Source organism: Oncorhynchus keta, chromosome 25 (assembly GCF_023373465.1).
Source record: "Oncorhynchus keta strain PuntledgeMale-10-30-2019 chromosome 25, Oket_V2, whole genome shotgun sequence".
Lineage (NCBI taxonomy): Eukaryota > Metazoa > Chordata > Actinopteri > Salmoniformes > Salmonidae > Oncorhynchus > Oncorhynchus keta.
In genome coordinates this window covers 30,329,788-30,451,583 of record NC_068445.1, presented here as the reverse complement: position 1 = coordinate 30,451,583, position 121,796 = coordinate 30,329,788, and the positions used below count along the sequence as shown (strand labels likewise).

Below are 121,796 nucleotides of genomic sequence, written 5' to 3'. Positions count from 1 at the left end.
TTTTTTTTGTACCATCTTTGAAATGCAAGAGAAAGGCCATAATGTATTATAATGTACAAACCTGCCTCAGTTCCACCAGCTCTGTCAGGAGGAATGGGCCAAAATTCACCCAACTTATTGTGGGAAGCTTGTGGAAGGCTACCTGCAACGTTTGACCCAAATTAAACAACTTATACGGCAATGCTACCAAACACTAATTGAGTGTATGTAAACTTCTGACCCAATGGGAATGTGATGAAAGAAATAAAAGCTGAAATACATCATTCTCTCTACTATTATTCTGACATTTCACATTCTTAAAATAAAGTGGTGATCCCAACTGACCTAAGACAGGGAATTTTTACTAGGATTAAATGTCAGGAATTGTGAAATAATGGGTATTAGTCAAATGTATTTGACTAAGGTGTATGTAAACTTACAACTTCAACTGTACATGACAAATTACAGAACAGTAATAGACAACAACAAAAACAGTTTTTGTAGGAAAGACACCACGAGACAAAACTAGTATTTACACACTTCATGTACAGGACAATTTAATCAAATCTTTAGAAAGAGGAGAGGCACTGTGGTGTTGGTGTGTGAATGGCCTTGTGCAAGTTGACATTGAGTGACCATGACTTATGATAACCACGTGAATGATGTCTAGGATCCAAGCATTTACGCTGCACAGTAATTGGCTTGATATGTTTTTTTATTGATGACATTTCTGTCTTCCATGGCAGCGTGTGAGAGAGCTGGAGAACAGTCTAGAAAAGATGACCATCAAAATCACAGAGGCTGAGAGGATCCAAAAAACCTACCTGCGAGTCTGCGACCACCTACATCGGGTCTGTAACACTATTACATTCACAAATATCAGCCTTTCTTTGTGGACATTGAATTAAATAAAATTGTTAACATTGAATTCAAGTCTCCTTTGGGAGATATACTCCAGTCAGTGTAATCCCCATCAACAGACCAGTGTGACTAGGTAGGACTGGCAAAGTGGCTCAAATGCCATCCTATTCCCTATACAGTGCACTTCTCTTGACAAAAGCCTTATGGGCCATGGTCAAAAGTAGTGCACTACAGAGGCATCTATTTGGATAGTTGGGCCAATCCGGTTTTTGGATTATGACGCATTTACATGCCATTCAACGTTCTATGGCAGCCATGTTAGCGCCCCATTAACATTACATAGGGAATATTTATGGAAATATCACATTCATAACACTAATTGTGTGTATGTAAACTTCTGACCCACGGGGAATGTGATGAAATAAATAAAAGCTGAAATAAATAATTCTCTCTACTATTATTCTGACATTTCACATTTTTTAAATAAAAGTGGTGATCCTAACTGACCTAAGACCGGGAATTTTTAGGATACAAGGTCGGGAATTATGAAAAACGAAGTTTAAATGTTTTTGGCTAAGGTGTATGTAAACTTCCGACTTCAACTGTATGTCTATGTCCTGGGATTTTTTTTTGTTACTTACAGCCTCATGCTAATCACATTAGATTACGTTAGCTCAACAGTCCCGAAAGGGGAAACCGAAGCCAGGCTGCAACATTTTAGTGGACTAGCATGGCCGCGGCTTGTGTCTGTACACTTTCCCCTACACTGCACGCTGTCAATGGGACACACAAAAGCAACACAATTGAAGTTGTAATCAGGCTGTAATTTCATAAAGAAGATGACTCAACTGTTGACTAATCTATACTTGCTTGTGTGTTCTATTCAGCCCTGTGAGCCTTGTGTTTAACACGTTTGACCAATGTGCGCTAGCCTATTAGCCACGTTATGAATGACTTGTGATCATTGCCCTTGTTAGTTTCATTGTATTGACATTCCCAGACTTAGTAACTCACCCTTTTTTGTTCAAATGTCACTGAAACTAAAACAGTGCATCCCGAATGGGTGAAGGCAGCAAATAACGTACTAGTTTAGAGAATGCCAAGAGTGTAAAAAGCTGTCATCAAGGAAAAGGGTGGCTACTTTGAAGAATCTAAAATCTAAAATATATTTGGATTTGTTTTACACTTTTTTGGTTACTACATGATTCCATATGTGTTATTTTATAGTTTTGATGTCTTCACTATTATACTACAATGTAGAAAATAGTACAAAATAAATAAAAATCCTGGAATGAGTAGGTGTTCAAGCATTTGACTGGTACTGTATATTATGATTGTCTGTTTGTTTCATATCTGCAAAGTAGTTCAAATGCTGCAAGTTCCACTTTAATGATTTGGTAGGGTCAAAAGTCAGGGAGATTAGTTTTTTTGCCATCCTCTACATACCTTAACAATTCATAAAATGCATCATCTGGGACATAATGCTTGGATCCTAGACATCATTCACGTGGGTATCATAAGTCATGGTCACTCAATGTCAACTTGCACAGGGCCAAAATAATCAGTAAAAATTAGCTGGAGTGAGATAGTGTGATACTGCACTTCTCTCATTAACCATTGGGTGGTGGCATTGTGCATAACATTGTCATACACACTCAACATAGTGTTGAGTGTGTATGACAGAGTGATATGGAAGGTGATTGAATATGAAAGGCAGAGGAAGTTATGGAAGAATCTAATTATGAGATGAACTAGCTGGGGAGGTGAAAGAGGAGAGAGAGCAAGAGAGATGGACCTGTGGGGAACAGCGAGACAAAGAGGGAGGTAGAGGGATGAGGGGGTCATCTTGCCTAATGGCTTGGTTTGACATTCCTTTTGTTTATAAGGCTACAAACGTACAGAATGAAGGATTTCCCCCTCAGGAATATACACACTGACCCTTGATTACAAAGCCAGATACTGAGGGGAAATTGGTTCTGAGAGATAGACACATGAATTGTCATGTGGCTGAGGAAAAGGGATACAGTAATATAATACGGATGTGTTACTGGTCATACAAGGACCAGATCAATGTGCGACGTACAGGCTGAAACGGGGAGAGGCAGGTGACAGAGACTAGGGAGCTGCTGTGTCTAGAACTGGAACCATCAAACTAAGGTTGCGTCCTTAATGGCACCATATTCTCTATATAGTGCACTACTGTTGACCAGAGCCCTATGGACCATATTCAAGTAAGTTGGTGGTTGAAGATATCCTTCTAGTGGTGTGGGGGCTGTGCTTTGGCAAAGTGGGTGGGGTTATATCCTTCCTGTTTGGCCCTGTCCGGGGGTGTCCTCGGATGGGGCCACAGTGTCTCCTGACCCCTCCTGTCTCAGCCTCCAGTATTTATGCTGCAGTAGTTTATGTGTCGGGGGGCTAGGGTCAGTTTGTTATATCTGGAGTACTTCTCCTGTCCTATTCGGTGTCCTGTGTGAATCTAAGTGTGCGTTCTCTAATTCTCTCCTTCTCTCTTTCTTTCTCTCTCTCGGAGGACCTGAGCCCTAGGACCATGCCCCAGGACTACCTGACATGATGACTCCTTGCTGTCCCCAGTCCACCTGGCCATGCTGCTGCTCCAGTTTCAACTGGCCTGGGCCCTAGGACCATGTCCCAGGACTACCTGACATGAGGACTCCTTGCTGTCCCCAGTCCACCTGACTGTGCTCCTGCTCCAGTTTCAACTGTTCTGCCTTACTATTATTCAACCATGCTGGTCATTTATGAACATTTGAACATCTTGGCCACGTTCTGTTATAATCTCCACCCGGCACAGCCAGAAGAGGACTGGCCACCCCACATATGCTCTCTCTAATTCTCTCTTTCTTTCTCTCTCTCGGAGGACCTGAGCCCTAGGACCGTGCCCCAGGACTACCTGACATGATGGCTCCTTGCTGTCCCCAGTCCACCTGACTGTGCTGCTGCTCCAGTTTCAACTGTTCTGCCTTATTATTATTCGACCATGCTGGTCATTTATGAACATTTGAACATCTTGGTCATGTTCTGTTATAATCTCTACCCGGCACAGCCAGAAGAGGACTGGCCACCCCACATAGCCCGGTTCCTCTCTAGGTTTCTTCCTAGGTTTTGGCCTTTCTAGGGAGTTTTTCCTAGCCACCGTGCTTTTACACCTGCATTGTTTGCTGTTTGGGGTTTTAGGCTGGGTTTCTGTACAGCACTTTGAGATATCAGCTGATGTACGAAGGGCTATATAAATAAATTTGATTTGATTTGATTCAAATGTAGTGCACTCTATAGTGAATAGAGTGCCAATTGGTATGTTTCTTAACGGATATACACGACATATCAAAAGTATGTGGACACCCATTCGAATTGGTTTCGGCTATTTCAACCACACCCGTTGCTGACAGGTGTATAAAATCAAGCACACAGCCATGCAATCACTTTAGACAAACATTGGCAGTAGAACGCCCTTACTGAAGAGCTCAGTGACTTTCAACGTGGCACCGTCATAGGATGCCACCTTTCCAACAAGTCAGTTTGTCAAATTTCTGCCCTGCTAAAGCTGCCGGTCAACTGTAAGTGCTGTTATTGTAAAGTGGAAAAGTCTAGGAGCAACAACAGCTTAGCCACGAAGTGGTAGGCCACACAAACTCAGGACCGCAGAGTGCTGAAGCAGGTAAAAAGTATCTGTCCTCAGTTGCAACACTCACTACCGAGTTCCAAACTGCCTCTGGAAGCAACGTCAGCACAAGAACTGTTTGTCAGGAGCTTTATGAAATAGTTTTCCATGGCCGAGCAACCGCACACTAGCTTAAGATCACCATGCTTAAAGCCAAGCGTTGGTTGAAGTGGTGTTAAGCTTGCCCCCGATTAGACTCTGGAGCATTCTCTGGAGTGATGAATCTTGATTCACCATCTGGCAGTCCGAAGGACTAATATGGGTTTGGCGGATGCCAGGAGAACTGTACCTGCCCGAATGCATTGTACCAACTGTAAAGTTTGGTGGAGTAGGAATAATGGTCTGGGGCTGTTTTTCATGGGTCGGGATACACCCCTTAGTTCCAGTGAAAGGAAACCTTAATGCTACAGCATACATTGACATTCTATACAATTCTGTGCTTCCAACTTTGGCAACAGTTTGGGGAAGGCCCTTTCCTGTTTCAGCATGAGAATGATGAAACGAGGTCCATACAGAAATGTTTTTTTTGTTATCGGTGTGGAAGAACTTAACTGGGCTGCACAGAGCCCTCACCTCAACCCCATCGAATAACTTTGGGATAAATTGGAACTCGACTGTGAGCAAGGCCTAATAGCCCAACACCAGTTCCCGACCTCACTAATGCTCGTGGCTGAATTGAAGGAAGTCCCCGCAACAATGTTCCAACATCTAGTGGAAAGCCTTCCCAGAAGAGTGGAGTCTGTTATAGCAGCAAAGGGGGGACCAACTCCATATTAATGCCCATGATTTGGAATGAGGTATTTGACGAGCAGGTGTCCACATACTTTTGGGCCTTTGGAATAAATAAACCACACTAGATCATAAAGAATATAAAGCCCATGCAGAGCCACCTGGTAGAGAAAGATGAAAATAAAAATTGAGTGATAGCTAGCAATATGGCTAAAACCCTAAGGGCAGTATTGATTTAATCTGTTTTAGTGGCCCGTCTTGCTCCCATTTTCAATCCTCAGCACAGAACTCTCCTTCTCCCCCATCCTTTTCCGTTCCTCCTTTCCTCCCCCCTCCAGATCCCAGCTTACAAAATCATCAATTTTGAAGGGGGAAAAAAATCAGGTCCCTCAGGCAGCGAGGCAGGTAAGTGGGGCACCGCACAGCGGCAGACAGCTCCAGCCCCTCCGGCTCACATGCAATACATGCAGCACACATGACCAATTAGCATGTGGTGACGATGGTGGCACGTTGCTCAGTCAGTCAGGCCACACAACCAAATCAATGAGCCAAGCGTGTGCCGTAAACATTCTATTTCATATGTACTCTTAGATAAAATGTTGTCAAAAAGGGTTATTTGCAGTGGGATAGGGTTCTACCAAGAACTGTTTTCATCTGACCCTTTTGGGGAGGTTCTTAGAAAGACTAGGGTTCTTTGAAAGGCAAAGGGTTCTACGTAGAACCGTTTATCCTACAGATGTAGGATCTTAATTTGAGTCAGTTTGCTACAGCAGGATAATAATCCTGCAGCAGCAGGAAATGTGAATGAGTATGTGGATTATAATAAATGTACATTTTTGTAGGGGTTGACACATTTTTCGTAAGGGAAAATCAAGTCTGACATTTTAAAGTGGAGATTACATTCTTCAGAAGCCTTTTTAAACTTCAGAAACACTACCATTTTTTAATTTCCTACATTGCAGGAATGTTTTCCTGCCACAGGGTGATCAGATTAAGATACTATCTGTAAAATACATTTTTGGAAGAAAGAATTCTTGAAAGGCAAGAAGGGTACATAGAACCCCTCTGAATCTGAATAAGATTTTTGATTGTATTTTTTCCCTTTTTAAATAGTGCCTGGGAATTAGTGTTTTTACCTCCATGTTTAAACTTTAATATCACAAGTTTGAGGTAGGTGTTAGAACATTTTAAACTGTACCTACAGTATATGGGAATGTTTAATCCCCAAATATTCCTATATTGGTACAGTTTAAAATACTCACACCTACCATTTTATATACAGTACTGACATAACTGATATCTTTGCCATGATTTCTGTCTTTAAAAAAAATAGTATTCTCTGTGATTTTATTGTATGATGCAGTGTATTGCATGGTTCACAGCAAATTGGCCAGTTATACCTAGAGTAGTATCTTGACTTTGCAAGAAATGCCCCCGACTAAAGTAATCTTCTTGTTATCATCTCCTACATGATCAATTTATCAACATTCATGTAGCCTGCTGTATCGTCTTGCTCGCTTTCCCACTCTCTCCCTCCTAGTCATGTCAGGAGAAAGACCTTGACATGTTTCAAAGCCAAGGCTCATCAAATCCTAGATGTAATGAATGCTGATCTGTGCGTTTCTTCTTCAAAACGCTTGTCTGAAAGATGAGATGAACACTGGAGACCTGACTCAGTGTGCAGCATTAGAGATTCACCACACCACGCATGGCCAGATTCTCTCACTTCTCTTAACTAATACCGTGGACATATCACACATAAAGTTGCCAAAACGTGTCAGATACTGTATGAATCACGCAGTGTGCGTCTCAAAGGGCCCTTATTTGTTATAGTGTACTTCTTTTGAGCAGAGCTCTTTGGGCTCTTATTTGTTGTAGTGTACTTATTTTGAGCAGAGCTCTTTGGGCTCTTATTTGTTGTAGTGTACTTATTTTGAGCAGAGCTCTTTGGGCCCTTATTTGTTATAGTGTACTTCTTTTGAGCAGAGCTCTTTGGGCTCTTATTTGTTGTAGTGTACTTATTTTGAGCAGAGCTCTTTGGGCTCTTATTTGTTGTAGTGTACTTATTTTGAGCAGAGCTCTTTGGGCCCTTATTTGTTATAGTGTACTTCTTTTGAGCAGAGCTCTTTGGGCTCTTATTTGTTGTAGTGTACTTATTTTGAGCAGAGCTCTTTGGGCTCTTATTTGTTATAGTGTACTTCTTTTGAGCAGAGCTCTTTGGGCCCTTATTTGTTGTAGTGTACTTATTTTGAGCAGAGCTCTTTGGGCCCTTATTTGCTGTTGTGTACTTCTTTAGAGCAGAGCTATTTGGGCCCTGATTTGCTGTTGTGTACTTCTTTTGAGCAGAGCTATTTGGGCCCTTGTTTTCTGTAGTGTACTTCTTTTGAGCAGAGCTATTTGGGCCCTTATTTGCTGTTGTGTACTTCTTTTGAGCACAGCTATTTGGGCCCTTGTTTTCTGTAGTGTACTTCTTTTGAGCAGAGCTATTTGGGCCCTTATTTGCTGTTGTGTACTTCTTTTGAGCACAGCTATTTGGGCCCTTGTTTTCTGTAGTGTACTTCTTTTGAGCAGAGCTATTTGGGCCCTTATTTGCTGTTGTGTACTTCTTTTGAGCAGAGCTCTTTGGGGCCTGGTCAAAAGATGTGCACTACTTTATAGAAAATAGGGTGCCATTTGGGACGCAACGCAGTAAAACGTAATTCGTCAGGGTTGTCTTTCTCAGCTCTTTAACAGTCTTCTCCCTACTCAAGTTGGTAACCAGTGAGCAAAATTGTGTTCAAAAGACATATTTTACATGTTGACATCAGGAGCATTTTAGGTGCTGAATGAGGTAAAAATAAACGTCTCCAAAAAATAAAGGGAACACTAAAATAACATATCCTAGATCTGAATGAATGAAATATTCTTATTAAATACTTTTTTCTTTACATAGTTGAATGTGCTGACAACAAAATCTCACAAAAATGATCCATGGAAATCAACTGTATCAACCCATGGAGGTCTGGATTTGGAGTCACACTTAAAATTAAAATGGAAAACCACTCTACAGGCTGATCCAACTTTGATGCAATGTCCTTAAAACAAGTCAAAATGAGGCTCAGTAGTGTATGTGGCCTCCACGTGCCTGTATGACCTCCCTACAACGCCTGGGCATGCTCCTGATGAGGTGGCGGATGGTCTCCTGAGGGATCTCCTCCCAGACCTGGACTTAAAGCATCCGCCAACTCCTGGACAGTCTGTGGTGCAACGTGGCGTTGGTGGATGGAGCGAGACATGATGTCCCAGATGTGCTCAACTGGATTCAGGTCTGGGGAACGGGCGGGCCAGTCCATAGCATCAATGCCTCCCTCTTGCAGGAACTGCTGACACACTCCAGCCACATGAGGTCTAGCATTGTCTTGCATTAGGAGGAACCCAGGGCCAACCGCACCAGCATATGGTCTCACAAGGTGTCTGAGGATCTCATCTCGGTACCTAATGGCAGTCAGGCTACGTCTGGCGAGCACATGGAGGGCTGTGCGGCCCCCCAAAGAAATGCCACCCCACCCCACACCATGACTGACCCACCGCCAAACTGGTCATGCTGGAGGATGTTGCAGGCAGCAGAACGTTCTCCACGGCATCTCCAGACTCTGTCACGTCTGTCACATGTGTTCAGTGTGAACCTGCTTTCATCTGTGAAGAGCTCGGGGCGCCAGTGGCGAATTTGTCAATCTTGGTGTTCTCTGGCAAATGCCAAACGTCCTGCACGGTGTTGGGCTGTAAGCACAACCCCCACCTGTGGACGTCGAGCCCTCATACCACCCTCATGGAGTCTGTTTCTGACCATTTGAGCAGACACATGCACATTTGTGGCCTGCTGGAGGTCATTATGCAGGGCTCTGGCAGTGCTCCTCCTGCTCCTCCTTTCACAAAGGCGGAGGTAGCGGTCCTGCTGCTGGGTTGTTGCCCTCCTACGGCCTCCTCCACGTCTTCTGATATACTGGCCTGTCTCCTGGTAGCGCCTCCATGCTCTGGACACTACGCTGACAGTCACAGCAAACCTTCTTGCCACAGCTCGCATTGATGTGTCATCCTGGATGAGCTGCACTACCTGAGCCACTTGTGTGGGTTGTAGACTCCGTCTCATGCTACCACTAGAGTGAAAGAACCGCCAGCATTCAAAAGTGACCAAAACATCAGCCAGGAAGCATAGGAACTGAGAAGTGGTCTATGGTCACCACCTGCAGAACCACTCCTTTATTGGGGGTGTCTTGCTAATTGCCTATAATTTCCACCTGTTGTCTATTCCATTTGCCCAACAGCATGTGAAATGTATTGTCAATCAGTGTTGCTTCCTAAGTGGACAGTTTGATTTCACAGAAGTGTGATTGACTTGGAGTTACATTGTGTTGTTTTAAGTGTTCCCTTTATTTTTTGAGCAGTGTACATATTTTCCAGATGTCGAAAATTCATTTTCCAAACGTCTAAATAATGCATTTTCCGGGGATCGAAAATACGTATTTTCCGGACGTTGAATCAGGGGCATTGTAGTTGCTTGAATGAAAGGTGAAAATACGTATTTTCTGTATGTCAAAAACACATTTATTTCACAGACATTGAATATATGTGTTTACAGATATATATAATATGTGTTTATATTTTTTGTTAAGGCCAGACAAAAGTTATTCAATGTTTAACGGATTTTCCCCCCAGAAAAGTGAGGTGAGCAAAAAAATAATAATAATAACAGTACTTTACCACTTTGTCCTAGGCTCTTGTGCAGACTCTAGTCTAGGCCAAATGTGAGCTTCAAGAGGTATATTATTCCATGAAAACCTATGCTATTTATCTTTAAAAAGAAGGCAGACGTTACAATGTTGTTGTAACCATGAGAAATGAAACACAATGGGAAGTATAACTTGTGACAGTTTCTTTATTCCTGCTGAAAAACGTGCAATCCAAACTCATAATGTAACGTGATGTATAGGGTAATAGAGTAGACTATTTCAATTTGGTCTCATTTCATTAACCAGTTGAGAACAAGTTCTCATTTACAATCTCATTTACAATACAACAATTCATTCAAGAATGATTGACAATAAATAATTGTAATCAAATTAAAATGTTGATGTATAATAATGAGTTCATTACCTGAATGCATCTCTATAGGCGTTAACAAAATATGAATACAAATATGATTAGGTCTCTCAGACTATCCCTTGTAGAAAGAGGGTGAATCAAGTTAGATTCATTTGGCAGACCTATCATTGAACACAATCTAGCATACATAAATCCAGCCATAGAGTATATATAACCTATCATCATCAAAATATTTTTTTTTGTTTATAACATGCACAATAAGAAGCATCCATATACAGTTAAAGTCAGAAGTTGACATACACCTTAGCCAAATACATTTAAACTCAGTTTCACAATTCCTGACATTTAATCCTGGTAAAAATTCCCTGTCTTAAATCAGTTAGGATCACCACTTCATTTTAAAAATGTGAAATGTCAGAATAATAGTAGAGTGATTTATTTAAGCTTTTATTTATTTCATCACATTCCCAATGGGTCAGAAGTTTACATACTCAATTAGTATTTGGTAGCATTGCCTTTAAAATGTTTTTACTTGGGTCAAACGTTTCAGGTAGCCTTCCACAAGCTTCCCATAATAAGTTGGGTGAATTTTGGCCCAGAGCTGGTGGAACTGAAGCAGGTTTGTAGGCCTACTTGCTCGCACACACTTTTTCAGTTCTGACCACAAAATGTTCTATAGGATTGAGGTCAGGGCTTTGTGATGGCCACTCCAATACCTTGACTTTGCTGTGCTTAAGCCATTTTGCCACAACTTTGTAAGTATGCTTAGGGTCATTGTCCATTTGGAAGACCCATTTGCAACCAAGCTTTAACTTCCTGACTGATGTCTTGAGATGTTGCTTCAATATATCCACTTACTTTTCCTCCCTCATGATGCCATTTATTTTGTGAAGTGCACCAGTCCCTCCTGCAGCAAAGCACCCCCACAACATGCTGCCACCCCCGTGCTTCACGGTTGGGATGGTGTTCTTCGGCTTGCAAGCCTCCCCTTTTTCCTCCAAACATAATGATGGTCATTATGGCCAAACAGTTCTATTTTTGTTTCATCAGACCAGAGGACATTTCTCCCAAAAGTATGATTTGTGGAGTGGCTGAAAAACGAGTTTCAGGTTATGTTGATATAGGACTTGTTTTATTGTGGATATAGATACTTTGTACCTGTTTCCTCCAGCATCTTCACAAGGTCCTTTGCTGTCGTTCTGGGATTGATTTGCAATTTTCGCACCAAAGCACGTTCATCTCTAGGAAACAGAGGGCGTCTCCTTCCTGAGCGGAAGGATGGCTGCATGGTCCCATTGTGTTTATACTTGGGTACTATTTTTTGTACAGATGAACGTGGTATCTTCAGGTGTTTGGAAATTGCTACCATGGATGAAGCAGATTTGTGGAGGTCTACATTTTTTTTCTGAGGTCTTGGCTGATATCTTATGATTTTCCCATGATGTCAAGCAAATCAAATCAAATTTTATTTGTCACATACACATGGTTAGCAGATGTTAATGCGAGTGTAGCGAAATGCTTGTGCTTCTAGTTCCGACAATGCAGTAATAACCAACAAGTAATCTAACTAACAATTCCAAAACTACTGTCTTATACACAGTGTAAGGGGATAAAGAATATGTACATAAAGATATATGAATGAGTGATGGTACAGAGCAGCATAGGCAAGATACAGTAGATGGTATCAAGTACAGTATATGCATATGAGATGAGTATGTAAACAAAGTGGCATAGTTAAAGTGGCTAGTGATACATGTATTACATAAGGATGCAGTAGATGATATAGAGTACAGTATATACGTATGCATATGAGATGAATAATGTAGGGTATGTAACATTATATAAGGTAGCATTGTTCAAAGTGGCTAGTGATATATTTTATATAATTTCCCATCAATTCCCATTATTAAAGTGGCTGGAGTTGAGTCAGTGTCAGTGTCAGTGTGTTGGCAGCAGCCACTCAATGTTAGTGGTGGCTGTTTAACAGTCTGATGGCCTTGAGATAGAAGCTGTTTTTCAGTCTCTCGGTCCCAGCTTTGATGCACCTGTACTGACCTCGCCTTCTGGATGATAGCGGGGTGAACAGGCAGTGGCTCGGGTGGTTGTTGTCCTTGATGATCTTTATGGCCTTCCTGTAACATCGGGTGGTGTAGGTGTCCTGGAGGGCAGGTAGTTTGCCCCCGGTGATGCGTTGTGCAGACCTCACTACCCCTGGAGAGCCTTACGGTTGTGGGCGGAGCAGTTGCCGTACCAGGCGGTGATACAGCCCGCCAGGATGCTCTCGATTGTGCATCTGTAGAAGTTTGTGAGTGCTTTTGGTGACAAGCCAAATTTCTTCAGCCTCCTGAGGTTGAAGAGGCGCTGCTGCGCCTTCTTCACAATGCTGTCGGTGTGAGTGGACCAATTCAGTTTGTCTGTGATGTGTATGCCGAGGAACTTAAAACTTGCTACCCTCTCCACTACTGTTCCATCGATGTGGATAGGGGTGTTCCCTCTGCTGTTTCCTGAAGTCCACAATCATCTCCTTAGTTTTGTTGACGTTGAGTGTGAGGTTATTCTCCTGACACCACACTCCGAGGGCCCTCACCTCCTCCCTGTAGGCCGTCTCGTCGTTGTTGGTAATCAAGCCTACCAATGTTGTGTCGTCCGCAAACTTGATGATTGAGTTGGAGGCGTGCGTGGCCACGCAGTCGTGGGTGAACAGAGAGTACAGGAGAGGGCTCAGAACGCACCTCGTGGGGCACCAATGTTGAGGATCAGCGGGGTGGAGATGTTGTTGCCTACCCTCACCACCTGGGGGCGGCCCGTCAGGAAGTCCAGTACCCAGTTGCACAGGGCGGGGTCGAGACCCAGGGTCTCGAGCTTGATGACGAGCTTGGAGGGTACTATGGTGTTGAATGCCGAGCTGTAGTCGATGAACAGCATTCTCACATAGGTATTCCTCTTGTCCAGATGGGTTAGGGCAGTGTGCAGTGTGGTTGAGATTGCATCGTCTGTGGACCTATTTGGGCGGTAAGCAAATTGGAGTGGGTCGAGGGTGTCAGGTAGGGTGGAGGTGATATGGTCCTTGACTAGTCTCTCAAAGCACTTCATGATGACGGAAGTGAGTGCTACGGGGCGGTAGTCGTTTAGCTCAGTTTCCTTAGCTTTCTTGGGAACAGGAACAATGGTGGCCCTCTTGAAGCATGTGGGAACAGCAGACTGCTATAGGGATTGATTGAATATGTCCGTAAACACACCGGCCAGCTGGTCTGCGCATGCTCTGAGGGCGCGGCTGGGGATGCCGTCTGGGCCTGCAGCCTTGCGAGGGTTGACACGTTTAAATGTCTTACTCACCTCGGCTGCAGTGAAGGAGAGTCCGCATGTTTCCGTTGCAGGCCGTGTCAGTGGCACTGTATTGTCCTCAAAGCGGGCAAAAAAGTTATTTAGTCTGCATGGGAGCAAGACATCCTGGTCTGTGACTGGGCTGGTTTTCTTCTTGTAGTCCGTGATTGACTGTAGACCCTGCCACATGCCTCTTGTGTCTGAGCCGTTGAATTGAGATTCTACTTTGTCTCTATACTGATGCTTAGCTTGTTTGATAGCCTTGCGGAGGGAATAGCTGCACTGTTTGTATTCGGTCATGTTACCAGTCACCTTGCCCTGATTAAAAGCAGTGGTTCGCGCTTTCAGTTTCACGCGAATGCTGCCATCAATCCACGGTTTCTGGTTAGGGAATGTTTTAATCGTTGGTATGGGAACGACATCTTCAACGCATGTTCTAATGAACTCGCACACCGAATCAGCGTATTCGTCAATGTTGTTATCTGATGCAATACGAAACATATCCCAGTCCACGTGATGGAAGCAGTCTTGGAGTGTGGAGTCAGCTTGGTCGGACCAGCGTTAGACAGACCTCAGCGTGGGAGCTTCTTTTTTTAGTTTCTGTCTGTAGGCAGGGATCAACAAAATGGAGTCGTGGTCAGCTTTTCCGAAAGGAGAGCGGGGCAGGGCCTTATATGCGTCGCGGAAGTTAGAGTAATAATGATCCAAGGTTTTTCCACCCCTGGTTGCGCAATCAATATGCTGATAAAATTTAGGGAGTCTTGTTTTCAGATTAGCCTTGTTAAAATCCCCAGCTACAATGAATGCAGCCTCCGGATAAATGGATTCCAGTTTGCAAAGAGTCAAATAAAGTTTGTTCAGAGCCATCGATGTGTCTGCTTGGGGGGGATATATACGGCTGTGATTATAATCGAAGAGAATTCTATTGGTAGATAATGCGGTCTACATTTGATTGTGAGGAATTCATGTCTTGTTAGCCACAAGGCATACGCCCCCGCCCCTCTTCTTACCAGAAAGATGTTTGTTTCTGTCGGCGCAATGCGTGGAGAAACCCGCTGGCTGCACCGCCTCCGATAGCGTCTCTCCAGTGAGCCATGTTTCCGTGAAGCAAAGAACGTTACAGTCTCTGATGTCCCTCTGGAATGCTACCCTTGCTCGGATTTCATCAACCTTGTTGTCAAGAGACTGGACATTGGCGCTAAGAATACTAGGGAGTGGTGCACGATGTGCCCGTCTCCGGAGTCTGACCAGAAGACCGCCTCGTTTCCCTCTTTTTCTGAGTCGTTTTTTTGGGTCGCCGCATAGGATCCATTCCGTTGTCCTGTTTGAAAGGCAGAACACAGGATCCGCGTCGCGAAAATCATATTCTTGGTCGTACTGATGGTGAGTTGACGCGGATCTTATATTCAGTAGTTCTTCTCGACTGTATGCAATGAAACCTAAGATTACCTGGGGTACTAATGTAAGAAATAACACGTAAAAAAAAAAATGCATAGTTTCCTAGGAACGCGAAGCGAGGCGGCCATCTCTGTCGGCGCCGGAAGTAATAGAGACACTGTTTGAAGGTAGGCCTTGAAATATGCCCACAGGTACACTGCCAATGGACTCAAATTATGTCAATTAGCCTATCAGAAGCTTCTAACGCCATGACATCATTTTCTGGAATTTTCCAAGCTGTTTAAAGGCACAGTCAACTTAGTGTATGTAAACGTCTGACCCCCTGGAATTGTGATACAGGGAATTATAAGTGAAATAATCTGTCTGTAAACAATTGTTGGAAAAATGACTTGTCATGCATAAAGTAGATGTCCTAACCGACTTTCCAAAACTATATTTTGTTAACAAGAAATTTGTGGAGTGGTTGAAAAATGTGTTCTAATGACTCCAATCTAAGTGTATGTAAACTTCCGACTTCAACTGTATAGAGCAAGCTTGACTAAATTCGTAACTTTGCTCAGGACAGGACACTGTTTCGACGGTCTCGTCTGGCTGTCAGAAAAAGCCCCCATCTTGGAGATAGTCGATCACATCATTGTGGAGCTGCTGATCTGCACGAAGTGTGTACGTTCCGCTGGCGATGTACTTTGCTGGACATGCTGGCTGTTCTCGGCGCCGCATCATCACTTCAAACGCATTCCGTCTTTGGTGTTATCGTTTGGCCTACTACTACTGGTAGTACCGCTAACATTGAAGTTATGAATCGCAAATCACCATACAGCTGACACACTTCGATTTCATCAATCATTTTGACTTCAATTTGGTTGTCCAAAATACTATCAGCTTGCACTGCGTCTTTGCTAATGAATGCCCTGATATCTGGGTTGTCAATTGGTTCAATGACATTGTTGTTTTGTCTATTAATCACCTTCCAATTGATCTGTAAATTATGCATTAACCATGGATTTAACCAACTGTTTGTTTATAATGAGGTGCGTCCCACGTTTAACCTGGACACATAAATAGTATGAATTTGCGCTTGCTTCAGCCAAGACGGCATAAGAGAGAAATGAAACATCTGCACGTCGTCTGCAAGTTTTTGTATTATGAATAACAAACAAAAAAACTTGCCTGTAGGTGCTAGCGTGTGTCTCACTGTCCAGACCGAGGCTCGAACATGATCTGAGCTCGTGATCGGAGGCTGTTTGCTCTCTTGCGCATCAACTTGGGAAAGACGTCCAGAAGACATCGCCATCAGTAAATGCTTTGTGGGAAAGTCTTCTGTGCGATTTGGTAGCCTGACGACTCACACTAAATTCTTCCGCTGCTCTGTCATTCGCTACATACTTTAGTCTGAGACTACGATCATTGAAGTTGTTTGTGGTGACTAGGGGCAGTGTACAAACCAAAGTCATCAGTGATTGGATCATCTAACTAATCAGACTATCAAAGCCGATGACAAATGTTCAAGCCGCCTCTTAACCCATGTGTGTTCTGGTTCTGGCCAACCCATCGGTTTCTGGACCAATCAGACGGCGCCGAATGCGGGTGAAGGGTCGAGGAGGTACTCCGATCCAGACTCATTGTGGCGTAGCATTTTGCCAAAGTTAGGAGTCTGGGTAGCCAGGCAAGCGATTTGGAGGAGTATACAGTAGGACTATGTGTGTGCATCTCTATCTATGGGTAATGATAATGACATCCACCTGGATCAGGGCCCAAGTCCCCAGACGGCTAGGGGACAGTACAGTAATTAAGCCTTATTGACGAGGAGAGGAACCCGCTGACAGCAGGTTAGAGTGAGATGCAGCCGAGCATGACACCCTGACAGTGACACACACACAAATCAAATTAAATCTAATTTTGCCGGAATAGAACAGGTTTTTTTGTGAAATGCTAACTTACAAGCCCTTAACCAACAAAGCAGTTCAAGAAATATATTTAAGAAAATATTTGCTAAATAAACTAAAGTAAAAAATTATCACAATAAGATTACATAACAATAACGAGGCTATATACAGGGGGTACCGGTACCGATTCAATGTGAGTGGGGTACAGGTTAGTCGTGGTCATTTTGTACATGTAGGTAGGAGTAAAGTGACTATGCATAGATAATAAACAGTGAGTAGCAGCAGTGTACATGTAGGTAGGGGTAAAGTGACTATGCATAGATAATAAACAGTGAGTAGCAGCAGTGTACATGTAGGTAGGGGTAAAGTGACTATGCATAGATAATAAACAGTGAGTAGCAGCAGTGTACATGTAGGTAGGAGTAAAGTGACTATGCATAGATAATAAACAGCAAGTAGCAGCAGTGTAGAAACAAAGTGGGGGGTCAATGTAAATTGTCCAGCATTCTCATATAGGTGTTCCTATTGATCAGGTGGGAAAGGGCAGTGTGGAGTGCGATTGACATTGCGTCATCTGTGGATCTGTTGGGGCGATATGCGAATTGGAGTGTGTCTAGGGTTTCCGGGATGATGGTGTTGATGTGAGCCATGACCAGCCTTTCAAAGCACTTCATGGCTATTGACGTGAGTGCTACGGGGTGGTAGTTATTTAGGCAGGTTACCTTTGCATTCTTGGGAACAGGGACTATGATAGTCTGCTTGAAACATGTAGGGATTACAGACTCGGTCAGGGAGAGGTTGACAACGTCAGTGAAGACACTTGCCAGTTGGTCCGCGCATGCTCTGAGTACACGCCCTGGTAATCCACCTGGCCCCACGGCCTTGTGAATGTTGACCTGTTTAAAGGTGTTGCTCACATCGGCTATGGATCCTATGACGGTGCCACATAGAAAGTCACGGAGCTCTTCAGTAAGGCCATTCTACTGCCAATGTTTGTCTATGGAGATTTCATGGCGGTGTGCTTGATTTGATACACCTGCCAGCAACGGGTGTGGCTGAAACAGCCAAATCCACTCATTTGAAATACACAAAAGTACTGTATTTGAAAACGAAAGTAATACAGTTTGCTATGGATATTGGATAGTGTAAAGACAGCTATGTAGGAAAAACTATTTTCACTCCACTTCGATACATAGTTAATTTCATTGCAGGTCAGGAGAGCATTTTCTCCAACCCTTTTCCAACCCCCTAGGATGGGGCCACAGTGTCTCCTGACCCCTCCTGTCTCAGCCTCCAGTATTTATGCTGCAGTAGTTTGTGTCGGGGGGCTAGGGTCAGTTTGTTATATCTGGAGTACTTCTCCTGTCCTATTCGGTGTCCTGTGTGAATTTACGTGTGCTCCCTCTAATTCTCTCTTTCTTTCTTTCTTTCTCTCTCTCGGAGGACCTGAGGCCTAGGACCATGCCTCAGGACTACCTAACATGATCACTCCTTGCTGTCCCCAGTCCACCTGGCCGTGCTGCTGCTCCAGTTTCAACTGTTCTGCCTTATTATTATTGGACCATGCTGGTCATTTATGAACATTTGAACATCTTGGCCATGTTCTGTTATCTCCACCCAGCACAGCCAGAAGAGGACTGGCCACCCCACATAGCCTGGTTCCTCTCTAGGTTTCTTCCTAGGTTTTGGCCTTTCTAGGGAGTTTTTCCTAGCCACCGTGCCTCTACACCTGCATTGCTTGCTGTTTGGGGTTTTAGGCTGGGTTTCTATACAGCACTTTGAAATATCAGCTGATGTACCAAAGGGCTATATAAATACATTTGATTTGATTAGATTTTTCCTAACCTTAACCTCAGTCTGCTAACCTGCTCCATTAATTATCCTAACCTGCTGTGTAAATTCTCCTAAGCTGCTATGAAGTCACTTCGGTATCAAGGTTGCTTGAAAAGACTGTTTCCAACAGCAATGTGGCGCTTCTCTTTTACAGTTGCTTTACATTTTAATATAGAGCCGTTGCAGAAAGTGTAGAAGTCTGTTGTTGTTTTGAGTCAGGAGACAGTGGGGAAGAGGGAATCTATGATAATGAAGAGGATTTACATAATAATGGCATGGACACTGCTGAGACTAGGGACTGACAGTTCACCCGGGTGCACAGCTTGGTTGATTGACAGGTGGAATATTAGACATTTGGCAGAGAGGACCCTGATTGACTTCTGCTTAATCATTCTTTCACTCGTGTGTTTTTGAGTGAAGCTGTAGAGATCAAACAATCAAACTATGTTTTGATACCAAATCAACTGCTGCTTTGTTATTTTTTGAAATCCCAGATTGCCCAGATAATCTATATTGCATAATGGTAAAAAAATGTGGGCAAGGTTTATATATTATTTTATGAATTATGTCTGTTGTTAATTGAGTAATTCATGTGTTGGGTTAATTCTTATGTAAATTGGCAAAGTTTGAGTTTTTTTGGTTGACCTATATTAGATTTTATTTCCGATCTTGTTGGTTATTCAAACATGAAAAACAATTAAAAATGTAAGTTATGGAGTCCGCTTAAGTTTTTATTTTCTATGTAAGGGCAGTTTTATGTTTAGAAGCTGCTCGTAATGATTCTTAGTGACATCCAGGGAGGAAATGACAAGGACACCTTTCAAGAAAGTTACTGTGCTTTAGAATTACTGAAAAATGTCAGGGACTTTAGGACAGCAACCTCTTTCAGCTGCCATTACGTTTTCATTTGACAGACTTCAGGGACCTTTCAAAACTCTCTTTTTGAAGTGCATACCTTCTACACTGAATCATATGTTATGCTTTGGTCCACTCACCAGTTCTGAGCACAGTGGTTTCAAGATTCTCTAAGGAGTTCAAGGACAACATGAATCTAAAAATATCTACGATTAGATTTGAGTTGGGGAATAGGAAGTGAACGCAGTGGTCGTCACTAGTTTCAACTGTCACAACGTCAGAAGGCCCGCCCTCTCGACCAATCAGGTGAGGGAGTGTGATGACACGTATGCCGAACTGCTTGCAGGGGCAAAAGAGAGACATGCATTTGTTTTATATATTGGTCCATCAATGATTTGGTTATTTATTAAATGTAGTAAAACCAACCGTTATAAATGCAAAGTGCTAATCGGATGCCTTATTCAAACTCAGCTTGCAAGCTTATCATGAAATGTGCCCTTACTCTTAGTCACTGGTCTTAACTGAAAATAGGTTTACTCCAAGATCTGCATTGTTTTTCAAATGGAATGTAGACAAACAAATTGACACATTTATTTCATATTTTTATTTTCAAAATCCACAAGTTAAACGTACACAGTTTCACATAAATGTTCACATTTTGGACAGACCTGTTACGGCTTTCTTCCGTTGAAGGAGAGTCGGACCAAAATGCAGCGTGGTTAGTTCGATACATCTTTAATAATGATGAAACACAAACAATACAAAAACAACAAACGGAATGTGAAAACCTATACAGCCTATCTGGTGACAACTAACACAGAGACAGGAACAATCACCCACAAAATACTCAAAGAATATGGCTGCCTAAATATGGTTCCCAATCAGAGACAACAATAATCACCTGACTCTGAGAACTGCCTCAGGCAGCCATAGACTATGCTAGACACCCCACAAAAACCCCATGACAAAAACGCACCACAATAACCCATGTCACAGCCTGGCCTGACCAAATAAATGAAGACAAACATACATTACTTCGACCAGGGCGTGACAAGACCATCTGACTTTGTAGCTGTGTTAATTTACTAGTTATGACCAAAAGGGTCACTTACCCATTTTGAACACCATAGAAGAGATTCATTCTGAAATTATGTTCAAATTTAGAATTCCCTCACACTTTTTTTACCTTTATTTAACTAGACAAGTCAGTTAAGTACAAATTCTTATTTTCAATGACAGCCTAGGAACAGTAGGTTAACTGCCTGTTCACGGGCAAACCGACAGATTTGTACCTTGTCAGCTCGGAGATTTGAACTTGCAACCTTCCGGTTACTAGTCCAACGCTCTAACCACTGGGCTACCCTGCCGCCCCAATTACCTAAATATGAATGGCAGATTTTGAAGTTATGGAGCTAGAGCTTTCCTGTGTTTACGCTGAGCTTGTACAGTACAGTTGGAATGCTATGGCAGCTATGCTATTTTGTCAGGTGATGATGGGTCCAACTATAATTAGACCCAGTAATTAGATCCCAGCCGGGCTGGATCTGAAATGGCAACCTATTCCCTAGTGCACCACGTACTAAGGTCCCTGGCCAACAGCAGTACACTAGGGAATAGGTTTCCATTTTGGACCCCAGACTTGCCAGAGGCCTCCTGATGTCAGTGGGGGGGCTGGTCTGATTGGTCCAGTAATAGGGAGTGATGATAGAGGGACCTACAGGTAAGAATAGCACCTACTGAGGGTGCTTCCCGAATGGCACCCTAGTTGCTATATAGTACACTGCTTCTGGTGAAAACTATTGAAAATATGTTGGGAATAGGGTGCCAATTGGGAGACAACCTGAGTCCCGTTGTGCAGCTATTCCTGCCTGCTGCTGTTAGCTCAGTGGGAGGGTAGGATGTTAGTGTGCCTGTGATGTGCGTCAGGCAACCGTGAAGCTTCTAAAAACAGCTCTTGCTCGATGCACGTGAAGACTCACAACCACACTACCAAGGTACCAAGCTTCACACCCCAACCCACCCTGTAAAAACTGTGAGCAATGTGCTTACTACAGCACAACAGACCAGCTAATTATGCTGGAACACCTAGGCTAGCACGTCTAATATGTGTGTTAAATTCAGAGAAAAAGGTCCACATGGGATTAGCATGTGATTAATCTCAGCAACCCAGTACCATATCACACATCTTTCACGAGAGACTAGTATGTAGCAGAACAGGTTTTAAAATACACTATACAATGCATTTGGAAAGTATTCAGACCCCTTCCCTATATTTTTGTTACAGCCTTATTCTAAAATCAACACACAATTAATTAACCCATGACAAAGCGAAAACAGTCTTATTTTATTTTTGAAAATGTATTACACAAACAAATACCTTATTTACACATAATACCCCATAATGACAAAGCGCAAACAGGTTTTTAGAAATGTACCTTATTTACATAAGCATTCAGACCCTTTGCTATGAGACTCGAAATTGGGCTCAGATGCATCATGTTTTCATTAGTCACCCTTGTGATGTTTCTACAACTTAATTAGAGTCCACCTGTGGTAAAATCAATTGATTGGACATGATTTTGAAAAGGCGCACACCTGTCTATATAAGGTCCCACAGCTGACAGTGTATGTCAGAACAAAAACCAGGCCATCAGGTCAAAGGAATTGTACGTAGAGTGCCAAGACAGGATTGTGTTGATGCACAGATCTGGGGAAGGGTACCAAAAAATGTCTGGAGCATTGAAGGTCCCCAAAAACACAGCGGCCTCCATCATTCTTAAATGGAAGAAGTTTGGAACCACCAAGACTCTTCCTAGAGCTGGCCGCCCGGCCAAACTGAGAAATCGGGGGAGAAGGTCATTGGTCAGGGAGGTGACCAAGAAACCGATAGTCACTGAGAGCTCCAGAGTTTCTCTGTGGAGATGGGAGAACCTTCCAGAAGAACAACCATCTCTGCAGCACTCCACTAATCAGACCTTTATGGTGGAGTGACCAGATGGAAGCCACTCCTCAGTAAAAGGCACGTGACAGCCCGCTTGGAATTTGCCAAAAGGCACATAAAGGGCTCTGACCATGAGAAACAAGATTGAACTCTTTGGCCTGAATGCCAAGCGTCACATCTGGAGGAAACCTGGCACCATCCCTACGGTGTAGCATGGTGGTGGCAGCATCATGCTTTGGAGATGTTTTTCAACGGCAGGGACTGGGAGACTACTCAGGATTGAGGGAAAGATGAAAGGAGCAAAGTATAGAGAGATCCTTGATGAAAATTCCTGAGCGCTCTGGAGCAGGTTCAGACTGGGTGCGAAGGTTCACCTTCCAAAAAGAAAATGACCCTTAGCACACAGCCAAGACAACACATAGGTGGCTTCGGGACAAGTCTCTGAATGTAGTGGCCCAGCCAGAGCCCGGATCCGATCAAACATCTCTGGAGAGACTTGAAAACAGCTGTGCAGCGACGCTCCCCATGCAACCTGACAGAGCTTGAGAGGATCTGCAGAGAAGAATGGGAGAAACTCCCGAAATACAGGTGCGCAAAGCTTGTAGTGTCATACACATGAAGATGAGTCGGTAATCACTGCCAAAGGTGCTTCAACAAAAGTACTGAGTAAAAGGTCTGAATACTTATGTAACTGTAATAATTCATTGTTTTTTGTATAAAATGAAAACTGCTTTCTCATTATGTGTAACGGCTCTCTTCTATCTCCTCCTCTGACGAAGAGGTAGAACAAGGATTGGACCAAAATGCAGCGTGTAGATTGCGATCCATAATTTAATAAACAAACGTAACACGAATCTAAATACAAACACTACAAAAAAAACAATAAACGTAATGAAAACCGAAACAGCCTATACTTGTGTACACTAACACATAGACAGGAACAAGGACACTAAGGACAATCACCCACAAAACACTCAAAGAATATGGCTGCCTAAATATGGTTCCCAATCAGAGACAACGATAAACACCTGCCTCTGATTGAGAACCACTCCAGACAGCCATAGACTTTGCTAGATCACCCCACTAGCTACAATCCCAATACATACCAAAACCCCAAGACAAAACACACCACAATACAAAAACCCCATGCCACACCCTGGCCTGACCCAAACATGAAGATAAACACAAAATACTTCGACCAGGGCGTGACATTATGGGCTATTGTGTGGAAACTATTTTATACATTTTAGAATAAAGCTGTAACGTAACAAAAGGCATGGGGTCTGAATACCTTTTGAATGCACTGTATATACACCAAAGTATGAGGACAACCCCTTCAAATTAGTGGATTCAGCTATTTCAGCCACACCCGTTGCTGACAGGTGTATAAAAAGAGAGCACACCACCATGGAATCTCCGTAGACAAACATTGGCAGTAGAATGTCCTTATTGAAGAGCTCAGTGACTTTCAACGTGCCACCGTCATAGGATGCCACATTTCCAACAAGTCAATTCAGCAAATTTCTGCCCTGCTGGAGCTTCCCCGGTCAACTATAAGTGCTGTTATTGTGAAGTGGAATTTTCTAGGAGCAACAACGTGTCAGCCGCGAAGTGGTAGGCCACACAAGCTCGCAGAACGGGACTGGCGAGTGCCGAAGTGCGTAATTGGTAAAAATCATCTTTCCTCTGTTGCAAACAGTCACTACCGAGTTCCAATCTGCCACTGGAAGCAACGTCAGCACAAGAACCGTTTGTCAGGAGCTTCATTGAATGTGTTTCCATGGCCAAGCAGTCACACACAAGCCTAAGAAACAAGCGTCAGCTGGAGAGGTGTAAAAGCTAGCCACAATTGGTCTTTGGAGCAGTGGAAACGTTTTCTCTAGTGATGAATCACGCTTCACCATTTGGCAGTCCAACAGATGAATCTGGGTTTGGTGGATGTCAGGAGAATGCTACCTGCCACAGTGCATAGCGGCAACTGTAAAGTTTGGTGGAGGAGGAATAATAGACTGGTCCTGTTTTTCATGGTTAGGGCTAGGCCCCTTAGTTCCAGTGAATGGAAATCTTAACGCTACAGCATACAATGACATACTAGACGATTCTGTGCTTTCAACTTTGTGGCAATCGTTTGGGGAAGGCCCTTTCCTGTTTCAGCATGACAATGCCCCTGTGCACAAAGCGAAGTCCATACAGAAATGGTTTATCAAGATCGATGTGGAAGAACTTGACTGGCCTTCCCAGAGCGCTTACATCAACTCCATTGAACACCTTTAAGATGATTTGGAACTGACTGCTAGCCAGGCCTAATCGCTCAACATCAGTGCCAAACCTCACGAATGCTCATGGCTAAATGGAAGCAAGTCCCAGCAGCAATGTTCCAACATCTAGTTGAAAGCCTTCCCAGAATAGTGGAGGCTGTTATAGCAGCAAAGGGGGTGACCAACTCCATACTAATGCCCATGATTTTGGAATGAGCCATTTTACCAGCAGGTGTCCACATACACTACATGTCCAAAAGTATCTCCCAGCTTGAGTGATTAATGGTTTAGGAAGATTGGTTTGACAAATATGTTTGTATGCGACTCTGTTCTGGTTAGAGGGATGCTGCCCTGTGATGGCGCATGTCCCAGTGGTGCGCTCAAGGTGCTTGGTGCTTAATAATGGGGAGAGGATGTGATATACCCACTGGTCCATATAGTCAACACATGACTCAACACTCGTGCTCATATCGATAAGTATGGTACATATTCTCGACCATCTGCGCTGTACACCAGGAGGGATGCTCTTCCGCCTCATTGCACCCTGCAATCGTTTTTTTCCTTCACATCTCTACATGGATGCGTCAGAAGTTGCACACTGTTCCTTACACAGTGCACTTCATGGGCTCTGGTCAAAAGTAGTATACTATATAAGGTACAGGGTGCCATTTGGGACGTAGTCCATGACATTTAGAAACCTCAACATAAGTGGCTAGTTTTTTCTACATTCATTGCCGTGCGTTTTGATGGAGTTCAAAAAGTCGTAATGTGCCAACATGTTCTTCTCCTCCTCCTTCCTTCTTTCTCACCTTCTCACACTGATTTGCAGTGTGTCCTTCTTCCACACATCGTTGACATTCTCTTTTCCACCTCATACATACTTTCCATGTCTCCACACTTCCCTGTCACTCTCAAGGTTTGTGTGTTGTGGAGAAAAATAAATGGTAGCCTGTGTCATTCCTGCCTACTCATATGCTGTAATTGAAAAATTGAAAATGTGTAATAATCATGTAATCACAACTGCGTCTCAGTTATTCAACATTGAACATAATGTACGGAAAGAAATGGTCTGTTTTTTATTCTACAGTATATTGTTTTTGGACTTTGGTTCTTCTCCCATTCTTGTTTACAATTATAACAGTCACTTTCTCTCTCTCACTTCATGGCTCACCGGAATTTGAATTGAAAGGAGAGGTGATAATCATTGTGTATATTTTACATAGACCCGAATGACTTTTGTTTGCTTTTTGCCTCCGTTGTTGCAGAAGACTGTGAGACTTTAAATATGTGCATTATAACACGAGACAGACCTCTCAATGTTTCATACAAATGTAATATTATTCTGTGAGAATTCTAGCCCTAAAAATTGCCAAAGACTCCCAGCCACCCTAGTCAGACTGTTCTCTGCTACCGCACAGCAAGCGGAGCACCAAGTCTAGGTCCAAAAGGATTCTTAACAGCTTCTACCCCCAAGCCATGAGACTCCTGAACAGCTAATCAAAGGGCTACCCAGACTATTTGCATTGAACCCCACCTACATTTTGACACTGCTGCTACTCTGTGTTATTATTATATATGCATAGTCACTTTACCTACATATTACCTCAACTAACCTGTGCCCCTGGACACTGACTCTACCGGTACGCCCTGTGTAGAGCCCCGCTACTGTTATTTTATTGTTGCTCTTTAATTATATATATATATATATATCTTTTTTTTTTACTTTAAGTTTATTTTAGTAATGCAAGTTGCTTGTAAGTAAGCATTTCACGGTGAGGTCTACACCTATTGTATTTGGCGCATGTGACAAATAACATTTGTTTTGAATGGATTTGATTTATTTATTTCGTTTTTATTCAACCTTTATTTAACTAGGCAAGTCAGTTAAGAGCAAATTCTTATTTACAATGACGGCCTACCAAAAGGCCTCATACGGGGCCTGGGATTAAAATAAATAAACACAATATAAATATAAATATAGGACAAAGCTCACATCACAACGAGACAACACAGCATAAAGAGAGACCTAAGATAACAACATAGCAATACAGCAAGGTAACAACACAACATGGTACAAACATTGGGCACAGACAACAGCACAAAGGGAAAGAAGGTAGAGACAACAATACATCACACAAAGTATCCACAACTGTCAGTAAGAGTGTCCATGATTGAGTCTTTGAATGAAGATATTGAGATAAAACTGTCCAGTTTGAGTGTTTGTTGAAGCTTGTTCCCGTCGCTAGCGGCAGCGAACTGAAAAGAAGAGCGACCCAGGGATGTGTGCGCTTTGGGGACCTTTAACAGAATGTGACTGGCAGAACGGGTGTTGTATGTGGAGGTTGAGGGCTGCAGTAGATATCTCAGAGAGGGGGGAATGAAGCCTAAGAGGGTTTTATAAATAAGCATCAACCAGTGGTTCTTGCGACGGGTATACAGAGATGACCAGTTTACAGAGGAGTATAGAGTGCAGTGATGTGTCCTATAAGGAGAATTGGTGGCAAATCTGATGGGGGAAATGGTAAAAAAACATCTGCATATAAATGGATGAGAGAGTTTCCTACTGCCAGAACTATGTTGTTGATGATCTAAGTCTACAGATGCAGAGACCTGAATGACTTTTGCTTGCCTTTCCCCTCAGTTGTTGGCTTGTTGCAGAACACAGTGGAGTTCAAAGGACTGTGAAACTTTTTATTTTCTGAAAACCTTGCCTTAAGGAATACTGCTCCATTACAATGCCTTTTGGTAAGCTTTAGAATCCTCAACTTTCATGTCTTCTGGGGCATTGTCTAGGCAAGCAAGCTCCATCTTTCTCTCTTCAACAACATCATTTGAAGAGGCTTCAGCAACTCCATTTGAAGAGATGATAACTCTTCAATGACTGATATAATTAATTGTAATTCCGTTAGTATCATAGAATGAATTCTAAATTCTGTTAGAATTCAGTCTAATTCTACAGATGGATGTTCGCTAAAAGGAACCGAGACTGATGTGTTTGTGAAATATGGGCCAGAATGGGAACAAGATGGAGTCTTGACCTTTACTGCAAGATCCTGTTTGTTCATGCATGGTTTTAGTTGAAATGGCCACGCAATTAGATTATGTTCTCTATAAACTATATCCTATTACTAAAATCAACCAGTGCTTCACATTCAGATATCTACAATATCTTGGCACGGTGGGAACCAACCAATCATTTAGAAGAATCGGGAAAACATATAGCCTAGGGATGATAAAGAGAGAATGGCTGCACCCCAAGTAGTGAGGCTGATTTGGGAGTAGTTGTCTGAGTGTTGACATTGATGGCTCAGTGACTCTTCAGCGTGACAGAAGGTTGATCCAATTAGCTATTCCAGCAATCAAATTAACCTCCAACACATGATTTGCAGCCTACTCACTGTCTGACCCTCCAACGCAACACAACCAATGCTGCCAAACTCCACCTAATGATACTGATGCGATTCCCTCTTATCTACCTCATTTCATCAGGTCCTCTCTACCTCTCAACCTCCTCGCACCCCTCCCTCTCTTCCCCTGCATCTGTCCATCTCTCCTCTCCATCGGTCTACTGACTCTCCTTCGTTGCTCCAACACATGTCTTTTTCCCTACTTCTCTCCTCCTTTGCTCTCTTCCATCCCTTCTCATCTTCCTCCTACTCCATCCTCCTCCATAACTCTCCTCCATTCCCCTTCCATCACTCTTCCTTTCCTCTTCCAATATCATTAAAGAGCAACTAACTCTCACCAGGACTGTCATCTCATTGGCGGCCAATCCATCAGCTGAATGTTTGTATTGTCAGTTGGCTCTCCAAGGTCATATTTAAATTAATTCTCATAACATCCCTGCTGGTGAATTAGAGGTATATTACTGTATCCTTGAGCAAGGTCGGAACAGTAATTAGCAATAATGCAACCCTGCTTCAATGTGTAGATCAAACGACAGCTATGCAATGTGAAAATATGAGTACAATATGGTATTTACCATGGTGGGCAGCGAAGGGATTCAATGTCAGACATGATTTTGTGCAGCCGAGTATGTTTAAGTGTGTGTGTGTGTGTGTGTGTGTGTGTGTGTGTGTGTGTGTGTGTGTGTGTGTGTGTGTATATGGGTGCATACGTGTGTAGTTGTATGTGTGCATTTGTCAGTGTGTTCTGTGTGTGTGTGTGTGAGAGAGAGAGACATGCCACTTCAATAAGACCAAGAGTTGTTACAACCTCGGGGACCTGGTGAGGTTATAACTGCAGCGTCCGTCTGCCTCACCTAGCCCTGTTAAACCTAACTGTAGAGTCCCTCTGCTTTACCTGGCCCTGTTAAACCTAACTGTAGAGTCCCTCTGCTTTACCTAGCCCTGTTAAACCTAACCGTAGAGTCCCTCTGCTTTACCTGGCCCTGTTAACCCTAACCGTAGAGTCCCTCTGCTTTACCTAGCCCTGTTAAACCTAACCGTAGAGTCCCTCAGCTTTACCTGGCCCTGTTAAACCTAACCGTAGAGTCCCTCTGCTTTACCTGGCCCTGTTAAACCTAACCGTAGAGTCCCTCTGCTTTACCTGGCCCTGTTAAACCTAACCGTAGAGTCCCTCTGCTTTACCTGGCCCTGTTAAACCTAACCGTAGAGTCCCTCTGCTTTACCTGGCCCTGTTAAACCTAACCGTAGAGTCCCTCTGCTTTACCTGGCCCTGTTAAACCTAACCGTAGAGTCCCTCTGCTTTACCTGGCCCTGTTAAACCTAACTGTAGAGTCCCTCTGCTTTACCTGGCCCTGTTAAACCTAACCGTAGAGTCCCTCTGCTTTACCTGGCCCTGTTAAACCTAACTGTAGAGTCCCTCTGCTTTACCTGGCCCTGTTAAACCTAACTGTAGAGTCCCTCTGCTTTACCTGGCCCTGTTAAACCTAACTGTAGAGTCCCTCTGCTTTACCTGGCCCTGTTAAACCTAACTGTAGAGTCCCTCTGCCCTGTTAAACCTTTAGTCCTCTGCTTTACCTGGCCCTGTTAAACCTAACTGTAGAGTCCCTCTGCTTTACCTGGCCCTGTTAAACCTAACTGTAGAGTCCCTCTGCTTTACCTGGCCCTGTTAAACCTAACTGTAGAGTCCCTCTGCTTTACCTGGCCCTGTTAAACCTAACTGTAGAGTCCCTCTGCTTTACCTGGCCCTGTTAAACCTAACTGTAGAGTCCCTCTGCTTTACCTGGCCCTGTTAAACCTAACTGTAGAGTCCCTCTGCTTTACCTGGCCCTGTTAAACCTAACTGTAGAGTCCCTCTGCTTTACCTGGCCCTGTTAAACCTAACTGTAGAGTCCCTCTGCTTTACCTGGCCCTGTTAAACCTAACTGTAGAGTCCCTCTGCTTTACCTGGCCCTGTTCCCTCTGCTTTACCTGGCCCTGTTAAACCTAACTGTAGAGTCCCTCTGCTTTACCTGGCCCTGTTAAACCTAACTGTAGAGTCCCTCTGCTTTACCTGGCCCTGTTAAACCTAACTGTAGAGTCCCTCTGCTTTACCTGGCCCTGTTAAACCTAACTGTAGAGTCCCTCTGCTTTACCTGGCCCTGTTAAACCTAACTGTAGAGTCCCTCTGCTTTACCTGGCCCTGTTAAACCTAACTGTAGAGTCCCTCTGCTTTACCTGGCCCTGTTAAACCTAACTGTAGAGTCCCTCTGCTTTACCTGGCCCTGTTAAACCTAACTGTAGAGAGCTTTACCTGGCCCTGTTAAACCTAACTGTAGAGTCCCTCTGCTTTACCTGGCCCTGTTAAACCTAACTGTAGAGTGCCTCTGCTTTACCTGGCCCTGTTAAACCTAACTGTAGAGTCCCTCTGCTTTACCTGGCCCTGTTAAACCTAACTGTAGAGTCCCTCTGCTTTACCTGGCCCTGTTAAACCTAACTGTAGTGTCCCTCTGCTTTACCTGGCCCTGTTAAAACTGCAGCATCCTTCCGCCTCACTTCATTGACAGCTATTATGCTGCATTGACAACCAACCAGTAGGATCAACAAACAATTCTGCTCTTCTTTCTAGTTGTCCTCGGCAATGCAATCATGAGATATATGAAGCAAAGAGCATAGCATGAACCAGTTGTCCTCCACAATCATGAGATATATGAAGCAAAGAGCATAGCATGAACCAGTTGTCCTCCACAATCATGAGATATGAAGCAAAGAGCATAGCATGAACCAGTTGTCCTCCACAATCATGAGATATATGAAGCAAAGAGCATAGCATGAACCAGTTGTCCTCCACAATCATGAGATATGAAGCAAAGAGCATAGCATGAACCAGTTGTCCTCCACAATCTTGATTGTGTGTAGTCAAAGATATATGAAGCAAAGTGCATAGCATGAAAGCGTTTCATGGACTGTGTCTGTGTAAAATATACAGCCTCTACAGAATGTGGATTCAGCCCCGCTTTCCATCACTGTCCTCTCTCCAATACTGTTTTCATTTCATAGGCAAGTCTGTTTTGGGTTTTTTCACTACAGTGTGCCATATGTCCTGCTATGAAGCTGAGTAGGGTCTGATTCCTTGGATATCCAGCGTGCGTATGGCTGGCAGGGACAGGGAGTCACAGAGCAGAGGCATGTCTGTTCTCTGTTCATGTTGAACAGTAGTACTGTTGGAGAGTACTGCATGTCTGGGACTTCTGTATAACAGACCTGTGTTCAAACTCTATTGGGAATCATTTCAAATACTAGAGCTTGGCTTGATAGAGCTTGGCTTGATAGAGCTTGGCTTGATAGAGCTTGGCTTGATAGAGCTTGGCTTGCGCAATGAAGCCAATAGAACAAGCAAAACTGCAAACCCTGCCCATCTGTCACTCAAGGCAGTCTAAATCAAATGCTACAAGTTTTTGTTAGATTTCAAATAGTATTTCAATCCAGGTCTGGCATGTAAAGGGGAAAGCATGGAGCAGAGTGTATGTTCCGACCACTATTCTCATTGGGTCTGTCTCCATCCTTCATCCCTGTTAATTACTGGTACCTAAAACCTGGTGGATGCCCTCATCAGTAACAGCTTACCAGCAGTATGACAGTATCATTTATTGACTCGGTCCTCCAACAAAGTGCATTTCACAACTAAATGTGTGGGACACTCAGTGCTCTATCCTCAAGTTGTGATAGTCCTGTCAGTACAGTACAACACTCAACTGTACACTTGGTCCATCCATATTCATTCAAATAGACTGCTATTTTCTCAGGGAATCTAGTACAATAAGTCATTATGTTTGAAATCTGTACTGTACAGTGCATTCGGTGAGAAAAAAACAAAACATTGTTACATTATAGCCTCATTCTAAAATTGAATAAATAGTTGTTTTTTATCTCAGCAATCTACACACAATACCCCATAATGACAAAGCAAAAACAGGTTTTTAGAAAGGTTTTCTAATTATATATAAAAATATGGAAAAAGTCAAGGGGTCGGTCTGACTGTTGTATTTATGCACACTTGATAGGATTTCAGTAGGGCTGTATTTATTCACCGTGTGTATGATTTCAGTAGGGCTGTATTTATTCACCGTGTGTATGATCTCAGTAGGGCTGTATTTATTCACCGTGTGTATGATATCAGTAGGGCTGTATTTATTCACCGTGTGTATGATTTCAGTAGGGCTGTATTTATTCACCGTGTGTATGATTTCAGTAGGGCTGTATTTATTCACCGTGTGTATGATATCAGTAGGGCTGTATTTATTCACCGTGTGTATGATTTCAGTAGGGCTGTATTTATTCACCGTGTGTATGATATCAGTAGGTCTGTATTTATCCACCGTGTGTATGATTTCAGTAGGGCTGTATTTATTCACCGTGTGTATGATTTCAGTAGGGCTGTATTTATTCACCGTGTGTATGATTTCAGTAGGGCTGTATTTATTCACCGTGTGTATGATTTCAGTAGGGCTGTATTTATTCACCGTGTGTATGATTTCAGTAGGGCTGTATTTATTCACCGTGTGTATGATTTCAGTAGGGCTGTATTTATTCACCGTGTGTATGATTTCAGTAGGGCTGTATTTATTCACTGTGTGTATGATTTCTGTAGGGCTGTATTTATTCACCGTGTGTATGATTTCAGTAGGGCTGTATTTATTCACTGTGTGTATGAGTAGGGCTGTATTTATTCACCGTGTGTATGATTTCAGTAGGGCTGTATTTATTCACCGTGTGTATGATTTCAGTAGGGCTGTATTTATTCAGTAGGGCTGTATTTATTCACCGTGTGTATGATTTCAGTAGGGCTGTATTTATTCACCGTGTGTATGATTTCAGTAGGGCTGTATTTATTCACCGTGTGTATGATTTCAGTAGGGCTGTATTTATTCACCGTGTGTATGATTCAGTAGGTCTGTATTTATCCACCGTGTGTATGATTTCAGTAGGGCTGTATTTATTCACCGTGTGTATGATTTCAGTAGGGCGTGTGTATGATATAGGTCTATTTTCACCGTGTGTATGATTTCAGTAGGGCTGTATTTATTCACCGTGTGTATGATTCAGTAGGGCTGTATTTATTCACCGTGTGTATGATTTCAGTAGGGCTGTATTTATTCACCGTGTGTATGATTTCAGTAGGGCTGTATTTATTCAGGGCTGTGTATGATTTCAGTAGGGCTGTATTTATTCACCGTGTGTATGATTTCAGTAGGGCTGTATTTATTCACCGTGTGTATGATTTCAGTAGGGCTGTATTTATTCACCGTGTGTATGATTTCAGTAGGGCTGTATTTATTCACCGTGTGTATGATATCAGTAGGGCTGTATTTATTCACCGTGTGTATGATTTCAGTAGGGCTGTATTTATTCACCGTGTGTATGATTTCAGTAGGGCTGTATTTATTCACCGTGTGTATGATTTCAGTAGGGCTGTATTTATTCACCGTGTGTATGATTTCAGTAGGGCTGTATTTATTCACCGTGTGTATGATTTCAGTAGGGCTGTATTTATTCACCGTGTGTATGATTTCAGTAGGGCTGTATTTATTCACCGTGTGTATGATTTCAGTAGGGCTGTATTTATTCACGTGTGTATGATTTCAGTAGGGCTGTATTTATTGTGTATGATTTCAGTAGGGCTGTATTTATTCACCGTGTGTATGATTTCAGTAGGGCTGTATTTATTCACCGTGTGTATGATTTCAGTAGGGCTGTATTTATTCACCGTGTGTATGATTTCAGTAGGGCTGTATTTATTCACCGTGTGTATGATTTCAGTAGGGCTGTATTTATTCACCGTGTGTATGATTTCAGTAGGGCTGTATTTATTCACCGTAGGTCTGTGTATAGGGCTGATTTATTCACCGTGTGTATGATTTCAGTAGGGCTGTATTTATTCACCGTGTGTGATTTGTATGATTTCGTGTGTATGTAGGGCTGTATTTATTCACCGTGTGTATGATTTCAGTAGGGCTGTATTTATTCACCGTGTGTATGATTTCTGTAGGGCTGTATTTATTCACCGTGTGTATGATTTCAGTAGGGCTGTATTTATTCACCGTGTGTATGATTTCAGTAGGGCTGTATTTATTCACCGTGTGTATGATTTCAGTAGGGCTGTATTTATTCACCGTGTGTATGATTTCAGTAGGGCTGTATTTATTCACCGTGTGTATGATTTCAGTAGGGCTGTATTTTTATTCATTTCAGTAGGGCTGTGTCACCGTGTGTATGTAGGTCTGATTTATTCACCGTGTGTATGATTTCAGTAGGGCTGTATTTATTCACCGTGTGTATGATTTCAGTAGGGCTGTATTTATTCACCGTGTGTATGATTTCAGTAGGGCTGTATTTATTCACCGTGTGTATGATTTCAGTAGGGCTGTATTTATTCACCGTGTGTATGATTTCAGTAGGGCTGTATTTATTCACCGTGTGTATGATTTCAGTAGGGCTGTATTTATTCACCGTGTGTATGATTTCTGTAGGGCTGTATTTATTCACCAGGGCTGTATTTATTCACTGTGTGTATGATTTCTGTAGGGCTGTATTTATTCACCGTGTGTATGATTTCAGTAGGGCTGTATTTATTCACCGTGTGTATGATTTCAGTAGGGCTGTATTTATTCACCGTGTGTATGATATCAGTAGGTCTGTATTTATCCACCGTGTGTATGATTTCAGTAGGGCTGTATTTATTCACCGTGTGTATGATATCAGTAGGTCTGTATTTATTCACCGTGTGTATGATTTCAGTAGGGCTGTATTTATTCACCGTGTGTATGATATCAGTAGGTCTGTATTTATCCACCGTGTGTATGATTTCAGTAGGGCTGTATTTATTCACCGTGTGTATGATTTCAGTAGGGCTGTATTTATTCACCGTGTGTATGATATCAGTAGGTCTGTATTTATCCACCGTGTGTATGATTTCAGTAGGGCTGTATTTATTCACCGTGTGTATGATATCAGTAGGGCTGTATTTATTCACCGTGTGTATGATCTCAGTAGGGCTGTATTTATTCACCGTGTGTATGATATCAGTAGGGCTGTATTTATTCACCGTGTGTATGATATCAGTAGGGCTGTATTTATCACCGTGTGTATGATTTCAGTAGGGCTGTATTTATTCACCGTGTGTATGATTTCTGTAGGGCTGTATTTATCCACCGTGTGTATGATTTCAGTAGGGCTGTATTTATTCACCGTGTGTATGATATCAGTAGGGCTGTATTTATTCACCGTGTGTATGATATCAGTAGGGCTGTATTTATTCACCGTGTGTATGATATCAGTAGGGCTGTATTTATTCACCGTGTGTATGATATCAGTAGGGCTGTATTTATTCACCGTGTGTATGATATCAGTAGGGCTGTATTTATTCACCGTGTGTATGATATCAGTAGGGCTGTATTTATTCACCGTGTGTATGATATCAGTAGGGCTGTATTTATTCACCGTGTGTATGATATCAGTAGGGCTGTATTTATTCACCGTGTGTATGATATCAGTAGGGCTGTATTTATTCACCGTGTGTATGATATCAGTAGGGCTGTATTTATTCACCGTGTGTATGATTTCAGTAGGGCTGTATTTATTCACACTTTGAGAGCTGCTCCGTCCTTTCTTATACATCGCTCCGTCTCCACATCTCCACTCAGCCTTCCTCTCTGTGTAGGGTTACAACATTCCAGTAACTCTCAAAATTCCCACATTTTCCAGAAATCCTGGTTGAAAGACTCTGGATTTCCTGCTTATTGCCACCTGATTCCAGGAATATTCCAACCTGGATTTTCTGCTGGAGCAGTGTTAGGGTTGTGTGTGTGAGTGTGTAGTGTTAAACCTACTGTCACTTGGGCAGCGAGCAGAGTTAGACCACAGCAGGAGGAGAACACAGATGGCTTCTTAAATATTCATGGGAGTCCATTTGTCAGCTATGTGTGTTGGAGCTAGTGCTGCTTGAGAGAGAGAGAGAGACATTGACTTTTTGTCTTCGTTTAATGAAACACTTATTTAATTAATCATTAATGATGTGCCTTCACTCCTGTTAAGCTCCCAATTTTCCTTACTGTCACGGTTTTCATATGGTGAAGGAGAGTCGGACCAAACTGCAGCGTGTATATTGCGATCCATGTTTAATCACACAACGTAACACGAATCCAAAACACAAACTCTACAAAACAATAAACGTAGTGAAAACCGAAACAGCCTTAACTGGTGCAAACTAACACAGACTAAGGACATCAAGACACTCAGGACAATCACCCACAATACAACCAAAGAATATGGTTCCCAATCAGAGACAACGATAAACACCTGCCTCTGATTGAGAACCACTTCAGACAGCCATAGACTCTCCTAGAACACCCCACTAAGCTACAATCCCACTAAGCTACACACCACATACAAAAACCCATGTCACACCCTGGCCTGACCAAATACATGAAGAAAAACACTAAATACTTCAACCAGGGCGTGACACTTACCTTACTGCATAGGTTGTAGAGGGCTTTACATCCCACCCCCTCAAACTCCCCCAGGCTCAGAGTGTTAAAATCTAACAAGTCCTCCAGACCCCCTTGCCAGTCCCCAGTCTCTGCAGTGGCGGAAACATTGGTGGACCCGCCCCCTTTGGCTGCTCAAACATCCCCCTTACCGACTCACAGTGCCTCCTGGACCCTCCTTCACAAATCTCTCCAGCAGCGTAAGAGACATTATTCCTGTTTGTTGTGCCAGGACTTCTGGGGTTTTCCACTCCTCCTCTCCCAGCAGTCGCAGGTCACCCAGTCTTAGTAAACCCGCTGCCATCAGTTGCCTCTGCAGGGTGGCCGACTGATCCGATCTCAAAGGGATGGCTGGATTGTGGAAGATATACTCCTCCCACAGCCCAGGCTCCACACCCCCTTCTCGTGTGGGCCTTAGCAGCTGCCAGGCCCTCAGCACTGCAGAGTAGAAATCAGAAACTTGCTGTACTCAGCTTCTCCAGCTTCATGAGGAACAGCTACCGGTCCAACCATAATCCGACAGCTATCCTCAGCAGCGCTCATGTTGGTTCCCTCCAGCCGACATCAGTATGGTACAGCAGGCTCTGAACCACCTTTAGTCGGAAAGCAGCCACCCTACTCTCCAGTTCCACCAGGCCCTGTCCTCCTTCGTGGACGGTCATGTACAACACTGCCGCCCTCAGCCAGTGATGGCCCGACCAGAAGAGAAACAATCCACCAGCTTATGTTGCAGGTCTGCGAGCAGGGAGGTGTTGAGGACAGCCAGTGTATGCCACAGGGAAGATGCCACCAGGTGGTTGATTATCAGCACCCTTGACACTTGGAACAGGAGCCACCTCCACCTGGCCAGTCTTCACATCACTGCCTGTGACAGCCCCTCACAGTTCTTCCTGACCCACCTCTCCGAGCCCAGGCATACACCCAACATTTTAAGCCATTCACAACCCCACTGCAAACCCCCTGGAAGCAGAGGGACCCTATCCCCTCATAACAGAGCTTTGCTCTTGCCCCAGTTTACCTTAGCTGACGAAGCTCCCCCAAACGCCTTCAGACTAGTCTCTAGTGCCTGCATATCCTGACCATCCCTAACCATCACAGAAATGTCATCTGCATACGCTGACACTGCTATGCCTGCCAACACACCCCATGCCTGTCCAGCACACTCCTGCATAGCAGGCCCCCCAAAAAGTCTCCATGGCTCGTATAAATGCCCCGATAGAAGGCATCCTTGTCTAATGCCCAGTCTCACCCAGACTGGCCTACTGAGCCCCCCTCCCACCTTGAGCTTACATGACGCCCCAGCAAATAACAGCTTCACACAGGTCAAAAACCTTTCCCCAAACCCAAAAACAGACATCACATTAAAAAAAAAGAAAAATACTCATAGTCCACTCTATCAAAAGCCTTCTCTTGATCTGAAGAGACCAGTCCAAAGTTCACACTAGAACCTCTCGACAAGTCCAACATGTCCCTGATTAAGAACATGTCGTCCGTGATTGAGCATCAAGGTACAAAATAGGTTTGGTCATTGTGTATTATAGAGTTCAGATGGGACTTCAGTCTGCTAGAGAGGACCTTGGCAAATATATTGTGGTCTGCACAGAGAAATTCCACAGGCATCCAGTTCTTAAGTTCACACAAATCTCCTTTTTTGGGCAGGAGAGTCAGAGCTGTCCGACGACAGCTCATCGGCAACTCACCTACCCCGATGCATTCACACAACATGCAAAAAAAGTCCAGTCCAATTATTCCCCCAATTTTTTTTATACAACTCCACTGGGAGTCCGACCCCCGGTGCACGGCCATGGGACATCTGCGTTACAGCCACTGCCAGTTCATGGGACAATGCATGAATGTCCATTTCATCCCTCTGTGCCAGAGAGAGCTTAGGGAGTTCTGCAAACAAGACCTGAGCACACATAGGATCACACTGTTCTGCCCTATACAACTCAGTATAAAATTCCACAGTCCATCTCCCCTACCACAGAGGTCACCCGCCCTTCAGACACCCGTAGACAACGCATACCCTTGGCTTCACTGCTCGGTCTTTCCAAACCAAAGAAGAAGGAGCTGGGAGCATCCATCTCCTTGAGCATGGAGAACCTAGCTCTTACAAGTGCTCCCTTTGCTTTAACCTAGAAAAAAACTGCCCAGGTCCCTACATAATTCAAGCTAAATTAGCCGGGAGGCCTACATTTGCTTGCCCCACCATCTCTACCTCCATCTCACTAATACTACACTTGAGTACCTCCAATACTCTCCTAGCCTCTGAGGATGAGAGAGCTGTATACTGTTGACTGAAAATATGAATTTTGACTTTCCCCACATCCCACCATTGACTCATACTCCTCTTTGCTGCCCTCACCTTTCCCCCCCAAAAATCTAGAAATCTGAGCAAAAAGTAGCATACTGTAAGAGCTTTACATTAAACCTCCAATTGGATGCATGCCGAGGCCCTGGTGAAATAGACAGCCGAGCCACGGTTATGTGGTGATCCAAAAAACCCACAGGGAGAATGGTAGCGTCTAACAGCCGATTCCTGGACATGTAAAAATGATCAAGTCGGGCTGCACTCACACTAGTCCCAAAGACCTTCACCCATGTATACTGTCTTGTGTCAGGATGTTTAGTTCTTCAAACATCCACTAGGTCGAACTGATTAATCATGTCCCTTAACACTCCCACTGACCCTGAATGAGGCTCTTCCCCATTTCTGTCTTTCGTGAAATCCATTGTGCAGTTCCAGTCCCCACCGACCACCAGCGTCTCCTCAGGCGCCTCCTGTTAGAGTTCCTGTCTAAGACACCCAGAAGGACCCCCCCCCCCTCCCCCCTCCCTGTGTTAGGCACATACACATTTAAAGACAAAACCCTATGTTGTTAATTTCTGCTTTTACAACAAGCAGCCTAACCCTACACACCTCATTTTAGGAGTGCATCTTTACAGATAGATCCCATACAAAAAGGACTGCCACCCCTGCACTAAAATTTGGCACAACACACTTGCCCCCTTCCACCAGAGCCCAACAGACTTCATTCACCACATTACTATGAGTCTCCTGCAGAAACAACACCTGTACTTTTTTTTGTTTTACACACTCCTCTTTCCCGGATCTCTGGCACCATGTATATTAAGTGAGCTTAACTAAAGAGTCTCCATAAGAGAAAGAGACCAATAGCATCGCTCAAAAAGCCCCAGTGCCAGAAAGAAACTATTCATCTGAACAGCGTCTGAAGGTAGAACTTTACACAATATTGTTACCCACTTCCTCACCCATTTCCTGGGTGAGAGGACACCATGCCCCTCATTTTTCATAGGATGTTGTGCTGATCTTACAAACTTTCTCAGACAAGAAAAAAAAACACTTTTATCCACTTTTCAGGAACCTTGTCAGTTCCCTCACCGTGTACTTCGACCCCTCTGCTTGACTGGCTGTCAGCTCTGGACCCATTGAGGAGTCTGGAAAAAAAAGCCCCCCTCATCATCCTGACTCACTTTCCACCTCCTCATCTCTATCTCCCATCCTGAGCACCTGCCCTTTCTCTCTAGTTGGGGCCTCCCCCCAGCACCAGGAAATGGTTCCTTGGTGCCTTTGACCACCCCAGCCTCTCCATTCCAACCTCCTTTCTTCTCCCCCCTTTTTCCTTGACACCCTCCTCCTCCCCCCCAGTCTCTTATACTTCCCCACTATACTCTCCTCATCCACTAGCATAACCTGACTAGACCCAGCCTCATCTACCCCACCATCTCTAGCCTGACTAAGCTCAGCCTCATCTGCACCACTGGTATAACTAGGCCCAGCCTCTGCTGCCTGCATCTCATTGCCCCCTGCACGTTGACCTCGATTTCCCCCACTGGCTCTTGTACCCTCACCTTGTCTACGGCCTATGTGGGCACGCAAAGCTCTTATGCCCCAAATCCCCACACTCAAACTGTAGACTATCTGTGCTGGCAAACCCTGCGTAGAGCCCCTCCCCATGCCTCACTTTAAAATGCACATTTAGCTGTTGCTCATTGTTATTCAGAAACATGAACACTTGCCTTCGCAACGAAACAGCATCTGCCTGAAAGCCTGCTGACAGTACACGAAAACCGCTAGCAAACTTACCAAAACAACTCCGCTCTTTCCTGATTTGATCATCCGTATTAAACAGAGGCACATTTGCAAATACCACCCTGGTCAAACGGGTAGAAAGGTGAAATTGGCACCAACACACCCCTTACAAATATTCCATTAGCAATGAGCCTACCCACCAAATTAGCTATTTTCATGAACACAGCCATCGCTTGGTTCATTCTGGAAGCGGAATGTTTAAATTCCGCCTTAACTCCATTCCCAGGGAAAAAAATGAATCCATGCCGTAACAACGGTGTCTCCTCCACGCATGGCTGAGAAGCCACACCTTCCAAACCCCAGGAAACTAAAACTCTGTCCTCTTCCACCATAACTTTGGATACCGCTAAAACAAAAATTGAAAGAAAAGACCAAGGACAGAATCAAGGAAAGTTAGGACAGAGCCCTCCACACCAAACACTCAAACTCCAAAAAACTCCCAGCATCTCACTGCGAGAGAGAGAGAGAGAACGTCAAGCTTCCCTGTACACAGGGGAGTGTACGTGAGGTGCTGTTGAACTGGATTCTCTGGGAGGGAAGACACACCCATGTTGGCGGTCATCTTAGTGACCATGTGATGGACATTTTTAGATACTCAATACAGGCTGACGCTCATGTAAACAAAAACCCTGGAGACACAACAGGAAAAACTATTTGCACAAAAAGTACATTTAAATTGCCTGTAAATATAATTGTTAGTATAATATAATTATGAGACAGGCTTTTGTATCCAGACACTCAAAGCCAAGCATTTTAATCAGACTAGAATGTTATTTGGAGGTTGGGTGCGCATTACTACTGCTTGTCTGTGTGTGTAAGCTGCCTGCACCTCATGCCTATTCATTTGGGTTTGTCGTAGTTAAATCCTATATTTCATCCACCTCTAAGACTGGGCAGGGCCAACCATAGGCTAGGCAGACAAGTACCCACCATGCTTGCCAGAAGGCACCTTTAAGTAGAGAAATAGGCAGGTACTCTTCTCTGACTGTCTCGCAATAATTTTGATTATTTAACATGGCCCAAAAGCTAAAAAAAAAACAATGTTGTGGTCTGAATTTCTCTCCCACTATCTGCCCATTGTACTAATAAACACACCCCCAGGAAACTGTCTTAACTCTTCCTCTTTTGTCTGCAAATCTGAAGAGGACTCGCTAGTAAGTACATCTGCATGGTCAGATGTCCAAATGTGCTCTAGCATTAGTGTTCACTATGATGTCCACATGGAACTCTGTTTCTAATCTATCAGGCTGTAATCTCTTCTACAAATATGAGAAAAACATTCACGCTACTTTCTTCCTCTACAATATTTCAAAAACTGAAGGGTGGTTCGCACACAAAAATAGACAAAACAGAAATTAATCTCATTTTCACTAAATTAATTTCCTTCTTGCTTTTCAGCAGGCATGGGAAAAATTCACACTGATGTCCCAGTGTCAAGTGTGTGTAACTGAACCATACTTTCTCCACTTCTCTACCCATCCCTTGGTCTCTGTCTGGAAGTCTCTGCTGTCCTCAGTAGCAACCCGTCAGTCCAAAGACACATGACACATCCCAAATGGCACATCCCCCTATATAGTGCATTACTTTTGACAGGCTCTGGTCAAAAGTAGTACACTATATTGGGAATAGGGTGCCATTTGGGATGCACTAACTTAAAAAAAAACGTTATTTTTACATTGCTGTCACATGCTGCCTTTCCATCATAGATACTGTCCATGGTGCTGAAAGAGCTGTTTGTATGGTTGGTCGATGATGTCATCGCAGTATATAATGTGTTGATGTCAGTGACAAAGTTACCAAGATAGATGATGATTCAGGCTTTGCTTTGAGGCAAGGGCTGACTTACTTCCTCTTCATAAATAATAATTGTGCCATAGGATGCACAATTCAATGGGATATGAGTCATGCCTATTGAGTACCTCTTTGCAAAAGTGGAAATGAAAGTAGGCTACTCAGTCTAGAGTATATAATGTGATAATGTTTTCTTCCAGTCAGTTTTTATTCTCACTGTCCTTGCAACTGGTTTCATAGTAAATGAACAGTTCATGGTAATCAGTTAGCTAACCAAAATGCCACTATTCCAAATCATATAAAATCAAATCAAAGTTGAGTTGTCACCTGCAACGAATACAACCTTACAGTGAAATGCTTACTTACAGGCTCTATCCAATAGTGCAAAAAAGATTAGGTGAACAATAGGTCAGTAAAGAAAAACAGTACAAAAACAGGTTATATACAGTAGCGAGGCTATAAAAGTAGCGAGGCTGTAAAAGTAGCGAGGCTGGTTAAATTGACTATGTATATATGATGAACATGGAGTAGCAGTAGCGTAAAAGAGGGGTTTGCGGGTGGGACACAACGCAGATAGCCCGGTTAGCCCAGTACCGCTTTGGGATGCACCCCGGTGGCTGGGGTCTTTGACAATATTTAGGGCTGTTCTATTCATGTATGTTCCATAGAAGGCTCTGAATGACCCAGCCCTCACCTGCTACAGTCATATCATTATGTTACTTGACTGTGTGTGTGTGTTTTATTTATTTATTTTTTGGGGGGTGGGTGTAGTCCTTTTATGGCTGTCGTTTCCTTCCTGTCCGCCCATTCCTCTCCGCTTCAGTTGAATCAATGAGGAATTTGAGCGCAACAGAGGCAGCGAGTCAACCGCGCGCAACGAGCCACCAGTGCATCTGCTGTTGATGCGCTCGCAGTCACACACTACAGGCTTTCCATGTTTAACGTGAGCTTTATAGATTGACATTTAATGAGTATGAAATAACAAAACTGGTTAAAATACTCAGGGGAAAAGCGGTGTTTTTCCTCCAGGTTTGATTGTCCGGCTTTTCCTCCGTTTTTTTCTACGGACGTTTCTTCCTTCATATCTGATCGCCCATCAGTGGAATGATCTGGCTTTTATCTTGTGTCGTTTCCACTTCAGCATGGGAACTGCCGGGTCCAAAAGGAAGACTTTAAGGACCGATGCAATATCTTCTGTGGCCGCAAAAGTTAGGTGAGTGCCCGGGGGCCGGAGCTCCTCGGTAGCTCTATGGTATAATAACTGGAGGGATGCATGGTGCATGTCACGGTGCTGATGTAGACGCGTTTACCGGGCGAAGTAGCGACTCCGCTGAATTGTTCGAGCAGTAATCGCAAACTAACTGAAACTAAAGTTATAATTATAAACAAATGCTAGCCTTTAATATATTTGTTTCCCAGTTTACTGCTGTGGCGTTGTGATCAAATATCTGCTTTACAAAAGTATTTACATTGCAGTTATTTATTTAAATGTCATTGATAGGCTACATCTGCTGTCATAGCTACCTTCCTGTAACTTATATTCCTCTACTGTATTTTATTTGTATTAGGCAACAATGATAATGCATCTTTCCAAGTCCTTGGACAGCATTGGGAATTTGTAACAGCTTTTTTTGGCAACAGATCATGCTGTTATGGATTTTTTGGCATCATGGTTTGAGCAATAAGAGTTAGTAAAATAAGTGGTTTAATCGTACACTCCTTATGTACTGTAGACTACTGTATTTTTCTTCGAGCGTTACACTTCCTACTACCAAGCTTCTTGAAGTCCAGTAGCCTAAAGGGGGTTATTAGTATTTTATACTTTTTAGATAAGTTACTTAGGAGTGTTTGATCTGACATGAAAAGGCATATGAAATGCCACCAATCAACTGCACACAACATTTAATCCTAAACCCTTGATTGTAAATGGCATGTAGCATGGTTGGCAACACCACATTTTTTTAAATGTTTCAACTGTTAGGCTTTCCAACGAACAGGCTCTGGGATCTACAGTGCCAGAAAATGTATTCTACACTATTATTTAAACACCAAAACAGCAAGAAATGTGCCTGAGTTTGGTCAAATTGTAGTTTTGAAATACCTATAATTGGGCATGACACACCGTGGAGCTAAGAACACAAGCATTTTTGCTACACCCGCAATAACATCTGCTAAATATGCATATGTGACCAATAAACACCAAAACAGCATGAAGCGTGCCTGAATTAGGTCCATTTTTTTTGTTGTTGTAAGATCTATAATTAGGGATGACACACCGTTTATGACTCATCTCTAACACATCAGGTTTGGTGATTATATTCCTTGAAGAACCATGAGTCATGCCCTCACACCTTTCACACAGTGCCAGATGTGTCAGAGCGCTGTCACTTAATCCTGTGTGCTGAATATTGTAATATGTAACATTGCAAGATTGAGCTTTTCAGAAGAACTTTGCCGCACACCATGTCATGTCACCCACAGACTGATCTCACTGTGCAGGCATTGAGCGCTCCCTTACACCTCAACCTCAACCTCAGACAGACTAGATTTATTTTTGTTTCTCATTCTCTCCCCACTCTTTCCCTTTTCAGTCATATGGTCTCTTTAAACACACAGCATAAATCAAACTGATCAGTGTCAAATACATATTATTGGACTGAGGCCCAAGAGCCATGTTTTCTACTCTATGACAGATGTCGAGACATGTTAATGGCTCTTCAGGAAGCAATCCCCCAGAGCTTTAGTGTACCGTTTTACCCGTAGATAGCCTAGACAACCCACTGATGTAATGGTGGTGTGGCATCACATCACTTTTGCCTCAGAATCACAATCACTAACTGATTGGTTGTCAGATGAGTTTGGACCTCGAGTGTAAAACCATTTCATCCCTCTGACTGACAAACAGCCCCAATCTCTTCTACGTTGTGTATTTGTCTCTGAGTCTGAATGGCTGGCTTAACTGTTGAGTCCTACTTTTGACAACTGAATCTAGCCAATGAATGGACAAGTCACATCTGCTTAGAAGAATGGATTCCCTTAAAGCTGCCCAAACTTTATTAAACTGATATTTCTTAATTTCTTTGTTTTTACTTTTGAGATTGTGTGTGTATTGTGTTGTATTACTAAGTATTATCACTGCACTGTTGGAGCTAGAAACACAAGCTTCTCGCTGCACCTGCGATAACATCTGCACATGTGTGTAGCGACCAATAAACTTTGACTGGATTTGACTACTGTAAATTGACCCTGGTAAGTCTTTCCTAATCGACCTGACTAGCCTACTGTATGTGCTTCTGGACAGGGATTAGACATTTGGAACATCTACATAAGTCACAAAGCTGACCAAGTAAAAGTAAATGACTGGTAACGCTGTTCTAATTTAGCCAAGTACTATATGTACTTTAGCCACCTATGGAGAGAAATGCCAGGGACCCTATTGCAGCTCTGAATATCTGCAGAGACTGAATGCTGAAGGTCACCGTTTCCCTGTAACATTTTGATTTTGTATTTTTTATTTCACCTTTATTTAACCAGGAAGGCGAGTTGAGAACAAGTTCTCATTTGCAACTGTGACCTGGCCAAGATAAAGCAAAGCAGTTCGACACAAAACACAGAGTTACACATAGAATAAACAAACATACAGTCAATATTACAGTAGAAAAAGTATATATACAGCACGTGCAAATTAGGTAGGATAAGGGAGGTAAGGCAATACATAGGCCATGGTGGCAAAGTAATTACAATATAGCAATTAAACACTGGAATGGTAGATGTGCAGAAGATGAATGTGCAAGTAAAGATACTGGGATGCAAAAGGAGAAAGATAATTAAATACAGTATGGGGATGAGGTAGTTGTAACGATCATCTATGGTGGAAGGTGAGGACCAAAGTGCAGCGTGGTAAATGTTCAGATTTTTTATAAAATAACTGAACAACACAATAAACGACAAACGAACAGTCCCGTAAGGTGAATGAAAAAACACTAAACAGGAAATAATCACCCACAAAACCCAGGTGGGAAAAGGCTACTTCAGTAGGATTCTTAATCAGAGACAACGAACAACACCTGCCTCTGATTGAGAACCATACCATGCCAAACACAAAACCACAACCGACTACCCACCCCAACTCACGCCCTGACCAAACTAAAACAAAGACATAATAAAAGGAACTAAGGTCGGAACGTGACAGTAGTTGGATGGGCTATTTACAGATGGGCTATGTACAGGTGCAGTGATCTGTGAGCTGCTTTGACAAAGGTGCTTAAAGCTAGTGAGGGAAATATGAGTCTCCAGCTTCAGGGATTTTAAAAGTTCATTCCAGTCATTGGCAGCAGATAACTGGAAGGAAACGGGCCCAAAGGAAGAATTGGTTTTGGGGGTGACCAGTGAGATATAACTGCTGGAGAGTGTGCTACAGGTGGGTGCTGCTATGGTGACCAGTAAGCTGAGATAAGGCGGGGCTTTACCTAGCAGAGACTTGTAGATGACCTGGAGCCAGTGGGTTTGGTGACGAGTATGAAGCGAGGGCCAGCCAACGAGTGTACAGGTCGCAGTGGTGGGTAACGGAGGGCACTGTGATAGACTGCATCCAATTGGTTGAGTAGAGTGTTGGAGGCTAATTTGTAAATGACGTCGCCAAAGTCGAGGATCAGTAGGATGGTCAGTTTTGAGTGTGTTTGGCAGCATGAGTGAAGGATGCTTTGTTGTGAAATTGGAAGCCAATTCTAGATTTAATTTTGGATTGGAGATGCTTAATGGGAGTCTGGAAGGAGAGTTTACAGTAACCAGACACCTAGGTATGTGTAGTTGTCCACATATTCTAAGTCAGAACCGTCCAGAGTAGTGATGCTGGACGAGCGGGCAGTGATCAGTTGAAGAGCATGCATTTAGTTTTACTTGTATATATGAGCAGTTGGAGGCCACGGAAGGAGAGTTGTATGGCATCGAAGCTCATCTGGAGGTTAGTATTTACAGTGTCCAAAGACGGGCCAGGGGTATACAGAATGGTTTCGTCTGAATAGAGGTGGATCAGAGACTCACCAGCAGCAAGAGCGACATCATTGATGTATACAGAGAAGTAGTTCTGACAACTAACCCATGTTACTCAGGACATATCTTACCACACATATTATGTGCAGTGGGGAGAACAAGTATTTGATAACCTGCAAAGTCGGCAGTGTTTCCTACTTACAAAGCATGTAGAGGTCTGTAATTTTTATCATAGGTACACTTCAACTGTGAGAGACGGAATCTAAAACAAAAATCCAGAAAATCACATTGTACGATTTTTAAGTAATTACAGTGCCTTGCGAAAGTATTCGGCCCCCTTGAACTTTGCGACCTTTTGCCACATTTCAGGCTTCAAACATAAAGATATAAAACTGTATTTTGTTTGTGAAGAATCAACAACAAGTGGGACACAATCATGAAGTGGAATGACATTTATTGGATATTTCAAACTTTTTTAACAAATCAAAAACTGAAAAATTGGGTGTGCAAAATTATTCAGCCCCTTTACGTTCACTGCAGCAAACTCTCTCCAGAAGTTCAGTGAGGATCTCTGAATGATCCAATGTTGACCTAAATGACTAATGATGATAAATACAATCCACCTGTGTGTAATCAAGTCTCCGTATAAATGCACCTGCACTGTGATAGTCTCAGAGGTCCGTTAAAAGCGCAGAGAGCATCATGAAGAACAAGGAACACACCAGGCAGGTCCGAGATACTGTTGTGAAGAAGTTTAAAGCCGGATTTGGATACAAAAAGATTTCCCAAGCTTTAAACATCCCAAGGAGCACTGTGCAAGCGATAATATTGAAATGGAAGGAGTATCAGACCAGTGCAAATCTACCAAGACCTGGCCGTCCCTCTAAACTTTCAGCTCATACAAGGAGAATACTGATCAGAGATGCAGCCAAGAGGCCCATGATCACTCTGGATGAACTGCAGAGATGGGGGAGACTGTCCATAGGACAACCATCAGTCGTATATTGCACAAATTTGGCCTTTATGGAAGAGTGGCAAGAAGAAAGCCATTTCTTAAAGATATCCATAAAAAGTGTCGTTTAAAGTTTGCCACAAGCCACCTGGGAGACACACCAAACATGTGGTGCTCTGGTCAGATGAAACCAAAATTGAACTTTTTGGCAACAATGCAAAACGTTATGTTTGGCGTAAAAGCAACACAGCTCATCACCCTGAACACACACCATCCCCATTGTCAGCAGGGACAGGGAAGATGGTTAAAATTGATGGGAAGATGGATGGAGCCAAATACAGGACCATTCTGGAAGAAAACCTGATGGAGTCTGCAAAAGACCTGAGACTGGGACGGAGATTTGTCTTCCAACAAGACAATGATCCAAAACATAAAGCAAAATCTACAATGGAATGGTTCAAAAATAAACATATCCAGGTGTTAGAATGGCCAAGTCAAAGTCCAGACCTGAATCCAATCGAGAATCTGTGGAAAGGACTGAAAACTGCTGTTCACAAATGCTCTCCATCCAACCTCACTGCACGCCCAATTTTTCAGTTTTTGATTTGTTAAAAAAGTTTGAAATATCCAATAAATGTCGTTCCACTTCATGATTGTGTCCCACTTGTTGTTGATTCTTCACAAAAAAATACAGTTTTATATCTTTATGTTTGAAGCCTGAAATGTTGCAAAAGGTCGCAAAGTTCAAGGGGGCCGAATACTTTCGCAAGGCACTGTACATGAGTTCAATCTATACCTTCATCAAACAAATGTATCGCGAGATCTTGGCCAACAACATCCTTCCCTCAGTAAGAGCATTGAAGATGGGTCGTGGCTGGGTCTTCCAGCATGACAAGACCCGAAACACACAGCCAGGGCAACTAAGGTGTGGCTAGCCAGTCTCCAGCCCTGAACCCAATAGAACATCTTTGGAGGGAGCTGAAAGTCCATATTGCCCAGTGACCACCCCAAATATTGAAGGATCTGGAGAAGGTCTGTATGGAGGAGTGGGCCAAAATCCCTGCTGCAGTGTGTGCAAACCTGGTCAAGAACTACAGGAAACGTATGAGCTCTGTAATTGCAAACAAAGGTTTCTGTACCAAATATTAGGTTCTGCTTTTCTGATGTATCAAATACTTATGTCATACAATAAAATGCAAATGAATTACTTAAAAAAATCACAATGTGATCACAATGTGATTTTCTGGATTTTTGTTTTAGATTCAGTCTCTCACAGTTGAAGTGTACCTATGATAAAAATGACAGACCTCTACATGCTTTGTACGTAGGAAAACCTGCAAAATCGGTAGTGTTTCAAATACTTGTTCACCCCACAGTATGTACTGCTAGAATGATGGTAAAACATTAGGGACACAGTCTCCTCTATTCTGTTATTTTCTATTGTTAATCTTCCTTGGCGAGACTAAGGCAGGTTTCATCAGTAGAATGGGTTCGACAGGAGTGTTGCAGCGCAGAGCAGACACAGGGTGGTTTCAGCCCAGAGGCCCATCCATACACCCAAGGTAATGGACTGATCTGTGCAACAAAATATTGATGCGTGCGGCCCGGTTGGAATTGGAATACGTGTACACTTGACTACACTCGGTCTTTTAGTAGAATTCGGAGGAATATTATTGCAAAAGGTGAATTGATTTATCTTTTCTCCCAAAATGTATTTAACCTGCTGTGTATTCTGAATCCTCCCGGCTTGTTTCTCATAAGACCCAATTTGTTTGTTTAATATCTCCCAGTGCAGTGTGAGTTTAGGGTACATAGGGTAGAGATGAGGTTTTCTAAATGCCCGCCTAAATCACTCCTTGATGGGACCACTGCTCTGCTGCCTCTTCATCAAGTTGACATCAGCAGCATCATTTCTTTAAAAATCAGTCTGTTTTGATTTGTGCACATACTTATTCAGCATTCATTCAAGTTTACATCCCATATTAAACATTAATTGTCATGACAAATGTTTAGAGATTTGATTTGTAAGGAAACTTTGACACCATCTGACATTCACTTGAATGTTTTCAGCGGCCTTCTACTTTTGGAATCCTATGTCTTAAACAGTTGGGTATAGCACTCAATAGAATGCCTGAAGTGTTGATGTAACTGTTGAATCTGGCTTCACCCATCATACCAGGCAGTGTGCAGTACTAACCACAGCAGGAACAGCACAGTGGAGTTCACGCCATCAGTCACCATTAGCCCAGTTTGGTCGTTAATGCACTTCTAGGATTCTACATCCACATTGCAAGCCTGACATGCTTCTGCTGCCATGGTATAAATATGAGGAATAGCTGGTTCAACACCCTATAGTTGTATTCCCATAGGATACAATACATTGGTCTTCGGATGGGTGCGTCCGAACTTGCACCCTATATAGTGGAATAGGGTGCCATTTGGCCCGCCACATTGGTATTACTCAGTCACAGTGCCCTAGGGCTGAACCTACAGCCACGTCTGACAGAGGGGTAATTGTCTGCCTGACACCTAGTGTTTATTGTCTGAATCTCAGGCCATCTCAGTACTAATGTTTCTTAATTAAGCCACCAGCCTTTTCACCCAAACCTCTCCCTCTCTGTTTGGCAGGGATTACAGTGCAGAGGAGAGGTATCTACGTTCTGGCTGCTGTAATTAGTCTGATTACAGCCTGTAGAGCGAGGCTGGACTGTAATAATACAGGGATGCAGTGATACAAGGGAGGCTGCCTGACCTCATAGATCTGAGTAATTACACCCATGTCACCGTTGCTCCGACGGCAGGCGGAAAAGCTGGATGGAACGCAGGATACAGCGGGTCAGGAACTAACATCGAATACTCATTGTCTGGGCAGCTACGGCGCTCATGATTCTCATGTTATGCTTAGCTGGGCTGAGTCTGCGTCCCAATGGCACCCTTTTCCCTATACAGGCCTTGATCAAAAGTAGTACAGTATGTAGGGAGTTGGGAGCCATCTGGGATGCAGACTGAGACTATCTGGACATGGTCAAAATACACATTAACTCTACTAGGCTTTAACTACCCAGTGATTTCCTACATCTGGTGTCTGTGGTTTAATCCAATTACAAAGCCATATTTCTTACGGACTCTGACAAACATTCATTTAATCACCTAACAACCACAGTGTAGAGAGTGAGACTGAGAAAACAGCCAGCAGGGACTTGGGAGGCCTGCCAAATCTGAGATTTCCATTTGACTCCGAGACAGTGAACAAGCGAGGGCAAGAAACTAAGGCGCTAAGTGGTCAACTTGATGTTTGTTGTTTCAACTTCATTTCACTCGATTTGGTGTAGTTGTATTGGAGAGAGAACAGTTCAGAGGAGAAGACGAGAGAGAGGGACTGAGGAAGATGGAGAGAGGAAGGTAAGAGTTGGAATGAGGAAGATGGGCTGTCTCAGAAAGAGACAGTGAGGGAGATGGAGATATTTGTGGTGTCTCAGAAATAGGTCATCCTGTCAGAGAGATGATCTGAGTGGTGAGAGTCAGTGGGTAGGGAGGAATACACTGTGCTCCTCTTTTTCCAAATTACTCTAAGAGCCTCATTGGGTGTCCCTGAGACACTTGTTTTTCACTGAGACACCCAGGGCCAGAACACAGAAGGCTTGCTCCTTGACACAGATAGGAGAGAGGCTTCAGACAGACACATCCAGGCACTATCTCATGGAGCTGAACTCTACAAGTTTCTGTCTTTCACAAATTATTTTAATATCATGTATAGGGCCAGTATTCCTTCCTGACAACCTGATGAGGAACAACTCTGGGCCCTAGTTCTAGCCTATATACCCTATAACTTTTAACTAGGGCCTGGAATTTTTCCAGGTCAGGTAACCATACTCATGTTCTCGATTAGGTCCCCTCATGTATTTGTCGTCCTAGCCCTCTGCACATATCAGTGTAATGCCTTTACATTGCACCCCACTGCATATATCCCCAGGCACAGCAGCTTGATGTATAGGCTTGGAGGGTGGGCTCATGGCAATAGCTGGAGCGGAATCAAACACAAAGTTATGTGTTTGATGCCATTTTAATTTGTTCTGTTCGAGACATTATTATGAGCCGTCCTCCCCTCAGCAGCATCCACTGTTGGCTACAGTATTCATGTCTGACCAGGCCACTATTTACACATCTGTTTATTCCCTTATACCCTACAGAACCAAAATGAAAAGCCAAGGTTGCTTTTGGATTACAAAAGCATACACCCTCCTTGTCATTTTTCCTGTTTTGTTGCCTTACAAATTTGAATTAAAATTGATTTCTTGGGAGGTTTGTATCATTTGATTTACACAACATGTCTACCACTTTGAAGATGCAAAACATGTTTTCTTGTGAAACAAACAAGAAACACAAAAAAACAAACATGAAACACAAAAAAAACAGAACTTGAGCGTGCATAACTATTCACCCCACAAAGTCAATACTTTGTAGAGCCACCTTTTGCATTAATTACAGCTGCAAGTCTCTTGGGTTATATCTCTATAAGCTTAGCACATCTAGCCACTAGGATTTTTGCCCATTCTTCAAGGCAAAACTGCTCTAGCTCCTTCAGAGTTGGATGGGTTCTGCTGGTGTACAGCAATCTTTAAGTCATACCACAATTCTCACTTGGATTGAGGTCTGGGCTTTGACTAGACCATTCCAAGACATTTAAATGTTTCCCCTTAAACCACTTGAGTGTTGCTTTAGCAGTATGCTTAGGGTCATTGTCCTGCTGGAAGGTGAACCTCCGTCTGAGTCTAAAATCTTTGCAAGACTGAAACAGGATTCCCTACAAGAATTTCAATTTTAGTTGTGTGGGCTATTTACAGATGGGCTGTGTACAGGTGCAATGATCGGTAAGCTGCTCTGACAGTTGATGCTTAGAGTTGGTGAGGGAGATAAGTCTCCAGCTTTAGTGATTTTTGCAATTCATTCCAGCCATTGGCAGCAGAGAACAAGAAGGAAAGGTGGCCAAACGAGGTGTTGGCTTTGGGGATGACCAGTAAAATATACCTGCTGGAGCGTGTGCTATGGGTGGATGTTGCTATGGTGACCAGTGAGCTGAGATAAGGCAGGGCTTTACCTAGAAAGACTTGTAGATGACCTGGAGCCAGTGTGTTTGGCGACAAATTTGAAGCGAGGGCCAGCCAACGAGAGCATACAGGTCGAGGTGGTGGGTAGAATATGGGGCTTTGGTGACAAAACGTATGGCACTGTGATAGACTACATCCAATTAGTTGAGTAGAGTGTTAGAGACTATTTTGTAAATTACATCGCTGAAGTCGAGGATTGGTAGATTGGTAGATTTTTCAGTGGTGATAGAGTTTTCTAACCTCTCTGCAGTGGGCAGCTGGGAGGAGGTTGGAGAGTTTGTGCTACAGGATGCAAATTTCTGTTTGAAAAAAACTAGCCTTTGCTTTCCTAACTGGCTGTGTATATTGGTTCCCTGAAAAGTTGCATATCGTGGGGGCTATTTTATGATAATGCAGGATGTTTTTGTGCTGGTCAATGGCAGTCAAGTCTGGAGTGAACCAAGGGCTATATCTGTTCTTAGTTCTACATTTTTTGAATGGGGCATGCCTATTTAAGATGGTGAGGAAACCAGGCATCCTCTACTGACGGGATGAGGTCAATATCCTCCCAGGATACCCGGGCCAGGTCGATTAGAAAGGCCCACTTGCTGAAGTGTTTCAGGGAGCATTTGACAGTGATGAAAGGTGATCGTTTGACCGCGGACCCATTACGGACGCAGTGATTTCTGAGATCCTGGTTGAAGACAGCAGATGTGTATTTAGAGGGCATGTTGGTCAGGATGATATCTGAGGGTGCCTGTGTTTACGGATTTAGGGTTGTACCTGGTAGGTTTCTTGATAATTTGTGTGAGATTGAGGGCATCTAGCTTAGATTGCAGCACGGCCGGGGTGATAAGACTTTTATCTCCCTCACCAACTTCAAACATCAGCTATCTGAGCAGCTAACCGATCGCTGCAGCTGTACATAGTCTATTGGTAAATAGCCCACCCATTTTCACCTACCTCATCCCCACAGTTTTTATTTATTTACTTTTCTGCTCTTTTGCACACCAATATCTCTACCTGTACATGATCATCTGATCATTTATCACTCCAGTGTTAATCTGCAAAATTGTAATTATTCGCCTACCTCCTCATGCCCTTTGCACACATTGTATATAGACTCCCCTTTTTTTCTACTGTTGTTATTGACTTGTTAATTGTTTACTCCATGTGTAACTCTGTGTTCATGTGTCTGTTCACACTGCTATGCTTTATCTTGGCCAGGTCGCAGTTGCAAATGAGAACTTGTTCTCAACTAGCCTACCTGGTTAAATAAAGGTAAAATAAAAAATAAATAAAAATAAGCATATCCCAGCTCAGGTCACCTAACAGTACGAACTCTGAAGATCAATTCACATATGGTGTCCAGGGCACAGCTGGGGGCTTAGTGGTCCTATGGACAGACACAACAATCTCTGCTGTGGAGCTTTGCAGCTCTTTCAGGGTTATCTTTGGTCTCTTTGTTGCCTCTCTGATTAATGCCCTCCTTGCCTGGTCTGAGTTTTGGTGGGCGGCCCTCTCCTGGCAGGTTTGTCGTGGTGCCATATTCTTTCCATTTTTTAATAATTGATTTAATGGTGCTCCATGGGATGTTCAAAGTTTCAGATATTTTTTTATATATTTTTTTATAAGTACATTTATAATGTACTTTTCCACAACTTTGTCCCTGACCTGTTTGGAGAGCTCCTTGGTCTTCATGGCACTGCTTGCTTGGTGGTGCCCCTTTCTTAGTGGTGTTGCAGACTCTGGGGCCTTTCGGAACAGGTGTATATATACTGAGATCATGTGACACTTAGATTGCACACAGGTGGACTTTATTTAACTAATTATGTGACTTCTGAAGGTAATTGGTTGCACCAGATCTTATTTAGGGGTTTCATAGCAAAGGGGGTGAATACATATTCACGTACCTTTCCGTTAAAAAAATAGAATTTTTAAAAATAAGTTATTTTTTAAATTTCACTTCACAAATTTGGAACATTTTATGTATGTCCATTACATCAATTCCAAATAAAAATCAATTTAAATGACAGTTTGTAATGCAACAAAATAGGAACAACGCCAAGGGGGATGAATACTTTTGCAAGGCACTGTATTTGCCCTGCTTTTACAGAACATGCAGTTAGGGTTTACACAGTACATCTAATTTCTTCAATTCTTTTCTCCACTTTCTCTTTCATAAACCTCTCATCCTTATCATTCCTGCTTTCTATTTATGCTGTTTAAACACATCTCCCCCTGTCACAGTCTTCCTGTTTCCCCGGCCCACTCGTCTCCCCCTCCCTTCTCTCCCCTGTCACAGTCTTCCTGTTTCCCCGGCCCACTCGTCTCCCCCCTCCCTTCTCTCCCCTGTCACAGTCTTCCTGTTTCCCCGGCCCACTCGTCTCCCCCCTCCCTTCTCTCCCCCTGTCACAGTCTTCCTGTTTCCCCGGCCCACTCGTCTCCCCCCTCCCTTCTCTCCCCCTGTCACAGTCTTCCTGTTTCCCCGGCCCACTCGTCTCCCCCCTCCCTTCTCTCCCCTGTCACAGTCTTCCTGTTTCCCCGGCCCACTCGTCTCCCCCCTCCCTTCTCTCCCCCTGTCACAGTCTTCCTGTTTCCCCGGCCCACTCGTCTCCCCCCTCCCTTCCCTCCCCCTGTCACAGTCTTCCTGTTTCCCCGGCCCACTCGTCTCCCCCCTCCCTTCCCTCCCCCTGTCACAGTCTTTCTGTTTCCCCGGCCCACTCGTCTCCCCCCTCCCTTCTCTCCCCTCGTCACATGGCTGAAAACATGCACGGATTCAGGATTCTGCTCATAAAAGCACAATACAATCTGCCAGACAGTAGAGCAGACAACGTGAGGGCAGAGCAAGGCAAGGCACACAGACAATATGTCCCAAATGACAACCTGTTCGATATATAGTGCACTGCTTTTGACCAAGTCATTGTAAGGGGACTAGGGTGCCATTTGGGATGGAGACAGAGATACATGGGGGTGGTACACTCCTCTCCTATCTAACTATGCCACTCTTCTCTCTAATGAATGTCTTAATACTTCCCCACTGAGTTCTATTTTATGGTTGTTAATCAATGTTCAAAGTGCTGGGGAAAAAAGTGATTCATTAATATGGTGGCTGTGTAATTGGCTTACGCTTCAATCCACATACTGTCTCTGGTTCTCTGTGGACTGTCCTTGAGAAGCAGAGACATTTACGTAGCACAAGGAAGGAAGCCACAGATGTGAGTTGAGCAATCAGGCTGGACTAGTATCAGTGAAATGTCAGTTGTTGTATTGGACTATATGTAACGGGTGTGAAATGGCTAGTTAGATAGCGGTGTGCGGTAGTAGCGTTTCAATCGCTGACATCACTTACTTGAAGTAGTTATTTCCCTTGCTCTGCAAGGGCTGCGGCTTTTGTGGAGCGAAAGGTAATGATGCTTCAAAGGGTGACTGTTGTCGATGTGTTGAGAGGACCTGTAACGGTCGTCGGTGGAAGAAGGTGGCAGCGCAGCGTGGTACTTATTCATGTTATTTATTTAAACTGAACACTATCAAACAAAAACACACAACCGAGACAGCTCCGTCAGGTGCAAACCACACTAAACAGAAAATATAATCACCCACAACTAAAGGGTGAAAACAGGCTACCTAAATATGGTTCTCAATCAGGGACAACAATTGACAGCTGCCTCTGATTGAGAACCATACCAGGCCAAACACAGAAATACCAAATCATAGAAAAAATAACATAGACTGCCCACCCAACTCACGCCCTGACCATACTAAAACAAAGACATCACAAAGGAACTAAGGCCAGAACGTGACAGGGCCTCTTGTTCAAGCCCAGGTTGGGGTGAGGATAGAGATGGAAGGAACACTGTTACACATAGTAGTTCCACAATTGGCTCCATGACAGTAGCTAGTTTGTCCTCTGGAAGTGGTCGTCTTGGATGTGTGTGGTCCTCCCCATTACCTTTATACACAGCCCTTTAGAATGTTTATAGGAAGGAGTGGAGAGCCAGAGAGATAAGGGATGAAAGCATTCCTCTCCTCTCCCTCGATCTCCGCCCGCCCTCCCCTCTCTCGTCTGCTGCTGCACTTGCTGCTTCATATTTAATTAGTTAGAGTGTGTTGTAGAAGGGAGGGCGGCATGGCATTTCAGAGCAGCATCCACACAGAGATGTGTACAGACTGCCCAACACCAGACAGCACAACTCACTGAATGTGTAATGCTGTAGGTGTGTGTGTGCATGTGTGTGTGCGTATGCGTGTGTGTTTGTGTGCATGCGTGTCTTTGTGTGTATATATACTGTATGTACACACACACGTGCATTGCTTGTTAGCCCATATCCTCTCTTGTCTCTAGCCTACATTATGTGCAGTATGCGTAGCTATGTGGGAGTACTTGCTATAGAAATGTGTTTGTAGAAATGTGTTTGTGTGGGAGAGTTATTAAACAACATAGTACAGCTGACCATGTTCTTTTCTGTTGCCAATTAAGAGAGTAAGAACAATAGAACAAACACAACATTTCTCTGATGATGTGTGTGGTACAGTACATGTTGGGCCATATTATGTAGGATGAAAGCTGGAGAAAGAATTGCACACATCTTTTGTTTCATATTGCAAATCCATCCCCAGACCCACTTCAGTGAACCACAGGGGGAGATGGAATTTGTGACACATGAAATAAGTGTTTTTTGTTTGATGAAGGTATAGATTAAACTCATGTACAGTGCCTTGCGAAAGTATTCGGCCCCCTTGAACTTTGCAACTTTTTGCCACATTTCAGGCTTCAAACATAAAGATATAAAACTGTATTTTTTTGTGAAGAATCAACAACAAGTGGGACACAATCATGAAGTGGAACGACATTTATTGGATATTTCAAACTTTTTTAACAAATCAAAAACTGAAAAATTGGGCGTGCAAAATTATTCAGCCCCTTAAGTTAATACTTTGTAGCGCCACCTTTTGCTGCGATGACAGCTGTAAGTCGCTTGGGGTATGTCTCTATCAGTTTTGCACATCGAGAGACTGAACTTTTTTCCCATTCCTCCTTGCAAAACAGCTCAAGCTCAGTGAGGTTGGATGGAGAGCATTTGTGAACAGCAGTTTTCAGTCCTTTCCACAGATTCTCGATTGAATTCAGGTCTGGACTTTGACTTGGCCATTCTAACACCTGGATATGTTTATTTTTGAACCATTCCATTGTAGATTTTGCTTTATGTTTTGGATCATTGTCTTGTTGGAAGACAAATCTCCGTCCCAGTCTCAGGTCTTTTGCAGACTCCATCAGGTTTTCTTCCAGAATGGTCCTGTATTTGGCTCCATCCATCTTCCCATCAATTTTAACCATCTTCCCTGTCCCTGCTGAAGAAAAGCAGGCCCAAACCATGATTCTGCCACCACCATGTTTGACAGTGGGGATGGTGTGTTCAGGGTGTTGCTTTTACGCCAAACATAACGTTTTGCATTGTTGCCAAAAAGTTCAATTTTGGTTTCATCTGACCAGAGCACGTTCTTCCACATGTTTGGTGTGTCTCCGACACTTTTTATGGATATCTTTAAGAAATGGCTTTCTTCTTGCCACTCTTCCATAAAGGCCAGATTTGTGCAATATACGACTGATTGTTGTCCTATGGACAGAGTCTCCCACCTCAGCTGTAGATCTCTGCAGTTCATCCAGAGTGATCATGGGCCTCTTGGCTGCATTTCTGATCAGTCTTCTCCTTGTATGAGCTGAAAGTTTAGAAGGACGGACAGTTCTTGGTAGATTTGCACTGGTCTGATACTCCTTCCATTTCAATATTATCGCTTGCACAGTGCTCCTTGGGATGTTTAAAGCTTGGGAAATCTTTTTGTATCCAAATCCGGCTTTAAACTTCTTCACAACACTATCTCGGACCTGCCTGGTGTGTTCCTTGTTCTTCATGATGCTCTCTGCGCTTTTAACAGACCTCTGAGACTATCACAGTGCAGTTGCATTTATACGGAGACTTGATTACACACAGGTGGATTGTATTTATCATCATTAGTCATTTAGGTCAACATTGGATCATTCAGAGATCCTCACTGAACTTCTGGAGAGTTTGCCGCAGTGAACGTAAAGGGGCTGAATAATTTTGCACGCCCAATTTTTCAGTTTTTGATTTGTTAAAAAAGTTTGAAATATCCAATAAATGTCGTTCCACTTCATGATTGTGTCCCACTTGTTGTTGATTCTTCACAAAAATATACAGTTTTATATCTTTATGTTTGAAGCCTGAAATGTGGCAAAACGTCCCAAAGTTCAAGGGGGCCGAATACTTTCGCAAGGCACTGTACATACTCAGCCTCCCATATCCCTCTTTACACTCTCCATGTGCAATTCTCCCCTCCCGCTGTCTGTGTGTGTGTGTAAATGTGAAATGGTTTACTCCCCTACTGTACTATCGCCACTCATATGTGTGGCCCTAGAGCCGTGTACAAGACCAAGGAATCATATCAAACCGGTCTGGAACACACCTGCATATTGGATTTCACACTCAAAATAATGGTTTTAGGCACGTGTCATGAACATGTTCGGAATGTATAGATAGCACACCAGCGTCAAGAGACCTCGAGTAGTTTCGGTTTAAGAAGACACCAAGATACTAACCAGGTTTCCGTTCAACCTTTTTATGCGGGTAAAGTACATGTTGAATGAAAAATGTAATGACAGGCCTAATTTCCAATTGTCGACAAAACTAAATACTTCTAGACAAAATACTCTTTTTGTGACGCATTTATGCGTACCACTACAACTACTCGGGAAAGCATGCAGTTTATTAGGCTACAGATGAAATACATTATGATGAACATCACAGGGTGGTGAAAGTGCAAGGTAATGAGCTTGATGCTCCTTTCCAATAAATATTGAGGGTCTTATTCTGGTGACATGATAATCGATGCTTGGCTGCAGTTTGATAAATCATCTAGCTCTTTTGCCCATAATAGTAATCTCATCATGTAGGCTGGAGCGCACGAGCCAACAGCAGTGTTTTTTGTTAGAGTTGAAAATTGGATGGAAACCAATTTAAACTTATATTTTTTATCTGGTACATCAAATCAAATAAAATGTATTTATATAGCCCTTCGTACATCAGCTGATATCTCAAAGTGCTGTACAGAAACCCAGCCTAAAACCCCAAACAGCAAGCAATGCAGGTGTAGAAGCACGGTGGCTAGGAAAAACTCCCTAGAAAGGCCTAAACCTAGGAAGAAACCTAGAGAGGAACCAGGCTATGAGGGGTGGCCAGTCCTCTTCTGGCTGTGCCGGGTGGAGATTATAACAGAACATGGCCAAGATGTTCAAATGTTCTTACATGACCAGCATGGTCAAATAATAATAATCACAGTAGTTGTCAAGGGTGCAGCAAGTCAGAACTTCAGGAGTAAATGCCAGTTGGCTTTTCATAGCCGATCATTCAGAGTATCTCTACCGCTCCTGCTGTCTCAAGAGAGTTGAAAACAGCAGGTCTGGGACAGGTAGCTTGTCCGGTGAACAAGTAAGGGTTCCATAGCCGCAGGCAGAACAGTTGAAACTGGAGCAGCAGCACGGCCAGGTGAACTGTGGACAGCAAGGAGTCATCATGCCAGGAAGTCCTGAGGCATGGTCCTAGGGCTCAGGTCCTCCGAGAGAGCGAAAGAAAGAGAGAAAGAGAGAATTAGAGAGACCATACTTAAATTTACACAGGACACCGGATAAGACAGAAGAAGTACTCCAGATATAACAGACTGACCCTAGCCCCCCAACACATAAACTACTACAGCATAAATACTGGAGGCTGAGACAGGAGGGGTCAGGAGACACTGTGGCCCTATCCGATGATACCCCCAGACAGGGCGACACAGGCAGGATATAACCCCACCCACTTTGCCAAAGCACAGGGATATCTTCAACCACCAATTTACCATCCTGAGACAAGGCCGAGTATAGCCCACAAAGTAAAGCCCACGGCACAACCCAAGGTGGGCACCAACCCAGACAGGAAGATCACGTCAGTGACTCAACCCACTCAAGTGACGCACCCGTCCTCGGGACGGCATGGAAGAGCACCAGTAAGCCAGTGACTCTGTAATAGGATTAGAGGCAGAGAATCCCAGTGGAGAGAGGGGAACAGGCAGTCTTCAGTAAAGACTTAAAGGTTGAGACCGAGTCTGCGTCTCTCACATGGGTAGGCAGACCATTCCATAAAAATAGAGCTAGGAGCAAGCCCATGTAATGCTTTGTAGGTTAGCAGTAAAACCTTGAAATCAGCCCTTGCATTAACAGGAAGCCAGTGTAGGGAGGCTAGCACTGGAGTAATATGATACATTTTTTTGGTTCTAGTCAGGATTCTAGCAGCCGTATTTAGCACTAACTGAAGTTTATTTAGTGCTTTATCCGGGTAGCTGGAAAGTAGAGCATTGCAGTAGTCTAACCTAGAAGTAACAAAAGCATGGATAAATCTTTCTGCATCATTTTTGGACAGAAAGTTTCAGATTGTTGCAATGTTACGTAGATGGAAAAAAGCTGTCCTTGAAACAGTCTTGATATGTTTGTCAAAAGAGAGATCAGGGTCCAGAGTAACGCCGAGGTCCTTCACAGTTTTATTTGAGATGACTGTACAACCATCAAGATTAATTGTCAGATTCAACAGAAGATCTCTTGTTTCTTGGGACCTAGAACAAGTATCTCTGTTTTGTCAGAGGTTAAAAGTAGAACGTTTACAGACACCCACTTCTTTATGTATGAAACACAGGCTTCGAGCACGGGCAATTTTGGGGCTTCACCATGTTTCATTAAAATGTACAGCTGTGTGTCATCTTCATAGCAGTGGAAGTTAATATTGTGTTTTCGAATGACATCCCCAAGAGGTAAAATATATAGTGAAAACAATAGTGGTCCTAAAACGGAACCTTGAGGAACACCGAAATTTACAGTTGATTTGTCAGAGGACAAACCATTCACAGAGATAAACTGATATCTTTCCGACAGATAAGATCTAAACCAGGCCAGTATGTGTTGACCAATTTGGGTTTCCAATCTCTCCAAAAGAATGTGGTGATCGATGGTATCAAAAGCAGCAGTAAGGTGTAGGAGCACGAGGACAGATGCAGAGCCTCGGTCTGACGCCATTAAAAGGTAATTTAAACCTTCACAAGTGCAGTCTCGGTGCTATAATGTGGCATTTCGTATAAATTGTTTGTCTTCAGAAAGGCAGTGAGTTGCTGCGCAACAGCTTTTTCAATAGTTTTTGAGAGGAATGGAAGATTCGATATAGGCCGATAGTTTTTTATATTTTCTGGGTCAAGGTTTGGCTTTTTCAAGAGAGGCTTTATTACTGCCACTTTTAGTGAGTTTGGTAAACATCCGGTGGATATAGAGCCATTTATTATGTTCAACATAGGAAGGCCAAGCACAGGAAGCAGCTCTTTCAGTAGTTTACTTGGAATAGGGTCCAGTATTCAGCTTGAAGGTTTAGAGGCCATGATTATTTTCATCACTGTGTCAAGAGATATAGTACTAAAACACTTGAGTATCTCTCTTGATCCTAGGTCCTGGCAGAGTTGTGCAGACTTAGGACAACTGAGTTTTGGAGGAATACGCAGATTTAAAGAGGAGTCCGTAATTTGCTTTCTAATGATCATGATCTTTTCCTCAAAGAAGTTCATGAATTTATTACTGCTGAAGTGAAAGCCATTCTCTCTTGGGGAATGCTGCTTCTTAGTTAGCTTTGCGACAGTATAAAAAATACATTTTGGATTGTTCTTATTTTCCACAATTAAGTAGAAAAAATAGGATGATCGAGCAGCAGTAAGGGCTCTTCGATACTGCACGGTACTGTCTTTCCAAGCTAGTCGGAAGACTTCCAGTTTGGTGTGGCGTCATTCCCGTTCCAATTTTCTGGAAGCTTGCTTCAGAGCTCGGGTATTTTCTGTATATCAGGGAGCTAGTTTCTTATGACAAATGTTTTAAGTTTTTAGGGGTGTAACTACATCTAGGGTATTGCGCAAGGTTAAATTGAGTTCCTTAGTTAGGTGGTTAACTGATTTTTGTCATTTGACGTCCCTTGGGTAGGCAGAGAGAGTCTGGAAGGGCATCAAAGAATCTTTGGGCTGTCTGAGAATTTCTAGCACGAGAATTTATAGCACTACATGGGACTTGAATAGCAAAAGGTGTTTCTCCCTACATCATCAGCACCGTGTTTGAATTGCAACAAGTCAATTTGATTCAAACACGTCTCTGGGAAAACGTGAGTATTTTAGAAGATTTGTATGAAAATTTGTCGCCAATTGGATGGAAAGCTAATGAGACAAATCAGGTTATTCAATTATTGGGTGGGACAATTATAACACACTGGTTACTTCCAAAATGGCACCTTATTGGTTAAAAGTAGTACACTATATAGGGAATAGAGTGCCATTTGGAAAGCTGTTATTGAGTAGGATATGTCTTGGTCTGGTGAGTGGTGAGTCACTCAGTTGGAGTCAGCAAGCTCCCTGTGAGAGACAGACAGGCAGGCAGCCTCACAGTGAGAGGCAGACAGACAGACAAACAGACAGGCAGGCAGGCAGGCAGGCAGGCAGGCAGGCAGGCTCACAGTGAGTGGCAGACAGACAGGCAGCCAGTCAGGCTCACAGTGAGAGTCAGGCAGCCAGCTGTCCAGTGCTAATCAGAGTGTTGTGTTGTGCTTCTCTTTGCAGAGCAGCCAGAGCTTTCGGAGATTACCTGTCTCACACACACCCTGAGAACCGCAACGGATCAGGTACTCTCAGTGTCCAGCCTCATCTAGTACATCCCATAACATTCCTTCACATTTCCTATAACTTTCCTCTTCACATGGCTTAACATATCCTATAACTTTCATTTTCACATGGCTTCACATATCCTAGAAGTTTCCTCTTCACATTTCCTCTACACATGACTTCACATTTCCTAGAGCTTTCCTCTTCAAATGTAACCGACCGGCTTATGTGACAAAATTTGAAAAATTATTTTTTACATTGAATAAAAGTAGAGACTCAGAGATAGAAAATGTTATATCTGTAATGTCGTCTGCATGTATCTGGTGAGATAAGTCAGGCGCAGGACAGCAGATATGAGTAATAAAAACACTTTTATTCAAAAATCTAAATGATATACATAATATACACGGCCACAATATACGGACCACAATACAACAAACAATCACTCACAAAAACCATGTGGGGAACAGAGGGTTAAATAATGAACAGGTGTTTGTGGGATTGAAAACAGGTGTGTGAAACAAAGACAAAACAAATGGAAAATGAAAAGTGGATCGGCGGTAGCTAGAAAGCCGGTGACGTCGACTGCCGAACGCCGCCCGAACAAGGAGAGGGACCGACTTCGGCGGAAGTCGTGACAATATCATACACTACAACCACAGTTGAGGAACAGTGGGAAAGTTAATCTGCCTTGAATGTTGATAAACTTGTAACCTCACTTTTGAGAAAATTCCCCTTGAAAGTTTTGGTTAACCTACTTGAGAGCTCTTCTTTGTCTACACCCATTCAGCATCGTTCACACCCTCTTAAGCTTTAGTCCCACCCATCTCTTCAAGGATTCACATGTGAGGCTATGTACTTAACAACCAAAGATTTCAAGACTAAAGGCTGGTTGATACTCGGCCTATCTACAGTTGTGGCTGTGTCTTCATTAACATTCTATTGTGGTCCGACATCAGCCTGGTGGTCCAAAATAGCATAACTAGTGTATTTTGTTTCAACATCAATACATCCACCCATTTAAAAAGTAATTTAGTATACAGTACCAGTCAAAAGTTTGGGCACACCAACTCATTCCAGGGTTTTTCTTTATTTGTACTATTTTCTTCATTGTAGAATAATAGTGAAATCATCAAAACTATGAAATAACACACATGGAATCATGTATTAACCAAAAAAAAGTGTTAAACTAATCAAAATATATGTTCTATTTGAGATTCTTCAATGTAGCCACCCTTTGCCTTGATGACAGCTTTGCACACTCTTGGCATTCTCTCAACCAGCTTCACTTGGAATGCTTTTCCAACCGTCTTGAAGAAGTTCCCACATATGCTGTGCACTTGCTGGCGGCTCTTCCCTCACTCTGTGGTCCAACTTATCCTAAACCATCTCAATTCAGTTGAGGTCGGGTGATTGTGGAGGCCAGGTAATCTGATGCAGCACTCCATCACTTTCCCTCTTGGTCAAATAGCCCGTACACAGCCTGGAGATATGTTGGGTCATTGTCCTGTTGATTAACAAATGATAGTCCCACTAAACACACACCAGATGGGATGGCGTATCGCTGCAGAGTGATGTGGTAGCCATGCTGGTTAAGTGTGCCTTGAATTCTGAATAAATCACAGACAGGCATCCCCACACCATCACACCTCCTCCTCCATGCTTCACGGTGGGTACTACATATGAGGAGATAATCCATTCACCTACTCTCCGTCTCACAAAGACATGGCGGTTGGAACCCAAAATCTCAAATTTGGACCAAAAGATTTCCACTGTCTAATGTCCATTGCTAATGTTTCTTGGCCCAAGAAAGTCTCTTCTTATTATTTGTGTTCTTTAGTAGTGGTTTCTTTGCAGAAATTCTATCATGAAGGCCTGATTAACTCAGTCTCCTCTGAACAATTGATGTTGAGATGTGTCTGTTACTTGAACTCTGTGAAACATTTTTTGGTTCTGCAATTTTTGAGGCTGGTAACTCTAATGAACTTAACCTCTGCAGAAGAGGTAACTCTGGGTCTTCCTTTTCTGTGGCGGTGCCCATGAGAGCCAGTTTCATCATAGCGCTCAAAGTTCTTGAAATTTTCTGGAATGACTGACCTTCATGTTTTAAAATAATGATGGACTATCACTTCTCTTTACTTATTTGAGCTGTTCTTGCCATAATGTGGACTTGGGTCTTTTACCAAATCTTCTGTATACCACCCTTACCTTGTCACAACCCAAATGATTGGCTCAAACACATTAACAAGGAAATACATTCCACAACTTAACTTTTAACAAGGCTGACTTGGAGACTACCTCATGAAGCTGGTTGAGAGAATGCTAAGAATGTGCAAAGCAGCCTCACAAAAAAAACCCTGAATGAGTTGGTGCGTCCAAACCTTTGACTTGTACTGTATGTCAGTCTATCAAACCAGGCAACTAAAAGCAACTGTCTAAACAATGTTTTGGTTAATTTCTAGCTAACTAGCTAATGTTAAGTTAGACGGTTAGCCAGTTCAAATAATGACCATATCATATAGATGACAACATTTTCACTTTAGCTCATTTGAAATCAAATTGAAGTTCAATTTGTCACATGCACAGGATACAGAATATGTAGTGAAATGGTTACTTGCATAGTAGAGTGTTTTGTTAAGACATGTAGCTGTCTAGCTAGCTAGCTAAACAATTAACCATAATCCAAACTCATAACGTTACTACTTGCATAAATCTGCAGGCAACCAGGTTCAATGTTAGCTAGTTAGCTAACATTAGGCTATAACTAGCAATGCAAATGGCTCTGAGATACAAATAATATTACTACACAGATCATACACGTAACGTTAACTAGCGAGCCAGATAACGTTAGCTAGCTAGCCAACAGCATGCTTTCACTTAAAATGAAAAATACTTTCTGCCAAAATTTGAAACGTTTAACATCTGAAAATGTAGCTAGCTAGAATATGTAGCTAGCTAGAATATTTTACCTGTATACATGGATGGACGCCTCTCCTTCTCTGTCATGGATGCCATGGTTGCCATTAGTTTGAAGATGTAATCCGGAGACAGGTGTTTAAGACTGAACAATGTGTTCTCTTTTTCTCTTTTCGACTCCCTCTGAATATTTACAATCAAACACCAGAATTTTCACCATCTCCTTAGTTATCATTTTCTAATTCTACTGGGAATTCCACTGATTTCAAAACTCCATCCTCCAGAAAGTGGAGAACAACACTTTTGCAGTAATACTACGTGATATCTTTCAAAATAGCAGCGTTAGAAAGAATTACCGACACCTACTGACTAGGTCATGTTCTAGACAGAAGCGTGCTACATGGCAGACCAATCCAAACTCATCTCTCAGCATGTCCAGCCCATCCATTATCTCAGCCAGTCATGTCTAGCAGGAAAGTATTTTTCCGTAGCTAAAACAACTAGGCTCATAATTTAACAATTTTATTCATCTTTTCAGATTGCATACACATTTTTTTATTAAGGCACATGAAAGTTCACATGATCCAGAAAGCATTTCTGACAAAAAAGTTTACGTTCAAATGCCTCTGCTGTGAAGTAGTGACGCACAACATATGCCTCGTTTTCCGAAGACGAGTCACAAATGGCTTCACATGTCCTATAACCGTCCACTTCAAATGGCTTCACATGTCCTATAACCGTCCACTTCAAATGGCTTCACATGTCCTATAACCGTCCACTTCAAATGGCTTCACATGTCCTATAACCGTCCACTTCAAATGGCTTCACATGTCCTATAACCGTCCACTTCAAATGGCTTCACATGTCCTATAACCGTCCACTTCAAATGGCTTCACATGTCCTATAACCGTCCACTTCAAATGGCTTCACATGTCCTATAAACTTCAAATGGCTTCATCTCCTTTAACCGTCCACTTCAAATGGCTTCACATGTCCTATAACCGTCCACTTCAAATGGCTTCACATGTCCTATAACCGTCCACTTCAAATGGCTTCACATGTCCTATAACCGTCCACTTCAAATGGCTTCACATGTCCTATAACCGTCCACTTCAAATGGCTTCACATGTCCTATAACCGTCCACTTCAAATGGCTTCACATGTCCTATAACCGTCCACTTCAAATGGCTTCACATGTCCTATAACCGTCCACTTCAAATGGCTTCACATGTCCTATAACCGTCCACTTCAAATGGCTTCACATGTCCTATAACCGTCCACTTCAAATGGCTTCACATGTCCTATAACCGTCCACTTCAAATGGCTTCATGTCCTATGTCCCTCAAATGGCTTCAACCTATAACCGTCCACTTCAAATGGCTTCACATGTCCTATAACCGTCCACTTCAAATGGCTTCACATGTCCTATAACCGTCCACTTCAAATGGCTTCACATGTCCTATAACCGTCCACTTCAAATGGCTTCACATGTCCTATAACCGTCCACTTCAAATGGCTTCACATGTCCTATAACCGTCCACTTCAAATGGCTTCACATGTCCTATAACCGTCCACTTCAAATGGCTTCACATGTAACCTATAAGCTTCACATGTCCTATAAACGTCCACTTCAAATGGCTTCACATGTCCTATAACCGTCTTCAAATGGCTTCACATGTCCTATAACCGTCCACTTCAAATGGCTTCACATGTCCTATAACCGTCCACTTCAAATGGCTTCACATGTCCTATAACCGTCCACTTCAAATGGCTTCACATGTCCTATAACCGTCCACTTCAAATGGCTTCACATGTCCTTAACCGTCCACTTCAAATGGCTTCACATGTCCTTTAACCGTCCACTTCAAATGGCTTCACATGTAACCTCCACTTCAAATGGCTTCACATGTCCTATAACCGTCCACTTCAAATGGCTTCACATGTCCTATAACCGTCCACTTCAAATGGCTTCACATGTCCTATAACCGTCCACTTCAAATGGCTTCACATGTCCTATAACCGTCCACTTCAAATGGCTTCACATGTCCTATAACCGTCCACTTCAAATGGCTTCACATGTCCTATAACCGTCCACTTCAAATGGCTTCACATGTCCTATAACCGTCCACTTCAAATAGCTTCACATTTCCTGTAACTTTCCTCATCACATGGCTTCCCATTTCCATCACATAGCTTCACATTTCCTGTAACTTTCCTCTAGACATAGCTTCACATTTCCTATAACTTTCCCCATCACATGGCTTCACATTTCCTATAACTTTCCCCATCATATGGCTTCACATTTCCTATAACTTTCCCCATCACATGGCTTCACATTTCCTATAACTTTCCCCATCAAATGGCTTCACACTTCCTATAAATTTCCCCATCACATGGCTTCACATTTCCTATAACTTTCCCCATCACATGGCTTCACATTTCCTATAACTTTCCCCATCAAATGGCTTCACACTTCCTATAACTTTCCCCATCACATTGCTTCACATTTCCTATAACTTTCCCCATCACATGGCTTCACATTTCCTATAACTTTCCCCATCACATGGCTTCACATTTCCTATAACTTTCCCCATCACATGGCTTCACATTTCCTAAAACTTTCCTCATCACATGGCTTCACATTTCCTATAACTTTCCCCATCACATGGCTTCACATTTCCTATAACTTTCCCCATCACATGGCTTCACATTTTCTATAACTTTCCCCATCACATGGCTTCACATTTCCTGTAACTTTCCTCTAGACATAGCTTCACATTTCCTATAACTTTCCCCATCATATGGCTTCACATTTCCTATAACTTTCCTCATCACATGGCTTCACATTTCCATCACATGGCTTCCCATTTCCTATTAATTTTCCTTCTCACATGGCTTCACCTTTCCTATAACTTTCCTCATCACATGACTTTCCTCTCATCCCACTGTATAGCAGCACTAAATGCTCTAAAATCATTACCACACTATATCTGGCAAATTTCACTGTGAGAGGGTGTATCTTCCCAAGGCAGAGGACCGGGTAAGTCTGCCAAACCCCTTCTATCATCCAACTCATCCTCTCAAAATACCTCCTAATTTCCTCCCATCTCTCATTTCCCTTCTCCATTATCCATCTCTTCACATTTCATTCCTCCTCTCATCTCTGAAAAGCTTTGTTTGCTCTCTGATGTTTGCTCAAATGTTGCCAAGGCCTTTAGAGCACAAGATGAACAGCTCATCTCTTTGTCCTCTCTCTCTTGCTCTTGCGCTTGCTCTCTTCAGATCAGCTTCTATCTAATACCTTCATTGGCCAAGACAAAGACTCCCCTGACGTCAGTCATCTTCACAACAACAACCTACACCCTCAGAGCCACTGTGGGGCCAAGGCCAGCCAGGACCAGTCCCAGGCCCACAGTCTTCAGTCCCAGCTCAGCACACTGCATCCCCACCACAGCAGTATCCAGCCCAGTACCCTGCAGCCAAGCAGTCTGCAGCCCACAGGCCCCTCCAAGCACAGGCTCTCAGCAGGGCTCTCAGCGGAGCGGAGTTTCTCCTCCGAGGAGCAGCAGCCACCTCCCAGGTCCTCTGAGGGGAGCCTGACCAGCCTAAAACCAGCTGCCCAGCGGGTCTACACCATCACCAGGGAGGGAGGCATGCTAGGGGGGCGAGGCAGCGAGGAGAATCTGGAGCTGGAGGTGCTGAAGCAGCCTCTGTCCCCTCCTCCCTCCTCCAACCAGACCTCCTTTTCCAACCAACAACCACCAGGCATTAAACATCACCGCGGCAACATTAGCCATGGCCCACAGGGCCACAGGCCCAAGTCCCAGCCCCTGCAGAGCTCAGGGAGTGCCCATAACATCCGGGACTGGGTGGTGAGGAGGGGGGGCTTGCGGGAGGACTGCACCCCAGACTGTGTCACCTGCATCAGGGCCCCATGTCCGAGCCAGCGCTCCCTGGATCTGGAGACGTCCCCGCGAGAAGGAGGAAAACAGAGGAAGAAGCTAGAGAGGATGTACAGCCAAGACCAAGGCAGAGACAGACGAGGCTCTGCTGAGGAGAGAGGTGAGGAGGAGGATGGAGGAGGAGGAGGATGATGATGACTAAATCAAATACCACTTTATTTATATAGAACATTTCAGACATGAATGCAATGCAATGCGCTTCACAGAAAGAAATTAAGAAAAACAAACCTTTACTACACAAAAAACAAAAGAATAACAATAAAAACTGAATGACTAATAAGCACCCTAAGGAAAAGCTAAATTAAAAAGGTGTGTTTTAAGATCTCTTTTAAATATGTCCACAGTTTCAGCCCCCCCAAGGTTCTCTGGCAGGCTATTCCAGAGGCTGGGGGCATAATTAATAATGGCTGCCTCTCCATGCCTCTTGGTCCTAGGCTTTGGGATAGTTAAAAGGCCAGTGCCAGAGGACCTGAGGGACGTACTGGGTGCAAAACACAAGTATGTCTGACATGTATTGGGGTGCACATTCATGGATTGATTTAAAAACCAATAGAAGAATAATCTAATTAATTTTAAAACTCACAGGCAGCCAGTGCAGAGACATCAAAACCGGTGCAATGTGTGCTCTTCATCTGGTCTTGGTCAGCACCCGTGCTACAGCATTCTGTATGTTTTGCAGTTGACAAATGGCTTTCTTGGTTAGATGTTAGAGGAATTCTAAATTCCTATATGTTTTGTAGCCAAAACCAAATTCACACTCTATCTATTTCATAATAAGTTGTAAATTTATCATTTGCATGAAATAGAAAGGGACCAGTCTTAAAAACAAGTTCAGCATTTATTCTTGATGAGTACTGACCCAAAATACAAAGAACATTTCATTTTAAAGAGAAGATCAAAATGACGTCATCAGTTCTCACACTTTCTCCGATCCACACAATAGCGCAGTGTCTTCAGGTCTGGAGATTGTCTTCTACTCCCCTCATAAAACAAACATTCCAATCTGTCTAAAAGATATACTCTTCTCCACTAATGGAACATCAAAGAACATTTTTATCTGCCTAAAGAGATATACTCTCCTTCTCCCTTAAACCCGCAAGGTACAGACAATCCATTCGTTTTACCTACATTTTCAGTCCTAGTTTAACAAAAAAAACATACATTTCATACCACAACATAATAGTATTATAATTAATGGTTATAATTTAAATGTTTTCATAATTAATAATTTCAACTATAATTTCCTCCAACAGTAGACCAGACAGGAGAGCATTACAGTAGTCAAGCCTGCTTGTAAGAAAAGCATGGATGAGTCTCTGTATCAGCCTGATAGAAACGACTGCACCTTGATAATGTTCATCAGGTGGTAAAAAAAGCTAATTTGGTCACATTCCAAATGTGAGATTTGAAATTGAGTTCATAATCTAAAATGACACCTAGGTTTTTTACCTGGTGTTTTATCTTTATTGCTTTGGCTCCAATAATACAGTAAGAACCTCGGCCCGGTCTTGATTTAGCTGAAGGGAGTTGTTAGCCGTCAATATATTGCTCGTGTTTCTTGGCCCATGCAAGTCTCTTCTTGTTATTGATGTTCTTTAGTCATGGTTTCTTTGCAGCAATTCTATCATGAAGGCCTGATTCACTCAGTCTCCTCTGAACAGTTGATGTTGAGATGTGTCTGTTACTTGAACTCTGTGAGGCATTTATTTGGGCTGCCATCTGAGGTGCAGTTAATTGCAATTTCTGAGGCTGGTAACTCTAATGAACTTATCCTCTGCAGCTGAGGTAACTCTAGGTCTTCCTTTCCTGTGGCGGTCCTAATGAGAGCCAGTTTCATCATAGCACTTGATTTTTGCAACTGCACTTTTCCGTATTGACTGACCTTCATGTCTTAAAGTAAGGATGGACTGTCATTTCTCTTTTCATTTTGAGCTGCTTTTGCCATAATATGGACTTGGTCTTTTACCAAATAGGACTATCTTCTGTTTACCACCCCTACCTTGTCACAACACAACTGATTGGCTCAAACGCAGTAAGAAGGAAATGAATTACACAAATTAACTTTTAACAGCTCACACCTTTTAATTGAAATGCATTCCAGGTGACTACCTCATGAAGCTGGTTGAGAGAATGCCAAGAGTGGGCAAAGCTGTCATCAAGGCAAAGGGTTGCTACTTTGAAGAATCTCAAATCTCAAATTTATTTTGATTTGTTTAACACTTTTTTTGGTTACTGCATGAATCCGTGTGTGTTTTTTCATAATTTTGATGTCTTCACTATAATTCTACAATGTAGAAAATAGTAAAAATAAATGCAAAAACATTGAATGAGTTGGTGTGTCCAAACTTTTGACTGGTACTGTATATAAAACCCAAAATCAAACCTTGTGGAACGCCATATGTGATATTTATTTTCTCTGAGTTATGTTTACCAAGGGTGACAAATACTGTATCTCTTGACTGCTTAAATAGGTCCTAAACTAATTTAGAACAGGACCAGAGAGGCCTACCCAACTCTCCAGTCTGTCCAGAAGGACATCATTGTTAACAGTGTTTAATGCAGCATTTAAATCCAAACGTACAGAAAGATGTAAGGCTGTCTCACAACATTTATCTAAAATTAACCCTATAAATAGCACTGTTGGGAGATTTAGAAAACCATAGTCTAGCAATCAACAATATAATATACTTTTATCTTTAAATCACAATCTGTAGATACCATGTGATTAGACAGGTTCAGAATGTATGTAAAACATCACAGCACAGATTAAAAATACATGGCACATGGAAATCATAAAATGGTGGTTTACGGAGATAGATGGGATGGACTGAGAGTAGCTAAGGGGTGGATTTAAAAGCTCATGTTCTAGAATAGTTATGACTGAAAACACAAAGGAATATTGTACAGTATAAGTACTATCTATCCAGATGTGATGTAAACTCAGCAAAAAAAAGAAACATCCCTTTTTCAGGACCCTGTCTTTCAAAGAGAATTCATAAAATCCAAATAACTTCACAGTTCATTGTAAAGGGTTTAAACACTGTTTCCCATGCTTGTTCTATGAACCATAAACAATTAATGAACGTGCACCTGTGGAACGGTTGTTAAGACACTAACAGCTTACAGACGGTAAGCAATTAAGATCACAGTTATTAAAACTTAGGACACTAAAGAGGCCTTTCTACTGACTCTGAAAAACACCAAAAGAAAGATGCCCATGGTCCCTGCTCATCTGTGGGAATGTGCCTTAGGCATGCTGCAAGGAGGCATGAGGACTGCAGATGTGGCCAGGGCAATAAATCGCAATACTGTGAGATGCCTAAGGCAGCGCTCCAGGGAGACAGGACGGACAGCTGGTCATCCTTGCAGTGGCAGACCACTTGTAATAACACTTGCACAGGGTCCTTCCTGCACGCTGATCCTGACGTAACCCTCCAGCATGACAATGCCACCAGCCATACTGCTCGTTCTGTGAGTGATTTCCTGCAAGACAGGAATGTCAGTGTTCTGCCATGGCCAGCGAAGAGTCCGGATCTCAATCCCATTGAGCACATCTGGGACCTGTTGGATCGGAGGGTGAGGGCTAGGGCCATACACCCCAGAAATGTTCAGGACCTTGCAGGTGCCTTGGTGGAAGAGTGGGGTAACATCTTACAGCAAGAACTGGCAAATCTGGCGCAGTCCATGAGGAGGAGATGCACTGCAGTACTTGTTAATGCAGCTGGTGGCCACACCAGATACTGACTGTTACTTTTGATTTTGACCCCCCCTTTGTTCAGGGACACATTATTCCATTTCTGTTAGTCACATGTCTTTGGAACTTGTTCAGTTTGTCTCAGTTGTTGAATCTTGTTATGTTCAATATTTACACGTTAAGTTTTCTGAAAAAGTTGACAGTGAGAGGACATTTTTTTATTTTGCTGAATTTACAATAAAAAACACAATAAAAAGCCTGTCTCAGTGGGGGGGTGGAAACAAAACCAAATTGACATTTTTCAAAAATACAGTTGAAAAAGCATTTAGGTGTCTTTGTGTCTCTTTATCCCCATACCTTGTCCCCTGTGGTAAGACTCATTTGCGGTATAATGTTTTTCTCAAACTCAAAGCACATTGTGTGGAGAATGGTAACAGCTGACAGACAACAACTTTTGAAGTGTAATGTTGTGGGCTAAACTTCTGCGTTGTCTCCTTTGTTTGTAGAGGACAACCCTAATAGCTGGTTCCCCAAAGAGAACATGTTCAGCTTCCAGACGGCTACCACAACAATGCAGGCGTGAGTATAGGATACCAGATATAACCTCACCACTCTGCTCCACTCCTACTGAACATGACATGGCTGCCTCAAAGAGTTCCGTGTGCTAATGATGGATGAGTTCTAGAGTGCCTCCCAAATATGCACAATATTCCATATACACAGTAGTTCTCAATAAAGGGAATAGGGTGCTTTTTGGGATGTAAACTCCATGGCTGTGCCCTGGACACAGTTGGAGGCCAGTGGTTTTAAAGGGGTCAGTTGGAGGCCAGTGGTTTTATAGGACACAGTTGGAGGCCAGTGGTTTTATAGGACACAGTTGGAGGCCAGTGGTTTTAAAGGGGACAGTTGGAGACCAGTGGTTTTATAGGACACAGTTGGAGGCCAGTGGTTTTATAGGACACAATGGAGGCCAGTGGTTTTATAGGACACAGTTGGAGGCCAGTGGTTTTATAGGACACAGTTGGAGGCCAGTGGTTTTATAGGACACAGTTGGAGGCCAGTGGTTGTAGAGGGGACAGTTGGAGGCCAGTGGTTTTATAGGACACAGTTGGAGACCAGTGGTTTTAAAGGGGACAGTTGGAGGCCAGTGGTTTTATAGGACACAGTTGGAGACCAGTGGTTTTAAAGGGGACAGTTGGAGGCCAGTGGTTTTATAGGACACAGTTGGAGACCAGTGGTTTTAAAGGGGACAGTTGGAGGCCAGTGGTTTTAAAGGGGACAGTTGGAGGCCAGTGGTTTTAAAGGGGACAGTTGGAGGCCGGTGGTTTTAAAGGGGACAGTTGGAGGCCAGTGGTTTTAGAGGGGACAGTTGGAGGTCAGTGGTTTTATAGGACACAGTTGGAGGCCAATGGTTTTATAGGACACAGTTGGAGGCCAGTGGTTTTAAAGGGGACAGTTGGAGGCCAGTGGTTTTAAAGGGGACAGTTGGAGTCCCGTGGTTTTAAAGGACACAGTTGGAGGCCAGTGGTTTTAAAGGGGACAGTTGTAGGCCAGTGGTTTTACAGGGGACAGTTGGAGGCCAGTGGTTTTATAGGACACAGTTGGAGGCCAGTGGTTTTATAGGACACAGTTGGAGGCCAGTGGTTTTATAGGACACAGTTGGAGGCCAGTGGTTTTAGAGGGGACAGTTGGAGGCCAGTGGTTTTATAGGACACAGTTGGAGGCCAGTGGTTTTATAGGACACAGTTGGAGGCCAATGGTTTTATAGGACACAGTTGGAGGCCAGTGGTTTTATAGGACACAGTTGGAAGCCAATGGTTTTATAGGACACAGTTGGAGGCCAATGGTTTTATAGGACACAGTTGGAGGCCAATGGTTTTATAGGACACAGTTGGAGGCCAGTGGTTTTAGAGGGGACAGTTGGAGGCCAGTGGTTTTAAAGGACACAGTTGGAGGCCAGTGGTTTTAAAGGGGACAGTTGGAGGCCAGTGGTTTTAAAGTACACAGTTGGAGGCCAGTGGTTTTCTAGGACACAGTTGGAGGCCAGTGATTTTATAGGACACAGTTGGAGGCCAGTGGTTTTATAGGACACAGTTGGAGGCCAGTGGTTTTAAAGGGGACAGTTGGAGGCCAGTGGTTTTATAGGGACAGTTGGAGGTCAGTGGGGACAGTTGGAGGCCAGTGGTTTTATAGGACACAGTTGGAGGCCAGTGGTTTTAAAGGACACAGTTGGAGGCCAGTGGTTTTAAGGGGGACAGTTGGAGGCCAGTGGTTTTATAGGACACAGTTGGAGGCCAGTGGTTTTATAGGACACAGTTGGAGGCCAGTGGTTTTAAGGGGGACAGTTGGAGGCCAGTGGTTTTAAGGGGGACAGTTGGAGGCCAGTGGTTTTAAGGGGGACAGTTGGAGTCCCGTGGTTTTAAGGGGACAGTTGGAGGCCAGTGGTTTTAAGGGGGACAGTTGGAGGCCAGTGGTTTTAAGGGGGACAGTTGGAGTCCCGTGGTTTTAAGGGGGACAGTTGGAGGCCAGTGGTTTTATAGGACACAGTTGGAGGCCAGTGGTTTTAAGGGGGACAGTTGGAGGCCAGTGGTTTTATAGAACGCAGTTGGAGGCCAGTGGTTTTATAGGACACAGTTGGATGCCAGTGGTTTTAGAGGGGACAGTTGGAGGCCAGTGGTTTTAGAGGGGACAGTTGGAGGCCAGTGGTTTTATAGGACACAGTTGGAGGCCAGTGGTTTTAGAGGGGACAGTTGGAGGCCAGTGGTTTTATAGGACACAGTTGTAGGCCAGTGGTTTTATAGGACACAGTTGGAGGCCAGTGGTTTTAGAGGGGGACACATTTTATGTAATACATTAGATGACAAAGCTGGAAAACATTATCCTAAATATTGACCGTCAACATAGTGAATACAATTGGTGTTCAATATTTTATTTAACTAGGCAAGTCAGTTAAGAAGAAATTCTAATTGACGGCCTAGGAACAGTGGTTAACTGCCTTGTCCAGGGGTAGAACATAAGATTTTCATCTTGTCAGCTCAGGGATTCGGTCTTGGAACCTTTCAGTTACATGTCCAACACTCTAACCACTAGGCTACCTGCTGCCCCATATGAGGGTAAGAGGGTTTCAGCATTAAATATCCTTTATATATTTTTTAACACTTATTTATTTTACTATGTCAATATGTTTTTCTTGAAAATGTTTTGGCACCAAACTGGTGGCAGTTGTGAAAAAAGTAAATAGTTGGAACAGTTGCAGAGTTAATTGTATATAATGCCATTTTTGATTACATACTTTTTTCATTAAATAAGCTATTTTCTCTTGAACCGTATTATGGTCTATCCACTAGAAACGCATGGACAATATGACACAGATATAAAACAAATGTACTATATATGAAAATATATTTTTTAAGTTAAGTTATTCAAGTATACATGACTAAAGTTAAAATAGATTACCTGTTAATTAGTACTAAAGATTCTAGTAACTTTGGTAAGTTCAGGTAGCTATGCAACCCCATTCTCCACGCACGCACGCACGCACGCACACACACACACACACACACACACACACACACACACACACACACACACACACACACACACACACACACACACACACACACACACACACACACACACACACACACACACACACACACACACACACACACACACACACACGCACTTTCACCGCTGACTGCTTAATTATCACATGTCTGGTTGAACTAGTAATTATGGCCCACACACACATTCTGCCCTCCCAGCGCGCCTCTGCTGTTCTCCCTGCTTCCTCGCTCCACTCATCTATCTTCTCCTCTCCCGACGTCTCTCAGGATCCCACGCTCTCTCTCTCTCTCTCTCTCTCTGCTCCCTCGCTCCACTCATCTATCCTCTCCTCTCCGGACATCTCTCAGGATCCCACGCTCTCTCGCTCCCTCTTTGAGCACATCTGTCAATGTCTTTGTTTCCTTATCTCTCCATATGTCTCTGTCACTCCGTTCCTCTGCGTCACCTCTCCTCTTACTTAGTACTCACTACTCTTGGATCCACATCTGGTGTCACAGGCCCTGTGTTATATTCCACAGATAGTGTACTTTGTTGACCGGTAAAAAGTAGTGTACAATGTAGGGAATAGGGCGCCATTTGGGATGCGTACAGTGTCCTTGACTGGAATATCATATGATTAACAGCTAACCCTCCCAAGTGTACAGTATATCTGTCTGTCAAGTCCAATATTTATTACTGAAGTGTCTAAAGTTTTTGTCCTCTCTTCCCTTCCCTCTCCACACGGCCTGCACCAACTCCTGCCTGCACCAACTCCTGCCTGCACCAACTCCTGCCTGCACCAACTTCTGCCTGCATCAACTCCTGCGTCTACAGAATATCGTGAGTAACATTTTTTTTCTCCTTCCCTGTGCGCCTCAGACAATTTACTCTCCTTTTGACTCTTGGCTATCTATCGCTTCCTGTGCTACTACCGACTGTCTCCAGTGTCCTCATTAACCCCTATTAACCCCCTTGCCTGGCTGAGTGTTTGAAGTTATGGAAAAACATTACTAAGAATCCAAATCTCCAATGAATAAAACATTACTGAATATCAAAATCTCCAATGAATAAACATATTCAACATAATGGGTCTAAATTGTAAATAAGCATAGATTGATTTATCACTAGATGGCTTTAAAAAACATCTTTATCGTCCATTAATAAAGATTTTCAATTGAACTGGTTTGTCTTACAGTATAGCTAGTATTATATTGTATTAATATATCAATCCAACAAGGCAGAATATATGACAGACAGAGTTATATAGAACAGTGAGTCAGATGAGATGGTAGCATAGTGTTCTGTTCCTCTATACCAGACACAGCCAGGGTCATACCTCTATATATATATATATATACTGTATACACGCACACACACACACATCATTCTCTTCTATCTGAGTTCATTCAGTGCAACAAAAGGACAACCTTTCAGAAGGAACAGAGAATTGCCTACAGTAATGTACTAAAGTTACGCAATATTGTATTATACATATAGTAGGTGTAATGAAAAATCCACATTGTAGGTAGTTCCAAGATGAAGTAATTATACCACTAATCATTTTAGTGGTCCCTGTGTAGATAGAAGAAAAGGCTTCATCCCAAATGGCACCCTATTTCCTTTATAGTGCACTCCCCTGGTCAAAGGTAGTGCAATACAAATGGAATAGAGTGTCATTTGGGATGCACAGAGAGTGAATAGATTATACATGGGAGTTGTTCAGTATTCATAGATCTAGTTTAGACCTGGTTGTAAAGAAATCTATTGTGTCGTCTTAATAGTGATTGTTATTTTATACCACAGCATACAACAGTCTAGTTTATACACACGCACACACACACACACACACACACACACACACACACACACACACACACACACACACACACACACACACACACACACACACACACACACACACACACACACACACACACACACACACACACACACACACACACACACACACACACACACACACACTCACACGCAGCTCTCATCATCTGTCTGACTGATAATGTTTGAGCCTAGTGCATAGGACATGGATAGTACTCTGATAAATGCTGTCAGGCATGATGGTTACTTCTTTTGGCACCCTGTCACAGCATATATCCATTTCAGAGGGAAACACCCACACTCTCAATCACTCAATCACTCAAACACTCACATGCACACACACAATTGGTGCAATGGATAGTTTCCTGTGTACTTGACCTTAGTGGCCCTGTTTCTGTCTAAGTTCTGCCCCTCTTGGTGTCTGATTGGTGGCTTGATAGTATCCTTGTGTGTGTCAGTTTGCAGTGTGTGTCAGATGGCAGTGTGTGTCAGTTTGCAGTGTGTGTCAGATGGCAGTGTGTGTCAGTTTGCAGTGTGTGTCAATTTGCAGTGTGTGTCAGTTTGCAGTGTGTGTCAGTTTGCAGTGTGTGTATGTTTGCAGTGTGTGTCAGTTTGCAGTGTGTGTATGTTTGCAGTGTGTGTCAGTTTGCAGTGTGTGTCAGTTTGCAGTGTGTGTCAGTTGCAGTATGTATATGTTTGCAGTGTGTGTCAGTCTGCAGTGTGTGTCAGTCTGCTGTGTGCATCAGTCTGCAGTGTGTCAGTTTGCAGTGTGTCAGTTTGAAGTGTGTGTCAGTCTGCAGTGTGTGTCAGTCTGCAGTGTGTCAGTTTGCAGTGTGTATCAGTTTGCAGTGTGTGTCAGTCTGCAGTGTGTGTCAGTTTGCAGTGTGTCAGTTTGCAGTGTGTCAGTCTGCAGTGTGTGTCAGTCTGCTGTGTGCATCAGTCTGCAGTGTGTCAGTTTGCAGTGTGTCAGTTTGCAGTGTGTGTCAGTCTGCAGTATGTGTCAGTCTGCAGTGTGTCAGTTTGCAGTGTGTATCAGTTTGCAGTGTGTGTCAGTCTGCAGTGTGTGTCAGTTTGCAGTGTGTCAGTTTGCAGTGTGTCAGTCTGCAGTGTGTGTCAGTCTGCAGTGTGTCAGTTTGCAGTGTGTGTCAGTTTGCAGCGTGTGTCAGTCTGCAGTGTGTGTCAGTTTGCAGTGTGTGTCAGTCTACAGTGTGTGTCAGTTTGCAGTGTGTGTCAGTTTGCAGTGTGTGTCAGTCTGCAGTGTGTGTCAGTCTGCAGTGTGTCAGTTTGCAGTGTGTGTCCGTCTGCAGTGTGTGTCAGTCTACAGTGTGTGTCAGTCTGCAGTATGTGTCAGTCTGCAGTGTGTGTCAGTCTGCAGTGTGTGTCAGTCTGCAGTGTGTCAGTTTGCAGTGTGTGTCAGTTTGCAGTGTGTGTCAGATGGCAGTGTGTGTCAGTTTGCAGTGTGTGTCAGATGGCAGTGTGTGTCAGTCTGCAGTGTGTGTCAATTTGCAGTGTGTGTCAGTCTGCAGTGTGTGTCAGTCTGCTGTGTGCATCAGTCTGCAGTGTGTCAGTTTGCAGTGTGTGTCAGTTTGCAGTGTGTGTCAGTTTGCAGTGTGTGTCAGTTTGCAGTGTGTGTATGTTTGCAGTGTGTGTCAGTTTGCAGTGTGTGTCAGTCTGCAGTGTGTGTCAGTTTGCAGTGTGTGTCAGTTTGCAGTGTGTGTCAGTTTGCAGTGTGTGTATGTTTGCAGTGTGTGTCAGTTTACAGTGTGTGTATGTTTGCAGTGTGTGTCAGTTTGCAGTGTGTGTCAGTTTGCAGTGTGTGTCAGTTTGCAGTATGTATATGTTTGCAGTGTGTGTCAGTCTGCAGTGTGTGTCAGTCTGCTGTGTGCATCAGTCTGCAGTGTGTCAGTTTGCAGTGTGTCAGTTTGCAGTGTGTGTCAGTCTGCAGTGTGTGTCAGTCTGCAGTGTGTCAGTTTGCAGTGTGTATCAGTTTGCAGTGTGTGTCAGTCTGCAGTGTGTGTCAGTTTGCAGTGTGTCAGTTTGCAGTGTGTCAGTCTGCAGTGTGTCAGTTTGCAGTATGTGTCAGTCTGCAGTGTGTGTCAGTCTGCAGTGTGTGTCAGTCTGCAGTGTGTGTCAGTTTGCAGTGTGTCAGTTTGCAGTGTGTCAGTCTGCAGTGTGTCAGTTTGCAGTGTGTGTCCGTCTGCAGTGTGTGTCAGTCTACAGTGTGTGTCAGTCTGCAGTATGTGTCAGTCTGCAGTGTGTGTCAGTCTGCAGTGTGTGTCAGTCTGCAGTGTGTCAGTTTGCAGTGTGTGTCAGTTTGCAGTGTGTGTCAGTTTGCAGTGTGTGTCAGTCTGCAGTGTGTGTCAGTCTACAGTGTGTGTCAGTCTGCAGTATGTGTCAGTCTGCAGTGTGTGTCAGTCTGCAGTGTGTGTCAGTCTGCAGTGTGTCAGTTTGCAGTGTGTGTCAGTTTGCAGTGTGTGTCAGTTTGAAGTGTGTCAGTTTGCAGTGTGTGTCAGTTTGCAGTGTGTGTCAGTTTGCAGTGTGTGTCAGTCTACAGTGTGTGTCAGTCTGCAGTGTGTGTCAGTTTGCAGTGTGTGTCAGTCTGCAGTGTGTGTCAGTCTGCAGTGTGTTTCAGTCTACAGAGTGTGTCAGTCTGCAGTGTGTATCAGTCTGCAGTGTGCACCATGTTTGTGTGTGGTGTACAACATTTACCTGTTCTGCTGGCTCTAACCCACTAGCCGCTGACTTGTTGCAACACTGTAGTAGCTAACCCTCTGTGACGTGGATCCCGTCTCACTAAAGCTCTATAACCCTGCACTCACACCCCCAGCCCCTCACCTCTGACCCCTTTAACACTGTGACATCCCAGCAGGGCATTCCGGGGCATTGCTGAGAGAAAGAGGAGGAAAAGGGAACAAGAGGCAACCGCTCCAGTAACCGAGACTGAGAGGTATGGTCCATGTCTGACCTGACTGTCCTGCACCTGTATGTAGTGCTGTAGTGTTGTCCCCCCCCACGCCCCAACAACCCCTGCACTGAGACACAGACATACATAAACAGAGAGTCTACAGTGTGTGTCAGTCTACAGTGTGTGTCAGCACACACACACACACACACACACACACACACACACACACACACACACACACACACACACACACACACACACACACACACACACACACACACACACACACACACAAACACACACACACACACACACACACACACACACACACACACACACACACACACACACACACACACACACACACACACACACACACACACACACACAGCCCGTCAGACCAACTCTAATGACCAACCTTGTCTCAATAGCCTCTCACTGTTCTAAGGATCTTTATGATACAACAATTTGTGAAAACTCCTGACTGAAATAGCTCGATGTAAAACGTGAAATGGAGTTCTGATTGCATTCTCAACAGTACAATGACGGGCATGTGAGCTCAGAGACATGAAAATCATAAAATCATATAACTTTGAACTTTTTTAGATTATGGAATTTTCACAGTCCCTTCAAATTACACATTTTCGAAGCGTTCCAAAGGAGCATGCTGACAGGCGGCCATGTTAAAGTCTACCCCGAACAAAATATTATTGGAGATCATTTTCTGATGTAGGTTTTGAAAAGTCAGGGAAACCTTTGCCTGTCACCAAAAAGGGCCAGACAATTGACTCCAGAAGTCAATAGTAATTTGGTGTGAGTGAGTGTCTGGTTTGCTGTGATTGCTGTCTGGACATGGATGGGCTGGTGAAAAAAGGAGGAAGGCTATTGTAGCACAGTGTCAGTCTCACTAACTCCAAACCAGCTCCTGGTCCCATCTACAGCGGTACAGCTGTCTCAAATGGCACCATATTCACTATGTAGTGTGCTACTTTTGATCAGGACCCATAAGTCTTTGGTCAAATGTAGCCATTTGCTAAATTGTTCTACTTTTCAGTCCGCAGTCCCGTTGGCTGTGCAACAATAGGAGATGAATCAACGTTTGCCATTTTTCATGGTGCAGGTGTTGGTGTGACCGTCTTAAACATTGAGCTGCTGCAGTGCACACTGACGTGTGACTGTGTTCATCCAGACTGGAGTGTAGCTCACTTTTCTCCTGGATAATGTTGTTTGGCTGTGACTGTAGGCATCAATGTGTCACAGTGTAGCTCTGTCTTTACAGCATGAAGGGTACAGTGTATTGTCAGTGTATTCAGTGCCCCAGGGTTCTCATGTGTATGAGATGGGTTCTTGATTGTATTGATTTGGTAAGATGTATTATATTTAGATGAAAGGAAAACATATGGATGGGTGGCGATAGGACGAAGAAGAGTAACACACACACACGCATGCACACCGGAACCTTCCTCATTAATCTATAGGTCTAAAGGATAATATCAGTCAGCACCAACACACATGATCTGCTCTTTATTGCTCACAGAGAACTCTCTCTCTCTCTCTCTCTCTCTCTCTCTCTCTCTCTCTCTCTCTCTCTCTCTCTCTCTCTCTCTCTCTCTCTCTCTCTCTCTCTCTCTCTCTCTCTCTCTCTCTCTCTCTCCCTCTCTCTCTCTCTCTCTCTCTCTCTCTCTCTCTCCCTCCCTCCTCTCTCCCTCCTCTCTCTCTCTCTCTCTCTCTCTCTCTCTCTCTCTCTCTCTCTCTCTCTCTCTCTCTCTCTCTCTCTCTCTCTCTCTCTCTCTCTCTCTCTCTCTCTCTCTCTCTCTCTCCCTCTCTCTCTCTCTCTCTCTCTCTCTCTCTCTCTCTCTCTCTCTCTCTCTCTCTCTCTCTCTCTCTCTCTCTCTCTCTCTCTCCCTCTCTCTCTCTCTCTCTCTCTCTCTCTCTCTCCTCTCTCTCTCTCTCTCTCTCTCTCTCTCTCTCTCTCTCTCTCTCTCTCTCTCTCTCCTCTCCCTCCCTCTCTCTCTCTCTCTCTCTCTCTCTCTCTCCCTCTCTCTCTCTCTCTCTCTCTCTCTCTCTCTCCTCTCCCTCCCTCCCTCTCTCTCTCTCTCTCTCTCTCTCTCTCCCTCCCTCTCTCTCTCTCTCTCTCTCTCTCTCTCTCTCTCTCTCTCTCTCCTCTCTCTCTCTCTCTCTCTCTCTCTCTCTCTCTCTCTCTCTGAGTCATTTGGGAGTCATTCCAGGCAGAACAGCAGAACATCGTGCCATCGCAGGCATCCAGTTGATTTGTGTAAGAGACCTTGACAATATTTCATTTGAAACCCAGCTGTCTAGAAAACACAAATTACCTTTGGCTTGTTAATGCAAGCTGTTGGGCAACAGTCTCAGTAAAATAGTTTGGGAAATGAATAACCATTATAAATTGGACACAGAATGCACAGCATGAGGTATGCTTTTTCCAACATGGTTAGCTAATTAGGATATTCACACTGGGTCATTCTTACGGTGGCATTTGGGCATGACATTTTGGAAGAAATTTACTTTATTTTTCTCTATTTTTATTTGGGTACATTTTTGGGTACATCTCTCATTCTAAATCAATTTATAGTGAACAAAAAATATAAACGCAACATGCAAAAATGTCTAAGATTTTACTGAGTTACAGTTTAAATAAGGAAATCAGTCAATTGAAATAAATTCACTAGGCCTTAATCTATGGATTTACATGACTATACAGATATGCATATGTTGGTCACAGATAAGAAAGTTAGTATCTGGTGTGACCATCTAAATCGCAGTTGATCAGGCTGTTGATTGTGGCCTGTGGAATGTTGTTCCACTCCTCTTCAATGGCTGTGGGAAGTTGCTGGATATTAGCGGGAATTGGAGTATGGAGAGTATGCAGGCCATGGAAAAACTGGAACATTTTCAGCTTCCAGGAATTGTGTAGCGATCCTTGCGACATGGGACCGTGCATTATCATGCTAAAATATGAGGTGATGGAGGCAGATGAATGGCATGACAATGGGCCTCAAGATCTCATCAAATTTCCATTGATAAAGTGCAATTGTGTTCCTTTTCCATAGCTTATGCCTGCCCATACCATAACCCCACCACCACTCTGTTCACAATGTTGACATCAGCAAACCGCTCTCCCTCACAACGCCATACACGCTGTCTGCCACCTGCCCGGGAAGGTTGAAACCGGGATTCATCCGTGAAGAGCACACTTCTCCAGTGTTCCAATGGCAATCGATGGTGAGCTTTTTCCCACTTAAGTTGGTTCAAGACCCTGGTGAGGATGACGAGCACACGATGAGCTTCCCTGAGACAGTTTCTGACAGTTTGTGCAGAAATCCTTTGGTTGTGCAAACCCAGAATGTCATCAGCTGTCCGGTTGGCTGGTCTCAGACGATCATGCAGGTGAAGAAGCTGGATGTGGAGGTCCTGGGCTGGTGTGGTTACACTTGGTCTGCGGTTGTGAGTCTGTTTGGACCTACTGCCAAATTCTGAAAAACGACACGGCTTATGGTAGAGAAATTAACATCAAATTCTCTGGCAATAGCTCTGGTGGACATTCCTGCACTCAGCATGCCAATTGCACACTCTCTCAAAACTACATGAGACATCTGTTGCATTGTGTTGTGTGACAAAACTGCAAATTTTAGAGTGGCCTTTTATTGTCCCGAGCACATGGTGCACCTGTGTAATGATCATGCTCTTTAATCATCTTCTTCATATGGCACACCTGTCAGTGGATGGATTATCTTGGAAAAGGAGAAATGCTCACTAACAGGGATATAAACAAATGTGTGCACACAAGGAGAGAGTTAAGCTTTTCGTGCATAATTTATTATTTCTGTGATCTTTTATTTCAGCTCATGAAACATGGGACCAACACTTTATTTATATTTTGTTCAGTGTATATGATAGCTTAATGACTTTAAATATTGCACATGTACCATTTTGATAACATTGTGCCAGCAGTAGGAGTAGTAACCTAAAGTACACCTCAGATAAAAATGACAGGCCTGATGGAAACAGAAAATGTTCCTGTGAACTTTCCAAATGTCAACAAAACATAATACTCTTGACATGGTGGGATCTTTTTGTGTCTGTAAATGTAATTATGTGAGAAATGTCATTGGAAACACTTTTTTTGCGCAAATATTGACATAATATCCCTCATATCGAACTAAATGTAGAGTCACACGATGACATGTTGTGCCTCCCACTACGACTCGTCTAGAAAACATGCAGTTTATTAGGCTACAGATTAAATAAATAATTATGAATTTATCAGGGTGGTGAAAAGCACAAGGTGATGAGGTTGATGCTCCTTTCCAATAAATATTGAGGGTCTTATTCTGGTGACTTGATCATCAATGCGTGGTTGCCGTTTGACAACTAAAAATAATCTTGCTCTTTTGTCTATAACAATCTCATCATTGAGGCTATATGTGTGCTCTAGTCAACAGCATGCATATACAGTACTTGCATCTGTGTGCTGTTGGCTAGAGCGCACATGCCAATACCAGAGTGGGAACACTCGCTATATAAAGCAAACCCTTTTTGTGAGAAAACCATCAGTAGAATTGAAAATGCGATGGAACCCCATTTAACTTGTATTTTTTATTCGATACAGGTGAATATAACTGCAAAATGTATTTTTATGTGCACTACATATTTACGCACAGACTTTTTTCTGCAACAAGTCAATTTGATGTAAACTATTCTCTGGTGGGGAAATGCACGTATTGTTTTTATGCAGATTTATGAATATTCACATGGAACTGTCGCCAATTGGATGGAAACCTAGCTACTGATGGTATCACCAAAGATACATTTTTGTTACATTTTCTAAAATGGAGGCTTCAAATGCTAAAATCTAAGGTCATCAATCCTTTCATTTTGACACTTTGGATTTAAACACACCAGTGGAGGCTGCTGAGGGGAGGACGGCTCATAATAATGTCTAGTCAATGGAATGGTATCAAGCAGATCAGACACGTGGTTTCCATGTGGTTGATACCATTCCATTGACTCCATTCCAGACAATATTTTGAGCTATCCTCCCCTCAGCAGCCTCCACTGAGACACACCAAATTAGCAATGGAATCCTCAAATTTGTGACATAGAGTGTGATTAAGTAAATAACAGTTTGATACTGGAAAGAATACTCAAGGTCCTTGTATATCTTAGTAATCAGTGATTTTCAAAATGGTCACACCACTGACATAAAACTGAGGGATACACATACTAGTAAAAAAAGGTATTTTAATAGCCCTCTTTTTTTTATTGATCTACAAAATATATTACGTACTTTGTTGACTTTCTAGCATTCAAAATAATAAATGCACTATATATACAAAGTATGTGGACACCCTGTAAAATTAGCGGGTGTCCACATACTTTTGGTAATGTAGTGTAGATATCTAAAATACCCAACATCACTACACCTCTGCAAGTCAAGGCACAGCATTTATCACTGCAATTCAAGAATGACCCCACTACTACAGTAGAGAGGTTCAGTAATGCATGCTGGAAAACACGTGGTAACATAACTTTGAGATCGTCCACTTAAACAGGGACATGCGACAACGGCCCTAAAAGTGTCTCACAGAGGCATGAATGCACAGTAGCACCATGAGTCAGACAAACCTTCATGAATTATGATAAACACTGTCTTAGGCTTGTTTCAATTCTTCCACTGTGTTCCACTTCGGGCTGTTTCTTTCCTCTGTTTCCCCTTATCCTTTTCCCTCTCTACTTCCTGTCTTTCCCTCTTTTAATCCTTTAAGGCATGCAGTGTTTGTGGGTAAACTGAAGACAATAACTTGCACGTGCGCACACACACACACAAGCATACATAATGACTCTGTTTGATCCACAACATGAATCGTAACCATGGATGCGTGATGCCAGACACCCAGCTTTGTAGAGCGAGAGACAAGGGAATAAGGGATGAGGTGGGTGGAAAAGAGGAGTAATGAGGGATAAGAGGGAGGGCAGTATTAAACTTCTAAGTCAAAGTCTAATTTTAACATCTAAGTCAGAGAGAGAGGGATAGAAAGAGGGGAGGTTTAGCATACATGAGTTGTACATGAGCACCTTATTAAGCCATATCATCGAATGTGTTTTAGGAAAAGGGCCTTTGTTAATTGCCTCTCAAATAAAGAGATACAACGTTTGTTTTTCTCATAGTTATGAGGAGGCAATGTACAAGGCTCAGGTAACAAGGTTATCTCTATTCATTACTAATTCTTCTCCACAGTGTCCTACATTGAGAACACTTTCTGTATGACTAACTTGACATGTTTATTATTTTTTTCAAGAGCTTGTCAGTGGATGACGGCAGAATCACAGACAGAAACATGTTTCACAAGCTTGGATAGTTTTCTCACAGTTCCACATTTACATCATTTAGCAGACTTTCCACAATGTTTTAGATATTTTTTTTCTGAGGAGCTTATGGATGAGTCAGACCGACCAAACTTTGTGAAAGAGTTCATCTCTTTTGATGCAGTTGAATCAAGTCATGAGAGAGTTTGAACTGAATCAGATATGACTGAATAGCTTCAAACACTTGATCCTGCAGTCCATGGCCAAGCATTGATTGAAAAGCTGTTTCACTTTCCTGTCCAGATAAGTTACTAAACTGTTCCTCTTCTTCTGCCTTTCACCCTCTGTGTCTGTGGCTTTCACTGTATACTGAAACCCTCTCCCATCCTTCTCTCTTTTCCGTCTCTTCCCTCCCCTTTCCTCTCCTCTTTTCTTTTCTACAACAGAAACTTCCGGAAGCACCTGAGAATGGTGGGCAGCCGCAGAATGAAGGCTCAGAGTGAGTTTCCCAGTGAGTGTGGCGTCGTAGCTTATTATTATGTGGACTTCATTAGTGTGCTTGTGCTAAATGCATGTAGCCTATACAGTACATGTGCTGGATAGAATGGACAGTATGGTAGGTTAAAGGTACATGTATGCATTTAGAAATAAGTTTGGCTCCATATTATCTAGTTGAAAGTGGTCTGGTGCAGGGGGCGTGGTGGAGCTTTAGTAGTGAAGTCTCCTAAACACATTGGATTCCACCTCACCCACCACTTTCCAACAAATTCTCCCCTCGAAATTCGGTGCCCTCTAAATTTAAAGAGGAATGGAAACACTTTAGGAAGTAAATCTAGTTTCCATTACCATTTAAAGCTGTCTGGGAAATAATTAAATATGTGAGGAGATCAGAACTCTCGCTCTCCTCAAAGTGGTCCAAGAGTCAAGATAATTAACTGTATGGCATAAAAGCTTCCAAGTTGTGGTTTTACAGTAGGATGTCTTGTTAGAAGAAGCTGGTAGAGGAATGGATTATATTAGCAGGGGTTTTACAGTAGGATGTCTTGTTAGAAGTAGCTGGTAGAGGAATGGATTATATTAGCAGGGGTTTTACAGTAGGATGTCTTGTTAGAAGAAGCTGGTAGAGGAATGGAGGGGTTTTAAAGGATGTCTTGTTAGCAGAAGCTGGTAGAAATGGATTATATTAGGGGTTTTTAGGATGTCTTGTTAGCTTAGAGGAATGTATTATATAGAACAGTAGGATGTCTTGTTAGAAGAAGCTGGTAGAAATGTATTATATTAGCAGGGGTTTACAAGGAGTCTTGTTAGCAGAAGCAATGGATTATATTAGCAGGGTTTTACAGTAGGATGTCTTGTTAGAAGAAGCTGGTAGAAAATGTATTATATTAGCAGGGGTTTTACAGTAGGATGTCTTGTTAGCAGAAGCTGGTAGAGGAATGGATTATATTAGCAGGGGTTTTACAGTAGGATGTCTTGTTAGAAGAAGCTGGTAGAGGAATGGATTATATTAGCAGGGGTTTTACAGTAGGATGTCTTGTTAGAAGAAGCTGGTAGAGGAATGGATTATATTAGCAGGGGTTTTACAGTAGGATGTCTTGTTAGAAGAAGCTGGTAGAGGAATGGATTATATTGTCAGGGGTTTTACAGTAGGATGTCTTGTTAGAAGAAGCTGGTAGAGGAATGGATTATATTAGCAGGGGTTTTACAGTAGGATGTCTTGTTAGAAGAAGCTGGTAGAGGAATGGATTATATTAGCAGGGGTTTTACAGTAGGATGTCTTGTTAGAAGAACCTGGTAGAGGAATGGATTATATTAGCAGGGGTTTTACAGTAGGATGTTTTGTTAGAAGAACCTGGTAGAGGAATGGATTATATTAGCAGGGGTTTTACAGTAGGATGTTTTGTTAGAAGAACCTGGTAGAGGAATGGATTATATTAGCAGGGGTTTTACAGTAGGATGTCTTGTTAGAAGAAGCTGGTAGAGGAATGGATTATATTAGCAGGGGTTTTACAGTAGGATGTCTTGTTAGAAGAACCTGGTAGAGGAATGGATTATATTAGCAGGGGTTTTACAGTAGGATGTCTTGTTAGAAGAAGCTGGTAGAGGAATGGATTATATTGTCAGGGGTTTTACAGTAGGATGTCTTGTTAGAAGAAGCTGGTAGAGGAATGGATTATATTAGCAGGGGTTTTACAGTAGGATGTCTTGTTAGAAGAAGCTGGTAGAGGAATGGATTTTATTAGCAGGGGTTTTACAGTAGGATGTCTTGTTAGAAGAACCTGGTAGAGGAATGGATTATATTAGCAGGGGTTTTACAGTAGGATGTCTTGTTAGAAGAAACTGTTGGGAAAATGTATTATATTAGCAGGGGTTTTACAGTAGGATGTCTTGTTAGAAGAAGCTGGTAGAGGAATGGATTATATTAGCAGGGGTTTTACAGTAGGATGTCTTGTTAGAAGAAGCTGGTAGAGGAATGGATTATATTGTCAGGGGTTTTACAGTAGGATGTCTTGTTAGAAGAAGCTAGTAGAGGAATGGATTATATTAGCAGGGGTTTTACAGTAGGATGTCTTGTTAGAAGAACCTGGTAGAGGAATGGATTATATTAGCAGTGGTTTTACAGTAGGATGTCTTGTTAGAAGAAGCTGGTAGAGGAATGGATTATATTAGCAGGGGTTTTACAGTAGGATGTCTTGTTAGAAGAAGCTGGTAGAGGAATGGATTATATTAGCAGGGGTTTTACAGTAGGATGTCTTGTTAGAAGAAGCTGGTAGAGGAATGGATTATATTAGCAGGGGTTTTACAGTAGGATGTCTTGTTAGAAGAAGCTGGTAGAGGAATGGATTATATTGTCAGGGGTTTTACAGTAGGATGTCTTGTTAGAAGAAGCTGGTAGAGGAATGGATTATATTAGCAGGGGTTTTACAGTAGGATGTCTTGTTAGAAGAAGCTGGTAGAGGAATGGATTATATTAGCAGGGGTTTTACAGTAGGATGTCTTGTTAGAAGAAGCTGGTAGAGGAATGGATTATATTGTCAGGGGTTTTACAGTAGGATGTCTTGTTAGAAGAAGCTGGTAGAGGAATGGATTATATTAGCAGGGGTTTTACAGTAGGATGTCTTTTTAGAAGAAGCTGGTAGAGGAATGGATTATATTAGCAGGGGTTTTACAGTAGGATGTCTTGTTAGAAGAAGCTGGTAGAGGAATGGATTATATTAGCAGGGGTTTTACAGTAGGATGTCTTGTTAGAAGAAGCTGGTAGAGGAATGGATTATATTAGCAGGGTTTTACAGTAGGATGTCTTGTTAGAAGAAGCTGGTAGAGGAATGGATTATATTAGCAGGGGTTTTACAGTAGGATGTCTTGTTAGAAGAAGCTGGTAGAGGAATGGATTATATTAGCAGGGGTTTTACAGTAGGATGTCTTGTTAGAAGAAGCTGGTAGAGGAATGGATTATATTAGCAGGGGTTTTACAGTAGGATGTCTTGTTAGAAGAAGCTGGTAGAGGAATGGATTATATTAGCAGGGGTTTTACAGTAGGATGTCTTGTTAGAAGAAGCTGGTAGAGGAATGGATTATATTAGCAGGGGTTTTACAGTAGGATGTCTTGTTAGAAGAAGCTGGTAGAGGAATGTATTATATTAGCAGGGGTTTTACAGTAGGATGTCTTGTTAGAAGAAGCTGGTAGAAGAATGTATTATATTAGCAGGGGTTTTACAGTAGGATGTCTTGTTAGAAGAAGCTGGTAGAGGAATGGATTATATTAGCAGGGGTTTTACAGTAGGATGTCTTGTTAGAAGAAGCTGGTAGAGGAATGGATTATATTAGCAGGGGTTTTACAGTAGGATGTCTTGTTAGAAGAAGCTGGTAGAGGAATGGATTATATTAGCAGGGGTTTTACAGTAGGATGTCTTGTTAGAAGAAGCTGGTAGAGGAATGGATTTTATTAGCAGGGGTTTTACAGTAGGATGTCTTGTTAGAAGAAGCTGGTAGAGGAATGGATTATATTAGCAGGGGTTTTACAGTAGGATGTCTTGTTAGAAGAAGCTGGTAGAGGAATGGATTTTATTAGCAGGGGTTTTACAGTAGGATGTCTTGTTAGAAGAAGCTGGTAGAGGAATGTATTATATTAGCAGGGGTTTTACAGTAGGATATTTTGTTAGAAGAAGCTGGTAGAGGAATGGATTATATTAGCAGGGGTTTTACAGTAGGATGTGTTGTTAGAAGAAGCTAGTAGAGGAATGGATTATATTAGCAGGGGTTTTACAGTAGGATGTCTTGTTAGAAGAAGCTGGTAGAGGAATGGATTATATTAGCAGGGGTTTTACAGTAGGATGTCTTGTTAGAAGAAGCCGGTAGAGGAATGGATTATATTAGCAGGGGTTTTACAGTAGGATGTCTTGTTAGAAGAAGCTGGTAGAGGAATGGATTATATTAGCAGGGGTTTTACAGTAGGATGTCTTGTTAGAAGAAGCTAGTAGAGGAATGGATTATATTAGCAGGGGTTTTACAGTAGGATGTCTTGTTAGAAGAAGCTGGTAGAGGAATGGATTATATTAGCAGGAGTTTTACAGTAGGATGTTTTGTTAGAAGAAGCTGGTAGAGGAATGTATTATATTAGCAGGGGTTTTACAGTAGGATGTCTTTTTAGAAGAAGCTAGTAGAGGAATGGATTATATTAGCAGGGGTTTTACAGTAGGATGTCTTTTTAGAAGAAGCTGGTAGAGGAATGGATTATATTAGCAGGGGTTTTACAGTAGGATATTTTGTTAGCAGAAGCTAGTAGAGGAATGGACCTCATTAGCAGGCATTAAGTGACTGGGTGGTTTGGATACGCCAGCCCCAGCTGTGAGCTGGAACACCAGATGTTCACCCACTCAGTGCCACTATATAGTTATGATGACACGGTAAGAGGAATACAACTAAACTGTTTTCAACCAAACAGGGGTGCTGATTTAAATGAAACGGCATGTGTTGTACATTTGGGAAGTGTGTTTTGGCGTCTGTGTTGAGTGGTTATGTCCCAATTATCCCTACTCCCCTTCATTCACTGATTTGAAAGTATGGTGAAAACTCCCTCTAGCCTCCACCAATGCAATGCTTTTAGATTTGAAATAGTGAACGAGTGTACACTTCAGGAGAATATGGATGTGTGTTTAGGGCTCGCGTGTGTGTGTGTGTCTGTGTGTGTGTGTGTGTGTGTGTGTGTGTGTGTGTGTGTGTGTGTGTGTGTGTGTGTGTGTGTGTGTGTGTGTGTGTGTGTGTGTGTGTGTGTGTGTGTGTGTGTGTGTGTGTGTGTGTGTGGGGTTGCTTAGGGAAAGTGTATGTGTGATCCCCCTCGTCATCCTCCACTCATTGTCATTATCCTCCACTCCTTCATCAGCATATGCTGACCGCCGAGCCAAGAGTTTCAACCGCTCCTGGAGTGACCCCATCCCCATGAAGCCTGACTCTCTCCATGGCTCTAGAGACAGTGAGTTCACACAAATACTATACACACACTCACTCATGCAAGCTGACATGCAATGACACATACGCAAACACACCTTCACTCAAGCATACTCGGCATAAGCATGTACATTATTTTTGTAACTATTATTTCCAGGCACAAACATGAAAAAGATTGTATCTACACTACATACCTGCACACACACACACACACACACACACACACACACACACACACACACACACACACACACACACACACACACACACACACACACACACACACACACACACACACACACACACACACACACACACACACACACACACACACACACACACACGTTTCCTCTCTGTGATCATTGAAAGAAGCTCTCCTCTACAGACAGTTTGACCATGACTGTATTTGTCCTCATCCTCTTCACATCAGACTGTGACGCTCTATCGTTTCTGTCCGTTCTTTACGCCCATACTGTACGTCTCTGTCATCCTATGTATATGTCCTGGGTCTGTCTGAATATGTGCTTGTATGTTTCAAGCTCTGTGATTGTCTGTTCCATGCTGTGGTTTTCTGTTCCAAGCTCTGTGGTTTTCTGTTCCAAGTTCTGTGGTTGTCTGTTCCAAGCTCTGTGGTTGTCTGTTCAAAGTATTGTCCTTCATCTTCATGTTTTGTATGTCTCTGTAACCTGTGGTCTATGTGTTTCCTTTATTGATGTTGATGTCTAGGGAAGGGATGTGTTCTGTTTCCTTTATTGATGTTGATGTCTAGGGAAGGGATGTGTTCTGTTTCCTTTATTGATGTTGATGTCTAGGGAAGGGATGTGTTCTGTTTCCTTTATTGATGTTGATGTCTAGGGAAGGGTTAATGTTCTCTGTTTCCTTTATTGATGTTGATGTCTAGGGAAGGGATGTGTTCTGTTTCCTTTATTGATGTTGATGTCTAGGGAAGGGTTAATGTTCTCTGTTCCCTTTATTGATGTTGATGTCTAGGGAAGGGATGTGTTCTGTTTCCTTTATTGATGTTGATGTTTAGGGAAGGGTTAATGTTCTCTGTTTCCTTTATTGATGTTGATGTCTAGGGAAGGGTTAATGTTCTCTGTTCCCTTTATTGATGTTGATGTCTAGGGAAGGGATGTGTTCTGTTTCCTTTATTGATGTTGATGTCTAGGGAAGGGTTAATGTTCTCTGTTCCCTTTATTGATGTTGATGTCTAGGGAAGGGATGTGTTCTGTTTCCTTTATTGATGTTGATGTTTAGGGAAGGGATCATGTGTTCTGTTTCCTTTATTGATGTTGATGTCTAGGGAAGGGATAATGTGTTATGTTTCCTTTATTGATGTTGATGTTTAGGGAAGGGTTAATGTTCTGTTTCCTTTATTGATGTTGATGTCTAGGGAAGGGATCATGTGTTCTGTTTCCTTTATTGATGTTGATGTCTAGGGAAGGGATGTGTTCTGTTTCCTTTATTGATGTTGATGTCTAGGGAAGGGATCATGTGTTCTGTTTCCTTTATTGATGTTGATGTCTAGGGAAGGGTTAATGTTCTCTGTTTCCTTTATTGATGTTGATGTCTAGGGAAGGGATGTGTTCTGTTTCCTTTATTGATGTTGATGTCTAGGGAAGGGATGTGTTCTGTTTCCTTTATTGATGTTGATGTCTAGGGAAGGGATCATGTGTTCTGTTTCCTTTATTGATGTTGATGTCTAGGGAAGGGTTAATGTTCTCTGTTTCCTTTATTGATGTTGATGTCTAGGGAAGGGATCATGTATTCTGTTTCATTTATTGATGTTGATGTCTAGGGAAGGGTTAATGTTCTCTGTTTCCTTTATTGATGTTGATGTTTAGGGAAGGGATCATGTGTTCTGTTTCCTTTATTGATGTTGATGTCTAGGGAAGGGATAATGTGTTCTGTTTCCTTTATTGATATTGATGTCTAGGGAAGGGTTAATGTTCTCTGTTTCCTTTATTGATGTTGATGTCTAGGGAAGGGATAATGTTTTCTGTTTCCTTTATTGATGTTGATGTCTAGGGAAGGGATAATGTTCTCTGTTTCCTTTATTGATATTGATGTCTAGGGAAGGGTTAATGTTCTCTGTTTCCTTTATTGAAGTTGATGTCTAGGGAAGGGATAATGTGTTCTGTTTCCTTTATGACTGTTGATGTCCAGTGAAGGGATAATGTGTTCTGTTTCCTTTATTGATGTTGATGTCTAGGGAAGGGTTAATGTTCTCTGTTTCCTTTATTGATGTTGATGTCTAGAGAAGGGATAATGTGTTATGTTCCCTTATTGCTGGTGATGTCTAGAGAAGGGATAATGTGTTATGTTCCCTTATTGCTGGTGATGTCTAGAGAAGGGATAATGTGTGCTGTTCCCTTATTGCTGGTGATGTCTAGAGAAGGGATAATGTGTTATGTTCCCTTATTGCTGGTGATGTCTAGAGAAGGGATAATGTGTTCTGTTCCCTTATTGATGTTGATGTCTAGAGAAGGGATAATGTGTTCTGTTCCCTTATTGCTGGTGATGTCTAGGGAAGGGATAATGTGTTCTGTTCCTTATTGATGTTGATGTCTAGGAAGGGATAATGTGTTCTGTTCCTTTATTGCTGGTGATGTCTAGACAAGGGATAATGTGTTCTGTTCCCTTATTGCTGGTGATGTCTAGAGAAGGGATAATGTGTTCTGTTCCCTTTATTGATGTTGATGTCTAGAGAAGGGATAATGTGTTCTGTTCCCTTATTGCTGGTGATGTCTAGAGAAGGGATAATGTGTTCTGTTCCCTTATTGCTGGTGATGTCTAGAGAAGGGATAATGTGTTATGTTCCCTTATTGCTGGTGATGTCTAGAGAAGGGATAATGTGTTATGTTCCCTTATTGCTGGTGATGTCTAGAGAAGGGATAATGTGTTATGTTCCCTTATTGCTGGTGATGTCTAGAGAAGGGATCATGTGTTATGTTCCCTTATTGCTGGTGATGTCTAGGAAGGGATAATGTGTTATGTTCCCTTATTGCTGGTGATGTCTAGAGAAGGGATAATGTGTTATGTTTCCCTTATTGCTGGTGATGTCTAGAGAAGGGATAATGTGTTATGTTCCTTATTGATGTTGATGTCTAGAGAAGGGATAATGTGTTCTGTTCCCTTATTGCTGGTGATGTCTAGGAAGGGATAATGTGTTATGTTCCCTTATTGATGTTGATGTCTAGAGAAGGGATAATGTGTTATGTTCCCTTATTGATGTTGATGTCTAGAGAAGGGATAATGTGTTCTGTTCCCTTATTGCTGGTGATGTCTAGAGAAGGGATAATGTGTTATGTTCCCTTATTGATGTTGATGTCTAGAGAAGGGATAATGTGTTCTGTTCCCTTATTGATGTTGATGTCTAGAGAAGGGATAATGTGTTATGTTCCCTTATTGCTGGTGATGTCTAGAGAAGGGATAATGTGTTATGTTCCCTTATTGCTGGTGATGTCTAGAGAAGGGATAATGTGTTCTGTTCCCTTATTGCTGGTGATGTCTAGAGAAGGGATAATGTGTTCTGTTCCCTTATTGCTGGTGATGTCTAGAGAAGGGATAATGTGTTCTGTTCCCTTATTGATGTTGATGTCTAGAGAAGGGATAATGTGTTCTGTTCCCTTATTGCTGGTGATGTCTAGAGAAGAGATAATGTGTTCTGTTCCCTTATTGATGTTGATGTCTAGAGAAGGGATAATGTGTTCTGTTCCCTTATTGCTGGTGATGTCTAGAGAAGGGATAATGTGTTCTGTTCCCTTATTGCTGGTGATGTCTAGAGAAGGGATAATGTGTTATGTTCCCTTATTGCTGGTGATGTCTAGAGAAGGGATAATGTGTTCTGTTCCCTTATTGCTGGTGATGTCTAGAGAAGGGATAATGTGTTATGTTCCCTTATTGCTGGTGATGTCTAGAGAAGGGATAATGTGTTCTGTTCCCTTATTGCTGGTGATGTCTAGAGAAGGGATAATGTGTTATGTTCCCTTATTGCTGGTGATGTCTAGAGAAGGGATAATGTGTTATGTTCCCTTATTGATGTTGATGTCTAGAGAAGGGATAATGTGTTCTGTTCCCTTATTGCTGGTGATGTCTAGAGAAGGGATAATGTGTTATGTTCCCTTATTGATGTTGATGTCTAGAGAAGGGATAATGTGTTATGTTCCCTTATTGATGTTGATGTCTAGAGAAGGGATAATGTGTTCTGTTCCCTTATTGCTGGTGATGTCTAGAGAAGGGATAATGTGTTATGTTCCCTTATTGCTGGTGATGTCTAGAGAAGGGATAATGTGTTCTGTTCCCTTATTGATGTTGATGTCTCGAGAAGGGATAATGTGTTATGTTCCCTTATTGCTGGTGATGTCTAGAGAAGGGATAATGTGTTATGTTCCCTTATTGCTGGTGATGTCTAGAGAAGGGATAATGTGTTATGTTCCCTTATTGCTGGTGATGTCTAGAGAAGGGATAATGTGTTCTGTTCCCTTATTGATGGTGATGTCTAGAGAAGGGATAATGTGTTCTGTTCCCTTATTGATGTTGATGTCTAGAGAAGGGATAATGTGTTATGTTCCCTTATTGCTGGTGATGTCTAGAGAAGGGATAATGTGTTATGTTCCCTTATTGCTGGTGATGTCTAGAGAAGGGATAATGTGTTATGTTCCCTTATTGCTGGTGATGTCTAGAGAAGGGATAATGTGTTATGTTCCCTTATTGCTGGTGAGAGAAGGGATAATGTGTTCTGTTCCCTTATTGATGGTGATGTCTAGAGAAGGGATAATGTGTTCTGTTCCCTTATTGATGGTGATGTCTAGAGAAGGGATAATGTGTTATGTTCCCTTATTGCTGGTGATGTCTAGAGAAGGGATAATGTGTTATGTTCCCTTATTGCTGGTGATGTCTAGAGAAGGGATAATGTGTTCTGTTCCCTTATTGATGGTGATGTCTAGAGAAGGGATAATGTGTTCTGTTCCCTTATTGATGTTGATGTCTAGAGAAGGGATAATGTGTTATGTTCCCTTATTGCTGGTGATGTCTAGAGAAGGGATAATGTGTTCTGTTCCCTTATTTTGCTGGTGATGTCTAGGGAAGGGATAATGTGTTCTGTTCCCTTATTGCTGGTGATGTCTAGAGAAGGGATAATGTGTTATGTTCCCTTATTGCTGGTGATGTCTAGAGAAGGGATAATGTGTTCTGTTCCCTTATTTTGCTGGTGATGTCTAGGGAAGGGATAATGTGTTCTGTTCCCTTATTGCTGGTGATGTCTAGAGAAGGGATAATGTGTTCTGTTCCCTTATTTTGCTGGTGATGTCTAGGGAAGGGATAATGTGTTCTGTTTTCTCTAGTTGTCTCTATAATGCCTGTTCTATGTTCAATCTACAAACAGCCAGCTGCCAGGTGCGCCGCTTTTGATTGCAAACTCTCATTTAATAGTATGTTTGCTATCCTTTCATCTCTCCCCCACTATGTGTGTGTGTGTGTGTGTTAGGTGGGGACTTGCAGTCCTCCTCAGGGGCTCTAGATGAAGGATCACAGGAGGATGCAGACTGGGAGGAGGAGAGAGAGATGGAGAGAGCAGCCTGTGAGGGAGAGGACTTCATCCCACCCAAAATCATGGTGAGATGCTCAGGTCACCTAAGAGACCAGTTATTCAGCCTCTCATAGCAAAAATAAAAAATAAGAAAATAAAAATAGCAGTGCAAGGAGAGGAGTTATTGTTATTAATAGTTATTAACATTGTGTTATTAATAGTTAATAACAGTGTGTGGTTAATAGTTAATAACGGTGTGTTGTTATTCATAGTTATTAACAGTGTGTTGTTATTCATAGTTATTAACAGTGTGTTGTTAATAGTTAATAACGGTGTGTTGTTATTCATAGTTATTAACAGTGTGTTGTTATTCATAGTTATTAACAGTGTGTTGTTATTCATAGTTATTAACAGTGTGTTGTTATTCATAGTTATTAACAGTGTGTTGTTATTCATAGTTATTAACAGTGTGTTGTTATTCATAGTTATTAACAGTGTGTTGTTAATAGTTAATAACGGTGTGTTGTTATTCATAGTTATTAACAGTGTGTTGTTATTAACTGTTAATAACAGTGTCTTACTAATAGTTAATGACAGTGTGTTATTAATAGTGTGTTGTTATTAATACTTATTAACAGTGTTATTAATAGTTATTAACAGTGTGTTATTAATAGTTAATGTGTGCTGTTATGAATATTTTTTAACCGTGTGTTAATGATAGTTATTAACAGTGTGTTATTAATAGTTGTTAACAGTGTGTTGTTATTAATACTTATTAACAGTGTTATTAATAGTTATGAACAGTGTGTTATTAATAGTTAATAAGTGTGCTGTTATGAATATTTTTTAACAGTGTGTTATTAACAGTGTGCTATTAACAGTGTGTTGCTATTAATAGTTAATAACAGTGTGTTGTTAATAGTTAATAAGTGTGTTGTTGTTAATTGTCATTAACAGTGTGTAGTTATGAATTAAAAGAGTAAACTGTAGTAAAATACATCTCTAGCTCTATGCAATACTGCCTTCAACTGATATCGTAGCACTAAGTAGATTGGTTTCTGAACTTGTATTTGTACTACTTCCGTTCTTATTACGATATTTCTTACAGTTTAATATAATGTACCCATTGTAGACAGCTTTTCATTAACATTCGTATAGTTGTTGAGACTTTCTGTCTGTCTTCTTCCAGCTGATATCCTCCAAGGTCCCGAAGGCTGAATATGTTCCTAACATCATCCGTAGGGACGATCCGTCCGTCATCCCCATCCTTTATGTGAGTCCCTCTCATCTACTCATCCGTTATGCGACTCCTACTGTATGTTATGATAATGCCTTAGACATTCAGATTACTGTAATATTGATTTTGGAGAGTCTCTTCTACACTTCATAATGAAAATGGTTCATGTGGAAAATATCGACTGCTAAACGTAAACCACCCCGTTAATTAGAACTGTCTTGTAGATAGATGTCTTATTGGGTCCTCTTATTTGAAATTTTTCTGTAGGATCATGAACATGCCACATTCGATGACATCATTGGTAAGTAGATGAATAGATTAGATGAATTGCGTGCACTGAATAAGGATCCTGTCCATAGTACCGTATGTGACCTCTCTCCCGTCATATGACAGCAGAAAGTAACATTTATTTCTCTTTCTCTTTCGTTCCCTCCAATCACAGAGGAGATAGAGAAGAAGCTGACAGCCTATAGGAAAGGCTGTAAGATCTGGAACATGCTCATCTTCTGTCAGGTGAGAGAGGAAAAAGAAGCTGGTTGAGAACCTTGGTTTTAATATCATACAACACATTATTCCACCACTACTCGACCACTACATATCTAAAAATACAACATTTATAATACCACTATACAACAGTATTACAACATTACAATGCGTGTGTGTATGCCTGTGTGTGTGTCTCTTCACAGTGTGCGTTTTTCCATAAGGTGTAGTTTTGTGGTTTTTTAACCTCTTACTGCAGTGAGCTAAATCAGGGTCATACAGAGTGTTTATTGGTAGTCTTAAACAAATCTACATTGAAACAAAAGTGTACATCTCAAACACATGGTTATGTGCTTAAAAAATAATTTCCGGATTTTCTGCGTTAAAAAATAATCATGTTGATTAATACCGGATTTGATTAATAATTAATCAACATGATTATTTTTTAACGCAGAAAATCCGGTGTTTCTATACCAAACAGTTCTGTGATGTAATATTAGGATGCAAACTCAAAATGTAATACAGTTCAACTCTATATCTGACATGGTACAATAAATATTATGAAATTATGAAAAATATGAATAACGTTCCACTGATGAAGCCACTAGGTTATTTGACTGCAGGAAAGGGCTACATCTGTGTGAGTTACTTGATGTGGTACTGTATGAGTCTGTTCTGCACTTGGGGACTGTGAAGAGACCCCTGGTGGCATGTCTTGTGGGGTATGCATGGGTGTCTTAGCTGTGTGCTAGTTGTTCAACATATCAATACCTCTCACAAAGACAAGTAGTGATGCAGTTAATCTCTCCTCTACTTTGGGCCAGGAGAGATTGTTATTTACCTTAGCTCGCCATGTACATTTAAGGGCCAGCCATGTTGCTCTGTTCTGGGCCAACTGTAATTTGCCTATATCTATGGCAGTAGTCCAGGTGTGTTAAAACTAGGGCCAGTAGGACTTGTTTTGTTGATAGCGATGTCAAGAAAAAGCAGAGGAGCGCTTTATTATGGACAGACCTCTCCCCATCTTAGCTACCGTTGCATCAATATGTTTTGACCATGACAATCCAGGGTTACACCAAGCAGTTTAGTCTCCTCAACTTGTTCAATTTCCACCTTATTCATTACAAGATTTAGTTAAGGTTTAGGTTTTAGTGAATGATTTGTCCCAAATACAATGCTTTTATTTTTTGAAATATTTAGGACAAGCTTATTACTTGCTACCCATTCTAAAATTGACTGCTACTATGTTAAGTGTTGCAGTGATTTAACTTGCAAGGGGGCCTAGACAGCTGCCCTGGGGTACGTCTCTACCTGGATTATGTTGGAAATATTTCCAATAAAGAACATTCTGTGAGAATGTGGTCTTACTGTCTGAAAATCAGTGTTCAGGTCAGCTTATTGCTGCTGCCGTTAGTTCTACATGGACATACTGTAACTGAGATGAACCTGTTCTCCAGGGAGGTCCGGGGCATCTGTACCTGCTCAAGAACAAAGTGGCCACATTTGCCAAAGTGGAGAAGGAGGAGGATATGATCCAGTAAGACAACTCACTTCTGACAACAATATCACCTCGATAATTGTCACTGTATTTTAGATACATCCAGTGCAGACTAAAGTCATACATTTCAGACATATAGAATCATTTCATCTCTCCCTCTCTTCTTTGACAGGTTTTGGAAGAAGTTGAGTCAGTTTATGAGCAAGCTGAATCCTGAGCCCAACCTCATTCATATAATGGGCTGCTATGTTCTGGGGAGCGCCAATGGAGAAAAGGTATGGATTTCTAATTTCCCTGTACTAGGCTTTCAAAATGCTGGTAACGTTTTCCAAAATTTGCCATGTAGGTTCTCCAGAAATCCCAGTTGTAAAATTACTGGATTTCCTGCTGTTACCCTTCATGATTCCGGGAATCTTCCAACCGGGATCTCTGCAAAAAAAATGCCTTTTTTTGATAAAGTTACTGAAATGTTGCTACCTTATCCAGTTAACTTACACTATTGAACAGCTGGCGCTGGAGAAGAAGGCTGACGTTTTATGTGTTCCTATCCAATTGTGTTTTTTTGTTTGTTTCCTTGCATTGTTTGTAATTTATTGTTTAACTTATTTGTACATAATGTTGCTGCTACCATCACTTATGACAAATAAATAAATAAACAAATAAATTCTGGACATCAGAATTGAGAACTCACCACAATCTGGCAGAAACCTTTTTTTCCTTTCACAAGTCCGACGTGAATGATGTACTGCTTTCCCGGGAACAAGCCCAGATCCCAGTCATTTGCATGAAGAGAAGGCGGAGAAAAAGAGTCATGATGGCGAATTTGTAGGCGATCGAATAAACCCCCACTGCCTTCCATTCTGCTAGAAAACATGCAATCTTTGGAAAATAAAATCTATGACCTACGCGGAAGATGAAACTACCAACGGGATATTCAAAACTGTAATATTTAATGCTTCACAAAGTCGTGTCTGAACGACGACATTATCAAAATACAGCTGGCTGGTTATACGCTATATTGGCAGGATAGAACAGCGCCGTCTGGTAAGTTTTCATAGCTGTCTGCATACCACCACAGACTGAGGCTAGCACTCAATGAGCTGTATTCCGTCATTAGTAAACAGGAAAACATTCACCCAGAGACGGGTCTCATAGTGGCCGGGAAAATGTAATGCAGGGAAATGTAAATCGGTCTTACCAAATTTCTATCAGCATGTTATATGTGCAACCAGAGGGAAAAAAACTCTGGACCTCCTTTATTCCACAGACAGAGATGCATACAAAGCTCTTCATCGCCCTCACCCTCCAATTGGCAAATCTTACCATAATTCTATCCTCCTGATTCCTGCTTACATGCAAAAATTAAAGCAGGAAGCACCAGTGACTCGATCAATAAAAAGGGAAGACTGTGTGATCACGCTCTCCACAGCCGATGTGAGTAAGACCTTTTAACAGGCCAGAATTCACAAGGCCGCAGGGCCAGATGGATTACCAGGACGTGTACTGTGAGCACACGCTGACCAACTGGCGAGTGTCTTCACTGACATTTTCAACCTCTCCCTGTCCGAGTCTGTAATGCCAACGTGTTTTAAGCAGATCACTATAGTCCCTGTGCCCAAGAAGACTAAGGTAACCTGCCTAAATGACTACTGACCCGTATCACTCACGTCTGTAGCCATGAAGTGCTTTGAAAGGCTGGTCATGGCTCACATCAACACCATTATCCCAGAAACCCTGGACCCAATCAATCAATTAATCATTATTATTTTACATCAGCCGATGTCACAAAGCGCTATATAGAAACCCAGCCTAAAACCCCAAACAGCAAGCAATGTTGAAGCACTCCAATTAGCATACCTCCCTAACAGATCCACAGATGATGCTATCTCTATTGCACTCCACACTGCCCTTTCCCACCTGGACAAAAGGAACACCTATGTGAGAATGATATTCATTGACTACAGCTCATCCTTCAACACCATAGTGCCCTCAAAGCTCATCAATAAGCTAAGGACCCTGGGACTAAACACCTCCCTCTGCAACTGGATCCTGGACTTCCTGATGGGCCGCCCCCAGGTGGTAAGGGTAGGTAACAACCACATCTGCCACGACGATCCTCAACACAGGTGCCCCTCAGGGGTACGTGCTCTGTCCCCTCCTGTATTCCCTGTTCACTCATGACTGCACTGCCAGGCACGACCCCAACACCATCATTAAGTTTGCTGATGACACAACAGTGGTAGGCCTGATCAGCGACACGACGAGACAGCCTATAGGGAGGAGGACAGCGACCTGGCCGTGTGGTGCCAGGACAACAACTTCTTCCTAAACGTGATTAAGACAAAGGAGATGATTGTGGACAACAGGAAAAGAGGACTGAGCACGCCCCTATTCTCATCGAGTAGTGGAGCAGGTTGAGAGCTTCAAGTTCCTTGGTGTCCACATCACCAACAAACTATCATGGTCCAAGCACACCAAGACAGTCGTAAAAGAGGGCACGACAAAACCTATTCCCCATCACGAGACAGAAAAGATTTGCCATGGGTTCTCAGATCCTCAAAAGGTTCTACAGCTGCACCATTGAGAGTATCCTGTCTGGTTGCATCACTGTCGGGTATGGCAACTGCTCGGCCTCCAACCGCAAGGCACTACAGAGGGTAGTGTATACATGCCAGTACATCACTGGGGCAAAGCTTCCTGCCATCCAGGACCTCTATACCAGGCGTTGTCAGAGGAAGGATTTGTCAAAGACTCCAGCCACCCTAATCATAGACTGTTCTCTCTGCTGCCACATGGCAAGTGGTACCGGAGCACCAAGTCTAGGTCCAAGAGGCTTCTAAACAGCTTCTACCCCCAAGCTACCCTATTTGCATCCCCCTCCCCCTTTACACCGCTGCTGCTCTCTGTTGTTATCATCTATGCATCGTCTCTTTAATAACTCTACCTATATGTACATATTACCTAATTTACCTCGACTATCCGATGCCCCCATACCTTGACTCTGTACTGATACCCCCCTGTATATAGTCTCACTATTGTTATTTTTTTTTCTTATTTGTAATGCATTGTTGGTTAGGGGCTCGTATGTAAGCATTTCACTGTAAAGTCTACATCTGTTGTATTCGGCGCATGTGATTGTGATTTGATTTGATTTGAGCTGTTTTATTACCACTTCATTTACTGCTTCTTTATAGAGTAAATGCACTGTATTTCTCCCTCTCTTTTTATTCATGGTTCACTTTAGTCAGTATTGAGCCACATGCCACCCACCACCCACACACCAGTGGTAGACAATTTACACACTGTGAATGTACAGTATGCATCAGTATGATGTGACCAGTTCCATAAGCCTTGAGCTGCCTAGCTGGCTCCTAAACTGACACTGTCATCATGCTGTCATGTTGACAGATAGAGTGCTGGAGGCAGGTAGAGGTGCTATGAGGAGGATCACACACACACTCCCCCTGACCCTGGCTCCCAACCCCCACAGAGACGAAGCCACACTGACAGACACTGCGGGGAACAAGCGGCTCTGCACAAAAACAGTTTCATGTAAACACATGCATGTACGCACACGCCCATGCAGGCATTTTAGTGCAGATGGTCTTGCACTCACACATAGAAACAACACTCCGTACACATGCTACAGTATGTGTGTTTACTCATTCAAATAATTAAATTTAGGCAGTCAAACATGGTTACAGGAACACTTCAGCACACTGGGTAGTGTGGTAGTGTGTTGGCGTGGTAGCGTGATAGCATGGCAGCGTGGTAGTGTGTGGTTGTGCCCATAGGGTGACACAGACAGCAGTGTAGTTCCAGTCTATCTGACCCTTTTACAGTGTGTGTGTGTCTGTGGATGTGCGTCTGTCTGTGTCTTTGTGTACAAGTCACAGTAAGGAAAAATAAATAGTAAAGTATTTTTTGGAGCTTTTAACAATGTTCTCCTCTGCTACCTCAGCTGTGATGCAAACAGAACGATTTAGTCATCTGTCTATTTATAGTCTGCTAGTTTCAGAGACCTACGTACCTGGACACAGCCAGCCTACCTTCAGTACCTGGGTTGTTGAACATCTAATAGTCAAATCATAGTGTAAAAGCAGGTGAGCTGGTTCTACTCTTTTTGGACATTTTCTGGTGTTTTGTTGTGGAAAACTGTGCTGGTTGAGCATCAACACTTCAACCTTTCTCCAGAGTCTGTGTGTGTGTATGTTTGTGTGTGTGTGTTTGTGTGTCTGTGTGTGTGAGAGCGCACATGAGTGTCAGAGGGGGGTGATTGGGTGTGTCAGTCTTGGTGTCCCTAGCCCCACAGTGTGTGTATGTGTGTGTGACAGTTCCGCCTCATGATCCCTCTACCTGCCTCTAGCACTCTGTCTTGCTATCTATAGACAGACAGGATAGAAGTGTTTTAGCAATTTCTTTTTTTTAAGCTTCCATGTCACGAGGGGATTTATGTCTGATTTAAGATTAAATCTTCAACCCTGTTATGACCAACTCTGTTACAATCAAACCTGTTATGGTCAACCCTGTTATGGTCAACCCTGTTATGGTCAACCCTGTTATGACCAACTCTGTTACAATCAAACCTGTTATGGTCAACCTGTTATGGTCAAACCTGTTATGGTCAACCCTGTTATGGTCAACCCTGTTATGGTCAACCCTGTTATGGTCATCCCTTTTACGGTCATCCCCTTTACGGTCAACATTGCTACTTTATTTGTCACTCCTGATAGGCACTTACACTTCTTTTTCTTTTCTTTTTTTGTTAAATATTTTATTTAAAATTGGAAAACATGTTTTTATGAAATTGAACATGTAATCTTTATGACAGAATGTTAAAATTATGTAAAATCTAATGTTTTTTTAACAAGTTGGTGGAACGACCTCCCTGCAACTCAACTCTAACATCTCCTTGAATTTGGGTATCGCCCAAATGGCAGCCTTTTCCCTCTATAGTACACTAGCCTACTTTTGACCAGGGCCCATAGGGAATATGGTGCCATTTGGGACGCAGATCTTTACTTTGTTGTACTGCTTCTTTTAATTTAACAGCCCATTCCGCTCTTTTAATTTGATTTAATCACTGTCTTCTTTTGGCGAGTAATCATTACTCTAGTCTACAAAGGGCAAAACGAAAACAAATAGTTCCTCCTCTGGATTCTGTTAATCATTGGGTCTGCTGATGTCTGCTGACCAAATCCTCCTGTTGTACAGTATTCCAGTCTGCAATTAAAACAGTGACCAGGTTGCAAGGGTTCAAACAAATTATGAGCTGGATTGTCGTTTATCTTTGTCAACCTAGTCAGGGGAGCTGAGGTTAATATAACCCTGCAGAATGTTACATTAGCAGCTTCAGAGTCTCACTAGGGGCCGTGAACCATGACCTCATCCATAGACATACACACACAGAGTCCCCAGAGGTTCTGTAGATTGATTTAGCGCCTCAGCATGCTGCTGCTGCTGCTGTGTGGATGGCGTCAGCAAAGAGGAAACTGGCTCCTGGAAAAACATGTTAATTGGTTGCGAGGCACCATGGGGTGGTGGTACTCGCTGGTCCAGACCCCAGGGAGCGAGAGGAGGTGAGAAGAGGGGAAGAGAGGTGCAGGGAGAGGGGAGGAAAAGAGATGGAAGGGAGGAGAGCTGCACGGAGAGAGGAGTTGCAGAGGATCGGGGAGACGGGAAGGTGCAGGTAGAGAAGTGGGCAGAAGAAAAGAGGAAGAGGGGAGGTGTAGAGAGATGGGAGATGCAGAGAGAGGCCAGAGTAGTGGGCAGGAGAGGAGAGGGGAGGTGTAGGGAGATGGGAGATGCAGAGAGAGGCCAGAGTAGTGGGCAGGAGAGGAGAGGGGAGGTGTAGGGAGATGGGAGATGCAGAGAGAGGCCAGAGTAGTGGGCAGGAGAGGAGAGGGGAGGTGTAGGGAGATGGGAGATGCAGAGAGAGGCCAGAGTAGTGGGCAGGAGAGGAGAGGGGAGGTGTAGGAGATGGGAGATGCAGAGAGAGGCCGGAGTAGTGGGCAGGAGAGGAGAGGGGAGGTGTAGGGAGATGGGAGATGCAGAGAGAGGCCAGAGTAGTGGGCAGGAGAGGAGAGGGGAGGTGTAGGGAGATGGGAGATGCAGAGAGAGGCCAGAGTAGTGGGCAGGAGAGGAGAGGGGAGGTGTAGGGAGATGGGAGATGCAGAGAGAGGCCAGAGTAGTGGGCAGGAGAGGAGAGGGGAGGTGTAGGGAGATGGGAGATGCAGAGAGAGGCCAGAGTGGGCATGGGAGGAGAGGGGAGGTGTGAGGCAGAGTAGTGGGAGGGAGGAGAGGGGGGAGGTGTAGGGAGATGGGAGATGCAGAGAGAGGCCAGAGTAGTGGGCAGGAGAGGAGAGGGGAGGTGTAGAGAGGCCAGGAGTGGGAGGAGAGGAGAGGGGAGGGAGGTGTAGGGAGATGGGAGATGCAGAGAGAGGCCAGAGTAGTGGCAGGAGAGGAGAGGTGTAAAGAGGCCAGAGTAGTGGGCAGGAGAGGAGAGGGGAGGTGTAGAGAGGCCAGAGTAGTGGGCAGGAGAGGAGGAGAGGAGAGGAGAGGAGAGGAGAGGAGAGGAGAGGAGAGGAGAGGGAGAGGAGAGGAGAGGAGAGGAGAGGAGAGGAGAGTTGTAGGGAGATGGGAGATGCAGAGAGAGGCCAGAGTAGTGGGCAGGAGAGGAGAGGGGAGGTGTAGGGAGATGGGAGATGCAGAGAGAGGCCAGAGTAGTGGGCAGGAGAGGAGAGGGGAGGTGTAGGGAGATGGGAGATGCAGAGAGAGGCCAGAGTAGTGGGCAGGAGAGGAGAGGGGAGGTGTAGGGAGATGGGAGATGCAGAGAGAGGCCAGAGTAGTGGGCAGGAGAGGAGAGGGGAGGTGTAGGGAGATGGGAGATGCAGAGAGAGGCCAGAGTAGTGGGCAGGAGAGGAGAGGGGAGGTGTAGGGAGATGGGAGATGCAGAGAGAGGCCAGAGTAGTGGGCAGGAGAGGGGAGGTGTAGGGAGATGGGAGATGCAGAGAGAGGCCAGAGTAGTGGGCAGGAGAGGAGAGGGAGGTGTAGGGAGATGGGAGATGCAGGAGGAGGCCAGAGTAGTGGGCAGGAGAGGAGAGGGGAGGTGTAGGGAGATGGGAGATGCAGAGAGAGGCCAGAGTAGTGGGCAGGAGAGGAGAGGGGGGGGAGGTGTAGGGAGATGGGAGATGCAGAGAGAGGCCAGAGTAGTGGGCATGAGAGGAGAGGAGAGGGGAGGTGTAGAGAGGCCAGAGTAGTGGGCAGGAGAGGAGAGGGGAGGGGGGAGGTGTAGGGAGATGGGAGATGCAGAGAGAGGCCAGAGTAGTGGGCAGGAGAGGAGAGGGGAGGTGTAGAGAGGCCAGAGTAGTGTGCAGGAGAGGAGAGGGGAGGGGAGGTGTAGGGAGATGGGAGATGCAGAGAGAGGCCAGAGTAGTGGTCAGGAGAGGAGAGGTGTAGAGAGGCCAGAGTAGTGGGCAGGAGAGGAGAGGGGAGGTGTAGAGAGGCCAGAGTAGTGGGCAGGAGAGGAGAGGGGAGGGGAGGTGGGAGATGGGAGATGCAGAGAGAGGCCAGAGTAGTGGGCAGAGGGAGAGGAGAGGGAGAGTGTAGGGAGATGGGAGATGCAGAGAGAGGCCAGAGTGGGCAGGAGAGGAGAGGGGAGGTGTAGGGAGATGGGAGATGCAGAGAGAGGCCAGAGTAGTGGGCAGGAGAGGAGAGGGGAGGTGTAGGGAGATGGGAGATGCAGAGAGAGGCCAGAGTAGTGGGCAGGAGAGGAGAGGGGAGGTGTAGGGAGATGGGAGATGCAGAGAGAGGCCAGAGTAGTGGGCAGGAGAGGGACTGGAGAGATTGATGTAAGGTAATGTGCTCTGACAGGCTCTCTCCAGCAATAAGCACTCTCCTCGTACACAACAGACCCGCTACAGCTCACCCAACAGCAGATTGTGAGACAAACACAGGTCACTACCCATTCTGCTGTTTGCACAAGACTTACTCCTTGTTGTTCCTGTTATTGTTCCTGTTATTTTCATCTGATGTTATGACATGTTGACCTTTTCAGTTGTATTGCTCTTGGAAGTACAACTGACAGTTATTTTCCTCTGTAAAGAGAATGGGTGGCAATATGTCTGCATTTGTTCTAATTGTAAACAGAACACTTTTCTCTCCTCTCAAGAGGTTTGTCTGTTTTGCCAGATGGGTGTTTTGATATGTAAAATGTTCTCCTCCACAGCTAATCCACAATCTAAAGAGGCTAATGAGGCCTCATGCCATAGAATTCAAATCCCCGCTAGAGCTGTCTGCACAGGGTGAGTGTATGACACACACAGACATAAACACACATACACACATGCATTTTCCATTGTCTTATTGTTGCCCTACATTGTTCCCTGGATGTAAATAGTGAACATTAATCAAACCTAGCAAGGCAGACTGAGATGACCAGGACATTAGTGAACACGCTGACAGACATGTCTGTACTTCCTGAGCTCTGAACGCACCCCTCATCAAACATTTCACCCAGAGACTTATTGATGTAATGCTAATTACTTCTCTCCAACACAAAAAATATATATAAAGGCAACACGCAAACGATTTCAAAGATTCATATAAGGAAATCAGTCTATTGAAATAATAATAATAATAATAAGTTAGGCCCTAATCTATGGATCAGAAAACCAGTCAGTATCTGGTGTGACCACCACTTTCCTTGTGCAGCGTGACACATCTCCTTCACATGTTGCCTGTGGAATGTTGTCCCACTCCTCTTTAATGGCTGTGCAAAGTTGCTGGATATTGGCGGGTACTGGAACAAGCTGGCATACACGTCGTTCCAGAGCATCCCAAACATGCTCAATTGGTGACATGTCTGGTGAGTATGCAGGCCATGGAAGAAATGGGACAGAACCTTGCAACATGGGGCAGTGCATTATCATGCTGAATATGAAGTGATGGCGGTGGATGAATGGCACGACAATGGGCCTCAGGATCTCATCACGGTATCTCTGTGCATTCAAATTGCCATCAATAAAATGCAATTGTGTTTATTGTCCGAAGCTTATGCCTGCCCATACCCTAACCCCACTGCCACCATTGAGCAAACCGCTCAACCACACGATGCCATACACACTCTCTGCCCGGTACAGTTGAAACAGGAATTCCTCCATGAAGATCACACTTCTCCAGCGTGCCAGTGGCCATTGAAGGTCAGCATTTTCCCAATGAAGTCAGTTACGATGCCAAACTGCAGTCAGGTCAGTCTGGTGTCTGGTTGTGAGGACGGTTGGACTTTTCTTTAAAACGACGTTGGAGGCGGCTTATGGTAGAGACATTACCATTCAATTCTCTGGCAACAGCTCTGGTGAACATTCCTCCAGTCAGCAAGCCAATTGCACTCTCCCTTAAAACCTGAGACATCTGTGGCATTGTGTTGTGTGACAAATCTCCACATTTTAGAGTGGCCTTTTAATGTCCACAGCACAAGGGGCACCTGTGTAATGATCATGCTGTTTAATCAGCTTCATGATATGACCCACCTTTCAGGTGGATGGATTATCTTGGCAACGGAGAAATGCTCACTATCAGGGATGTAAACAAATTTGTGCACAAAATTTGAGAGAAATAAACTTTTTGTGCTTATGGAACATTTATTTTATTGCAGCTCATGAAACATGGGACCAACACTTTACATAATGCATTTATATTTTTGTTCAGTATAATTATTTCCACTGAGTGTTTTCCTCTCTTCTATCGACCCACGAGGTCCCTCTATCTCTCCACCGCTCTCTCTCTCTTTCTTGTCTCTCATCCATTCTTTCATTAACCCCAACAGTACATAAACACTTGTATTTCAATCAACACTATATTCTAATCAACGTTTGAGAGTAGCTATTTGGGTAGAGAAAAACGTTGATTATTCTCCTTTACGGAAAAACGGTGAAGATAAATTAATCTGTACTTATCCCCCCTCCCCCCAGGCAAGGAGATGATCGAGATGTACTTTGACTTCCGTCTATTCCGCCTGTGGAAAACCCGCCAGCACTCCAAGATGCTTGAATATGATGACCTTTTGTGACACTGCTCACCTCTGACCTTTGTCAGCCTATTGGCTGTGTATCTCATCACCGATAGCCTATGGTGACGGCTTTCCTTGAGAGGTCCTGGACGGGAGCGCTCTGTTGAAGAGGTGGACGACAGGCTTCAGGTAGTTTTCTCACTGAAGAGGCTTCAATCCTCTGCTCTCAGACCAAGTGCAGTAGCAATTACTGTCAGGAGGTGAACTGTATATTTCCCACCAATCCATTTTCACTGTCTCAACCAAATGCCTCTACTGACAGAGAACCGTGAGGGAGAGAAGGTAAAAGAGAGAAGTGAAGAGATCATCCTTTAGCCTCTGTGTCAAGAGACACAAAATAGAGCTAGATTTGGATCTCGGGAGCCAAGCAAGTCTTCTTGAAAATAGTCATAGAGAGAGATGCAGGTGCAGGGAAGAGAGAGGCTGTGAAAAGGGAGAAGAGATGGTGAAAGATTTTCTCCCTTACCTACATGTCTGTTGTGTGAACTAGGAGGTACATGGATGAAAGCTTTTTTTCTTCAGAAAAGTACGTAGATCTCCCTTAGGATGGAAATATATTTATAAAGTGTGTTGGTTGTTTTCAGAGCTTTAGAGAATAGATTTCCATGATCTATACATCTACCACAAATAGAAGAGAGAGTATACCAATAATTCAAAGTATCTATACATAACACAGCTTTTATTTTTAACTACCTGTATTGGTATTTCTTACGGACTGTTTGAATTGAATAACTCAGGGTTACTGCTACCCCTCGTTTATTACTTGGCAGCGGTTGTCACCTCGCCGTCATGACAGAATAGGACGGAGATGTCTGTCAGCTATTTCCGATCCTCTCCACCCAGCCTCTATGTCAACACATAGAATCTGAGATTTTACAGTAGTTGTCAAGGAAACCATTTATGTCTGACTGTGCACATGTTTGTGCGTGAACGAGGGAGGTTGTTTTATAGATACGATTTTTCATAGAATAGGTCAATTGTAGCTTAAGGGCTCAATTTAATCCGTATCGCGCTACAGCGTGATTTAAATTTAAAGGCAATGTTCCCGGGTTCGCAGAGACTGCATTCACGGCACACGCTGCATATGTCAGCTCAATCGGAAATTACGTTTACTATAGCGCTGAACTTCAGCGATACGGATTGAATCGGGCCATAATACTCATTACGCATTCATTAGTGACACTCTGAACTACAGACACAGGCTTTTCTTTCTTGTAGTTCACACCCAGGGACTGATACCCTTATGCTGTGACCCTTCTGTCTTACTCTGCATTACATTGTTAGCTAAACATAACTGTTATCATGAGGTTTATGGAAAGTGGACAAGACCTAGCCTAGATGACTTGTGTCACACTGATTTTGGTAAAAGTTATTATCATTATATGTACGGTATACTTACTCATATTTAACTTGTATTGCTGCTTCATTTACTCTCTGTCCTGCATGTGTTTTATTTCAAGCTTGTATGATGTATTCCCGAGGCGCAATAGCACAAACCAAAATGACTGGAATCATATCTACAGATGTAGTATCTTAATTTGATCACCCTGTAACAGGAAATTAAAAACCTGTAGTGTATTTGAGGTTTAAAAAGGCTTCCTAAATCTGTCATTTCCATATTGAAAATTCAGACTTTATTTTCCCTTACAAAAAAAATGTATCAATCCCTACAAAAAAAATCCATTAATTATAATCCACATAATATTTAAAATGTCCTGTTGCTCTAGGATGTATTTCCTGCTGTAGCAAACTGGTTTAAAGGAATCCTACATCTGTAATACACTGCTCCCTTCCAGTGAAAAAAACACGTTGGTTCTGATCAGATACACAAATTGGATGGTGATAACCCCTTCTCCTTCCTACCTGAAAACTTTGGCTGTGTCCCAAATGGCACCCTATTCTGATATCAAACCAACCTCTCAGTATTATTGTCATCCACTTCCTGTGTATTGTGCTATTGAGTCTTAACTAATGGGCTTCCTGTCCAGCCTATGATACAAATCAGCAGTGATACAGTACATGTCATATACACACGCAGGCCAGTTCTGTGGAGCCTGTAATGATTACTTTCCAACCTTTGCCTGTGCTCAAGTGGCAGAATAACACAATTTAAGGAATATTTTCAAATTTCCTCGTTAAACTGTTCCACCAGAGCAAATAAGCTAATGTGTTTGCTGCCCCTCGTGTGTGTGTGTGTGTGTGTGTGTGTGTGTGTGTGTGTGTGTGTGTGTGTGTGTGTGTGTGTGTGTGTGTGTGTGTGTGTGTGTGTGTGTGTGTGTGTGTGTGTGTGTGTGTGTGTGTGTGTGTGTGTGTGTGTGCGCATGCATGCTAACGTGTGAGTGTGTGTTTCTCAGAAACATAGCGGGTTGTGGCACTGAGCTGTGGATCCGTGTGGACATGCTGAATACGGAGAGAAAGACAAGAGAGAGGCCCTTTTCTTTATATTCCTTAACCACTTTTGCTTGTATTCATTAATGATGGTACATAGTGTACACTTCTAATAACTCTCTGTTCACCTTCCTAGAATGAAGGATGCACACCATGTATTTTACTCACTGGTGAAGTCGTTTTAACATGGGGTATTGTATATCTACTCACTTCTCTGTTTGATGTGTACCTTTACAAAAATGTTCATTTGTGTTGTGTGACACACCAAGGATACAACCCCTATATCCTGTAGCAATAGACTTTTTAATATTTCCTATACTGTTATTAGAAAATGTGTTTTTGCATTGTTTTGGTCCCAACTGGACACTGTCCCTAAGGTACAGCAATCTCCAACATTACTCACTTTGATATTGAAGTAGAGAGAGTTACAGAGAGAGAGAGTGAGGCAGTGACATATACAGCGTAGCTTTACCTTAAACAAATTTGATATGTGCGGTACAGTGCTATAGTAGATGAGCATGTGTGTATCTTGCTCAGCTGGCCTTCCCCTTCCTCCTCTCCTCAGAGTCTTCACTGGTACCTGTCTTTAAGGCAGACCCAGGGACAGATTAGGTTTAAGAATTACCAATAAATTAATTGTAACTGTATCAAAAGACATCCAATGGGAAATATTTGATGCCTCTGTTTTAACACAAATAGGATTGTAATGGGAAATGGAAATACAGTTAATTGAGTACAATGAATGAATTGAGAACAGTGAAACACAGTAAATGAAGTCCGTTTTAATGAATCATTGATGTATGGTTATGCTTTAAGATATGGTTTATATATAATATGTGGGATGTGTCCCAAATGGTATATGGACTTCAGGAAAGCTAAGAAGAGTACTTTACTGTATGAAGGCTATCACAATCTCCTTTGTGAGTTGGCACACGAGAAGTGATTTGTGATGGTAGTTAAGATGTCAGGCATGGATAGATATTAGAACGTTACAATTGCAACAAAAGAGACATGAAGAAGTTTTGTCTTTTTCAGATGAGAGCTAGTGGGTTGTGTCCCAAATGGCAACCTATTCCCTATTTAGTGCACTACTTTTGACCAGTAGGGAATGCAGTCAGTGTAATGTATTATACTGGAGCCAGACCCAGCAGCGCATGCACTGACTGCTCATCGTGGTTTGACTTCTCATCCTGGCCAATGAAACAGCCATTCCCATTTCTCCAAGGAGCAATATAATTACACAAATCAAGACATCCGTCTTCAACGCCTCACAAGTTCTATTAATACAGAATGAAACCTTCTGTCATCACCAATAATAAAATAAGACATATCCATGAACTTACATCCTATTTTTAATTGATGAGTTTATCCCACATTGATTCTGCTGCCACTTTATCCAGAGAGATTATATGCATCCCAAATAGCACAACATTCCCCATATAGTGCATTACTTTTGACCAGTGCCCTATCAAATAAAATCAAATCAAATCGAATCAAATCAAATGGGGAAAAGGGTGTGATTTGGGACTCAGCAGTTGCTTGGTTCTCTGCTCTCTGCACTCTGCTCTGTGTTGGGGAAGCTGATTTGACTTTTGATGATTGATTGATGGAACTCTGATTGCTCTGACGCCTCATGTTGGGAAGTGATTGTATTTTGGGATGAGGGGGGCGCTCAACGATCTCATATTGTCTGTCTTATTGAACTTTCTTCAAAGTCATGTAGGGGCCGGTGCATTTTCAGTAGATCTGTGTAGCATCCTACAATTCAAAGAGAGATCTTAGCAGTGATAACTATTACTACTGTAAATCTTTAGTCAGGTTGAATCTCCAAATGTCTTGATAAAATAATTGTTTAATATGATAATTATCATAGTGATAATGATTGATCTCTCTGGGGATTTTGATACTAGGATACTAAAGGAAATACACTGGGTAGTGTACTTTTAGCCGTACAGTGCATTCGGAAAATATTCAGACCTCTTGACTTTTTCCACATGTTGTACAGCTTTATTCTAATTTATATATATATTTAAATATATAAAATCATTTAGCAGTCTAATCACAATACCCCATAATGACAAATCAAAAGTAGGTTTTTATAATACAGAAATACCTTATTTACATAAGTATTCAGAACCTTTGCTCTGAGAGTCGAAATTAAGCTCAGGTGCATCCTGTTTCCATTGATCATCCTTGAGATGTTTCTACAACTTGATTGGAGTCCACCTGTCTAAGGTCCCACAGTTGACAGTGCATGTCAAAGCAAAACCCATGCCACGAGGTCGAAGGGATTGTCTGTAGAGCTCCAAGACAGGACTTTGTCGAGGCACAGATCTGGCGAAGGGTACCAAAAATATCTGCAGCATTGAAGGTCCCCAAGAACACAGTGGCCTCCATGATTCTTAAATGGAAGATGTTTGGAACCACCAAGACTCTTCCTAGAGCTGACCACCCACCCAAACTGAGCATTCGGGGGAGAAGGGCCTTGGTCAGGGAGGTGACCAAGAACCCGATGGTCACTCTGACAGAGCTCTAGAGTTCCCCTGTGGAGATGGTTGTCCTTCTAGAAGGTTCTCCCATCTCTGCAACACTCCACCAATTAGGCCTTTATGGTAGAATGGCCAGATGGAAGCCACTCCTCAGTAAAAGGCACATGATGGCCTGCTTGGAGTTTGCCAAAAGGCACCTAAAGAATCTCAGACCAGGAGAAACAAGATTCACTGGTCTGATGAAATAAAGATTGAACTCTTTGGTCTGAATGCCAAGCGTCACGTCTGGAGGACACCTGGCACCATCCCTACGGTGAAGCATGGTAGTGGCAGCTTAATGTTTTTCAGCGACAGGGACTGTCAGGATCAAGGCAAAGATGAGATCCTCGATGAAAACCTGCTCCAGAGCGCTCAGGATCTCCGATTGGGGCGACAGTTCACCTTCCAACAGGACAATGACCCTAAGCACACAGTCAAGACAATGCAGGAGTGGCTTCAGAACAGGTCTTTGAATGTCCTTGAGTGTTCCAGCCAGAGCCTGGACTTGAACCCGATTGAGCATCTCTGGAGAGACCTGAAAATAGTTGTGCAGCAACGCTCCCCATCCAATCTGACAGAGCTTGAGAGGATCTGCAGAGAAGAATTGGAGAAACTTTCCAAATACAGGTGTGCCAAGCTTGTAGCTTCATACCCAAGAAGACTCGATGCTTTAACCGCTGCCAAAGGTGCTTCAACAAAGTACTGAGTAAAGGGTCTAAAACATATGTAAATATGATATTTCAGTTTTTTATTTCTAATTAAATAGAAAAATGTCAAACAGTTTTTTCTTTGTCATTATGGGGATTTGTGTGTACGTTGATTAGAAAAACAACAACAATTTAATAAATTTTAGAATTAAGGCTGTAATGTAACAAAATGTGGAAAAAGTCAAGGGGTCTGACTACTTTTCCCGAAGGCACTGTATATCATGAGAATTTAGTAGATGTTTTTTTCCTTGCTGTAACTGAACTAATATTACAAGCAGTACAGTATGTTTCACATTGTACAACAATGGTACTAACCAGTATAAATGTTTTCAAAGTGTTTTTTCCTCCAGTAAAAAAAATCTCTAATTCTAATCAAGTTGTGTCTTCATTATTTCTATATTGCCATGAAACACATGAAAAAGAGATCTGAAGAGGGAGGGAGAGGTCTGGAGAGGGAAGGAGGAAGGGAGAGGTCTGGAGAGGGAGAGGGAGGGAGGAAGGAGAGGTCTGGGGAGGGAGAGGTCTGGAGAGGGAGGGAGGGAGGGAGGGAAGGAGAGGTCTGGAGAGGGAGGGAGGGAAGGAGAGGGAGGGAGAGGTCTGAAGAGGGAGGGAGGGAAGGAGAGGTCTGGAAAGGGAGGGAGGGAGGGGTCTGAAGAGGGAGGGAGGGAGGGAAGGAGAGGTCTGGAGAGGGAGGGAGGGAAGGAGAGGTCTGGAGAAGGAGGGAGAGAAAAGGAGGAGAAAGATCACAAACCTGCACAAATTGCAGAGAAAGTGTATTTTCTAAGCTTTTTCTGGTTTAGAGATGGGGAGTAAATGGTACAATGATCGGTAACCATAGCAGTTACTCCACTATTTGCCTCCCTGTACAACCCTATGGTTGATAAACTATCTTTACTCTGACACACACAGAGACACACATACAATTCCAACCTCTTACACACATCTTGCGGCAGGGTAGCCTAGTGGTTAGAGCGTTGGACTAGTAACCGAAAGGTTGCAAGTTCAAATCCCTGAGCTGACAAGGTACAAATCTGTCGTTCTGCCCCTGAACAGGCAGTTAACCCACTGTTCCTAGGCCGTCATTGAAAATAAGAATTTGTTCTTAACTGACTTGCCTGGTAAAATAAATCAAATAAAAAAATCTCACTCTCTGGCTGGTTTTAAGCTGGTGCTTATAGGTTGTCAGCTCATAGGAGTGTGCATTTTCACAGAGCGGTGGTTGTTACAGCAGGCAGTGAATAATTGAAGGGACCAATACTGCAAAACAACAACGAAGTGGAGCTGAGGACTCACAGGATTGGCTTGCTGGCTGGCTGAGAGAGAAAGAGAGCGAGAGCTCTTGAAAATGCGTGTGTATGTGCCTGCGTGTGTGTATGTGCCTGTGTACCTGCATGCATGTCTCAGAGTGGAGTGAAGAATGGCTTTTACAAGCATTTTACAGCTGGACTTTTACAGCAGGTGTGTCTCCCAAGTAGTAGGTTTCACTGGAAATTAACAGGCTGTATAAATGAGGGCCAGTAAGAACTGTGATCTAGCTACACACCACCCTATGACAGGCTGACACACCACCCTATAACAGGCTGACACACCACCCTATGACAGGCTGACACACCACCCTATGACAGGCAGACACACCACCACATGACAGGCTGACACACCACCCTATGACAGGCTGACACACCACCCTATGACAGGCAGACACACCACCATATGACAGGCTGACACACCACCCTATGACAGGCAGACACATCACTCTATGACAGGCTGACACACCACCCTATGACAGGCAGATACAACACCCTATGACAGGCAGACACACCACCCTATGACAGCCTGACACACCACCCTATGACAGGCAGACACACCACCCTATGACAGGCTGTCACACCACCCTATGACAGGCTGACACACCACCCTATGACAGGATGACACACCACCCTATGACAGCCTGACACACCACCCTATGACAGGCTGACACACCACCCTATGACAGGCTGACACACCACCCTATGACAGGCTGACACACCACCCTATGACAGGCTGATACACCACCCTATGACAGGCTGACACACCACCCTATGACAGGCAGACACACCACCCTATGACAGGCAGACACACCACCCTATGACAGGCAGACACACCACCCTATGACAGGCTGACACACCACCCTATGACAGGCAGACACACCACCCTATGACAGGCTGTCACACCACCCTATGACAGGCTGACACACCACCCTATGACAGGATGACACACCACCCTATGACAGCCTGACACACCACCCTATGACAGGCTGACACA

General features: G+C 43.1%; 1 protein-coding gene across 1 annotated transcript; it reads left to right on the top strand.

Moving 5' to 3' along the window:
- The first annotated feature begins 43,522 nt into the window (after positions 1-43,522).
- LOC118371208 (NMDA receptor synaptonuclear signaling and neuronal migration factor-like) lies at positions 43,523-119,867 on the top strand. The gene is made up of 16 exons (XM_052479085.1): positions 43,523-43,872; positions 62,731-62,817; positions 64,380-64,441; positions 70,620-71,399; positions 75,500-75,572; positions 79,374-79,379; positions 90,054-90,106; positions 94,991-95,080; positions 100,544-100,671; positions 101,775-101,858; positions 102,090-102,123; positions 102,265-102,335; positions 103,763-103,842; positions 103,976-104,078; positions 112,031-112,106; positions 113,775-119,867. The coding sequence occupies exons 2-16, from the start codon at positions 62,744-62,746 to the stop codon at positions 113,870-113,872; spliced, it is 1,812 nt and encodes a 603-aa protein (XP_052335045.1). The 5' UTR covers positions 43,523-43,872; positions 62,731-62,743; the 3' UTR covers positions 113,873-119,867.
- Positions 119,868-121,796: the final 1,929 nt, after the last annotated feature.

What these genes read in the sequence shown, in the direction of transcription:
- LOC118371208 (XM_052479085.1), top strand. Translation starts at nt 62,744, where the DNA reads ATGGTATCAAAAGCAGCAGTAAGGTGTAGGAGCACGAGGACAGATGCA. An exon ending in CCGCAGAATGAAGGCTCAGA is followed by an intron (nt 90,107 to 94,990) that starts GTGAGTTTCCCA and finishes CTCCTTCATCAG; the next exon opens with CATATGCTGACCGCCGAGCC. An exon ending in TCTCCATGGCTCTAGAGACA is followed by an intron (nt 95,081 to 100,543) that starts GTGAGTTCACAC and finishes TGTGTGTGTTAG; the next exon opens with GTGGGGACTTGCAGTCCTCC.